The sequence below is a fragment of the Crinia signifera genome, chromosome 19 (genome assembly GCF_055691185.1).
Source record: "Crinia signifera chromosome 19, ASM5569118v1, whole genome shotgun sequence".
In the NCBI taxonomy this organism is placed as follows: domain Eukaryota; kingdom Metazoa; phylum Chordata; class Amphibia; order Anura; family Myobatrachidae; genus Crinia; species Crinia signifera.
In genome coordinates, this window is record NC_139226.1 from 112,081,226 (window position 1) to 112,225,404 (window position 144,179).

Below are 144,179 nucleotides of genomic sequence, written 5' to 3' on the forward strand. Positions count from 1 at the left end.
CTTCATTGGTGTCCATGTCGACACATGAGAATGAATATGAAAACATTCAAAAAATGAAAAAAAAACTTCAAAAACTCATGTCAACCTTTTTCATTGTCGACCAAAGCCATGTCTGTCTGTGATAAAACAAACTGGGTAACAACAGACAGACTTGGAGGTTAGAGGGATATAGGAGGGAAACACAAGACCAGGGGCGAAATGTAATAGAGTGCGATTTTTTAGACATGTGCGATTTTTGGTCAAAAACGGCCGAAATCGCACATTTTCCGAAAATCGCACATTTAATAGGTTGAAAATCGCGGTAAAAAATCGCACTTTTTACCGCGAAATCGCACTTTTAGAAGTGCGATTTTTAGACACATTTCAATTCGCATCCAGATGTTTTCCCATTATAAAGTATACAACTCGCAAATGTAATAGGGTGCGATTTTTGGTCAATGTTACCAAAATCGCAAAAAAAATAGACCAGGTTCTGACAGGCGAATTTGACAGAACCATGCACAGATCATTGAGATCTGTGCATGGTTCTGTTAATAAAAATGTGTAAAAGTGTTTTTATAAAAAAAAAAAACGGCGTGGGGTCCCCCCTCCTAAGCATAACCAGCCCCGGGCTCATTGAGCCGGACCTGGTTCCAAAAATACGGGGGAACAAAAAGCATAGGGGTCCCCCGTATTTCTGAAACCAGCCCCGGACTCTTGGACCGGTCCTGGTTCCAAAAATACGGGGGACAAAAAATCTGGGGGTCCCCCGTATTTTGAAACCAGCACCGGGCTCCAACAGCCCGCGGTGTCATGCCACAGCCGGGGGACACTTTTTATACAAGGTCCCCCGGCCAAAACATGAGCACCGTGGCTGGTCAGCCTTGGACGGGGTACCTGGAGGAGTGGGGACCCCCCCAATAAAGGGGTCCCCCCCCCCAGGCTTCACCCGTCCAGGGCTGAAGCCCGGGGCTGTCACCGGCGTCCGTGGCCAGTGGACGCCGGCCTGATAGGGTTAAATCCATCATACATATCATTACATTGCTTTTTACCGGCGAACTACAAGTGCCAGCAGACCTCCCCCGCATGCTGGGACTTGGAGAACCACAAGTCCCAGCATGCAGGGCATTAATGGGCCCGCTGGGACTTGTAGTCCACCTGTAAAAAGAATGTTTATAAAAAACACACACACAGAGAAGTACAAGTTTATTACACACACACACCTCAATTTTACACCAGCGTTACTTACCATTCCTGGATCCAGCGCTGGTCTGGCTGCTTTACAGCCGGCTCCCCCCGCACTGACAGGCAGCGGGGAGAACCGCTTTCTCCGTTGCCTGTCACCGGCTTTCTCCGTAGCTTCTGTAGCTCTGTCCCAGTGCTACAGAGGCTGAGAGCGTGATTGGCTGAGCTACAGTATGCGTCTCCATGGAGACGCATAGCTCAGCCAATCAGGACTGAGCTATGCGTCTCCATGGAGACGCATACTGTAGCTCAGCCAATCACGCTCTCAGCCTCTGTAGCACTGGGACAGAGCTACAGAAGCTACGGAGAAAGCCGGTGACAGGCAACGGAGAAAGCGGTTCTCCCCGCTGCCTGTCAGTGCGGGGGGAGCCGGCTGTAAAGCAGCCAGACCAGCGCTGGATCCAGGAATGGTAAGTAACGCTGGTGTAAAATTGAGGTGTGTGTGTGTAATAAACTTGTACTTCTCTGTGTGTGTGTTTTTTATAAACATTCTTTTTACAGGTGGACTACAAGTCCCAGCGGGCCCATTAATGCCCTGCATGCTGGGACTTGTGGTTCTCCAAGTCCCAGCATGCGGGGGAGGTCTGCTGGCACTTGTAGTTCGCCGGTAAAAAGCAATGTAATGATATGTATGATGGATTTAACCCTATCAGGCCGGCGTCCACTGGCCACGGACGCCGGTGACAGCCCCGGGCTTCAGCCCTGGACGGGTGAAGCCTGGGGGGGGGGACCCCTTTATTGGGGGGGTCCCCACTCCTCCAGGTACCCCGTCCAAGGCTGACCAGCCACGGTGCTCATGTTTTGGCCGGGGGACCTTGTATAAAAAGTGTCCCCCGGCTGTGGCATGACACCGCGGGCTGTTGGAGCCCGGTGCTGGTTTCAAAATACGGGGGACCCCCAGATTTTTTGTCCCCCGTATTTTTGGAACCAGGACCGGTCCAAGAGTCCGGGGCTGGTTTCAGAAATACGGGGGACCCCTATGCTTTTTGTCCCCCCGTATTTTTGGAACCAGGTCCGGCTCAATGAGCCCGGGGCTGGTTATGCTTAGGAGGGGGGACCCCACGCCGTTTTTTTTTAACTTTTTTTTTTTTTTGCACAAAAGCGCATTTATAAAAATGCGCACATTTTCATGACTGAAAATGCGCACATTTTCATGACTAAAAATCGCGGCAAATCGCATTTTTTTGCCGCTAATTCGCATCTCATTACATATGCGAATTCGCGGCAAAAAACGCGATTTTTTAAAGGTGCGATTTGGTGCGATTTTTTTTTAGTCTAAAAAATCGCACCCTATTACATTTCGCCCCAGGCACCAGTAATAGCATAGCAGTCCCACAAATTTGCAAGTCCAGAAGGGAAGCTATATAATACACTAGGTGATTCATGTGCAATTTAATTCTGGAGCTGCCGCGAATCACGGGGGGTGCCGCGAATTGCGGGAGGGGGGGGGGTCGCGGGGCGGGGGGGTGTGACGCGGTGTGACGCGAATCGCCACAAGAAAAAATCAACACAGAAAGGTCAACACATGTAAATGTTGACATAAGTGTGCCACTTCATTGGTGTCCATGTTGACACATGACAATGAATATGAAAACATTAAAAAATGAAATAAATCTTCAAAAACTCATGTCAACCTTTTTCATTGTCGACCATAGCCGTGCCAGTGTTTTGCATGTGCCATTTAATCCTGGGGCTGCCGCGAATCGCGGGGGGTGCCGCAATTTGCGGGAGGGGGGGGGTCGCGGGGGTGGGTGCCGCAAATCGCGGGAGGGGGGGTTACGGGGCGGGGGTTGCGGCGAATCATGGGAGGGGGGGGTCGCGGGGGTGTGCAGTGAATCACGGGAGGGGGGGTCACGGGGTGGGGTGCCGAGAATCGCAGGGGAGGTGTGTGTGTGTGTGTGTGTGTGTGTGCCGTGAATTGCGGGAGTGGGGGTTGTGGGGGGGGGGGTGTGACGCAAATCGCCACAAGAAAAAAATCAACACAGAAAGGTCAACACATGTAAATGTTGACATAAGTGTGGCACTTCATTGGTGTCCATGTCGACACATGAGAATAAATATGAAAACATTCAAAAAATGACAAAAAAATTTCAAAAACTCATGTCAACCTTTTTCATTGTCGACCATAGCCATGTCAGTGTTTTCCATGTGCAATTTAATTCTGGAGCTGCCGCGAATCACGGGGGGTGCCGCGAATTGCGGGAGGGGGGGTCGCGGGGTGGGGTGCCGAGAATCGCGGGGGAGGTGTGTGTGCCGTGAATCGCGGGAGTGGGGGTTGTGGGGGGGGGGGTGTGACGCAAATCGCCACAAGAAAAAATCAACACAGAAAGGTCAACACATGTAAATGTTGACATAAGTGTGCCACTTCATTGGTGTCCATGTCGACACATGACAATGAATATGAAAAAATTAAAAATAAATCTTCAAAAACTCATGTCAACCTTTTTCATTGTCGACCATAGCCATGTCAGTGTTTTGCATGTGCCATTTAATCCTGGGGCTGCTGCAAATTGCGGGGGGGGTGCCGCGAATCGCGGGAGGGGGGGTCGCAGGGGGGGTGCCGCCAATCGTGCAAGGGGGGGTCGCGGGGGGTTCTTTTTGCCTCGAATCGCGGGAGGGAGGTCGCGGGGGGGTGTTTTTTCCGCGAATCGGGGGGGGGGTCACGGGGGAGGGTTTGCCGCGATTCGCGGGTGGGTCGCGGGGTGGTGGTTATGCCGCGAATTGCAGGAGGGGTTGTGGGGGGGTTCTTTTTGCAGCGAATCGCGGTAGGGGGGGTCGCGGGGGAGCGGGTGTTTTTGCCGCGAATCGCGGGAGGGGGGGGTGCGCGCGGGGGGGGAGGTTTTGCCGCAAATCGCGGGAGGGGGGCGCTCACCTGGAGTAGCAGTGCTGGGCAACATGGGAAGGCAGTGGGTGTCTGGCACTGTCTGGCACTGTCTGTGGGCTCACTGGGCTGGTTCTCTGTCACATACCTCCCAACATGACCCTCTCCAGGAGGGACACAATGCTCTGTTTCTAGACTTCCCCTTAATGTATGATTGCCATCACCAACAGGTTAATTTCTCAGAAAGGTGTTCAGCACAGATGAAGGCAATCACACATTAAGAGGAAAGTCCAGGAACAGAGCGTTATAGACACAGACACCCACTTTGAGTGACAGATGTAGCCAAATATATAGGAGATAAGTGCCTCAGAAGGTTATGCGTGTAGAACTTAAATATGATAGGCTTGCCTATAGAGGTGAGTTTTCAGGGAACACTTGAAAGTTTGGAGGATAGTGGGAGTCTTATTGTGCGTGGAAGGGCATTCCATAGGATGGGAGCAGCCCGAAGAAAGTCCTGTAATAGTGAATGGGAGCTAGTGATCCATGCAGAAGAGAGACGCAGATCTTGTGCAGAGCGGAGTGGTCGAGATGGGAGATATTTTGTGATAAGTGCAGAGATACATGCTGGTGCAGTATGGTTAATAGCTTTATATGCTAGTAGAAGTGTTTTATATTGAATACGGTAAGATACAGGTAACCAATAGAGGCAGAGCGGATCAGCAGACGATGAGTGTCTTGCAAGGAAGATCAGCCTCTCAGCAGCATTTAAAATGGATTGTAGTGGTGAGAGTCTGTTCTTGGGAAGACCAGTTAGGAGACTATTGCAATAATCAATGCGGGATGTAATGAGTGCATGGATAAGAGATTTAGTAGTGTCTTGTGTGAGATACGGTCGTATTTTGGATATGTTTTTTAGATGCATGTAACATGATTTGGAGACAGATTGAATGTGGGGAAGAAAGGACAGGTCAGAGTCGAGGATGACCCCTAAGCAATGAGCTTGTGGGGTAGGGTAGATTGTCGAGTTGTCAACAGTGATGGAGATATCAGGATGGTAACTGTTCTTAGTTGGCGGGAATATAAGTAATTCTGTTTTGGAAATATTGAGTTTGAGTTGGCGAGAAGACATCCAAAATGAGATGGCAGAGAGACATTCAGAGACTCGGCCCATAACTACTGGTGACAACTCTGGGGTTGATAGATAGATTTGAGTATCATCTGCATATACAGTAAGTGATACTGAAATCCGAAAGAGCTGATTTTTTTTGCCAAAGACCTAAGACTGAGCCTTGCGGAACTCCGACTGACAGAGGTAGTGAATAGGAAGTAGAGTCAGAGAAGCGAACACTGAAAGAACCGATCAGATAGGTAAGATGAGAACCAGGTGGAAGAGTATGTATGCATGTATTCTCCACATATTAATTATGTGTCTGCTCTTTGGAGCTCAACTACTGTAGTTATATACATTGACCTCCAAAATGTATAATTTCTCCTAGTCCGTTTCTCATTGGAAATGTTTAAATCAGAATTATTATTTTTTTGTTCAGATCAATTAATAAGGAATATGGGAATACATTCATAAATGTATATATATGTGAAAATATTCATAGACTTATGTACAGTAGGTGTTTTAGCCACTGATTGGTAGTAAATATCATGTATTAAGCAATTGATCTCTTGTGGATATGAATTAGCAGGGTGTTGCGGTACTTTTTGCATGTTCCACAATCTCTGGTGGGATGGATGTACTGCTGTGCTGCTGTATAGCCTGATGTTGGTCCAGTCAGACCAAATGTTGTGTATCTTCTGGTTGCTGGCATGAGAGAATACACACCAACACTGGGGACTAGTATACTAACCAGTGCCTGCCGCTCGTACTGAAGGCCATTTCCAGGTGTCGTCCAAGAAATTGCACTTGTGGTGCCGTTCTTATTAAGGACAATGTGCTTGCACTAAGGTCCTAGTGCAGTGGTTCCCAAACTGTGTGCCTAGGCTCCCTGGGGTACCTCAGGACACTTGCAGGGGTGCCTTGGGTTGTTGGACCAGTATCAATTCATATTATTTATGGTCAATGTACCAGGCAAAACCAGTGCTTGTGGCTGCCAATCATAATATATGTGGACAAACAGAAGCAAATCCTGTCCCTCACCAGATAACTGTGACATATAAACACAATGCACTTAATTTAATATTTTTTTTTCTGAATTTCTCGATAAGAAGCATTTGGCCTAGGGGTGCCTTGAAAATATTTTGATGCTCTAGGGCACCGTGATTCAAAAAAGTTTGGGAACCCCTGTCCTAGTGGTTGATTGTCTGGCCCATTGATGCATCCAGGAGTTTGGTCATCCAGTGTACAGTCCATACCTAGCTCCCTGTGACTTCTTTGTGTTCCCACTCCGCTGGTAAATAATTCAAAAACATGTAATGTTTGTATAATAGCTCTTGGGTATCTGGAAACTTATTGAAAACCCCTAATGTAACCACAACAATGCATGCTTTTGATCATCTGTTTGTCGGAGCGTATACATTGGAGTTTGCGGATGTGATCCCTTCTACCAATGAAAATAATATAGGAATCCGTGTTCATGTTTTGTCAATGTGTCTTGGAACATTTGGCCATGTGTGGGACAAACTACACTATCAAACATGATTGTATACACAATCAAAAAACCTGATTCAGTGAAACAGCATTTGTTTAGAAAAAAGGGGTACTTGTGTACTAGCACGGCGCCCATCGCATCGCAGACCATATCGCATGCGATGCGATATCGGTCGATGTTCTACAATGTCATACAATTTTAAAATTGTATGGCATTGTATATGGCATACAATGCCATACAATGCAATGGGATGCGATTCTAAATTGTATAAGCACCCTAATGGGTGCTTACAATGCTTAAATGCACCCCCACGCCACCCCCCAAGTATAAACGTGAACCCGAAGCGTGGCGAGCGGCGGTGGTACGCATCCTATGACCTTTTCATACCCCCACTATCCACGTCGGCGTGAAGTTGATTTTCTAAAGTGTGGCAAGCGCAGTGAGGCACCGAGCCCGAAGCGTGGCGAGCGGACGCGGATACCTTCACAAGTATCCGCGTCCCCTCGCGGGCTTCACAGTGGGGCTCGCCACACTTTATAAAATCAACTCCACGCCGACATGGATAGTGGGGGTATGAAAAGGTCGTAGGACGTGTACCGCTGTCGCTCGCCACGCTTCAGGTTCACGTTTATTCTTGGGGGGTGGCGTGGGGTTGCATTTAAGCATTGTAAGCACCCATTAGGGTGCTTATACAATTGAATATCGTATATGGGTCAAAATCGCATCGCAACGCATGCCATCGGGTGTATGGCATGCGATGCGATAAAAAATCGGCTGACTTATTATCGTGGGCGCCGTGCTAGTACACAAGTACCAAAAAAGGCTATGCAGATCGTGTTTTATTTCCACCAAACACTTTTCACTCAAATGGCCATGGAAAATAATCAAGGTTAATGTATGCTTGATGGGATAATTTTATTATACCAAACAGTTGATTTTATTTCACCTGAATGGAGGCAAGAGAAACAAAATTCCTGATAAGTGCCATTTTTGCAGCCGTGAACATGAAAACACATGGATCCAGGAACATATTTTTGATTCGCTGCGCTTTCTTTCAAAATAAAAGGGGGTAACTGAATTAGCCAGAAGTAAAAAAGTGTGGTAAAACTAAAATGTAGCTAACTTTACTACCTCAAAAAATGGATCTCGGATAATTGAATTTACCCATTATTCTTTGATAGTTTTGTCAGATCTCCAACTTATACATTTACTAAAGCTTCTAAAAATGAAAAGAGGTCATTGTACCAATAGGAACCAATCAAATTATATATATATATATATATATATATATATATATATATATATATATATATATATATATATATCATTGATCTCTAGCATCCTAGAACATTATAGACAATATCTGATTGGTTCCTATGGGCAAAGTCACCTATTTCAATTTTTAGAAGCTTTAGTAAATTGACCTCATAGTATAGGATTCAGCAGGGCCTAGGGGCGGCACCTACTAAGGGAGGCAGCAGCAAGGCACCTGCTGTCACCCAGTGTGTCAGTTACACTGACTCTTTTACAGAGCGGCCGCTCGCCGCCGCTCCTCAGTGTAGGGAGGAGCTCTCTCTAGCAACTTCATCCCCACAGCTGCATCTGTATACTAAATCTGCAGCACTGCTGTCGGCTGCCGCTGTACCTATCCCACTCTGGGCAGCAGCGCTGGCACTGCAGCCTGAAGCTATGGTCCCGTCCCTCCCTCCCTCCGTCCGAGCAGACCATACGGAACTATTCTCCCTGCATTCTCCTATCGTCATCATACTGCTGCTGCTGCACGGCCACGGAGCAGAATGTGTCTGTAGCACTTTAACTGTTTGCATCCCTTCTATTAAATATTAAGTGCAAAGGAATTGTCATGCTGAACTAAATGTATGTGCCTCCAAGTGTGTCCCTCCAGAGCTAATTATATATATGTATGGGGGGGGGGGGCAAAGATGTTGTGCCTAGGGGGGGCCTGACCCCTAAATTCGCCCCTGGGATTCAGCAGCATATAAACTCCAATACACCAGATAGAATTACCTTCCCGTTGCTTAAAAATACATAATAAATATAAGGAAAGTGATGGTAATGGAAAATTATAATTTAGCAAGATCCATGGCACTGAATATTTTAATATGTTTTATATAAAGAATATTTACATACTGGGCAACAGATCTTGGAAGTGATAAATAAAATCATAAATTTATTTATCGTTGACACAAAAAAAGCATCACAATACTGTACATTAGCATAACAAAGGAAAAACATTTACAGAACTGGAAATGTAATTGATCTATTTTTTGCCCAATGGAGATTTAAAAATGAAAGAGGTTGCTGTATTTAACACAGATATTTTCTGAGAATTAAATAATGCAACATTTCATGCTGATGAGGTCTAAATGTAATTTAGGGTGAACTGAGCAGATCACAAGGGTATATGGATTAAGGTGCCCATACACTAGGGTGATACACTTGCGATTTGGTCCCTTTTTATGCAGTTGCGGCAATCAATCATGTAAAAAGCTTGCGGCCGAGCCACTGAGCCCGAAGTGTGGCGAGCGGACGTGGAAAACGAGTGTGGCGAGCGGACACAGATTACTTGACGTGTATTCCGCGTCCCCTCGCGGGGCTCGCTGCGCTCAACACACTTTATAAAATCAACTCTACACCAACGTGGATAGTGGGGGTATGAATAGGTCTGGTGGACGCATACCGCGTCCCGTCGCCACGCTTCGGGCTGACTTGGATAGGCAAGAAATTGCGGCAAATCGACCGCTAAATCACATTGCGGATCGAATCAGCAAATCGTATGCGATATCGTATTCTATATCGTATGTGATTTATATAACATCGGGTGCCGTGATAATACACAAGTACCTTGGAGTGTTGCCCATAGCAACCATTCAGGTTCTATTCAGTATCGTCTAGGAAATACTAGATAAATAGGAAGAAGAATCTGATTGGTTGCTATGGGCATCCCATCTTCAATAGAACTCCCATCTTAGTATATTTTCCCCCACCAATCATCCTCTCCCGACCACAGGCATCCTCACAGATATGCTGGCCCATAGGTGGGGGGGGGGGGACACCTCGTATGTTGCTTTCATTGCCAATTGGCCACTGCATCTGTGTAACATTTGAAATTACCATTATACATTTAAAAATGGGAAAATAACTGAACAGCCGGTAATCCTAAATTGAAACTATTCAGAACATTGAAGTCGACTTTTATTTTTACAGTGCAGTCTCATGCGGGCCTGGTGTCCTACATTGGTCAAAAAGAGCATTCACCCTATAGGGTGAAATTTCAGAAATTGGCCAATATACTGTATAGCAAGTCAACTACTGTATGCAGGGCCGTCTTAACATATGGGTTTAATGGGCTTAATGGGCTTAATGGGCAGTTGCCCAAGGGCCCCACAATCCTTGGGGCCCTACGCCCAATCTTTCTGTCAAAGGGCATGCTACATGAGGCTCTCACTCCACCTAACATAATCCCCTGCTGCTACCCTGCAAAGCCATCTGAAATCCCCAGAATTCCCCAGCACAGGGGCAGAATGGCCGGAGAAAATTGCTGAGAGGATCCAGGCCTTAAAGTGGCAACTGCTTCATTGTCCCCCGTGCACAGCAAAGCACACACAGCAGCAGCTACTATGACTGTCCCATTCCGCATCCCACTTTCCCCATATACACCCCCAGGTCTGTCCGCCACCATCTCCGCGCTCCGGAACATTTGATGTTCTATGCCCGCAGCCTGATCAGAGCCCAGAGCTCTAGAGGAACATGGAAAAACACAGGGACTGGAGAGTTGCCGCTCACTGCAGCTTCGCATCCAGCCGGCACCTGGCACTGGCAGTGTGGTTAAGGAGAGTGCTGCTGGCGTGGGTCGTCTATCAGTAACTTCTTGCTGCTGTCTGCTCTCCCAGCGCATGAGGAATGGGCACGACCTGGGGTTGGGGGGGGGGGATCGAAAGAAGGTCTCCATTTATATGCTTCTCTCTCTCTCTGTGCCTGCCACCTTGCTCATTCCATCTCCCTCATCTGTCTCTCTCTGCTTAACCCCTCTCTCTCATCCCTGTCGCTCTCTCTCTCTACTCAACCCCCCTTCTTACATCTCTCTCTCTCTGGGCCTTATTTTGGTTCACTCTTTCTGACAAAATACTTCTTAGATGGACAAAACCATGTGCACTGCAGGGGAGCATATGCAAAATGTGCAGAGAGAGTTAGATTTGGGTGGGGTTTTACTTCAAAGTGAGATCTATATTGAAGTGTAAAAATAAAGCAGCCAGTATTTTCCCTGCACAGAAACAAAATTACTCACCCAAATCTAATTCTCTCTGCACATGTTACATCTGCCCCCCTGCAGTGCACATGGTTTTGTCCATCTAAGAAGTATTTTGTCAGAAAGAGTGAACCAAAATAAGGCCTCTGTGCCTGATCCCCACCCTCTCTTTTACCCCTCTCTCATCCCTCTCTCTCTCTCTCTGCCTGAACTCACCTTTCACTCATTTCTCTCTCACCCCCACCTCTCTCTGCCTAACCTCCCCTCTTTCTCACCCCTCTCTGTCTCTGTCTGACCCCTCTCTGTGTGTCTGCTCCACCCTCTCTCTTATCCCTATCTCTCTCTCTCTGTGCGTGACCCACTCTCTCTCTATACTCAAAACCCTCTCTCTCTCACTCCCTCTTTTTCTCTCTGCCGGCCCCCCTCTTTCTCTGCCCAACCCCCCTCTCTCTCACCCTCTCCCTCTGTGTGCCTGATCCCCCCCCCTCTCTCTCTGCCTGCCCCTCCCCCTCTGTCAACCCATCTATCCCCGACATTGTCTCTCTCCATCTCGGACTTCCTCTCTCTCTCTCACCCCCTCTCTCTATTCATGACACCCACTATCATCCCCCTTTCTCTATCCCTGACACCCTTTCAATCTCACCCCCTTCTCATGCTTCTCTATCTCTCTCTCTCTCTCTCTCTCTCTGTATCATGGACACCTCTGTCTCTTACCCCCCTATCTCTATCCCTGACACTCTCTCACCCATATGCTGACAAATACACTGTAGTTTTTTTTTTTTATGGATAAATGATACAGCACTATTTTAGATTTGTATGTGCTCCTGGAGTGGCCCACGGAGGGGCCCCACTGCACTGCTTTGCCCGGGGGCCCATAATGGTGTTAAGATGGCCCTGACTGTATGTAGACAAAATAAATGCATTAGCTCAAGCAGATTCTGTTGTCAGTTCAGAAGTCACCAGAGGTCTATTTCCAGCTTTTACAGGACAAAACAAATGAAATAAAGTAAAATGCAGACATACTCTCCATTCCCGCACAAATTGTGTATGACAACTTTCATTCATTCTCTGCAAAATAAAGGTTAACAGTATTTAGTCTTTGATGTGACATGTGATGTTTGGCAATGAATTCACTTGTCAAAATGTGGCCTTTATTCCATAGAAAGGTTGAACATATATCATTTATGTTTGCCATTACCTTTGCCTTGTACAAAATGGCAATAAGAAACAAAAGACCATTCTATAGTGTGTTACTGCCAGCCAGTTCATGCAAGGTGATCAGTCGTATGGAGACTCAGGAAGGTCTAGGAAATACAAAAGCTGGATATTGAAGTCTAGTATATTAATTTTCCCATAATTATAACCCATATATTAGCGCATATATCTTTAATCAAACCATTTATAGACCAGGATGTAATTGGAGCCAGTTTTGGTCTAAGTTTGTCTAATGGATGATTTTTCGAGCGACGTCATAGCGCCCCAGGTCATTAAAAGTCTGAGGTTTTCAGCTCCGACGAAGAGCAGCTGACAAAAAGTTGAATGCAGATGCTTTCCCATGTTAAACCCGCAACTTGGCAAATGTAATGGAGCCTGAGATAGAAAGTTGGACACAAAACAACTCTCTAAACTTGGACATAATTAGAGCTTTGTTTTTTGGGCGAGTTGTATTCGCCAATGTTCAAAATCTTTACAAAATTCCAGCACATGTGCAACACATAATTCATTATTAAAATTATATATATATATATATATATATATATAAAAAAAAAATATATATATATATATATATATATATATATATATACACTTTGATCTCTCAAAATAGGTAATGTAGTGTACATGTTGTTTATTCAAATGTCTCCCACTAAATGCATCTTATTCACAAGGGATGCAATCGGATGTACAATTAACTTCTGTTAATTAGAGTGATATGTGGCATGCCTATATTCTGTGTGTGTACTCAAGACTTTATCTGCACAGAAAATGTTATGCTACATTGTTTTCCTGCCAAACATTAATTTGTAATATATTTTGTTATGCAGATACAGTTACATACAATGATATGCAGCATGGCAATATTATGTGTACTTGTGATTGTATGTTCATACCAAATTATGTTACAATGGGGCAGATGTAGAAGAAATAAAGTGGAGATAAAGTGGAAGGTAATAACGCACAGCCAATCAACATTTAACTGTCATTTTTCAAACACAGCTGATTGGCTGGTGCGTTATCACCTTCTACTTTATCTCCACTTTATCTCTTTACCAGGCTTAATACATCTGCCCCACTGTTTGGAAGGAATACACTATAACATAACATTTCTTATGCAGCTACAGTCGAAACTTTTTTAAAAAGATGCATCTTGGTCTAAATATTGCGATAAATTGGATATAATTTGCATTCAGAGTGTAAAAGATACATATATATGCATTGGCCGAGTTCTGGGAAAAATTCGAACATTATAATAGTTGACTGTGCAACTTTTTCCCAGCCATTAAATTTTCTCCCATTGCATTCTGGCCCTGGTGTATTATACATGTAATTTTTTTCTATGGAAGCTCATTTGGTGATCTGTTTACCTAAGTGCATCACAAAGACTGCTACTCAGTAGTTAGACTTGTCACCAATCTGCCAAGGTCTGCCTATATCTACAAATACAGGTGTGTCCTCTAATAACTAGCCTCAATACTCCATGTGATACAAGGCTCTGCTAGTGCTGGACATCTTTAATGCATCTTTTCACACAAATATGCATCGCCGGCCAGTGGACGGGGTACATGCCCCATTCTCAGCTATGGGCACACGAGAGTGTGAGACACTCATGCGTCTATGTCCACCAGGCCCGCCCTCCGCCAGCAGCCGCCAGACACTGAAGTCTTGTGCTCTGAGGCAGAGAATGGCTCCATCTGTAGTTGCACCTGAACTTTAATAAAGCTGCGGTATCGTAGCACTTCATATGCAGATTCAGACTCAGCTGCACACAGATGTACATGTGTTTTAGGCACCTCCACACTTTTACTTGAGGGGCTGAAAAGTGGGTATTGGTGGCAGTGTGGGACTGGAGGTAGTAGACTGAAGTTCTGCCTAGGGTGTCATGAAGACTTATACTGGCCTGGGGCTTAACACCTGGCTAATTGCCATCCACCAGTCTGCTTAAATTAGTGGTGTGCCAGAGAGACTCAAGTGCCACAGTTTGAGGAGTTAAAATGTGGCTTGTATCTTTGGAGAAGCCATAGTTTTACGGTTGCAACCTGAGCATAGTCCAGAATCCAGGTTTTCCAAGGAGCACAGCATGGCCTCTGCCTTAGCTGTTCCAGGAAGCAACTTCCCTATTTTGAGGGATTACTCATTGTTGCTTTAGGGTAGATGTCTTCAGCCTGGTAAAGTGATAAAGTGAAAGGTGATAATGCACCAGCCAATCAACTCCTAGCTGTCATTTTTTAGACACAATTGATTGGCTGGTGCAATATCACCTTCCACTTTATCACCTCTTCATCACTTTACCAGGCTTAATATATGTGCCCGAAAAATGTCTCCTGATGCTGGACAAGCCTGCCAGGCAAAAGTAGGAGCCGTGTACACTTATATAGCATTAAGAGGACTGTGTAGGACAGACTGGGCATCTGGTCCTGAGCATTTGAGTGGCTGTTACCTCTGAAAAAACTGTACATTCTATGTGAGTGTCGCAAATAAACATCAAACTCACCTTTTCACAGTTGCCGGTGTCTGTGTGTAACCGTGAAGAGCTCCACAGTGGGTATTATCCTGCACATAAATTCCCATAGGTGTGCTGTGAAGAAACGTCTGGGAGTAAATGGCACAATCGGGGGTTCATGCACAAGGAAAACCCATTACTTTCGCGCTTATTGTATATGCCCTTTAATTTACGTGACATAATTAATTCTTTGTAAATGTTCTGAAAGCTCTATCAGTGGCAAGAGTATCGCCTGCAACAGCCGTAGATACATGACTGTAGTTAACATCTGCTTGTAACACCTGTTATTTTCCCATGATTATTGGGTAGAGCGGAATCCCATGCAGGGCATTTTGAAGCGAGTATTGACTAAGGGCCTTATTCTAGTTCACTCTTAGAGGCAAATTCCTTCTCAGATGGACAAAACCATGTGCACTGCAGGTGGGGCAGATGTAACAGGTTCAGATAGAATTAGATTTGGGTGAGTTATTTTGTTTCTGTGCAGGGTAAATACTGACTGCTTTATTTCTACACTGCAATATAGATCTCACTTTGAAGAAAAACCCCACCCAAATCTAATTCTATCTGCACATGTTACATCTGCCCCACCTGCAGTGCACATGGTTTTGTCCATTTAAGAAGGAATTTGCCTCTAAGTGCCTAATTCAGACCCACTTGCTAGACAGCATACACTGTCGGCTGAAAGGGAATGAAATCATTCCGACTTTTATTTCAGCCGGAGATTGCCGAAAACAGGGAAAATGAAACTTCTTCTTCTGTCCGTGGGGACCAATAGCGCTATTCGGAACTCTGACATACACACTGCATTTGCTGTATAGCTGTGTCAGCAGCAGGACTTCCTGACGGAGTTATCTTTTCTGATATATCTTAAACAGTCACAGGATTGCAATGGCTACAGTAAACAAAACACATCATTAATGCCAATGCTCTCTAGGTGCAAATACCCAGAAAAATCAATGTTTTTTGTGATTTTTATTTTTATTTTTAATAAAAAGGTTGACTGACCCAAAAAATTTTGTATGTGTCATTAATGTCATTATCTCTCTAGGAGCACACATATCCAGGCAATACATTGAATCAGCTATTGTATTTGCTAAAATCGCCAGCTTACAGAGGTGCCATTACCTATTTTGGTGTAGATATGCCAAGGCAATCAGCTGTGCTATAACCTGCATGTAGCCATTACTAAACACCGATAGGCGCTAACTACATATAGCCATATACTGTAAGTAGCAACTACACAGAACGAAGCACATGAAAATGGCCACGTTTCTGAGGTAGTTAGGTCTTATTCACTGTCAATACAAAAACAGCACACAAGCTCTAAAGGCAATCAGAAAGTAAAAAGAAAAAATGTCATATAAATATGAAATGTTCCACTGTGTTTACAGCAGGCTTATGCCAGGGATAATGGAGAATTCAGAACATTCTGTAAGATACGGACTGAAAATATGAGAGGCATAATGGGATGCCACCACATTGTGATCTGCTCGAATTTTAACTGGAATGCTAAGATTCAGTCTGACTCTTCTTCGGCATGTACATTATTAATAATGATAGACGATTCCCAGTCATCTTCAGCACTCAGGTAAACAAACATTTGCTTTTAGTTCCCTAAAAACACCATTTTGTCTGTCATAGTTAGCTTATATTCACCATACAGGGTCAAATGCACTAAGCTTCAAAAGCAATAAAATGGAGTGAAAAACAAGCAATCAGCACCTACCTGACATTTTTTAAACACAGTCTGTGACATAGCAGGCAGGAGCTGATTGGCTCCTACCTGCTATGTCACAGTAACTGCCCAGTTGCTAACAAAAAAATATCCATCTCCCAGTCAGAGACCTGGACATGCCTTGGAGCCTGGTGCATGATTTTGCAGGGTACGACACATATGACATACCTCTAGACTGTTCCGCTAATTGGTGACTGTCCCCTGTCCCTCCCATGAGTGGTACTGTTTCGCCGGTGAGGGCTGTTGGGCGGAGCCAATGATTACTTCTGCTCAGCTCTCATGTGCATGAGCACGGCATTTCCTCAGTACAGGGAGGAATTGAGTGCAGGGAAGGAGAAGGGGGATGCCCAGCTGCTAGGGGAGTGTTGGGCATGCCCCAAAGTGAAGTAAACTGGGATGGTGGAACTAGGCCAACCCCCTCTGCACAAGGTCACACCCACCCATACCTCCACCCCTTTTTTGGGACAGCAATGCCAAAGGAGCAGTAGGTGCTCTTACTTGACATTGCTACTTTGCTACATTTTATAGCCTGAACTAGTTTTGTGCACCTGTGCCCAAAGAATATTTAGGGGGTTATTCTCGTCTCATTGCTCCCCCGAGTGTTCGCATGGGGGAGCGATGTTTAGCGTCTGTGAATGCGCATGGAAGTTCAATACAGAGGAGCTGATTGTCAGGTGACGATCCAGTGGCAGGACAAATCCGATAGCTAAAAGCATGACAGGAGCCTAAGCTTAGAGTACTGGGAACAAACTGCAGACACAGCTCTCCTTGGGAATGCTTAGAGATGTACCAGCGCCAGGAAATCACAGAGGAGATGGAATTTAACCCCCCCCCCCCCGCCCCCCCGCCCCCCCAATGGCTGAATGGCTGCTGTCATTGGACTAGAGATGGGTCGTTCGCGAACGAAGCAGGTCTTTTGAACGGATCCCATAAAAGATTGAGGGAGCCGCCGATCCCAAAAAGGTGAACCGTCGTTCTTTTACTTTCAGTTTTGTTTTCCATTACAATGCATTTGCCTGAGCTCAGCACTGCCACCTGTGGCAGCTGAGATGTATTAACTCTGGAGACTGAGTACAGTGCTGCGACTGCAAGTAAAATAAATAATAACAGGGCTGCTGCTGCTAGGGATGGCCATCGGTGCAGACGCCATTGATGGTTGCCATCGATGGCAATTCTGCACTCAGCCATCGATCACTGTTTTACTCGGTCATGTATGTTCTTATTTGTTCAGCTCACTGTTTTTTATAAAAAAAAGTAAAAAAAATGGCAATAAATGATTGTAAAACAAATTATGCTTAGTTTATTATCAAATTACCCCTTCTTTCAAAGTGAACCGTTGATCCGCCTAAAAGATATAGATCTTTTCACGGACTGATCTGCTGGATCCCAGCTTTAGTTAGTGACCCGTTTTTGCCCATCTCTACATTGGACCAGCCCTCTAGAGAGGTCACAAAGGGACCTGAACCCGGAAAACAAGCAGGCTGGCGACAGGAGCTCTATCTGATGGAGAGCCGTCAGCACGGCGGTGGGGGGTGGTTTCCCTGCACGTCTCCACTTCATTGATACGGGCAGGCTAAGTGGGTGGTGCGGGCAGCTACAGGGAAGATTGGGGGAGCAGCAGTTAACCAGTGGTGGCCGACGAATGGCTATAGAATCGCCAGCAGCAGCTCCAATGTGAGCATCTCCATCTGTATGGTTTAAAGAGTTTGATATGGAAGAGCATGACAAGCCTGTACAGGGCCCTGCTCCTTCATTGCTTCACTTAGGGATGAAAGAGAATAACAACATTAAGCCAGGCCTTACTTCCCGACAACAGAGCCTTGCCAGACATTATTAGTGCACTTGTGGCAGACTGAATGTCAAGCCCAACAAACATATTTTAAAATCGAATGGCTTAGAAATGAGATGTTCAGCAAGCAAGTATGGGTGTGATGTGGGGGGGAGATCACACACAACTTATTTGGCAATGTAGCGTACTTGAATCTTGCTGTGCGTAAATTAAATGTAACTTGTCTCTGTAACACAACATATATGTTTGCTATATCATGCTGGGTTAAGCCTAATGTCATTTAAGGTCACAGGAGGCTAGAAATCAAGCGTACCTATAATGCTCCATTGTTCACTGTCTTTTCCTTCTTCTAAAATAATCTTTTATAATAGTCGTAACATTATCCAGGCCAGTGGATTGCAAGCCTTGTTGACCTTGGAGTCATAGGGATTTATTTATTAAGATGTGTGTTCTATTGTAGATGGGATGTTGCTACGGGTACTCAGTCAGATTCTAACTACAATCTTCTAGAAGATGCTAAATAAATAAAGCCCCATACATACTAGACTATATTGGTCACAATATCACTCAGTGAGGACCTAGTGTGTCCGCTCCCTGTCATTAATGATGCGCACTCCCATGCATCGTTAATGACCCCCTCCCTCATATCCAAGCATACCCAATCCATATCTATATCCAAGGAGAGAGTTTACTCATTAACAACGTTCCCCTCACTGCTCCCCTGCCGCCGCTCAACTTGGAGCAGGCATCGGCAAGTGTGTCAATGCCAGGCGCCGGTGGGCAATTAAAGTGCAGCACCGGCTTTTGAGCCAATCAGAGCTTGTGTACCATTAGCCAATCAGAGCGGCTGCCGGTACACGAGCTCTGATTGGCTCACCAGCCGGTGCCGCATTTTAATTGGTCGCAGGCGTCCTGCATTGAAGAAGTCTGTGCTTCAGGACCTGTTGCGTTCAGCAGGAGGGGATGAGGGAGCAGGAGACGGGCGGTAAGTGAAGGGTGGTGGGGGGGTGATGCAGGGATACGGGGGGGGCGTATGGGCCCAGACTGGAAATCAGTACCAGGTCCCAAAATTCCTAGTGGCAGCCCTGTCCGTGGGCACCAATATCAGCGGCGGGGGTCAATGATATCTGCGTATAGGCCTTAAGACTTAGATTCTGATTGGTTGCTATGGGTAACATCCCAACTTAGTAAATAAACCCCATTGTGCCAAACACAGATGCCTTCTATAGCCCTCAGAAATCCAAACTTACAGTATGCCTCTCCTTTCCCTCCAGTGTCTTATCTACAGTTTCCTTAAATCCTGGTTGTGTGCGCTCTAGTGCTGATGCATCTTTCTTCAGTAAGATTTGGATTTACCTGAGTGACGATAGATACAATCATTTATCTGAACATAAAGATAAGTCTGATGTATGAGCTGGACACAATACTTCTAACACAAGGCAAGGAAGGCATTTGCTACCTTTTCCTATAAATATTGGAGGTCATTCTGACTGACCCACAAAGCTGTAAACATTTGCAGCTTTGCAGGTCATCTAAATGCCTCCCACTGTCCACACGAACGCCCGCCTGCCGACCGCACGCAGATTTCCTGTTTTGCATAAACATCCTTTTGCATCGTGTGCGGGGTAGAAATCATTTGATTGTCACCAACAGATCTAAGTCAGTCTCTGCTGTCTTAGATCTATGAGTGTCTCTACGGGAAGAGGGCAGGTACCCGCCTCTGGCACCCGCATCACCGGCGAATCACCATGAGAACGCCCCTCCCCCTTTCCACACTGCTGCGTACAAACAGGCCACCAAATAATCAATGCATCACGCCCGCTCGCACAAAGCAGTCGCACAGCATCTCTCCCCTGTGCGAACGCGCAGGGTAGAGAACCAACCTGAATGAGGGCCATTACTCATTCCTCAAACAGAAATGTTGACATTAAAAGTTGAAGACTATTTCTTCAAAATAAGAAACTGAGACATTTCCTTCAAAACAGAAACCCACTCTACTATATGTATGATATAGGAACAGCTTTAAAAAATATGCAATCTAATTGAATCATTATTACATGGTACCCAGTCACATTTTAACAGATAGCTTAGGTTGCATTGTAGTCTTCAGGAGAACTGCAGACTGTTTTGCTGGCTTTGAATTACAATTATATACACAGTGACAATCTTCTTTATTTGGAGACAAAATCATCCTTTGCTTTGAAGCTAGGAAGACTTCAAAGCCACAGAGAAGTTTTGGATCTTTATTCTGCAGTGCCCTCTGCAGGGAAGGCTAAGCAATTGCACAACATAAAACTTGCAGACTATTTTATCACTTTGGTTGGTTTCTTTTGAAAGCAAGTATCAGATATTGCACAAATCTTCCCTACTGTGTATCTACTATTTAAAAACAGCACCCAGTTCCGCTCTGCATAGCTGTGTACTTCTTGGGATGCATTATTCAAAGTGCTTTTAGGAAAATAGGGTTTACAACCTCAGAGCAGCAATATAGTTAGATTGCTATACACTTTGCAGTTTTTGCATTATTTTTAACTTCTCCCATGTGATTGTGTGATGGTAGTTCCACACTTAAAATACGGTTTGTGAACCTGTCTATTGATCGATCGATCTTTCTATCCATCGATCACATATACTGTAAATGGGATATTTACTGAATACAGCACCACCTAGTGCAAAAACAATAACAAATAATTAGGTGAAGAAGTTACCCTGTAGTATACAAACAGATGATAAAATAAACAACTATTTTTAATCCAAAATTCTTTGGTCACATGACCAGCAAGTGTGGATATATTTAATAAAAACATAGACATGACTGTGCAAAAGCCCAGTCAATCTATTTTAAGAACCACAACAATCCCACATAAGAATCCTTGAGAGCAGGTTTCTTTCAGTTATTTATTTATTAACAGGTTCTTATATAGCGCACACATATTCCGCAGCACTTTACAGAAAATAATTGAACATTCACATCAGCCCCTGCCCCAGTGGAGTTTACAATCTATGTTCCCTACCACGTGGACATGCAGACGTATTCTAGGGTTAATTTTGTTATAAGCCAAATAACCCACGCAAGTACGGTTAGAATATACAATTTCCGCACAGCTGGGCCATGGTGGGAACCGAACCCATGTCCTCAGTGCTGTGAGACAGTAATGCTAACCATTGCACCATCAGTACTGCCCATACATAGATACAGTACATACATAGATTTTAATAAAGCAGTAAAAACAATGAGCAAGTACCACATGTGCAAGAAAAAAATTCAATAAAGCTAATCTGTCCATTGGGGGAAGCATAGGTATGCATTAGGTTCCAGTAAAACGTGTTTCGTATTAATAAGGGGAATAGTGTTCATTCTAGCACCCGCCATCTTTAAAAACCCATGCGGTTCCTCTTCCCTGCCTCGGGTGTCGCTGTCTGCTGTGGTGTTTCTAGCACAGGTCTGGTTTGCATATCAGTGCTTATATACAGACCACACTGTGCTAGAAGAACTACAGCAGACAGTGACCCCCCGGGAAGGGAAGAGGAACTGCATGGGTTTTCAAAGATAGCGGGTGCTAGAATGAACAATATGTGTACTTGATTACATTTTTTTCTTGTAAGTACTTTAATTTTTATGCAATTATCTCTGATAAACCAACAAGAGCCATGGCTTATTATGCTTCTCCTGCAAGGTTTCACTGAACCTGTATGTTTTCAGTAAAGGAAAATAACAAAATTGGACCCCCCCCAAAAAAAAAATACAATTTAGACAGGGAAACACCAAGAAAAACGTCCCTCTTAGTACAGTATCTATTGTAATAGTTTTTAACTCCCTTTTTATATCATTCAGTAATTTAATAGATCAAAACAATTTAGTTTTTGTAAATTGTGCTTATTATGTTTGTACTATGTTTGTTGAGTTAGTTTTGAGGTACTCTGGCCTATTACTGTATCTTAGGAACTTTTTTGGCCGCAAACTTACTCCAGGAGTCTGAATCTTGTTAAGTACCTGGTCCATCAAAGCTCATTGGCTTTTGGATAACTTGCACTACTTTCTGTATTCTGTGTTCTGAGTTAGTAGTATCATGAAAAGGCCCAGGATTTTAAACACTGTAATTAATAATTTGGTATGTGGACAAGCTGCCTATTTGTGAATTATGTATAGATATATATATTTTTATTGCATAGTGAAGCATATACAATCTGTTCTTCGATAACTGTCAATCACTTGAAATTCTCTGCTATTTAGCTGTGTGTCTTTTTCGTGCAATTGATTGACAGCTAGCGCCATTCAGACCACTGATGCTGCCAGTTAATTTATTTAAGTACTACATACCTTTAAGTTCTCTCACCTGTATGCTGTATAAGTGTTATGTGGTGACAGAAAAAAATATTGCCAGTTATCTTTCAGATTATACACTTGGTACAATGCCTTTCCTTAAAGTATTAACCCTTTGATTGCCAACATCTCTGCGAGAGATGCACCAAATATCTGCTAAAAATGCCAGCGTCGTTCACATTTGTTATATAAATTCAAATTCAAATTGTTGTGTCAAAAAAAATATATTTCCTATATAAGGTAAAAATTACAGGTCATTATGATGAATACATATATTCGCTTGGCAATTTTCACACCTATTTTGTCAAATTCACTTGGCACTCAAAGGGTTAAGGCGTGTTAATTAACTTAAATATCATGTTAAATGTTCATGTTTTGTTAGTGATGTCTGTACACGAGCAGAAGATGCTGAATGCCATTGTAGATTTCAGTTGCAATGATACCCTTATATATTAACCAATAAAGACTATAATGTCTACCTGAAGGTCCCTACTCAGGAACACAGTATGTGCCCTTCCAGGACCAACGTAAGGGATCCTGTGCTGACAGAGGAGTCTGTCACTGAAAGTGATAAAATAAAGAGTGATAAACAGCCAGCCAATCAGCTCCTAAGTGCCATGATACAGGCTAGGGTTGAAAATGACAGGTAGGAGCTGATTGGCTGGTTGTTTATAACTCTACACTATCACTCTTTGAAGCCTGATACATCTGGTCATTAGGCAGGGGCGTAACTAGTACTGTGAGGGCCCCATTGCAAAATTTTGAAAGGGCCCTCCTCCACCACCAGAAAGGAGAGTACAGAATGGAGGTAGAGGAGGAACGGAGGTAGAGGAGATGGGTAGAGGAAATGAGGGTAAAAGATGAGATGGGGGTAGAGGAGAGAGTTCACGGAGGAGGACAGTGGGGCGACAGATGAGTAGAGGGAAGGGTAGATGAGGAGAGAGGGGCATAGGTTAAGGGGGTAGAGGACGCGAGGGGCGGCAGAGGAGGAGAGGGGGTAGAGGAGGAGAGCTGGAGGTTAGAGGACCTGAACGGCAGCAGAGGAGGAGAGGGGTAGGAATAGAGGAGGTGAGAGGTTGGAGGAGGAGAGAGGGAGGGTAGAAGACATGAGGGGTGGCAGAGTAGATGAGGGGTAGAGAATGAGGTGTATGGCAGGAGGAAAGCGGTTCTTGTACCTCTAGCAGTGCTGCAGTGGAGTCTCCTTCTGCTCACCGGGCGCCGGAACTCCTGGCTTGGTGTAGCAGTGCTGGGGCTCGATAGCTCATTGTAGCGGTGCAGGGGTTTCTTGCTCACTGTAGATGCGTTTGGGCTTCCTGTTCACTGTAGCGGCACTGGAGCGTTGGAGCTCTCTGCTGACAGTCACTGGAGCTGTGCTAGGGCTTCCTGCTCATTGTAGTGGTAGTGGGGCAGCACTGTAGGACAGGAACTTCAATGCGCCGCTGAAGATGGGCACAGGACAGCAGTGCACTGCCCACACATCGGTACATACATATTTTAAAAGGGTGCAGGGGATTGCCTGCGGGCCCCTCAACCACCGGGCCCCATAGCAATTGCATCCCCTGCACCCTCAATAGTTATGCCACTGTCATTAGGGGACTCCAGAAGCTAGATGAATACTTTGTGTTGTAGCCTGCCACAGGAGCCTGAGGGTGATAGAGGTGAGATACAGGGAGATGTGGTGGGAATGAACAGGGAAATGAGGGGAAGAGATGAAAGACATGGAGGTGAGTGAGACAAAACTTGCTTTTGTATTGTGTAAACCAGTGTTTTTCATCCACTATGCTGTGGTACACTAGTGTGCCTTGAGCTGTTCTCAAGTGTGCCCCCAGATCTAGAGTTTACAGCCACCACCTGTTATTTATTGGTCTCTAATTTTCATGTAAAGAGCCAATGTAATTTACTTTTGTTACCTGTGGGGACCATTGTGATTGTTTTTTTTTAGATGTGGTCAATCTGTTGTTTTGTTCCCTGTGGGGGCCAATGTGTTTTGCACTGTGGGGATGTCATGGTGTGCCTTGGCAATTTTAAAATCTTATTTAGTGTGCCGCAAGATAAAAAGGTTGAAAATCATATAGTGTGTTTGATAGTGTGTTTGATTGGTTGGCAATATGGATTGTAAGATCCACTTGGACAGGAAGTGGAACTGATGTGAATGGGCAAATATTCTCTGTAAAGTGATGGGGAATATGTGTGATTTATATAAATAGCTGGTAATAAAAAAAATCATACGGACAAAGGAAAATGGTAGACAGATGAATAAAAATAGAATTAAAATATTTGTGCAATCTGTAAGTTCTCTGTGACAGAAACATTATATACTGTAAGTAGCTACAGATGCCTCTGATGTGAAAAAGAAAAACAAGACTAGGGAGCGCATTTATTCCATTACGTACATCAAATATTTTGTGCCTTCAGAGCTATTTATTTTCTAAGTGAAGATGTGACCTCTCTCCGTGCCCCTCAATAGCACTTTGGGTCTGGGTCAAGTGTTTCCTGCACTAGATCACTGTTCCTCCCATTTATGTGTTGGCATCAAAATTTAGATTGTTCTAAAATGAGAAGACCATTAATGTGTCCTTTATGGAGAAGAAAATGGGAAATGGAAGAGACTGACAGAACAGCAGCAATTTATGGATTCACAGGATACAGAATAGAGCTGCCCAGAAAAGCACATTTGTATTTAAGGAATATTGTCAAGAAAATTACTATGACTTAACAATCATACTAAGCAAAGAAAGCAAAGTTGTTTTATATACTGTATATAGAATTATATATGAATATACAGATTATGCAGTCACAAAGGTAAACTTTTAGACCATGGGGTTTATTCTGGTTGATTCTTTCGGATGCATCCTTTCAAATTTGCATCCTTGCGAGTCAACCAGAACCCGCCCTGCGAATGGTGGTACGGCGGCCCACCATTCGCAAGGTGCGTACATTCGCATGGCATGGGATGGTTTACATATACATCTATTCACATGCCAGTGGGAACCTCCCACATCTTTCGATGGTCGGCGACCATCGAAAGATGTGGTGCGCACAGGCATATATAAAGTGACTCTCAGGTCACTTTTATATGCGTGTACGTTCTTGGTTAATTGGGCGTCATGGGCGAGTACTTTGACCATTTTTGAATAATAAAAAAAAAAAACATTACAATTGGTTTAAACATTTAAACCAAATTGCTATATAGGTATCGTGTGACAATTTCTCTTTAAAATGCATACAATCTAAGGCAGTGATGGCTAACCTTGACAGATGTTGTTGAACTACATATCCCAGCGTGCCCTGCTACAGTTTTGCAATTTGGCCATGCTAAAACTGATGCAGGGCATGCTGGGATGTGTAGTTCAACAACAGCTGGAGTATCAAGGTTAGCCATCACTGATCTAAGGGGTGCCGAATGACTCACCGACAGTCTGTCTTGGTGAGTCGGAATCCCGAATATCAGGAGCCCGAGTAGGAATCCCAACTTACATGGGCTATTTTCCCTTGTGGGGGTCTATGACCTCCATAGATGGAGAATAGAATAAGTGGTGAGTACAGCTTTAATGTGCTCGCCCCCTGTCGGGGGCCTGACAGTCAGGATTCTGATGTTGTGAATTGTACCATACCCCTATCTAAGCAGACACACTGGAATCATTACTGTACTGCAGTGGCTGAGGATCCTTAGTGAGTCTACCGGTCTTCTATGAAAGTTATTATTTCATCATTTTCATGTAAACCTTTTAACAGAAGGTTTTTCAATATAATGTTCCAAAAAAAATATTTTTGCAATTAATTTTTATCGGTCTATTTCCCTTTTATCACACCCCACATGATCAAGACCTTTAAACCTTACTACTTGCGTCTCCCTTATGCACTTGATGGAAATGTTGCCAGACTCTATGATTTTGTACACCATGCTTTATATTTCCAGTGTGCTCCAACATTTTTTATCGCCTTTTAGTTTTCCCGAAATATTTAATCCCAAAAGGGCATATACACCAAATAGGTGGAATGTCAAATGATAACACTCTTGATTGTCTGCTAATAAGGGTCTCTATTCTCCTGAAGGGTCTTTAATCCCCCTTTCTCCTAATGTACACACCATGCACTTTCCACAAGTAGAAAACCTTTTTATATTTTATGTTGCAAAGTACATCATTTCTATTGGTTTCTACTGTTTCCGTCCATAGTCAAGATTTTGAAAGAGGCACGCAGAAATAAAATCACTTCTCCATGGTTCAAAATATATATAACACAAGTAGCAGACTGAATTTAAAAGATGTTATTGAAATAAAGTAAAGAAAGTAAAATTGAAAAATTCAAAGAAAGTAAAAAAAAAAAAGAGAAAGAAAGAAAATGAAATAAAAAGAATAGAAAGTAAGAACGAAAGAAAAGCATGGTGCTATTTATCCCTACTGTAATTCATTTTTTAAACTCACGCCTCTCTGTACTATTATTTAGTACAATGGAATGTTTGTCTGCAGGACCCATTCATGTCCGGCACTGTACTGTATGTAATGTTTGTTTAAAAGGTGGGATGTTCCTAAGCAACGCTGCCTTTGTCTATAACTGTAGCCTAAGCAAGTAATGCAGTTTGTTATGTTAGTTTTATTCATTTCTACTGGCATTTTTTTCCATGACATAAATGGCTGCTCATTCTAGGATCATCATACAGGGAACATGAACAGGAACAGCTATTCAACCCCATGATTCAACAAATGGTCTGTAAAAGCATTTTAATGAATGATGCTGTTTCCACTGCACGCATGCCCTCTGTCCTCTTCATAGAGAATGTCTTCCTTTATGTACAGTAGTTTTCTGATGGAAAATGCAGCAATGTGTGGGCGATGTCTCCAGCTAGCATTGCGTGATAAGAGGAAATCTCCTTTTTTGTGTAACTGTAGAATTTTTTTTTTTTTTTTCAATTGAAATACTAGGGTTGTATTACATTTGGGTTATGTTGCTATTGGCAACCAATCAGATTATATCTAATATCTTCTAGTGCTAAATAAATAAGCAGATTCTTATTGGTTGCTAACATCCCATCTTAAATAGAACTGCCATCTTAGTACATAAACCCCTATGAGTTTTATTACATAGAGATATAATATATTACAAATACTGGGACTGATGCAGACACAATGCCGATCTTTCCACAGTAACGCAATCCTTATTGCATTACAGATGCACTGCAGACCAGACCAGATCAAAATTCAAATAGGGGAGCCACACCAACTGCCATTGAATGGCCAAGAAGTTGAGGCAGCTGAGTCCTTCAAATTTTTGGGCATAAATATATTAAAAGATCTTTCCTGGAGTATGCATACAAATACTGTCATAAATAAAGCTCACCAGCTTAAATGTTTTTCCTAAGGAAATTACATTCATCTGGTATGTGCAATGGAGCTCTACTCGGGTATTATTGAACGTGTTCTCACTTATGGATCCTTATTCAGATCTGAGCTCAGTACAGATTTGTTTGGAAAATGGGCAAAACCATGTGCACTGCAGGTGCGGCAGATGTAACATGTGCAGAGAGAGTTAGATTTGTGTGAGTTTTTTTGTTTCTGTGCAGGGTAATTACTGGCTGCATTAATTTTACACTGCAATTTAGATTTCAGTTTCAACACACCCCACCCAAATGTAACTCTCTCTATACAGGTTACATTTGCCCCACCTGCAGTGCACATGGTTTTGCCCATTTTCCAAACAAATTTGTATTGCGATCAGATCTGAATAAGGCCCATGGTGTTTTAGTATGGTTTGGCTCTTGCTCTACGGTTGAGCGTAAATCCCATCAGAGAGAGGTATCAACTGCAAGTAGAATAGTTACCGTTGCTCTACCAAGCATCCATCTTGTATATAACAATCAACTCCTCTCAAAAGTGGAGTATTTTGAGGGATCCCTTGCATTCTAGTGCAGAGCTGTTCTTATTACCATCAAATAGGATATATTGCTCCATGTTGTGTAGTCATTTTATAGAGAGCTTCTCTCCGCAGGCAATACGTATTTTACATAATTAGTGGGAGTATTGGTAACTTTGGTGATGAAGTATGGTTCAATATTCCTGATGTGTTTTTTTTTTTTTTTTTGTCTATGCTATAATGTTTACACGTGAATTTCATTAATTGTTAATTGTTTATGTGGGCATTTGATGATAAATAAAGATATATTATTATAATCAAGTATTGAGTGCAGTACGATTTCAGGCCACTGTCAGTGGTAACCTTGGGTGGTTATTCTACCGATAAGTATGTATTAATTCTCTATCCACAACTGTTCTACATGAGGAATTGTTCTATTTCAGTTATTCTGTTATTGTTTGTTATAATCTCAAGTGATGGTATTTAAAATAATCCTTTGATGTATTTAATTTAAATGATTTGCTGAGTTTAATATTTCATTTATTTATTTTGCAGTCTCACCCTGCTCCATTTATATAATTTGCTCTCAGCACAGATTTGTTATAGGCAAATTGAATTTTACAGTCTAGGTACAATATTCCCCAAGCACACTGAAAAGTATCAGCAATGAGATTTTAATATTGCATGATAATAAAAACACAGAGATCTCAGTTGTATTATATTTACAAAAATATGATTGAGCTAACAGGCCCGCTTCAAGGCATCTGTGTTTCTGGGGGTCCCTGATCTTATATAATAATAAGCAGGGGCTGGCTGGCAACTTTCAGCCCGAGGGGCAATGCAAGCAAGTGGACCCCCGCTACCACCGTATTTCCGGCATACAGTAGCAATGATTAAACAGCTGCTGGTGCTGCGCTTATTCATAGATATGGTGCTGCTATCAGGGCCGGCGCCACCACTAGGCAGCTTTATGCATTTGCCTAGGGCGCCAGCCACTGGAGGGCGGCATTTGCTAGCATCTCACCCCCCCCCCTGTAGCCAGATGAGAGGTGCCCTGACCAAAACCCCCTCCCCCAACTTAAGTCCGAGTCGGTGGCGTCTGCATCCCCTTTCCCCGGACTCTGTGGCGTCCGCATCACCCCCTTCCCCTGGACTCAGTGGTAGCCGCATCAGGCTCCAACCCCCCCCCCCCGGACAGCGGTGTCTTCCAGCCAGCAGCGCTAGGCTTTTAGCGCCAGCAGAAGGAACCAGCGCCTCCCCACCAGTAGCAGCCGTGACCTGGCCGGGGCAACAGTAAGCAGTGACAGCAGCTGGAAGCAGGAACTGATGGTTGTTGTTCCTGGTGCTGGTGCAGCTCTCAGGTACTGACTGCAGTGCTACTATTATGGGATACAAGACTGACTATGTGCTGTGGCTGGAGAGGAGGGGATATATAGTTATGCATTGCATGGTTGTATATATGTACTGTGTATGTATGCATAATATGGCCATGTATGTATATATGATAGAGGCATTGCATGTATGAATGTATATATGAGAGAAACAGTATGTGTTTGTTCAGTATGTATTTATGTATGCTTGAGGCTGTGCATGTATGTATGTATACTACAGTATATATATGAGAGGCAGTGTATGTACGCACATATGTACAAAAGAGACAGTGTATATATGTATGAATGTGTATATGAGAGGCAGTGTTTGTATGGATATATGAGAGACGCAGTATGTATGTTCAGTATGGATATGAGAGGTAGTGTATGTATGAATAGATATACAGTATGAGAGAGGCAGTGTATGTATGAATGGATATATGAGAGAGCATAGGCGTGCGCAGCACATTTTATTAGGGGGTGCACTGTCAAAGTGGTGTGCCTAGTGTGGTGTATATAGTTCCTATTGCTGTGTAAGTATCCCGTGGAAGGATATAACAGATCTTATTTTCTTGTGTATAAGTTGGCGTATGAATACCTGTAATGTATGTAGTTCCTGCCCTGCAGTTATGAGTAAAGAAGCATGCTGAACTTCCTGTGTCCTCCTTCATGAAGGTTTGATATAATATAAGTTACAGACTTAACACTGGCGACGAGGATAAAACCTATTCTTCAGTATTGCTCCAGTGATCAGTGGAATGCCAAAGGACTGACTCTACACAATTGTGGGGTGAAAAAGGGCAGCACATGCAGACAGCCATCACTGAATACAGGAGCACGTGAGTTCTATCATTCTTTCTATACAGAAGAGAGGAAAGAGGACATTAAGGCAAGATGTCAGGATATATTGGCACAATAGCTGCTTTTGATGGTGCTATAGAGGACTGGGCTACATATATTGAGAGAGTGGAATTGTACTGTGATGCTAACTGTGTGCAGGCTGACAAGAAAGTAGCAGTCTTACTAAGTGTGATGGGGGCCAAAACATACAGTTTACTGAGGAGTTTAGTAACACCTGAGAAGCCAGCCACCAAGTCATTCACTGACATTGTGGACATTTTACAAAAGCATCTAAACCCAAAACCATTAGTTATTGCTGAAAGATTCAGGTTTCACAGAAGAAATCAAAGTGAAAGTGAAAGTGTGTCTGAGTACATTGCTGCATTAAGAAAGTTATCTGAACACTGTGAGTTTGGAGCAGGGTTATCAGATGCCTTAAGAGACCGATTGGTTTGTGGGATGATAAGTACAAATACACAAAAGAAATTGCTGGCTGAGCCTAAACTGACCTTAGAGAGTGCACTATCCATAGCTATTTCAATGGAGACTGCAACCAGAGATGCATCAGAATTGCAACAGAAGGCTCCAGAATGTTCTACCACTCCAATTCATTGGAATCAGAGACAGCCCTGTGCCTGCTGTGGGAAGTCCTCACATGAAGCCAGTCAGTGCTGGTTTAAAGACAAAGTATGTCGAAATTGTAAGAAAAGAGGCCATATTGAAAGGACATGTCAGTCGGGGAAAACACCCAACCGCTCAAAAGCATATAAAGCCTCTGGGAGAAAATATACAACACCCCAGGTGCATAAGGTAACCGACAATGAATCCGACTCTACTGATAGTACTGGGACAGAAAAAGGCTTAGGCAGCCTAGATGTGCACTCTGTAACATCAAAAGAGTGCCAAGTGATGTGGGTCACCTTAAAAGTAGCAGGTATTGACTTAAAAATGGAATTAGACACAGGCGCTGCTCTGTCAGTGATAAATGCAAAGGATTACAAACGCTTATTTGCTACAATTCCTTTGAAGAAAACATCGGTGAATCTCCGCACATACACGGGCGAACTGGTGTCTCCACTGGGAAAGATAAAGGTTTCTGTTAAATACAAAGGCAATAATCATGAACTGTATTTATACGTACTTCCACAGGGTGGGCCGGCACTATTGGGTCGTGATTGGATAAGGAAAATTCAACTTGACTGGCATTCCATTCACACGTTACAGTCTACCACCTCCAATGTATCTAGCAGTGATGCAGCTACTAAAGGGCTCTCAAAACTGTTGGATGCTGTACAATCCATTTTCCAAGAAGGAATTGGCACATTAAAGGGCATCAAGGCGAATATAGAGGTGGATCCACAGGCAGTTCCAAAGTTTCATAAAGCTCGTACAGTACCATATGCTATTCGACCAAGGGTTGAGAAGGAATTACAGAGATTAGAAGACACTGGTATACTCTCCCCCGTGGAATGGAGTGAATGGGCTACGCCTATAGTTCCAGTAGTAAAGAAGGATGAAATGGGAAGTATCCGAATTTGTGGCGATTTCAAGATGACAATAAATCCAGTGCTACGAACCGTACAGTATCCTTTGCCCAAAATAGAGGACATCTTTGCATCTCTTTCAGGGGGTGACCGCTTTTCCAAAATTGATCTAGCTCAAGCGTACTTACAGATGGAAATTGAGGAAGCGTCCAAGAAATATCTTACCATCAACACACACAAAGGCTTATTACAATATAACCGTCTTGTGTTTGGACTATCTTCAGCCCCAGCACTATGGCAGAGATCAATGGATATAGTCCTACAAGGAATACCAGGAACACAATGTTACCTGGATGACATAATTGTAACAGGCAAAGATGACGTGGACCATCTAAATAATTTGGAGAAAGTATTAAATCGACTACAGGAGTATGGACTCAGAGTAAATAAAAACAAATGTGCATTTTTCCAAGAAAGCATTTCCTACTGTGGACATGTAATCGATAGAGAGGGTCTACACAAGTTGGCTGACAAAATTGAAGCAGTACTGCAAGCACCCCGGCCCCAGTCTGTGTCGCAGCTAAGATCTTACTTGGGTCTAGTCAATTATTATCACAAGTTCTTACCAGACATCTCCACAGTCCTACACCCACTAAATGCCTTATTACAGAAAAGTGCTCGTTGGAAGTGGACAAAAGACTGTGAGGAAGCTTTTGCAGAAACAAAAAGATTGATTACATCTGATAAAGTCCTTACTCATTTTGATCCAACACTGCCGATCAGACTGGCATGTGATGCCTCACCATATGGCATTGGAGCAGTGTTGTCACATCAACTAAGAGATGGAAGTGAGAAACCAATTGCATTCGCCTCACGGTCCTTGACTGCAGCAGAAAAGAATTATGCTCAAATTGATCGAGAGGCTTTAAGTCTAGTATGGGGAGTGAAGAAATTTCATCAATTTTTGTACGGACAAAGGTTCACATTAGTAACTGATCATCAACCATTGGTGTCAATTTTTAACCCCCAAAAGGGAGTTCCAGTCATGACTGCTGCTCGTCTTCAACGTTGGTCATTATTCCTGGGTGCACACTCATATGACATTGAGTTTAAAGGAACAAAACTACATGGCAACGCTGATGGTCTATCACGTTCTCCCTTGCCCCAAGGCAATGAAGCCAGTGACCAAGATGACCTGGACATTTATCACAATATGTTAATAGAACAGCTACCTATAACCAATGACATGATCAATCGGGAAACAAGGAAAGACCCAGTCTTATCTAAAGTAATGGAATTAACTCTCAAAGGTTGGCCTAAACATGGCAATGCTCAATATTATGGTTTTTCAGCCAGGAGGGATCAACTTTCTGTCTGTCAAGGAACTCTGCTGTGTGGTTCCAGAGTGGTAATACCACCCAAACTGAGAAAAAGAGTGTTGAAAAATTTACATGAGGGACATCTGGGCACAGTAAAAATGAAGAGTCTTGCTAGAAGCTATGTGTGATGGCCAGGAATCGATGGGCAAATCGAAACATTGACAAAAGGATGTGAAGGGTGTCAAGGAGTTCAAAATTCACCATCCACAGCCCCGCTGCACCCCTGGGAATGGCCATCATCTCCATGGCAGCGGGTACATATCGACTTTGCTGGTCCATTCATGAATTGTATGTTTCTTATTGCAGTGGACGCTCATTCAAAATGGCCAGAGGTAATAAATATGAAATCCACTACGTCTGAGAAAACAATTGCTGTTCTGCGAACCATCTTTGCCAGAAATGGTCTACCAGAGCAAGTATGCAGCGACAATGGACCACAATTCGTGTCGAATGAATTCAAAAAGTTCATGCGAGATAATGGCATTAGACATTTCACATCAGCTCCACACCATCCAGCCACTAATGGTTTGGCTGAAAGATTTGTACAAACATTCAAAAAGGCTATCAAGTCTGCACACCAGGAACATCTGCCTTTACAACATAAGATTGACAACTTCCTTTTCATATATCGTAGAACTGAGCACTCTACTACTGGTCAACCGCCTGCTGTGCTGTTTATGCAGCGAAACTTGCGGTCTCAATGGGACTTGATAAAACCAGATGTGAGAAGAAAGGTACAAAACAAACAGTTTCAAACTGTTTACCAGAAACCTACACGATCCTTCGACATTGGCCAAGAGGTGCTTGTCCGTGACTACAGAGGAGATAAATGGCAACCGGGCATAGTTTCTTCAAAATCTGGCCCACTGATGTATGTGATTGAAGTTGGAGGGGAATTGTGGCGTCGACACATTGATCAAATAATTGAGGCCAGGAGGCAGATGACTTGTGAGTCGGAATCTGGACACAGCCAAGCTAGTGATGTAGGGGTTTATGTTTACCCCCATGGGCCTGGTACAGAGACTGTTCCTGACACTGAGGAAAATGTATACCCCTCTGGGTTGACTACAGAGACTGTTCCTATGCCTAGAATGGAGTCACCTGAACAAGAGGTTCCCCTAGTGACAACAACTGACCCTGAACCTTCTGGTGTGACTTCAGTGGAACAGACTGTCGCTAGGGAATTTAAACATCGTTACCCAGACAGAGTTCGTAAGGCACCCCAAAGGCTTGATTTGTAGCCTTCTGGGGTAACATATACCTTGTGTAGTGCTACATTTACAAATTGTCTGCTTTTATCTAAGTTGGGAGGAGTGTGGTGTATATAGTTCCTATTGCTGTGTAAGTATCCCGTGGAAGGATATAACAGATCTTATTTTCTTGTGTATAAGTTGGCGTATGAATACCTGTAATGTATGTAGTTCCTGCCCTGCAGTTATGAGTAAAGAAGCATGCTGAACTTCCTGTGTCCTCCTTCATGAAGGTTTGATATAATATAAGTTACAGACTTAACACCTAGCACCACCTATTGGGCATGTCTAACACCGCCATTGGGTCTGTCAAACATCGCCAATCAGGCGTGCACTCACTACAATATAAAACGTCTCTCAGCCACACCATTATATCCGGCCTATTTCAGTGTTAATCTTCTAATTACTCTGTGTAACAGTACATGCAAATAAAATCATATCTGGATGACACAGGTATGTAGTGATATGACAATGGTGTAATACCATTCATAATGCAAAACACACATAATTGATTGATGGGCGCTTATTTTAATGGAATACAGGTCTAAAAAGCAAAAGTCTTTGGTAAAAAGTATTGCTGGTATTACTAGCAGCAATAAGTGTGGGGTGGGGGCACAGCATTAGGGGGTGCCTGTGCACCCTTAACACTCAATGTGCGCATGCCTATGTGAGAGAGGCAGTGTATGTATGAATGGCGGCAAAAAAACATATAAGATGCTGCCTATGCACTTTCACCTGATTTTTTAGAGGGTAGTTGGCGATGTGTGTGTGTGTGTGGGGGGGGGGGGGGGGGGGGGGGAAGAAGGAAAACTCCTTTTTTTTTTTCAAAAAGGTAACCTAAAGCATTACCTGGACTTCAATATTGACCTATTAAGGTCTCCTAAGAGATCCTGGGTCCCAATTATCCAGACTATTACAGGTTTTAAAATTGAGGTTTAACATCCACAGGAGAACTTGTAACTCAAATGGGATAGAGCCCTGTTCTAGAGATGTGTGTAATCCTTGGAGTCCAAGCTGCAAGTTGGACTCCAAGGAGCACACAGGGAGGCAGCTGTACATGCGGGCGGCGTTTAGATGACCCGCAAAGCTGCAAATTTTGCTGCTTTGCTGGTCAACCAGAATGACCTCCTGTGGGTGCATCCACTGGCAGCTCAAAGCTACATGGGAATTAGGGGGCAGAACTACACTGACCAGCGCTGTAAAGAAAGAGGATGCTATAGATCTAGCCAGCAAGATGCTTGGTAAGGGTAGGGAGAAAGAGTGTCAGTGTGTGTGTGGGTGTGTGTGTGTGTGTGTGGGGGGGGAGTGCTATGTGCATAAGCTTCAATACTAATGTGGTCATTATGTGCATAAGTGTCACTACTAAAGTGGGTGCTATGTGCATAAGCATTGCCACTCCTGTGTTAACATTGTGCGGCAGTGTGCTCCTCCTGTGGGCATTGTGTGTGTGTAAACTGTGCTACTCTTGAAGGTATTATGTGCATAAATGTCGCGACTGCTATGGGCATTATGTGCATAAGCAGTGCAGCGCTACTCTTGTATGTATTGTGTAAGTGGTCTTATTCCTGTGGGCATTATGTTCATATATGGTGCTACTACTGTGGGCATTGTGTGCATAAGCAGCGCTACTCCTGTGTGCATTATGTGCATAAGCAGCAAAACTGCTGTGGGCATTGTATGTATAAGCGGTGTTAGTCCTGTTGGTTCTGTGTGCATAAGCAGTGCTACTCTTGTGGGCATTAGATGTACCTGGCGCAATATGTCTACCCATACCTGTTGCAGTGTGTTTAAGGGCCACAGTATGGTGCAGTGTGTCTAAGGAACTCTACTTGGCGCAGTGTGTCTAAGGGGCTCTACTTGAAGGAAAATGCCTAAGGGGCTATACCTGGTGAAATGTGTACAAGTGGCACTGTGTGGTGTAATATGAGTAACGGATATTATTTTGTGGTGTAATGTGAATTGGTAGTATTATGTGATCATGCCCCTTTCCCATGAAGCCACCCCCCTTAATTTTTTACAGTCAGTGTAGATCAGGGCTGGGCAAACCAGTCCTCAAGATCTACCAGCAGATCACATTTCCCAACCTCATAGCTAGTGTACAAGTGTAGTAACTACTAACAGTCACATGTTCAAACATGCTGCATTCATTCCTAACGGATACATTCTACAGGTCAACAGGTGGTCTGGAGAACACGAAAATGTTGGTAGCTCTCTGGGACTGGTTCTATATCACACCCAACACAGCAATGCCACTGTAGATTAAACCAGGCACAAAAGGAGTGTGACATACAGTAGCAAGGGTGGGTTACACAGGCACAGAAGGAGTGTGACACAGCTAAGTTAGGTTACACCGGCACAGAAGGAACCCCCGATGAGCCAGCTATGCCCCAAGTCAAGTCTTACCGCTGTTGTGCAGTATTGGTTAGTTCTCCACAGTTTTTTTTTTTTCTAATGAGCCTGTAGAGATCAGAGAACAGCAGTAATAATACAAGTCCCATGATTTCATAACATTCACTAAGTTCAAACCATGGACTTTAAAATATTAAGTCAGTGAGTTCTAGTGTATATGATTTTTTTTTAAATTGATAAATATAATATGATAACTTGAAAGACACATTTTGAGTTTAAGACCTTAAGGATACCCAGCTGATAATGTTGAAAAAACACAATGGTTCATACTTGAACTATCACATTGCAAAAGTATCTGCTACAAATGCTTCTGAATGCATTATGCTTTTTTTATATCTGTCACCCACAGTCAGAACAGCCATCAAATAGAAATGTTCGTTTTGGTGATATTTATAACAGTTTCAGTGCTTACATTGTGTACTGGTTTTCCTTTGACAGACACTGATGGAAGCTGCTGTTTCTCTGATGGCTCTGTGACAGCACTGGAAATGCTGATTGCATGTCAGATAGACCAGGCATAATATGTTTGTTTTGGTTTTTGAAAAGATAATAGTCCTTTGATTCAAAGAGGAGACAATGGTTTAAGATATCAGCAACTGATTACAGAAGCATCTGAATAAAAAATCATTTATTCTAAAATAAAAAGGCATTGAACATTAATTACAGGGATGTGCAATCAGGGGAGGCAGAGGAGGCAGTGCCTCCCCTGTCATTAATGATGAATATAATACAAAGAAGATACTTTTCAAACATACTTTAATCATTTTAATCGCTGCATAATGTTTATAAAAGCATGCCCCCGTCACTGAAGCCAATGTAATTGGGCACCGGGCATGGGCAGCAGATGCACCCATCAGACACCCCACGATCAATGACAGCAGCACCAGTCCGACCCCCTTTTCCCATGCGATAACTTACACTCACTGAACATTCGTATATAAAAAGGCGTATATAAAATTACTGTGCGCTCTAGCACTAGGAAGAATAAAACCTGGAGTGTGCTTCGTCACCCCAAACAAGGCAATAAGATATGTGGCAATATCCTTCACCTTATTAACAGGAAACAGTACTGTACTTCCCATCAATCCACAAATTATTTCCCACGGAGCAAAATCATATGTTCTTATCTCTCCCACAATTCTAAGATTATTTTAGTAGTACATGAAATAGAAACACATATTCATTATAGCGTATCACAATTTAATATACCATAAAAACATCAAAAACAATGCACATCAATTGTACATTCAAAAATGCAATAATCCTTACAACAAGCGAAATTGTTTGACTATGGTATCACAAGTAAGGCACATACATCCAAAAAGGACATGTTATGTGCAGAAGGCCCTGAAGATAATTACCAGATGTAATGAACTGGACAATGGACAGTTCTGGAAATACTGTACCAGTGTGAGCCCGGGCAAAACACAGGATTCAGCTCCTTCTTGGTCTAAAATCCATATAGAAAGTGGCAGGTGCTTGGTCTAATATCCACAGGGCAATCTCTGCATCCACGTGCTGCCACCGACGCGTTTCAAACCCGATCTGTGACATAACTGAAGGTGAGGAAGGACCCGGATCGGATACCACATTGGTTGTCTCATTCACATAAATCGGTACTCTTTACCTAGAACGGCGCCCAAGATTTGAATCTTGGGCATCGCAAGGTAAAAAAAGAGTGACCATTATAATGGCATGCGATGTACATGCAATGCCCGCGATGGGCGCCGTTCTAGGTAAAGAGTACCCATAAATCAATCCAACATCAGGATCATACTATCCTTCATCCCTCACACACACACATATATATATATATTTAAGGGTACAAGAAAAAAAGGGACAGTCAGCGCCAGGTAATACAACAGGTGAGTGCGAGGCTAGATGCTTACTCAGAATAAACTGTTCCCCCTACTGGTATTAAGGGGTGTCTGCTCAGGTCCTAAGAGAGACAGTGGTGTGCTGTCTCTATCGGTACGGGGTAAATGAGGAAAATATTTTAGAACCCAGCGACTTCAGTTAATATAAATATATGTATAAAGTAGGCTGTATGTTAAAAATAATAATACATTTATTAGGCTGTACAATAATACAATATAAGAAAAATGGGGGTAGGGTATCTCGTAAGAGTAAAAAATACGGAGAGACTTTACATATAAAAAGAGGAGTATGAAAAGAACAACAAAAAAAAAAAAATAAGAAAAATATCTCTTTAAAACATGTGTATCAAGATGTAATAAAAAACGTAAAAAATATATATATGGCCACAAGTTACAAATGCACAATAAGATCAAGGTAAAAGAAATATGTGGAATCGCTTAGCTTTTAGTGTAAGGAGCAAATGAGCTCAGAAGATGCCCGACATGTTTCGTCTCTGATAGACTTCCTCAGGGGGTGGGGACAAGATGGAGGGAGCAGATATTTATGCACACTAGGAAGTTGCGTCACTTCCTGTAATTAGTAATTCAATCGGATCAATAATAGGCTAAAAAACGGGTAATTTCATACAGTTATGGCAAACGTTAACCAAGAATCGTTGGCCAGTAGAGCGGGTTGTTGTGTAAGTCCAGAACAAAGAAGAAACCATATATTTACAATATACCATATATTTACAATATATTACCATATATATATAATATTATATTATATATTCTCATTAAAGGGAGACACACATACTATGTTCACACAAGTGTAGAGCTCCGGTCCACCCACCTTTAATTGTACTGTATACTGAAAAGGAGGTCTTTAACCACTTTCTAGCACCATACATTATAGACACAACTCATGTGAGCTAGATGAGGACAGGAGAGAGGGCAGATTTGGCAACAGTAAGGTATTTTTCAATAAACTCAGTCTTAGATATGTTGAGAATAAGAAAACACCATGACATCCAGGAAGGAGTTGAGAGACAATTGGAGATGAGCTGCAGGGTGGAGGAGGAGAGGCCATGGGAGGAGATGCAGATGTCAATAGCATCAGTATAAAGGCCATGGGAGGAGATGTGGATTTTAATAGCATCAGTATGAAGTCCATGGAAGGAAATGCTGATGTCAGTAGCATCAGTATAAAGGCCATGGGAAGAGATGTAGCTATCAGTAGCATCAGTATAAAGACCATGTGAAGATATGTAGATGTCAGTAGCATCAGTATAAAGGTCATGGGAGGAGATGCAGTGTCAGTAGCATCAGTATAAGGTCCATGGGAGGAGATGTGGACTTCAGTAACAACAATTTTAAGTCCATGGGAGGAGATGTAGATGTCAGTAGCATCAGTATGAAGGTCATGGGAGGGGATGAAGATGTGAGTAGCATCAGTATAAAGGCCAGGGGAGGGGATGAAGATGTGAGTAGCATCAGTATAAAGGCCATGGGAGGAGATGCAGTGTCAGTAGCATCAGTATAAGGTCCATGGGAGGAGATGTGGACTTCAGTAACATCAATTTTAAGTCCATGGGAGGAGATGTAGATGCCAGTAGCATCAGTATGAAGGTCATGGGAGGGGATGAAGATGTGAGTAGCATCAGTATAAAGGCCAGGGGAGGGGATGAAGATGTCAGTAGCATCAGTATGAAGGTCACAGGAGGAGATGAAGATTACAGTAGCATCATTATAAAGGACATGGGAGGATATGTAGACTTCAGTAGCATCAGTATGAAGATGGTATCGCAGATGTAAGAGCTCTTTGAGATCACTTGGCTACTGAAACTGTACAGTTATCAGTTACACTTGGTATGTAACATATCTGCAATGTACAACTCTCTATACTGTATAGAGTGGAAGCAACAGATTGTATGAAACTACATGAAATCATATATGTTTCCAATGGCAAAAAGAGGGCAAGAAACATGTTTTGATAAGAAGTAAATACTTTGATTGACGTTTATGGACAATACATATGTATACTGCATATGTTAAGTATTATCTGCATTGAGTGTAGTCCCCATAGATCAGGTAATCTTGTATTATGTAAGTAGTGGATTGTTATATGGACACAACAACATTAAGGCCTCAGTCAATGCGTGACTCCACTAGGCATATGGTGGAGTAGATTGATTAAATGCTTAAATCACTCCATAGCTTGTAGGAAACAATTCTACCATTGTATAAAACCTGCCAAACAGCAGGGATTATTTCTCTCATACCAGGACAGGCTGTAACATAAATTTTTCTTTCTGTAGGCTTTCTTAATAGGACTGAGGCAAATCCAGTTATCGGACATGAAAGAAATTGACTAACGCCTACTGTATATCTACTACAGAAACAAGGTAACCTAAATAAATATGTATTTTAGATATGTATACTCTTAAGAGATGTAAATATTTTCTGAATGATTAAGACATCTGGATGGCGAGGAGGGGCCTTGCATCTTTGTATTACACAAGATATGTGTTCTCAGTAAGTTTCACATATCCATCCAATTGTAGTTACAGTACATGCCAGTTTCCTATTCACTGAAACTGTTAGACAAAACCGACCAGTTCTCAACGTCTAAATTCCAGAAACAAGATGACCAGAAACAGAAAAAATTGGCACAAGGGAACATTTTATTGCTAATCATAGAATAGATTAAGATTCTGATTTATAATATGTATGCAAGTATATATATATATATATATATATATATATATATATATATATATATATATACTGTGTGGGTTTCCACTTTTTAGTAGTGGGATGTAGAGCACTCGCCGTTTATAATCAAAGGATTCAAAGTAAAATTTATTCCATCTTAGGTCACAAGTGAAATATACAAGCTTTCATTCCATCATGCCCCGACGTTTCCAAACAATAGACCTTTATCAAAGGGATTTGTTATGATGGTGGTATAGCAGTCATCGTCATACTTGGATAAGCCCTAAGGAGGCAGGACCTATATATATATATATATATATATATATATATATATATATATATATATATAGAGTATTTGGAGCTCCAACTGCGCACAGTCACAGGGAGAGTGGAAATGTGCTTCTCCTTTTTAAAGGTATGTCTGCAGCCTTTACTCCCAATGAGCCAGACCACGGCTCACAGGTGTCCCAATTACATATGCAGAAAGAGAGAGAATGGCGCAACCAAGTCAGTGATCATAGAAAATTTTTACTAAACGAATAAATAACTGACATACATGGTAAAAAGCAGCAAACAGCTTGCCCAACGATTAAGATCCTTCAGAAGCCACCGGGAATCGGTGGAAGCCGGGAGTCAGTTTCCCACCGACGGTGCCTCTTTCACTCGGACCAGGAGAGACCAGTTCAGGTCTGTGCACGATGCCGTGAAGGTAGCCACGCCTCTACGCGTTTCGTCACGTGTGGGACTTCGTCAGGAGGTGTGGTTATCCTGGATCCTAGTGTGTCTTATATCCACCTCTCAATCAGCTGGTATTGATTGAGATTGGAATCACCTAAGTGTCATTCACTCAGCTAACTCTCAATGCTAAATAGCAAGCATATATATGCACCGTTTAAGTTTATACTTTACACATTAAAAAGACAAGTATTACAGGTATACATAACATAAATCATAAAGGATTTTTACATGTTTTAAAACATTACAGATTTCAGAGAAAAAAAACACTTCAATATTTGGAATATAAAATGCCTGCGGTCGGCTCGTGGACTCGAGCTGCGGCCGGCGGCATCCCACATCAAACGTATTTAAGAAGAATACATATATAGAACATACATTTAAGATATCATAAGAAACTATTATAAAAATCAATAATAAAATTTTTTTTTGCTAAACCTCGCTAACTAACAATTCCAGTCATTTCCCCTAGCAACCATATTTCAAGGGATAAAAGAAGGAGACAAGAAAGATATATGAATAATCAAGCAATCACAGTTTTGCAACATAGTAACACTCTAAAGAATATATCCATGACATAAACAGTATGACCGCGATAAAGCTCCACATTCGCACAACACACCACGGGACCCTATAGGTTAAGACACAGAGGTCCGCAGACCCAACAACTGTGTCTCACCAGTGCACCGTTAAGTGTGTGTACTGTCAGTGGAGAAAAGAGACAATATCGCAGCCCTCGTTCATGCCTGCTGGTGAGAGGGTATTAACCGTGTATATCCAGTAGGTCTCACGCCTACTCAGTTTATTTAAAATGTCTCCACCTCGCTCATCTAATGAAATTTGTTCAAGTGCTTTGAAAGAAAAAAAAAATGTCTGAGATCTCCGTTGTTACATGCCAGAAAGTGTCTGGAGACACTGTGTGTGTTAACCTTATTACGAATATTACGTGTGTGCTCCAAGATCCGCAATTTCAATTGTCGATTGGTCTTGCCAATATATCGTTTCCCGCAGCTGCAGGTTAACATATAAATGACAAATGTACTTAAACAGGTCATTTTACTTTTTACATTCCAAGACTTAGTCCCCTCACTATTGGAATATTTAAACTTGTCACGGTCAACATATTGACACATTTTACACTTTGAGCAAGGGAAAAATCCTTTTGTTGTATTTAGCCAATTAGTACTTGTGATTGATTTTAAATGACTTGGAGCTAGGTTGGTTTTAAGAGTGGCTGCTCTTTTGAATACCACTTGCGGCCGATTGGGAATGATTGTTTTTAATAAGGGATCCAATAGAAGGACATCCCAGTGTTTGTTAAGTATCATCTTTATTTTATCGCTATCTACATTATACTTAGTGACAAAAGGAACGAACGCAGCCTCATTGTTTCTATCTTTTGTTCGATACACCAATAAATCCTGTCTGTTTTTATCACTAGCTCTCTTTTTACATTTATGTATCAGATGTTGTGGGTAGTTTTTCTCCTCAAATCGGGTGCTATAAATTTCTGTTTGTTCCTCAAATTTTTCAACTGTGGAACAATTCCTTCTTAGTCTTATGAATTGTGAATAGGGGATATTGGATACCCATTTATTAAGATGGCAGCTTGAAAAATTTATATAAATGTTGCTGTCGACACAGATGATATCATCATTGTCTGGCAGGGGAATAAAAGCAGTTTTGAGGAATTTATGTCCAAAATAAATATTAACAATCTTAACTTAAAATTCACTTCTAAGTATGATGCTGTAAAAATTGAATTTTTGGATTTAGTTTTAGATACTTCAAATTGGGAATCTACAAAACTCATCGACACATACACACATATCAAATGTGTCGACAGCAACAGTTATATAAATTTTTCAAGCTGCCATCTTAATAAATGGGTATCCAATATCCCCTATTCACAATTCATAAGACTAAGAAGGAATTGTTCCACAGTTGAAAAATTTGAGGAACAAACAGAAATTTATAGCACCCGATTTGAGGAGAAAAACTACCCACAACATCTGATACATAAATGTAAAAAGAGAGCTAGTGATAAAAACAGACAGGATTTATTGGTGTATCGAACAAAAGATAGAAACAATGAGGCTGCGTTCGTTCCTTTTGTCACTAAGTATAATGTAGATAGCGATAAAATAAAGATGATACTTAACAAACACTGGGATGTCCTTCTATTGGATCCCTTATTAAAAACAATCATTCCCAATCGGCCGCAAGTGGTATTCAAAAGAGCAGCCACTCTTAAAACCAACCTAGCTCCAAGTCATTTAAAATCAATCACAAGTACTAATTGGCTAAATACAACAAAAGGATTTTTCCCTTGCTCAAAGTGTAAAATGTGTCAATATGTTGACCGTGACAAGTTTAAATATTCCAATAGTGAGGGGACTAAGTCTTGGAATGTAAAAAGTAAAATGACCTGTTTAAGTACATTTGTCATTTATATGTTAACCTGCAGCTGCGGGAAACGATATATTGGCAAGACCAAGCGACAATTGAAATTGCGGATCTTGGAGCACACACGTAATATTCGTAATAAGGTTAACACACACAGTGTCTCCAGACACTTTCTGGCATGTAACAACGGAGATCTCAGACATTTTTCTTTCAAAGCACTTGAACAAATTTCATTAGATGAGCGAGGTGGAGACATTTTAAATAAACTGAGTAGGCGTGAGACCTACTGGATATACACGGTTAATACCCTCTCACCAGCAGGCATGAACGAGGGCTGCGATATTGTCTCTTTTCTCCACTGACAGTACACACACAGTGTGTGACACACTTAACGGTGCACTGGTGAGACACAGTTGTTGGGTCTGCGGACCTCTGTGTCTTAACCTATAGGGTCCCGTGGTGTGTTGTGCGAATGTGGAGCTTTATCGCGGTCATACTGTTTATGTCATGGATATATTCTTTAGAGTGTTACTATGTTGCAAAACTGTGATTGCTTGATTATTCATATATCTTTCTTGTCTCCTTCTTTTATCCCTTGAAATATGGTTGCTAGGGGAAATGACTGGAATTGTTAGTTAGCGAGGTTTAGCAAAAAAAAATTTTATTATTGATTTTTATAATAGTTTCTTATGATATCTTAAATGTATGTTCTATATATGTATTCGGTACTTGTGAGTTATCCGGGCGTCCGATTTTTAAATCGGGTCGGATCGGGACATCGCATCGCATCGCATGCGACCATCGGATGCGATGCGATGCGATGACCCGATTTTTCCATAGGAATCAATGTTAAAATGGACTGAGTCCATTTTAACATGGAATTCAATGGGAAAAAGGGTCCTTTTCATACCCCTACTATCCAAGTGGGCATGGAGTTGGATATAAACCTGTGGCGAGCGTAGCGAGCCACCGAGCCCGAAGCGTGGCGAGCGTAGCGAGCCCCGCGAGGGGACACGGAATACCGTCCCCTCGCGGGGCTCGCTTCGCTCGCCACGCTTCGGGCTCGGTGGCTCGCTACGCTCGCCACAGGTTTATATCCAACTCCATGCCCACTTGGATAGTAGGGGTATGAAAAGGACCCCTTTTTCCATAGGAATCATTTTAACATTGATTCCTATGGAAAAATCGGGTCATCGCATCCGATGGTCGCATGCGATGCGATATCGCATCGCATCTGATTGTATGCCTTAACTTAAGGCATACAATCAAAAAATCGGACGCCCGGATAACTCACAAGTACCATGTATTCTTCTTAAATACGTTTGATGTGGGATGCCGCCGGCCGCAGCTCGAGTCCACGAGCCGACCGCAGGCATTTTATATTCCAAATATTGAAGTGTGTTTTTTTTCTCTGAAATCTGTAATGTTTTAAAACATGTAAAAATCCTTTATGATTTATGTTATGTTTACCTGTAATACTTGTCTTTTTAATGTGTAAAGTATAAACTTAAACGGTGCATATATATGCTTGCTATTTAGCATTGAGAGTTAGCTGAGTGAATGACACTTAGGTGATTCCAATCTCAATCAATACCAGCTGATTGAGAGGTGGATATAAGACACACTAGGATCCAGGATAACCACACCTCCTGACGAAGTCCCACACGTGACGAAACGCGTAGAGGCGTGGCTACCTTCACGGCATCGTGCACAGACCTGAACTGGTCTCTCCTGGTCCGAGTGAAAGAGGCACCGTCGGTGGGAAACTGAGTCCCGGCTTCCACCGATTCCCGGTGGCTTCTGAAGGATCTTAATCGTTGGGCAAGCTGTTTGCTGCTTTTTACCATGTATGTCAGTTATTTATTCGTTTAGTAAAAATTTTCTATAATCACTGACTTGGTTGCGCCATTCTCTCTCTTTCTGCATTGCATATATATATATATATATATATATATATATATATATATATACATATATAGTAACGTTCCCCTTATTACTATATTGGTGGGATACTAGTTGCTGGTATCGCTACAGAGGAAGGCACCGGACCAGTTGTTTGCTGTATGCAGTGAGTGCCGGACCAAACAGCGTATATATATATATATATATATATATCAGCAGGTGTGGAGGTATCCTTACGGGCTCCAACGAACGGCACTTCAAGGATTTGGAAAAAACGTGAATTTATTACAACGTTTCGGGGTGACTTGCACCCCGTCGTCAGGTGAACAGCAATCAAAGAAACAAGTGACAAGGTATTACCTTATATAATACATGTAGGAGCGAGGCCGCCATCCCTCCGCCTCCGTGCGCCGCGCCGGGTCCCAGACCGGAAGTGAGGCCGTGATGTGTATCCGAGATACTGCGTCCTGGATCTCTCCTTGTTGCTAGGCGACCGACTTGGCGTCTGGCTGCCGGGGGTTTGCGGGCCATGGGTGTACAAAACAGAATAGGTGCTGTGAAAAAAAAAATGCAGACATACATGTAAAACATAAAAAGTGATTGCACTTGCTGTTATTATAGAAAAAATAAAAATAAAGAACAGTACTGAGAGTCACATCTGTATAGTGGTAATCAATGCAAGTATTGTTAATGCAGGAATAAAGAGACATCATATATCTTTGCAGGAGGAGAACCACTGAGAAGTGGTCAAATTCATTATACTGGGCAGCCTGAGGGGACAGGGCGTCGCGTTAGTCTCCAAAGTGGCGACTCGGGTGAATGCCTGTTTGAAAGGGGGACTGGGATAGGCCAGGGGGTGTTGAACCAAGAGAATGTGTGCTTAATCTGATCATGGCTTAGGCGTCCAGCTAGGATGATATCTATGTCAGAGCGTTCCAGGTGATCCTTTCATTCAGTCCGTAAGGCACTACGGTGTTAAGGCGGAAAATCCACCTTGCTTCTAGGCGAAGAAGGGCTTTTTGCCGATTGCCATCTCTGGGCATGGGTGGCACATGATCGATGATCAGATATTTTAGAGTCGACAAGGGGTGTTTCAAGTTTTTGAAGTGAACAGCCACTGGTTGGTCAATAGGTTTGTTCTCCAATGCTCCTTTGATGGCTGAGCGGTGGAGAGCCATCCTTTCTTTAAATTGTCGGGTTGACATCCCGACATAATACAGGCCACATGGGCATATAATGACGTATATTATGAACCTGGTGCTGCATGTCAACACATGCCTTATTTTATACATTTCTTCAGTATGAGGATGTTTGAAGGTAGTGCTCTGGATGAGGTAGACGCATGTGGCACACTTGATGCAGCGGTAGCAGCCATTGGGTTTGTGGCTGGATCTTGTTCTTAAACTGGTGTCAAAGCCCGTTATGTCAGTATGCACTAACAGGTCTCTTAGGTTACGACCCCTACGATAACAGGCCATGGGTCGAACATCTGTGAAGCAGGGTAGAGATTTGTCAGTGGCCACTATCGGCCATAGCGCTTTACTGGCTATGGGTATCACTGTACTGCTGGTATCATAGGTGGTAGTCCAAGGGAAAATTTTGGCTTTAGCCTTCCTGGTTGGGGAGTTGGATAAGAGATCCTCTCTGTCCAGCAATAAAACTTTATCCTTCGAAGCCAGGAGTAATTGCAGGTTGTACCCGCGTTCATGAAATCGCGTCACGATAATGTCCAGCTGTGCTGGAAGTGTAGTCACGTCACTGCATATGCGTGCCGCACGTAACATCTGGGAGTATGCAAGGCCACGTTTCAAAGGAGGAGGGTGGTGGCTGCTTGATAATAGGAGTGTTCCTATCTGTGTTTTTATAAAAGATGTTGGTACTGATGCTCCCGTTTTTAAGATGTACTGACACGTCGAGAAAATCAATGTGCTCGTGGCTCCAGGTAAAGGTAAATTTTATTGGACCGGGTGCCCTGTTGATGTCGTCCATCATTGCAATAAACAGGTCAGGGGGACTATCCCAAAGGACGAACAGGTCATCTATATACCTGGTTAGCAACCTGATTTCACCACTATCCTGGTGCCGGCCAAAAAATCTTTTTTCTTGTTCCACCATAAAGATGTTGGCATAGGACGGTGCCACGGCCGATCCCATGGCACAGCCCTCTAGTTGCAGGTAGATGATGCCATTGAAACGGAAATAATTGCGGTTGAGGACCATTTCTAGTAGTTGTAGAAATAGCTGTTTATCAAACCCGAACCCTTCATCCAAAGTGTCCAAGGAATTGAGGTCCACTAAGGAAAAGATAGAGACATTAAAAACTCAACATGCAAGAAATTCTGTCATCCACGGAGTTCGATCAATTTGCAGTAAAACTTAAGACACAGTGTGATATGTATCGACGTGAGCTGTCGCGCTTCAAAAAGACCAAACTGACCACTGTCCAGTCTGATTACGAATCCAACCAAGTGTACAGATGGCTCACCGGCACGGAGCCTCAGGGGCGCACATCAAGATTCCAAAATCAAAAATCTACCTGGCGCAAAAATGCAACTCCCCGATCTGCACAAATGTCATCTCAATCTGACAGTGATTTTGCTCCTGCCGACTCAGATGAAGGTAAAATCAACAAGAAGCCCCCTTTAGGGGTTACCACCCGCCGTGGACGCGGCGGAAAAGAACCCGCCGCAGTAAGCAAAACGAAAGGCTCTTTAAAACGAGCAAACAACAAATAAAAGCGGTGTTCAACCTTTCAGACCGCAGCCTCACAGCCACTGAGGAGGTGGTTTTAAGTAAAGGACTTTCGTTTGTGCCGTCCAACCGGCATGATTCTTTTGAGTGGCAACTGGACTTACATAGGATGAACCGAAAAATGAGACTATGTGAGTTTTTCCAGCACAAAGAGGACACTACTACCACTGGTCCACTTTCCAAATTTCTCCAAAACAGGAGTAAATCAACCTTTGACCCCCCGAGCCATAATGCATCCATCATGACCTATACACGATTGCTGGACGGGTCTATGAAGAGATTTCAAGCTGCCTCCCAAGTCTTCCACTCTAATTTATCTGCAGCTGAACACAGGGCATTGCGGGACCTCAGCGACGACAAAAGCATCACTATACGCCCCGCAGACAAAGGCGGGGCTATAGTAATTCAAAACTTGAGCGATTACACCTCAGAGATCATGCGGCAACTGTCGGACACCAAGGTGTACCGCAGACTTACTGTGGATCCCACTACCCAATACCAAGTGGAGTTGAAGAACATCCTCCAAACTGCCCTCCAAGCCAACAAGATCGGCAAGAGAACGGTCGATGCACTATCTACAGATTTTCCCATTATGCCTATACTGTACAGTGTGCCGAAGATACATAAAAATGCTACAGCTCCCCCGGGGCGTCCGATTATATCCGCCCGGGATAGCCTTTATTCACCTGTTTCACAGTTACTTGATGCCATTATTCAGCCACACGTGGTAGTCCAGAGCTCACATCTGAAGGATACCACATGCTTCTTGAACAGGCTGAGACAAATTACAGATATCTCCCCTTCTACCATCATGTGTTCTATGGATGTTACATCCCTTTATACCTCTATACCTCACGACCAGGGTCTTTTGGCCATGAGTAGGTTCCTGGACACTTTGGATGAAGGGTTCGGGTTTGATAAACAGCTATTTCTACAACTACTAGAAATGGTCCTCAACCGCAATTATTTCCGTTTCAATGGCATCATCTACCTGCAACTAGAGGGCTGTGCCATGGGATCGGCCGTGGCACCGTCCTATGCCAACATCTTTATGGTGGAACAAGAAAAAAGATTTTTTGGCCGGCACCAGGATAGTGGTGAAATCAGGTTGCTAACCAGGTATATAGATGACCTGTTCGTCCTTTGGGATGGTCCCCCTGACCTGTGTATTGCAATGATGGACGACATCAACAGGGCACCCGGTCCAATAAAATTTACCTTTACCTGGAGCCACGAGCACATTGATTTTCTCGACGTGTCAGTACATCTTAAAAACGGGAGCATCAGTACCAGCATCTTTTATAAAAACACAGATAGGAACACTCTCCTATTATCAAGCAGCCACCACCCTCCTCCTTTGAAACGTGGCCTTGCATACTCCCAGATGTTACGTGCGGCACGCATATGCAGTGACGTGACTACACTTCCAGCACAGCTGGACATTATCGTGACGCGATTTCATGAACGCGGGTACAACCTGCAATTACTCCTGGCTTCGAAGGATAAAGTTTTATTGCTGGACAGAGAGGATCTCTTATCCAACTCCCCAACCAGGAAGGCTAAAGCCAAAATTTTCCCTTGGACTACCACCTATGATACCAGCAGTACAGTGATACCCATAGCCAATAAAGCGCTATGGCCGATAGTGGCCACTGACAAATCTCTACCCTGCTTCACAGATGTTCGACCTATGGCCTGTTATCGTAGGGGTCGTAACCTAAGAGACCTGTTAGTGCATACTGACATAACGGGCTTTGACACCAGTTTAAGAACAAGATCCAGCCACAAACCCAATGGCTGCTACCGCTGCATCAAGTGTGCCACATGCGTCCACCTCATCCAGAGCACTACCTTCAAACATCCTCATACTGAAGAAATGTATAAAATAAGGCATGTGTTGACATGCAGCACCAGGTTCATAATATACGTCATTATATGCCCATGTGGCCTGTATTATGTCGGGATGTCAACCCGACAATTTAAAGAAAGGATGGCTCTCCACCGCTCAGCCATCAAAGGAGCATTGGAGAACAAACCTATTGACCAACCAGTGGCTGTTCACTTCAAAAACTTGAAACACCCCTTGTCGACACTAAAATATCTGATCATCGATCATGTGCCACCCATGCCCAGAGGTGGCAATCGGCAAAAAGCCCTTCTTCGCCTAGAAGCAAGGTGGATTTTCCGCCTTAACACCGTAGTGCCTTACGGACTGAATGAAAGGATCACCTGGAACGCTCTGACATAGATATCATCCTAGCTGGACGCCTAAGCCATGATCAGATTAAGCACACATTCTCTTGGTTCAACACCCCCTGGCCTATCCCAGTCCCCCTTTCAAACAGGCATTCACCCGAGTCGCCACTTTGGAGACTAACGCGACGCCCTGTCCCCTCAGGCTGCCCAGTATAATGAATTTGACCACTTCTCAGTGGTTCTCCTCCTGCAAAGATATATGATGTCTCTTTATTCCTGCATTAACAATACTTGCATTGATTACCACTATACAGATGTGACTCTCAGTACTGTTCTTTATTTTTATTTTTTCTATAATAACAGCAAGTGCAATCACTTTTTATGTTTTACATGTATGTCTGCATTTTTTCTTTCACAGCACCTATTCTGTTTTGTACACCCATGGCCCGCAAACCCCCGGCAGCCAGACGCCAAGCCGGTCGCCTAGCAACAAGGAGAGATCCAGGACGCAGTATCTCGGATACACGTCACGGCCTCACTTCCGGTATGGGACCCGGCGCGGCGCACGGAGGCGGAGGGATGGCGGCCTCGCTCCTACATGTATTATATAAGGTAATACCTTGTCACTTGTTTCTTTGATTGCTGTTCACCTGACGACGGGGTGCAAGTCGCCCCGAAACGTTGTAATAAATTCACGTTTTTTCCAAATCCTTGAAGTGCCGTTCGTTGGAGCCCGTAAGGATACCTCCACACCTGCTGATATAATATCCTTGAAAAGGCACTCTGGTATATGAACTCTTTGTGGCCGAGTGCCGGATCGACCCAGGATATATATATATATATATATATATATATATATATATGATAGATAGAGATATATAGATAGAGATATATATATCTAGAGAGAGAGAGAGAGAGGGAGTAGCCGGGATAGCATACTTCTACATGAGGTAATATGGAGGATACGGTACAGGTTTTAGAGCAGCTGCAGCAGGAATATTGATGTGATCAGGGTTGGGCTGATTAGCAGCACCTGTGGCTTTCTGATATAAGTGTTTCCAGGGCAGGAGGTCATTGTTCCTGATGGTGTATTAGCTGCCCAGGTGATAGGCCAGGGGTGTGGTCTAAGGTAGGGACCACTGGAACATACTGAGGAGTTTGTACTATGCTTTGATATCTAAATGCTGCAATGCTGTAATCATCCTTGCCTATACTGTGTGCATGGTATGCTGTTTACCTGCTACAAAACAAGGACCAAGACATATATATATATATATATATATATATATAGATAGATAGATAGATAGATAGATAGATAGATAGATAGATAGATAGATAGATATCTTGAACCTGTTTATAATTGTGGCTAATTATGAATGCTATAATTGTATTTATAATTTTGGCTAATTATGAATGTTACAACATTGGCTTATACTTAATTGATATGGAAAGTCCTTCTGCTGTATGCCTAATTGCTCTGTCAAATTATTCCTGGGCTGATTATTTGCATCATGGTATAGAGGTTTAACTTATCCCTATTTTATACTTATATTCTGCTGGAACCACTGTTATGTTTATTACAGACTAGCTAAACCTCAATTGGGGACCACTTTATTATGATGGGCCAATTAGAATTAGTCTTATACTAATTAAGGTGTAATCTAAACCATTTACCATTATACTATTCCACTATAAATGATCTATGATATTTATTGTTATGAATTACATTTTTAAACACACATATAAATATTTGTAGGAATCAGTGGATTTATTTGATTCATCTTGAATCCTTCCCCCTATCCTTTTTTATACTAAAAAGGCACCATCTGGAAATTGGTATGTACTGATTCCTCCAATCTAATTTGTTACTCTAAAAACACTTGCTCTCCTCCTGATCTTTTTCATTTATTTAAACGGTGACATATTTTATGTTTTAGAAAAATCCACACTACATTATACAGGATCTAAGTCCTTATAAGGACTCATCCGCTATATATGAAGTCAGAACCCTGAAAGCTCTATATACACTCCTGAGCCATTATTGGGTATGTACAGTCCAAATCCAATAGACTTATACCACTCAATACCCGTGTAGTGTGTAATATGGTTTCTCTCCACCACTCAGATTAAGTAACCCCTGAGGAAGTCGCTGGGTCGACGAAACGCGTTGGGTTTCTCTTTTACTGACTGAAATGAATATACAGATGAAAATGATGTTTTATTATAATTTTTAAATCATTTGTATTAAATATTCTTGTTACAGAATCATTACTGTACTCTATTATTGGTCTGGTGGAGGACACTCTTACGTAGGGCGCACTGGGAAAATTTCCTTGTTCTATCTGTCCTTATCCCCTACTAACAGAGGGGACTTCCCTAATTGCTGCCCACCCCAACCTATAAATCTATAGCGCATTGAAGGGGTACTCTTCTTGTTTACCTGTTCTACTGTTAGACACCCTGTGATTTGCCGCTAAAAAAGTAAAAAATGCCATTATTCAATGACCGATCCAAAAGGTCAGCAAGAGCTAAGAATATGTTTCTGGAGGACGAGCAAGTGTTTATATCAGAAGATGAAGACTATTTCAATCATTTAAATAATGTGGAAAAATTAGCCACAAAAGAGCTCAAAAGCTGGTATGATGTCACAACATTAGAAAAATACCTGGAGGTTAAACGTATACCAAGAGGTTTAAGGATAAACAAAACACCAACTTTTGGCAATGGTAACGAAAATTTCCTTGCTTCATGGAATAGTATCTTGGAAGAATGCTCTAATAAACTAATCGTACTCCTAATAAATGAAAGAAAAAAGGAATTAACAAAAATCGAAACCGAGATCAATAAAATCGATAAACTTGTAGAAAAGCATTCAGACAGTGAAGAATTCAAAAGGGACATATCGGACCTCCAACAAAAATTAGACAAACTGGAAAACGAAATTATACAAAGAAAACAAAAAAAGTTTATTCGAGACAGAAATGATTATCTAAATGGCCAAATTCACAATTGGTCCAACAACGCAAACACTGAACCTAAGAACTTTAGAAATTACCAAAATAGACCTCAATACCAACATAGACAACTGAGGAGATATGATCAACAACAGTATGAACCTGAACGTCATTATGACCATCCACGATGGGAACCAGAGAAAGAACTGAATACAACAGACATCAGAGATATAGGATGGATTCTTATCAAAATAGAAAACAACATGACTACGAATATAACCGACGGGATAATAAACGGATACCATCTTACAAGGAAAGAACACATAGATACAGAACACCCTCCCAAGAAAAAACATCTGCACGTTTTTTAGGGGACAGAAAAAACTCATATTTACAGAAAGAGGATATTCTGTACAACAGATTAGATTCACCTCAAGGGATCAAACGGGGGTTCAATGGCAGAGAAGAGGAAGCAGAGGAGGCCGAAAAAAGCCCAAGAAGGAAAGCCCCAAATTTACAAGGGAACCAGAAACAGGGGTTGTTAACCTCTCTGAGAAGACCCTTTCCCCCACTAAGATCGCAGTACTAAGAAAAGGTCTGAAGTTTGCTCCAGACAATAGGACGGATAAGTTCAATTTATTTATTGATTTAAATAAATATATACGAAATCTTACACTGCAAAGACACTTCCTAAAAAATCCCCCCATCAATTCTGAAGACAAAATCAAACCTAGGGTATCTAATCACTCAAAGTTCTATCCCATCGAGTCAAAGGGGAGTAACCTCGACATCTTTCAAAGTTTGGTTAATGACGAATTCAAAAAAATAAAGCCAACTAATACTAAACATAAGACGAACCTTAATCCACAGAAAAGAAAAGCGCTGGAGATCCTGAAAAAAGACGACAGCCTAATTATCAAGAATGCAGATAAGGGAGGAGCTGTCGTTGTGCAATCTAGATCTTCATATCTTCAAGAAGCTACCAAGTTGCTATATGATGGACATACCTACATAGAACTTCCAGATAATCCTACCAATGAATTTAAGGAAGACCTGTTCAACCTGTTGATGGAGGCAAAAACTAAGGCCCTTATAAGCAGTGAAGAATTCGATTATCTTTATGTTAAGCATCCATTAGTACCTATCTTCTACCATATTCCCAAAATCCACAAGAATGATAAGCTACCACCAGGTCGGCCTATAGTAGCGGGAATCCAATCGTTGAGCAGCAACCTTTCGCATTTTATAGATCTGTTGCTCCAACCATATGTACTCAAAAATAAATCTCACCTTAAAGATTCCACTTCACTGCTTAACAAGCTAACAAACTATACTTGGGAAGCCAATTACATCTGGCTCACTGTAGACGTACAAGCTTTGTACTCCTCCATACCTCATGAAAAGGGAATCAAAGCGGTGTCAGATATTATGTCCAAATACACGGAACACACTAAAGAAGAAATCAAATTTGTGCTTGATAGTATAAGATACATCCTCACGCACAATTTCTTTGAATTTGACGGCAAATACCATCTGCAAACAACGGGAACGGCGATGGGGACTAAATTTGCCCCATCGTACGCCAACCTCCTGATGGGAGCATGGGAGGAGCAATTTATCTATGGCTCTGAGTTCGAACACCATATTAAACTCTATCAACGATACATAGATGATTTGATTTTTGTGTGGTGCGGTGACCTGAATAGCATTGAAAAATTCTTGGAATATCTGCAACAGAACGACTACAATTTGAAGTTTACATATCAGACTAACCACACAAGCATAGAATATCTCGATCTAGTGTTGATGGGAACAAGTGGAGAGAACATCAGTACAAAAACTCACTTCAAAAAAGTCGACACAAACAGTTTCATCCCATATAGTAGTTGCCATCACCCCCGGTGGAAGGATGATGTACCATTCTCGCAATTCACTCGTCTAAGACGAAATTGCAGCAAACTGGAAGATTTCAACGAACAATCACTGACTTTATCAGGACGTTTTATAGAAAAAGGGTATGATCCAATAAAAATTGAAGATGCACGTCAACGAGCAGGGGCCAGAAGAAGAAAAGAAATCTTGAACAAACCTCCTAGAACTAATGATAAGATCTCAATTCAGCCCAAGAAACCTTTTATCACCCAATATACCAAAGAAAATAACACAATAAAGAAAATTCTGACAAAGCATTGGGATATTTTACTCAAGGATCAAATCCTAGGACCCCATCTTCCACCAAAACCCAACATAGTTTTTAGACGAGCTAATAATTTGAAGAGCATCCTTGCACCGAGCAAATTAAAAACCGTCAAAGCAAAAGAGAAAGTGACCTTCCTAGAAAAAAACAAAAGATGTAATCCCTGCAATAAGTGCATTTGTTGTAAATTTGTAGAGAAGAAGCCATTCAAGTGCACTATTGATTCAAGAGAATTTACTGCAAACTCTGCCACCACATGCAACTCCACATATGTTGTATATAGAATCACATGCGAATGCGGAAAGATATATGTGGGAAAAACAAAACGTCAATTAAAAATCCGTATCCAGGAACATATCCGGAACATTAAACACAAAATTCTTACGCATAGTCTCCCTCGCCACTTTCTAGAAAATCATAATTCTATAGTTAACACGCATAATTTTTCTTTTACCGTTCTTGAACAAATCCTGGAAAACCCCAGAGGAGGCGATAGGGATCTCACCCTATCCAAAAGGGAAACCTTTTGGATCTATTCACTCAATTCTTTACACCCCTTTGGCCTTAATGAAAATGTTGATATTGTCTCTTTTTTGGGATGATTACACTATTTCTTGCACAGTTTTTGTATTGTAATAATTTCTTTTCCTTCACATTGGGAATCTATAACCCTTTGTCTATAAGCACATATGCACAAACTATATGTTCTATGTGACACTTGAATATATCACTGTGTCTTTCACAAAATATGCGAATTCTATTATAGAATGCCACTATCGTTGTTAAATATGATGTTATACACTTTGGCAATTGTAACAATAGCTATGAATTATATTTGCATTATGCACACAGGTCTCAATATAGACCAACAAAACTGTCATTTATTTTGGATTATGATTGACAGTTTATTTTCTTATGTATTGTATTATGAGGTCTATGTTTAGATCCATATTTTTGTCACCACTATATTAATTATATTAAGTCTCTATTGGCAAATCAATTTTATCTATGATGCCTAATGAATTATTAATGAAGAGGCGTAATGGTTTCAAATCTATCCCATGTTTATTGTACTATCACTTAGTAATATATGTATTCAATTTTCAACGAGGATGTCATGATTAATTGTGAATGTAGAGGCAATCCAGGTACACATACCTTTGAATTTTTTATTTTTTTTATTTTATGTATTTTTACCTTTAATAGTGCTGTCAATTACGTATATATCTCATTTCACATATTTAATTTCATCCATTTTTTCGTTTTTTCCATTTTTTTATTTGTTAGTAAATTATAGGTCACTTCCCACAATGTATATTATGAACGGAGGTTCCATTGTCACCACCTCCATTCATTCCGGCCGTATACGCTGGTCCTCTGGAGTTCTCATACCCTAACCTATCAGGTCTAATTATTCAGGAACGCTCTATGCGTTCCACTGTTACAACAGGGAACGATGTAGATACCGGAAGTGTCATTTCCGGCTATATCGCCTAACTACCCCTATCTCTATGGAACGCTGTATGCGTTCCACCGCTACTACAGATAATCAGGTACCGGAAATGACGTCCTGGAACACATTATTGACGCGCATAGCGGTGAAAAGTTTTTTATTCACTGCCAGCGCGAGTTTACACGTCGGACTTTATACCCCTTATCCTGGCACTTAATATACACTGTGTCGAGAAGTTTATATGTGGCTCATTTTGCCACAATACGGTAATAGACGGAGTTATTCTCCCACCCACTCCGGATGTGACGTCAGGGTGGTTTCCCTATATATACCCGATGCCAGCACAGTGACCATTACCTGCAGTTTGGTCCAGTGCTTGGCGGTGTGAAAACTCATACAAGGTATGTGAGAGCTGGCTTCCCTCTTCATATTGTTTTATGAACTGTAATGAATACTTTTTGCACCTTGAACCTGTTTATAATTGTGGCTAATTATGAACGCTATAATTGTATTTATAATTGTGGCTAATTATGAATGTTACAACATTGGCTTATACTTAATTGATATGGAAAGTCCTTCTGCTGTATGCCTAATTGCTCTGTCAAATTATTCCTGGGCTGATTATTTGCATCATGGTATAGAGGTTTAACTTATCCCTATTTTTTACTTATATTCTGCTGGAACCACTGTTATGTTTATTACAGACTAGCTAAACCTCAATTGGGGACCACTTTATTATGATGGGCCAATTAGAATTAGTCTTATACTAATTAAGGTGTAATCTAAACCATTCACCATTATACTATTCCACTATAAATGATCTATGATATTTATTGTTATGAATTACATTTTTAAACACACATATAAATATTTGTAGGAATCAGTGGATTTATTTGATTCATCTTGAATCCTTCCCCCTATCCTTTTTTATACTAAAAAGGCACCATCTGGAAATTGGTATGTACTGATTCCTCTAATCCAATTTGTTACTCTAAAAACACTTGCTCTCCTCCTGATCTTTTTCATTTATTTAAACGGTGACATATTTTATGTTTTAGAAAAATCCACACTACATTATACAGGATCTAAGTCCTTATAAGGACTCATCCGCTATATATGAAGTCAGAACCCTGAAAGCTCTATATACACTCCTGAGCCATTATTGGGTATGTACAGTCCAAATCCAATAGACTTATACCACTCAATACCCGTGTAGTGTGTAATATGGTTTCTCTCCACCACTCAGATTAAGTAACCCCTGAGGAAGTCGCTGGGTCGACGAAACGCGTTGGGTTTCTCTTTTACTGACTGAAATGAATATACAGATGAAAATGATGTTTTATTATAATTTTTAAATCATTTGTATTAAATATTCTTGTTACAGAATCATTACTGTACTCTATTATTGGTCTGGTGGAAGACACTCTTACGTAGGGCACACTGGGAAAATTTCCTTGTTCTATCTATATATATATATATATATATATATATATAGATATCTATCTATATATATATATATATATATATATAGATATATATATATATATCTAGATAGATAGATAGATAGAATAATTTCAAATTGAGAGCTACCAAAAGTAAAACTAGTTTTTCCGTGAAAATTATTGAAATGAATGGGCCTTTTCACTTCAATAGTGATGCTATTAACCTCGACATCTGAAATGACTGTGAAACCTCCAACTATGCAGCTTTTCATTACTATACAAAACAGGCTTGTTAAAGTGAAATCATTTTTACAGAACCCTGCCAGAGTTGTCAGGTAGAAGTATATTCTAAATGATTCTGTATTGTTTTTGCTTATTTTGATCTCCCAACATCAAAAAAACATTTTTTTTTTAAATTTCAGTAGAGATTCAGAAGTTTTTGATTCAATTCTAATTGTTATCATTTTCATTATGCTCAATTTTGAAATCTTACAATGATTTGATTATTGTACTGTAATTGTAGTGGACATATCTTATACTTGGCACTGTCAATAGGCAGTTTAAAGCAGGTGCCTGGAGAAACTGGATTTGCTGGGAACCCCATCACTCTCACTTTCATGTGGCATCAGAAGAAATGATGCGTTTAGTTGTCCAAGCAGAAACTCAGAGCACAGACAATCCCTTGCAGCCGTTAGCCCTAACCAATCAGCTTCTAGGCTAGCTATCATTGATCTTGTTAAGTCTATGAAATGGCAGTTAGAACCTGCGTGGGCTTTGAATAAGTTTGCATTGTATGTAAGAGAATATAAGTAAGAATATAAGTAAGTTTGTGTGTGTGTGTGAGAGAGAATATGATTCTGTGGTGCAGATTTATTAAGCTCCGTAATGTGATTTAGTGGATGGGACTTTTTACCGACTGATAATTTGTATAAAATGATCAGCACATGCATTTCTAGCCACACATCCAATCCCTTGCATCAAATAGCTCATGTATAGACTGCAGTGCAACAGGTGAAGGGTTCAAATCCCAAGTATGTCACCATCTTGAAAGATCATCCAGAGCGAGTGAACAGAAAGCTCTAAAGTTAATTCCAAGACTGTTGTATATGTATTAGCAAATGAAGGGGTGAGGAAAGCAGACAGGGGCAGTTAGGAGATGCCAGTATTCAAAGAGGATGGAAGTTATAAGCAAATGTCAATAAAACTAATTATAATAATAATTATTTAACAATATCCTCCAACAGCAATGACCTACCCTGCAGAGCTTTGTGCATTGGCACATCCCAGACCACTATAGTTCTACCCCTGGTTGGAAATGTATGAAAACATTGAGAAATTACCCCGAACCCTAAAAAAAAGTGTCTAATATCTAGAAACAGTAGAAAAATATATATTTTCACCAAATTAACCAGATACAACTCAAAATGTGTCTATTTAAATAAATATATTTTTAAATACATTTTGAAAAATTGTTGTGAAAATATGTAAAGGTATCTAGCCTGCCCTCCCCCCTCCCCTGCTCTTTTTCCATAGGTTCCAATTGTAATATTACACTCCACCCTCTAGCGGCAATACATTCTCCAGTGATAATAGATGCCACAGGGGCATCTCCAAAAACGTTTTTGGCCAAACATACCCCACTCTCCAGTGGCCACAGTTAACCTCCAGTGACTATGAGTCATGCCTTCCCCTTATTAAATAATCCACCCCTCACAGGGAATCCTAGGGAAAAGAATGGGCACACTAAGATTGGCAAACAATAGGCCTGCTCAGCTTTTCCGTATAGTGGAAGTTTGCAAACCAGCATGCCTGCAGCCTGATGAAGCCCTCTACCAGTCAAGTTGCAATGAGTTTGCTAAATTCTTTGCAGATAAAGTATCTTCCATCTGGGCTGGAATCCCCACAGTGTCATCAAAGGAGTTCCAAACTATCAAGCCTGCGAATGTAAGCCACCTGACTTCTTGGAACAGCTTTGACCCAATGGATGTAAAAGACATTGCAGAAATTACTCGACGGCTGCATCCCACCACCTGTGACCTGGATTCTGCCCCAACTAAGCTGCTAATAGGGTGCATGGATATAATCGGACCTGTATTTGCAAAAATAGTTCAAAGCTCTCTGCAAACAGGCATTTTTCCTGAGCCAGTTGTTATACCACTTCTTAAAAAAACAAATTTAGACCCTGACTGCATGAACAACTACAGAGTCAGACCGGTATCAAACCTTTTTTTTCTAGGAAAGGTTATTGAGAAAGTGGTAGTAACTCAACTAGAAACCCACCTGTCAGACCATGATATTTATAATCCATTCCAATCAGGATTCAGGAGAAGACTCAGCACTGAAACAGCCCTGTTATGTGTGCTTAATGATCTTCTGATGGCAAGAGACAGAGGTGACTGCTCAATTTTAATCCTTCTGGATCTCTCAACAGCTTTTGATCCTGTGGACCATGATATTCTAATTCAGTGCCTGAAAAATATCTGTGGGTTGGATGGCACAGTTCTTAGCTGGTTCAAATCATTTCTCACTGGCAGGTTACAGAGTTTCATCTGGAGTGTATTCATCATCACCAGTGCCACTCCCATGTGGTGTCCCGCAGGGTTCCATATTATCTCCCATGCTCATTTCTGTTTACATGCTACCACTGGGTGAAATAGTCAGACCTTTTGGCCTGGTTTACCACTGCCATGCAGATGATACACAACTGTACCTGTCCTTTGCTCCAGGTACTGAGAACCCAATACCAACCCTAAATGGCTGTCTAGCTGAGCTACAGGAGTGGATGATGCCAGTGGGCTGCGACTGAACCCTGATAAAACAGAGGTGCTTATTATAGGTCACAGGACAAGACTGCAGAAGAGCCAACCAACAGGACTTATGCTTGGGGGTGCAGAACTTAAAAATACGGAACATGTGCGGAATCTTGGTGTTGTCCTGGATAGTGGCTTGACACTTAAACATCAGGTATCCGCCACAATTAAATCCTCATTCTATCATCTAAGGAACATAGCCAGAATCAAGCACTTAATTCCCTCAGAAGACCTGCCTAAAGTCATACATGCATTTGTATCATCGCGCCTTGACTACTGCAATGCCCTCTACCTCGGTCTCCCAGCAAAAGAACTGCATCGCTTGCAAATGGTACAAAATACAGCCACCAGGCTATTAACCAATCAGCCCCGCTCCAGCCACATAACACCCATTCTGTACTCCCTTCACTGGCTGCCTATAAGATGGCGAATCATTTTCAAGATTGGCTTACTGACTTTTAAAGCTCTACATGACCAGGGCCCAAGGTACCTGCAACAGCTTCTGATCCCTTATTGTCCCACTCAATTACTGCGATCGGTTGAAGAAGGACTACTAACAGTACCCAGAATTTCCCTGAATTAATTTGGGAATCGAGCTTTCAGCACTGTGGCTCCAACTCTATGGAACTCACTTCCCCGCTCAGTTCGAGAAGCTTCCACTCTGGAAACATTCAAAGATAGACTCAAGACTTTCCTGTTCACCCAAGCATTTCACTAATATCCCTTGTTAAGTTGTTAAGTTTGTTTTGTATTTTGTGCTGTAAAAGGCTAATGCAAGCACTTTGAGTCCTATTAGGAGAAAAGTGCTATATACAAATTATTATTATTATTATTATTATTATTATTATTATTAATAATAATAATAATAAAATGAATAGGAAAATGGAGCTGGTGAAATTACCCTTTCTAAATTTAAATTGCTAAATATCATAGCTACATAGAATGGGATGTTGGAACAAAGAAATACACTTTAAAATGATAAATAAAAAAACGTATTAAATTTACACAAAAAGTATATAACGTTGTCATTTACTAAATCACTCGCCTGCATGAAATTTCGGAGAATTTATCAGAACGCCATGTTTAACAGCTGCACAAAATTTCCAGAACATCCTTGTGATTAACATGGATTGTCATCTTATACAAATGGATTAAGTACTGTGTGTTTATCCTCTTCAGGCAAGCTGTAAAAATATAATTATAGAAAGTTGTTAAAATACACAAAATTATTTTTTTGAACCTATATATAATGGATAATTAGTAAATCACACATGCTACAATCCCATTGTTCATTTGAAACATAAGGGAACAGAATGCTACTGATTATGCTGCATAAACAATTTCCAGTAAATGTTAGAATGCAAACTTCCTTAATACCGTTAATAATAATAATAATAAAAAAAAAAAAAATAGATGAATTAATGAGAGTTGAGGAGCAAGCATTGACTTTATGAAATAGTCTTTGAAAGGCAAACAACAGACACAGTAGGCCAAATGTACTGTAATAGGGTGTGAGAATCAGAAAGTGAGAGATTTTGGGCCATATGCACTAAAGGTCCATACACACTGGGCAACTATGCCCAGCGTGTATGGACAGCAATGATAGTGTTCATTGCTGCGGTGAAAGACGCTTAGTGCATACCCCCTGCCCAGCGCCGACGGAGGGGGGGGGGGGATGGCGTTGCATAGTGGAGCGCTATGCAAAGCCGCCCTGAAAGACGCTCATTGGCTGGTATAACCATGTTGTGGGAGCGCGCAGCAGCGCTCATCGCTGGGGCATACACACTGGGCGGCTTTGAGCTGAAAGCCTCTCAAACCTGCTGTTTTGAGCGACTTTCAGCCCAAAGTCGGCCAGTGTGTATGGGCCTTAAGCTTCAAAAGTGATAAAATGGAGAGTGATAAACAACCAACCAATCGGCTCCTGCCTTACATTTTTCAAACATGGCAGGTAGGAGCTGATTGGCTGGCTGTTTATCACTCTCCATTTGATCACTTTTGAAGCTTTGTGCATCTGGCCCTTTTACATGGCACATTCAACCTGTTTTTTCAGTGTAATGCATAAAAAAAACAATTCACAAAAATCTTTCACTATCTGACTTTCACAATATATTACATTTGGCTCAGTATATTTACTAAGCGGCAGATATTCAAAACTGCAGTACACTTATATGGTGTCTATGTTGATCTATGTTGACATAGACACTTGCCCCCCCCCCCCCCCCCCAAAAAAAAATGTTTTTGATTTTAAATGTCAGCATTTTGACTGTCGGTATTTTGAATGTCGGGAAATCATTCTGAACCCACAGTACTGTGTAGGGTAATCCTAGTTGGTAAGGAGTTGAAAATTTAAAGTGTTACAGCAATCTAACGTGTATCATTTGTAATTTATGACTATTGTTATGACTATTTTAGAAACAAGACAATGGCATCAATCAAATCTAGAGGGACCTGGGCAGATCTCCAGGAAAGGTAATTAGTGCAAATGTTTTTCTTCATTACCGAGCACAATCATAGACTCAGAAAACATTACAATAATAGAAAATACAAGTTTTAAACTTTGCAGGAGTGATGTCAGTAGACAGCCATTGGTGGAAATATACTTGCACACATCTCTATTTGTGCAACTAGTATAAGTAAGTAATAACAGAGTATTCCAGGATAAAGCTAGGTACACACCTAAAGATTTATCTGCTGTATTGTCTAATTGGAGCAAAAATCTGATTATGTATGGGAGCATATGACAAACAACCACTTGCTCCCAAATGCTGGAAAATGGACAAGAAAATGATTCATCGGATAAAATTGTTCTATCAATTAACCAATTTGTTAGAATGATCATTATTTGTTTTTCAGTATTTGTGAACAAATTGTTAATTTCCTTTGCTCCCATACATTACCAGATTTTTGTTCCCACCAGACAGATTGGACAGATAAATCAGTGTCATTCTCAGGTTTGAATGGATAACTCTTATTTTACTGGATAGCACAAATGTGGCATCTAAAAAGGTAATTTTGCACAAAAATGATTCAGACAAGTTTGTTAAATCTCTTGATATTGTCCATTTTCCGACAATTGGAAACAAATGGTCTATTGTTAGGTGCTAGTATCATACATTACCAGGTCTTCTATCCAACCAGTCAAGTAGTTGGCTGGTTGGAATGATAATCTTGTGTGACCAGCTTTTGCCTTGGCTGGGTTATACAGAGTAATTATTGCAAGGTACAACTGAAAAAAATGTATTCCATGACATGCTGGAGATAGTTCCAAAAGCAACTCCATGGCTGCTTTATTACCCTATGCTTTGCATTTACCCATTGGTTTATAATACCCCTTTCACACCGCACAAATAACCCAGGTCGATACTGGGTTGTTGCCGAGTCCATCCAGGTCAGCATGCAGTGTGATAGGGACATTTCGAATATCCTGGGTACAGCAACCTGGAAATCTGACTGGGGATAAAATAAGTTTTATTCCCAGGTCAGACACGGATTGCTGGGCAGTATGAATGGGTAACGAGTCCCGTTCACTTCTACAGAGTAGGCAGCACCTCAATGTTGCCTCCTTCCCCTTCTCCTGACTACCACTGCTCCACCCCCGGATGATGTCAGCGACCTGGCAATAAGCCAAGTCGCTGTGAACAGCTAAGCACCACAAATGCCGGGTAGCTCCCGGAACGGATTGTGTCCAAATTTTGGGCGCGACTCGGCATTTGAGATATGAAAGAAGTATAAATTAATCATAATAAAAAGACCAACTTTCGTAGTAGCAGAATGTGTGGCTGTTATGACATGGGGCCAGATGCACTAAGCTTCAAAAGTGATGGAGAGTGATAAACAACCAGCCAATCAGCTCCTGCCTGACATTTTTCAAACACAGTATGTGACATGACTGATAGGAGCTGATTGGCTGGCGGTTTATCGCTCTCCATTTTTGAAGCTTAGTGCATCTGGCCCATAGTCCCATGTGTTTGTATGGCCTTTTTGCACCATTGTTTGGAGAATATTTTTATGGGGCCCTAAAAATGTCTGGTTATGCCCTTGATCATTACAATGGCACTGCTCATGACTGGAAAATATGTTACATGCATAATCTTAAATGATAGATCATACAAATATAAATTATGGCAAGAGTAGAACAATGATATGGAAAAATAAATATCCATATAAATACTCCCAGAAGCTATAACTAAGATATGCTTAATAGCTTTAAAAAAAACACAATAGCTTGATAATACCATATATTACACAAATGCAATTAAGGTATATAAAAAAAAAAATCACAATATGCTAATTAACAATAAACTACACTGCCTATGCAGCTATTATAATGACAATGTGTGAAACAAACATAAATCATAATACACTGCTTGACACAGAACAGATGCATTCAGATATAAGTTACAATTAAACACATATGTTTTGGAACAAAATAAGAAATTAGTGAAATCTCCAAGAGAAAACTCAATTTCATAGTCACAAATATAAATGCTTGAACCCCTTCTAAGAAAAGAATAGAAAGTTGTTGCTACAAGATTGAGAACTGTACACAATAAATGTTTCACATCCAGTGCTGGTCTGGCCCACCGGGGCACAAGGGAACTATTCGGGGACCCCACCTCCTCCTCTAATGATCATATTCCAGAATGTGTACTTGAATTACACCTATGACACCTATTCAATGCTGCCGATAATGAAAGCATTGAAAGGTGTCAGATCCGAATTTTTTTAAAAGTCGAATGTGTTTAGTCAGACACAACCACGAAAACGGCCACGGATTGTCGTAAAAAAGGCCATAGAAATTGACAATCGGTGGCCGTTTTCACCTATCCACAGACTTTCCAACACTTGACAGCCGGAACATTGAATTCCATCCGTTGAGTTACTGTCGGATCAGATAAAAATGGCAGACTGTCAGGAATCCCATATTGAATATCCTAAAACCCCTAAGGTGGCTCCCACACTCAGTGTGCAGTGGTTGAGCATGGGTCCCAACCACTGCAATTCGCCAGTGGGTCCTTCATGCCCAAGTCTGACACATCCACATCCTGACATGATACTGCTTTGGGAAATGGCTGTTTATTAATTTTACTATATAAAGTAGCAGGGAGGCAGAGCTCCATAGTGGAGTGGACGATCTTGCCACCGCTGGCATAGTACACATTGTAGCAGGAGCCTGGCAAAAAGAGATTGTGGTGGCACTTCTGTCCCCCTGTCGTTGTCCCCCCTGTGCCCTATGTGACGGCACCAGCCCCTTACGGGTGTCGGATGACGCTCCAACAGTGATCCCAGGATCCCGACTGCCGGTGCTCCGACAGGGGGGATCCCAACTCACAGGGGCTATTCTCCCTTTTGGGGGTCCACGACCCCCATAGATGGAGAACAGAACCTGTGGGGAGCGTAGCGAGCCTCCAGACCCGCAGCATGTTGAGCTTCTTTGCGCCCCCTTTTTGGAGCACCGGCAGTTGGGATCCCCAGTGCCGGGGTCCCCAATGTCGGAGCCCCATACCACACCCCCACTAACAGCCCTGCTGACAGTGTCTGCTTCCAGGTCGGACTCAGTTGCATTTATGAAAGGAATAGGATGAATGCTTGAACCCCTTGAACCCAAATTATACTGTATTTGTCCTATGCCTTCAGGAACTTCTCTACCTTTGTTCTTACCCCCAGGTTCCCTCAGATTTTTATTTGACAATACCACTCAAACTCTATATCAGGCCTGGCCAACCTGTGGCTTGCCAGCTGTTGTGAAACTACAAGTCTTAGCATGCCTTTCCACAGTTTTGCTATTAGAGAATGCTAAAACTGTGGCAAGGCATGCTGGGATATGTAGTTTCACAGCAGCTGGAGAGCCACAGAATGGCCAGGCCTGCTTTTTATGAATCCCTACATGCCTAATTATAATATTTATTGTGGGACTCTAAATTCAGAAATTGAATTTTTCAAATATTTGTGTTCTTACGTAGTAGTGTAAATATTTCCTGCGGGACTGATGCAGAGATATTATACTTGTGGTTTGGACGGAATGCTGGCTTTGAGGTCACATTTTTATCTGCCGCATTGGGGATTTTGTCGTGCCTTCCCCTGAACCCCCTCTGCATCAACCCAATCTATTAAAGTATAAAGTCCATGAACCTGTCCCTTCTTTTAACCTTACTAATGATGTAACTATGTAATTACCGTTTAACTGTTTAAAAAGTGCTAAAAAGACAATTTTATATTTTCACAGCCTAACACGTGTGCGACAGCAATATGGCCTTTTGCCCCGAGCCGGTTGGGATGATCTGATCGCAATGACCTCTTATGAAAAGGCTGTTTCAGCTAAACACAGGAATAAAACTCAGCCCAGACCAATACTGCCAAGGTAGGGTCAATTATGCATACTGTATATGTTTCAAAAAGATAACAGCTATTATCCTAAGCAATGCCTTACTGAACTTCATGGGAAAGTACTTAAGGGGGTATTCAATCCCGAATCCGATTTTCCCGACAGTCTGATTAATAGCCGTTTTTGACCTGTTCCGACTGAAACTCAACCGTCGGTATTCAATGCGCTTACTGTTGAGTTATGGAAGATCCTTAAATTGTCAGAAATAGAAGCAGATTGTCGGAAAACGGCCATGAGTACGACAATCCGCGGCCGTTTTCGACAAAACAGATCTTTTAAAAAAGTTGGATCTGACAGCCTTCAATGCTGTTGGTAATGGAAGCATTGAATCGGCAGCACAGATTGAATATCCCCTTAATCTACAGTACATTGTAAATTCATCAGACCTATTAGATACTGTAATGCTTCTACTGTGGTGAAAGTGCTCAGGTTTGGCTTTAGTTTCCCCATGGCCATGTTAGGTAATCAGCAACATTTTTCTATTATGAGAAATCTGTTGAGTCAATGGACCCACCAAGCTTTTCTACTTATACCACACAATACATAGGGACATTACCATAGAAGTCCATGTGAGTAACAGCGGGTGGCTTAACAGAAGATTGAGTAGTGAGGTGGATATATAAACCAGTAGTGAAGATATAGGTAGACTACAATGTAGGCTAATAAAGGTGAATAACAGAATAACATGGTAAAAAAAAACATTGGAAAGAGGGGGGGGGGGGGGGGGGAGTTGATAGTCTATTACTGAGAGATCAAAACTGTATTTTACAGGTGGACTACAGATCCTAGCCAATCTCCCCAGAAATGCTGTTAATACTTGAAGAACCACAAGTACCAGCAGGTGGATAATTATGGGCCTTCTGGTACCTACAACCCCCCTGTAAAATAAACATTAACATAAAGACAGGGCACCAAATGTTTAATATTTTATAATACAGCATAGGTTGGGGGTGGTGGCGGCCTGTAAGCGTTTTTGCTGCCACCCATCTAGAGCCTCGGTAGCATCTTCATTCTTTAGGAGCTGTTTAATGACCCTCCTCTGCCATTGAACTGCCTTCCCAACCTTGCCCTGGCTAATATTAACCAGTACTAGGGGGCAGAGTGATGATGCAGTGAGTCATGGTTAGGTCATAGTGGCAAAAGAGTTTAAAGGCCGCCACCCACCATGTGAAGAATGCATTTCACCCACTACCAAACTCTGCAAGGGAAGAGGATGGGCGCCATACATAGTTCACAGTCCTGGCAATGGAGAACACCCTCTGGCAGGCCTTTTACAGTATTCATTGCACATGCCCTGCTCACCCCCTGCTGGCCAGGGCAGGCAACAGAAAACTTGGGTACACTGATATCTCTGGGGCCCCCCCAATGACACACCCAGATTTTAATAACATTGAATGTGTTTTTATTATTAGAAAAAATTATAATTAATATTCACTATGCAATATAATACAACAGGGCAGATGGGAGGGCGCAGTAATGGTTCATCCTATGGTTAGCTGTGTTGTGTGATGTCACTGGTAGCCAGAGAGGTGACCAGACTGAGGGGGGGTTACTGGATTGGGGTCCATGTAAATTTCCTTCCAGGAAGCCAGATGGGCAGACAGCACCTTTATAAACGATTGCTAGGGCAGCACTGCCGCAGCCATGCTTACATCCCCTGAGCCCCTCAGAGCCTTGGGGCCCCTCACAAGCTTGGGGCCCGGTCCCCTTTGACCCCCCTGTCGCCTGCCCTGCTGCTGGAAAATGGTTCTGTAATTCTGCAGTGATCTTATCCATGCTAGGAGTTCTACTGGGGTCCAGATTGCGCAAGAGGCAGATGCATATGGAATTTGCTATAAGAGATAAAATAGATTTGTTGCAATTTACCCTTTTTTGGCATATAGATTGTTTTCCATTTTTTTTTCTACGCCCTTTATACAGTATCTGATGTACAAGTGTCAAAAATGCAGTATATTATCTTGTTATACTTATAACAAACACTTGTATATTATCTTGTTACACTTATAACAAACACTTGTATATCCATGTCCGTGTCCCTTATTAGAATGCGTCTTGTGCATATCTGTATGTGTGATGTACATTTGTACTGCCATTGTTGCCTGTTCCTTGTACTGATAACCCTTTGTATTGCAGTATGTGCATTGTTATTTTTATTGTCTGTAAAGCGCCTTGAGTCCTGTTGGAGAAAGTGCGCTATATAAATAAAACTTACTTACTTACTTACTTACTTACTTGTAGGCCAGATGTATTAAGCTTAAAAAGTGATAAAATGGAGAGTGATAAACAGCCAACCAATCAGCTCCTGCCTGACATTTTTCAAACACAGTCTGTGACATGGCAGGTAGGAGCTGATTGGCTGGCTGTTTATCACTCTCCATTTTATCACTTTTGAAGCTTAGTACATCTGGCCCACACTGACTATGCAGTCTTATTAGCTTGCATCTAAAGGCTCATAGACACAGGGTAATGTGTATGAGCCTTGTGTGCTGAGCGATCTAGTCTAGTCTATTTTGAATGCTTTATTCTTACACTGCAATTTCGATTTCAGTATCAAAACATCTCATCCAAATCTAACTCTCTATCTCTCTGGACATGTTACATCTGCCACACCTGCAGTGCAGTATGGTTTTATCCATTTGCAAACAAAATGTCCCCTGCATTCAGGTCTGAATTAGGCCCTATGTACAGGGGCTGCTAATACTGTGGGCATTATGTGTAAGGGAAATTATTTTCTGTGGGTATTATGTATAAAAGAGGAACTACTACTGTGGTAATTGTGTATAAGGGGTACTACTGTGTAGTGTAATGTGTACAGGGCACTACTGTGTGGCATAATGTGTATAAGGGGTACTACTGTGTGTTATAACTCATATAAGCAGAACTACTGTGTAGCGTTAAGTGAATAAAGGGAAATACTACTTTATGTTGTGTAATATGAATCAGGACCACCAGATTCAGTGTAATGTGAATAAGGTTGTGCTACTGTGTGGCGTAATTTGAAATAGGGGTAATATTGTTTGTCTATGCCCCACCCTTTTTTGCAACACATGCCTCTTGTGCACGCAATCCCTTTGTAAAGTATCATAAGGAGGACAAAAATTGATAGTTTGCAGATGGGCACGGAACACCTTAGCACCAGCCCTGCTCACATACATTACTGCTGCAGAATCCCAACTCTGGAGAATATTCAGCTTTAGAAAGTCAGTAATTACAGACTAATGAAACTAGCTAGGAACTTAGTTAGTCCACGGAGGGAAGGGGGGTTACCATCTGGGTGTCCGAGTAAGTCCTGGCGGTTTTTCTTAAAGATAATGATTTCAGAATAAAATCTGACTGACTTAAATCTGAGAATGGACATGTTCTCCAAATCTGATTGTGGCTGTGTTATTTCCTTTGCTTTACAAACTCCCCCCTGCTGTTTTATATGCAGCAGGGAGCTTAGAAGAGAAAATGTATTTTATTTGTATTTCTTAGCTGTCTGAGAACTTTTTGTCTGACATCTGCCGAGGACCACACTCCCTCCATTGTCTGACATTTTCATTACAGGGTCTTTCATATTGTGTAATTCTTTTACCAAGTGTCTTGTTGTTCTACCTTTGTTAAATGCTCGGGCACTCTTTTTATCCTGTTGAAATGATATGAAACCCCACCAAAATGGGAAGCCTTAAATGCAACTGAAATACAGAAAATAAAGAAAGCTGCCATAACTTTGCAGCCGCTCTGCGATAACCACAGCTTTCTCCACAATCCTGATCATCTGCACAATCGAATTCATTCAACATTTGATTTAAATTGAGGAAATCCACGTGTTGTGACAAAGCTTCAATCCATGTCTGCAACAAGCCAGCAATTTGGAACAAACAGTTTTATTAAGAATACATTGTTGAATACCAATACATAGAAAAACAATAAACAACAGTCTGCCGGAACTGATACATGTCATTATAGGATTGCATCTGGCACAAATGCTCGTTATGGTACTAGAAAGGATTGCGGTAATGAAAAGTCTAGGACGCATACAGTAGTAGCATGTGCTTTACTTTTAGGCATAACCTAAATAAATACATTGCTAGAAGGAATTAATATATTTAGGGACATTTCATGAGTTATATCTCGTTTTATTAAAAATCTTCCTTTTTCAGGTTTGAAGATTAAAGGAATAAAGGTTTTCACAGTTTTTTGAGCCGACATGTGCCGACAGGCGGTATTTTATGCCCTACCATCCACTAGGGCATGGTGGGAGAATAAAATAGTCTGCCGAGTGCAGCGAGCCACTGAAAACAGTGTCGACATTTGGGTAAAAAAAAACAGTGAAAAACCCCATATTGACCTTTTGACTGTCAACCTAACCCATGTCAACCGAATGCATGTGTCGACCTTGACACCTGTCGACCTTGTCGCATGTCGACCTAGGCACCTGTCGATCTTGTGCCATGTTTAACTAGACACCTGTCGACCTTGCTGTATGTGGACCCAACGGTGTCGACCTAATGACTGTCGACCATCATTAGGTCAACCCAATGATCCCAACCCAGCCAATCAGCTCCTAACTGTAATGCAATTGGAAATTACAGTTGGGAGCTGATTGGCTGATGGTTTAGCACTCTCCGTTTTATACCTATTGACTGGTGACCTACTGTAAACACTGTCTATACTATTATCCACATCCTTAGAACATCCACAGTCTCACAAATGATTTACAGGCAGGAGAGTACTTGTCTTTGGGAAGTCAGGGACATGTCACTTATGTAAATATGCTAGCAAGCCCAGGCTGCATATGACACGTGGGTAATGGAGAGTATAATCAAGAATCAAGAACTTTAACATGGAAGAGGCAAATGCCCCATAAAAGACAGATCATTTATTTCAAGGTCATGTGTGTCCAAATAATTCTGGTGTCATGTGTACCCTCTATATAAAAATGTTCATGCTTACAATTATTTTATACTCCCCCCCCCCCCTCTGATAAATGAAAGAAACATTTGGCATTTACCTAGGGATCATGTACGGTGTGAATCACTGAGACACAGCCTTAACTTGTTTACAGCATCATTTCAGTGGATTAGATAGTAAAAGTGTAAAGATGCACCAGTGAGCATGGCCATGTGCGAGGACTCTAATGGGGTTTCTGCAAACATTAAACCTGACAGTAAAACACTTTGAAGCATCACATCTTGGATCTTGGATGCTTAATTGAAATAAATGATATTATTATAGACATATTACACAGCAACTTTACACATGGATTTTTAGGCTAAGCATTCTTCCCAACTGCCCCGATTTTCATGGGACTGTTTTTTTGGGACTGACCCACGTCCCAACCAGGGCAAGCAGTGTCTCATGTTGGTGGGGGCAGTTTGGAGTCCCCCCGTCACCTACTTCTGTGCTTAGCAATGCAGTGTCTATTTAATGAGACAGGGGAACAGGTGGAATGACCAGAAGCTTTTAAAAATGCTGACCACCGCCCCCAGAGTGACACAAAATTGAGGGTGTTGATCACGATTGCCATGAAGCCATGCCCCCTTTTTCCAAGCCAGGCCCCCTTTTCAGTCACACGCAAGAGTCCCGATTGGGAACTTTAAAAAGTTGGGAGGTATGAGCCTATCGCGTGTATGTGTGCTCCCATTTTTCAACCTATCCTGTGAAAAAGAAAATCACTAAAACAGGTGACCTGCAATGTTATCCAACAAAAATGTGCAGGAGAAAATGGGAAAATCAGCCGGTACCATCGACAATGGCAAGGTAACATGTGAGCAGTATAGAAGTAAATTAAAGAGGTCATAATTAAAAGGTTTGGGCTACTTAAAATGTGTTACAAATGGTAATAAGCAATCTTTTTTGTGTAAAATAAATGCTCTCATAAAATTTAGGTCACACAAAACTGTGTATAACTAGATATTTGGGTCAATTAATGGCACCTTTTGATTCCTTGTAAATAATGACTGATTACTCCCACCTGTAAGACTTGTCCCACTCACATAGCACCCCACTATATGTGTCCTATACCTTGTACCCCATTTCTATTACTGTTCACCCCAAAACTTGTGTGTGTGTGTGTGCGTGTGTGTGTGTGTGTGTGTGCATGTGTTCTTCTGTTAATACAGTATGTGATTTTTATGGTCTACTTTTACTGTTCTAATATCTAAACCTAATTTGCAGTCTTACAGATGGTGCTTCCATGACCAAATCTAATGTACAGACCAAAAAAGTCATCCAGCCACACATTGATCTACAACTGCAGAAGCGGCATGAGGGGTGAGTAGCCTTCCTTAGAGGAAATAATGTAAATACTGTATGTGGCATAAACAGTTGTCAAAAGCTGTGAAACCCTTGTTCAGCATTGGGTCTCAGGTAAGTAAAATTTCGATGCAATGTTTATACAAACCAAAGTTTTGGCCACTTACTGTAGGCAATGCACACATTTCCCTGAATCATTATTCATAAATATTAAGTAAGTTAATTCTGGGAAATCAGAGGCACAACTTTCCAGAGCATGAGTATTTAACTATTATCTAAATGGGCCATTCTCAAAAGTCAGGGAAATTTGTCGTTCAGTACTGAATATTTGAGTTTTTTATTATGCACAAATAGGTGCACACACAGGTACATTATGCGACACAGGCCCCCCCAGTTCAAATTGTGCTCTACTGTGTCATTATACCACACAATGCTCTCTTTCACATGTTGCTTATATGCCATCAGACTCATTATAATCCCCCAATTTTCCTTGGCCCCTGGTACATGAAACTGGTTATCTTTATCTCATTCCTTTGCCTGGTACTCTCCTGTCCATTTTCAGTAACATTGTGAGTAATTATATAGCTGTGAATGACCTTCCCATGTTGTGCAGAGGAAGAGGTCACATGATGGGGATGGCCTCAGCTGCACTCCTCAGCTGCTAGAGTAAATATTTTGGTGCCATGTGCCAGAAAGTGCATTAGTGTCTTCATCCCCATATCTTAAATAAGAGCAGATTGCACCAAAAAGGGCATGGTCTCATGAGAAAGAGGAATGGCAATACAGTTGTACCTTCAATTCAAATTATGCAGCACAGTAGCGACTCTTACTCACATTACACTACATAATAGTGTCCCTTATTCACATTATAGCACGCAGAAGTGTTCATTTTTTAAAGGTATTCCAAACAGTAGTATACCTTATACAAGTTATGACACACAGTAGCACTCCTAATTCATGTTATGCTACACAGTATTACCCCTAATACCACACAGTAGTACCATTTATACACATTATGCCACACACCAATGCTTTGTACATATTAAACCCACACTGCAATAGTGACTCTTACACAACTATGCCCACTCGGCACATATAGCATAAAGAACTGTAGATCTGTCCTTCCTCTCTCCCTCCAACAAAGTAGTGTCACTCACCACGGCTAAGGTCTGGACATGGATGGCAGGTGTGGTGGGGCGCTGGGCTGGAACACAATCTTCATTCAAGGACCTCATCCAGGGACTGAACATTGAGACAGCTGAGAGGTCTTCCCACTCCACCATCTGTTTCCTCACTCTCTGATTAGCTAGTGCAGACACTCTGCAATAGGATTTGCAGTGATCCCATTGCCTCCCACGCCACCATAGTTACATCCTCCCTGGCTGGATCATTGGCACAGTCTGGTCTTTGTTACTAGCCAGGACCAGCTAGCCAAAATGTGTACTAGCTAAAATACAGGAACAGCTCCTGTTCCGCTTTGTATCTACTTGTAGACTACATATGGCCCTCGTGCCACTACTTTAATACTCTTGTTTTATAGAGAGGATTCACTCTTATATAGTCTGATTTAATTCAGACCACACTTCCATGACACACCACTACAAAATGTCCCACAAAATTCAATTTTTTTTGCGGATATAAACGGCAAACATGGTAACCTGCTGGTTACATCGCCCATACACACGTAGCGATATGTGTGTGTGGGCGACCTGTGATAACCAGTGTTCTGTTACCAGGGTTAGCACAAGTAGGCAATTTGACAAGGTCTTGACTACCTGTAGTCAAGATCTGCGCCAGCCATGGCGACGTGCGGGACTGTGTATCGCCATCGCCATGGGGCATACAAACGGAGTGATCCCTGCTTCATTTCTAAGCGATCTAGACCACAGGTCAGAGGTTCCCAAACGCGGTCCTCAAGGCAACCCAACGGTCCAGGTTTTAGGTATATCCATGGCTCAGCACAGATGGTTAAATCAGACTGACTGAGTTACTAATTAAGTCACCTGTGGCCAAGCATGGATATACTTAATACCTGGACCGTTGGGGTGCCCTGAGGATCGCGTTTGGGAACCTATGCCACAGGTTCTCAAACTCGGTCCTCCACACAGTGCATGTTTTGCAGGTCTCTTCACAGAATCACAATTGAAATAATTAGCTCCACCTGTGGATCTTTTAAAATGTGCCAGTGGGTAATGAATGCACCTGTGCACCTGTCGGATGACCTGGAAAAAGTGAATTGTGTGGGGTTTGAGGACCGAGTTTGAAAACCCCTGATCTAGACAGATCGCTAACAAAATGGGCTATTATCACCCCGTACGCAGGCCCTTTAACACAAGGTTACATTTGTAATGTAAAAGATTGTTTCTGAGAACAGATTCATGTCAGGCAATTATCACCCCGTACGCATGCCCTTTAACACAAGGTTACATTTGTAATGTAAAAGATTGTTTCTGAGAACAGATTCATGTCAGGCAACACAATAATTTGGTTGTGTATTTTATGTTATTGTCACTTTAAATCAAGCTGCACAATTTGGCCGTATTACAACAGCGCCTGCAACTCACAGGCTAATACATTTGGTTCTATGCGTTTTTTCGATTCAGCAAACAAATTCAGATTTCTTACTATTTACCATTAGAATGAGCATAATATAATACTGTTAGATCCCGTCACTTCTGTAAATTCAGCATTGCAATCACTGTCCCAGGCTTTTGTCTATATTACCTCTTTCAGCAGTATGCAGTGTAATAGAAACACATCTCATGCCTCTTGAACTGATTACAGGCATTGCAATTTCAGAAAATGGAGTCAACCTAGGGCACAGTCTTGAAATAGAAAGTAACATTTTTGTTTAGAGCAGAGAGCCAAAAGCATACAAAATACGGCATAATTCTGAGCTCAGTGTAAGCTGCTACAACATCTGCTCATACAAAATGCTGGAGAGCCTACTGGAGCAGCAAAGAACCATTAGCGGCGATACAACACTACATGAGAAGAACAAAGCAGGGTCTTACATTATTTCTGCACAGTAACAGATAATGTGGTTTCGTCCTTAAACCCCTCTGAAAAAACAGCTACTGAAGCCACTGCTGTACTTGCAGAAATATACGTCTTAAATAAAGCTGATTTACTGCATTTTTTTCTTTAAGAACACAAAACTGCCAATTTTTTTTTGACCAAAGCACTGATCTACATGGTTTTGCCGTACCTCCCAACTGTCCCAATTACAGCAGGACACTCCCGCTATTTGGAGACTGTCTCGCTGTCCATCCAGCAGGTGGCAATGTCTCGTGGGTGAGGGGGAGCAGGAGATCCCTGAAAAGATGGCGTGAACCTGCGCATCACATCGCTTTGGTGCAGGGAAGAGAAAAGGAGGGCAGTAAGAGGGCTGGGGGCTGCCCAGTCGCTAGGAAAGTGCTAGATATTAGAGATGTGCGGCCTCGGATTTACCCAGAAGTCAAAACGGGATTTTATTGGCTATCGGCTGTCACATGTTTTCACTCCAAATCATGTAACAGCCGATAACCAATAAGATCCCGTTTTGACTTCCGGGTAAATACGAACCTGCACATCTCTACTGGACATGCGGCGTAAAATCATAGAATCAGCACTAGGCCTCGCCCCCTTTACCCATGGCCTCACCCACTCTCCCCTGAGCCCCTCCCCTTTGTCTGACAGGTCCCTATTTGGGGATTAGCAAAGTTGGGCGGTATGGGTTTTGCATCAGAGCCATAGATATAACATATGCTTTAATGTCTGGAACAACCTTAATGGTGAGTCAGAATACCCAGTATAGTTTCATGATATCATATTCATTTTATATGGCATTTGAAAGGGGAATGGTATAAAATGTTGACATTGGCTTCTACTCTTGATGTTGTTACTTTCATTTTTCTTTATGTTTCAGAGTATAAATAGACACAGATGTAGCCACGCTCGTCGAAGCAGCGATCCAGCTGACCATGCTTGTTATTTGACATTTTTCAATCTAGACGTGCCCCATGTTCAGAAAAGGGGACAGACTATGCACTCTCTACCTGTTAGCCAAACCTCCAGCCATGTTGGCTTGGCGACACCCCTAAGAATAGGCATCTACCACGTCATTCCCCCAAGTGAGCCTTTCCATACCCTCCAACATGACCCATTCCATTAGGAACAAAATGCTCTATTTCTGGACTTCCCTGCCAGTGGCAGTTACAGATGTGAGCCTGCAGCACAGTCCAATATTCAAAAAGGGGAGCCACACCTACTGTCACCTCAAACATCACTGTCCTTGACTCACTGACAGTTGATGTGACCCCCCTCTTTGAATATTGGACTGTGCTGGAGCCCCACCTCTGTAACTGCCACTGGCAGGGAAGTCCAGGAACAGAGCATTTTGTACCTAATGGAATGGGTCATGTTGGAGGGTATGCCTTTCATGTTCCAGTCCAACACCTGCTGCAAGCTATGCCTGGTTGAGAACAATTAGGGATAGAGTTATGGATATGTGTTGAGTGACTTTTTTTCTATTGTGCCCTTGAGATAATTCTCTGTAAATGTCACTTTTTAGCCTGTATGTAAATGTCAGATTTTAATTTTCCAGGAGGAAAAGTGCTAAATATGGTTCTTTTTCCCATAAAACGATGTTAATGAAGAAAGAACGTGAGAACCCTATGGCCAGCATAGTAAGTAATGACTCCAGGTGACATATCCCTATCACCGACCAGACTACTGTGTATGCAGAAACCTTCTTATTGCTCTCCTAAAATATTATTATAGACACATTAGCATCATGTTTTCAAACTTTGCCATATCATTTATCTAATGGATTTATAAATATACTTATTAGAAAAAGGTACAGATATTTTTTTTGGTACTTGTTTCCTAGCACGGCGCCCGTCGGGTACCATCGCATACCATAACTTAAGGTATGCGATGGGACCCGATCAGACACGACCGACCTGATTTAAGGCTTTTAAAGACGTTCCCATACAATATTAAAATTGCGTCGCATCGCATGCCATTACAATGGCATGCGATGCGATGCGATTTTACATTGTACAGCCACCCTTAATTCTCTGCCTTCAACAGGAACTGGGCAGATCATGTTACTCGCTGTAATAAAGATGGAGGCCATTGTGTTGGAAATGTAGCCTCATTGATGAGAGGGCATTCAGTGCTCAATATGGACCAGCTACAGGACCCACTTAATACCATTCCATGTGCAAAAAATTATTGGGGGCATAGTCATCAATCCTTGGAGAGTAGAGACAGATAAAATACCAATCTATCAGCTACCAACTGTCACTTTACCAGGCTGTGGGGGTGATTCTCTAAGCTAAAAATGCGGTAAAAACCCCGTTATCGGGTTTTTACCGCATTTTGGGATGCTGTAAGCGGGTTACCGCAGCGGGGGGCATCGCCAGAAAAATCTGGCGATGCCCCATAGAAGCCAATGGGCTTCTAACGCATCCCACCGCCGCCCCGCAACGACACCCCGCACGAACCCCCACCACCCCACATCGCCCCCTCACCTGTGTCCGGGCAGCACAGAGCTGTGCTGCCCGGACCTGTGACCTCCTCCCTGCACTGATCCTCTTCCGGGTGCAGGGAGGAGGAGAGCCCGGCGCAGCAGCAGCGCCGGGTGCTGGAGGGAGGGGGGAGCCGCCGGGACCTTCTGGGACCTGGCAACTCTCACCGCAAAGGACAGCTCTTAAAACAAGAGCTGTCCTTTGCTATAATTATCACATATGTTAGAACATATGCGATAATTATAATTGCGAAGGGGGGCGGAGATTTTTAGAGAATCTCCCCCTGTATTTGTTACATTACAGTCAGGAGCTGGTTGGCTGGTACTTTATCTCTCTTCACTTTATCAATGGACAATTGATGCTCTTTGTGTTGAAGATATTTAAATGAGCACTGACAAATTGTATTTAATTGTACATTTCTATAAAAGTACTTGAAAATGTAGATACACTTACAATTGAATTCCATTTGCCCATTTAGATACTCTTTATAGGTGACACCATATTTACAGATGGCCATGCACCAGTACAATCGAATTGAATCCAGATGTGACACGTGGAATAAAAATTATCCCAAAATCCCTCAATGTCCATTTAGTTATCTAAGCCATGTTTCTTCTTAACTGCAATAAGCAACATTTCAGTAAAACATTTCTAAAGTTAACATTAATTGAATTAACATTAGAAAATGGATTGTAGGATTGATTGATTGATTGATGTCATGCATATAATTTTGAAGCACATACCGTATATTATTTTTACACCTACAGTACATCACAGTTTTAAAAAAATATATACAAAGTATCTGCATTGAAACATTTCCCAAGTATAGATTTGTATGTTGAACCTTTGTGGACTGCGGTCATACAGGAATGTTCCTAAAACAAATATGTGAGGAGTTTAAATATTACCTAAATATAGACTTAAATGCTTTTTCTTAGTTTGATTTCCAGTGAATGCTTATGTTGAAGTATTTCAGCATCATCTCCACACGTGTCTTTGACCTTTTAAAATCAATGGACATGAAATATTTAAAACTTTGAAAATTGCTCTATTAATAAATAATGTCCAGAGTGATCACTAGATTGTAACTTGGGTATTTTAATGTGAGTTTTTCTCTTTATTAGATGCTTGGGGAATATAGATATTTCACAGAAAATCAAGATTTTGCCTGGGACTTTGTAGACTCCTTTGTGTCCGAAGCCTTGCGGGACAAGATTCTCCCAGATGTCCTTATGGAGGCGATAACTAATAATCCTTCACAGGTGAGGGTTTTATATTGATGCAGATGTATCCTTATACTGTACATCTAGCCTCCTTGTGCCATATGCATTCTGGGCCTGATTCTCTAAACCGAAAATGTAATAAACCCCCCCATTATCTGGGTTTTTACCTCATTTTCATATGCTCTAATGCCTCCACCAGGGGCAGCGCTGCAGTGGGAATCGCCAGCTTTTGCTAGTGATACCCTGTAGAAGCCTATGGGCTTCTCTTCGCAGTGGTGTGTGAGGGCTCCATCATGGATCAGTGGCATGGTCATTCGCAAAGGGACTCCTGGGTCTCAGACCCTGGAGTCTGGGGATGGCGCCGCACCACAAAGGACAGCTATTATCGCAAGAGCTGTTCTTTGAATTTTTAATCGCATATGTTAGTGTATATGTGATTAGTATGAATGCGGTAGCTAGCGGAGAGGGGCGGCGGATGTTAGAGCATACCGCCCTATGAGACAATGGGGATATTTAATCCTGTCCAAATTTTTTGCCTGGTGAAAAATCGTCACTGTGCGCCCATTTTTAGGGCAAATTCGATAATCAATGTCCGTGCCGATTTTTTGACTGGGTGAAAAATCCAGCATGCCACAAATCACATGGTTTTGGCGAATTTGTGGCCATTTTAAGCCCATTTTTGCCCAATGCCGTTTTACCCAAAACAAAACATTAAACGGCATGGGCGAAAATGTACTCAAGAACTAGTGAAAACACCCGTGATTGATTACTGACAGGCAAATCTTTGCCGGTTTTATTTTTTCGCTGGCGAAATATTTAGCCAGGATTGAATTCCCCCCCAATATAAGCTCATCTTTATTTATTTTAATTAATCTCAAGGTATATTTTACATTGATTGAATTATTCCTTCCTATTTGTGTGTATAAATCAGGGCTGGGCAACACCGGCCATCCAGATGTTAATGAACTACACATTCCAGGATGCTTCGCATTAGTTTTGCTATGTGGCCATGCTGAAACTGATGCAAGGCATGCTGGGATGTGTAGTTCATCAACATCTGGAGGGCCGGTGTTGCCCAGCCCTGGTATAAATGGTGCTGTTGTTTGATAATTTATCAGAATTAAAGTAGAGTTTAATGACAACTGTTTATTTTCATTGCATTTTAGACAAGTTTGTCACTGAAGAAATACTATGGCAAAGGACAGACAAAAGGGTGGAACCTGCAGAATGGGTGAGTTGTATATCCCCGTATTCCAAGTGATTGAAGGTGAACAAGTGTTAGAAAGAAGTGTTCTTTTTTTTTTCATTACAGATTTAATTATGAATTCAATTCTGTATTCAGCTTAGTAATTTGGGGGAAAAGGTTACCAAAGTTAATATATGTTTTCTGCATTGCTAAAGATCACGTCAATTTGTTATGGCCCTAAGAGGCTGTACCGTATTATTATTTATTTATATAGCATCGCCAGATTATGCAGTGCGGTAGAGAATATTATCATTCCCATTAATCTTCCCAATTGCAGTTTATTTGCTACAGTAAATTTCCCACAAAGCAACACAGAACAATTTTGTCAGCAACCGATTCATCTACCAGTATGTTTTTATGGACTGGAGCAAACATGGGAGAGCATAGAAATTCCTCATAGACAGAACAATGTGAAGCAGAGTGCTACCAACTGTACCACTGTTCTGCCATAGATTACAATGGGAATACTGTAGATGTCTATAGTAAACTACAAAGGTTAAACATGTAAAAATGTGTTTGTAAACAGTGATGCATCTGGGATACAAATGACAAATTAGCTAATATATTTTTTAAAGTTACAGGTATATTGGTTACTGTGTTGCCATTTATCCTATTCAGTATTCATTTTGACAGTCTTTTTAGGCAAAACATTTTCTTATTCAACAGTTATTACATAAGCATCATATTATCTATATATATAAAAGGCTAACTCTCCTCACCTCTCTGAGGTGAAGTACCGCCAGTGACCACTAGAGGCCACTCAAAGGATCAGAAAGTGAAAGCAAAATTATCAGTTTCAAAATTTGCTGGATATGGAAAGGGAGCTGTAAAGAGGCTGTAGGGGCAGATAGGGATTAAGCTTCCATTTTACCAAGCAATTAAAATTAATGTCCCCCTTAATTATCCATTCTCTAATAACAGGGGATCTCTGGAATCCACCTCATTGTGTCTCCTGGATGAACTTCTAGCTGAAATATTGAGAGAGCTGTCTGCTCCATTACTCCGTAGGATGATAAGAGATTTTATAAATGACCTTCTCCTGAAGATGGTGCTTCAAGATTTTATAGATGAAATTCTCACTAGAATAATTCAAGAAGAACTATCCTCATTGGTGAGTGGCTTGTTTTTTATTCCTCAAGGTAAAGTGGATCACACCAGGGGTTTTGCTATGTCCCAGTCTAGAGGAACACAATTAGGGGGCAATTTAGTAATTTACTATGGCTAATTGCTCCCCCGGGGGCTATCTAATTAGCCCCAAAAGCCGGCACTATCAGGGATTTTTCTTTCAGCTTCCCTGAAGGCAAAAAAAAATCCACAATAAATGACCCATTTTTGTGATTCGGCATGTGAAAACACATGGTTCTGACAACTTATCTCCCATCCTATGTGCTCTTGACCCCAAAGTTTTTTTTCCAGACCAAAAAAAAAATGTGCTGCATTTGAATTGCTATTTTTAAGCCAAAATACTTTTGGGCAGAATTGAATCCCCCTCCCCCCCTTTGACTGTATGGTTTGCTTGTGTGTTTTTTTTTATCCTTGTTAGCAATGTAATAGGATTAGTAAAATACTTATTGGTATCGATGACAAATACAGACAGCACGTATGAGTATTAATTTCCTTACTACACCATAAATACACGTGCAATGGGTTATAATAAAACCAGAGCAACTGGTTACGTATTCCTAGAGGTAAAACAGGATCAGATGTGGGAAAGCTGAATAGCAACTATCCCAAATGCCATTAATCCCATACTTATTACACACACAACATGTATGACTCGTATAGTGAATAGTGATCCTCCAATAGATCTTTAACTGTCCCACGTCTTGTTTGGGGGTGGGGTTAGGGGAAGGGAGCAAATTTGTTACTAACTGTTTTTTTTCCCATTAGATATACAGGTCAGGTTTCCTTTTTCTGTTTATTCCATAACCCGGAATATTCTGAAAACCGTGCTTTTTCAGAATATTTTGTGTTTTTTTGTTTGTTTCCTCTACCCCTTTTTTTCATACTTACCTCGCCCCCCCCCCCCCCCGATGTACACGGTGGCCTCCGGGATCCTCTTCAGCGGCATCTCCGGTCCCAGGGGTGCATTGCGCAAGTGCACGGTCGCACCGGTGACATCAGGGTCAGGCCGAAGAGGATCCTGAAGGCCGCTGTGGATCCCGGGGGACACCGTGGACGTCGGGGGACCATTGGGGCACCATCAGGGGAACAGGTAAGTATAGAAGAAAAAAAATATTCCAAAAAATGAAAAAATCCCTGATCTAAAATGCTTGTGGTCCCGAGCATCTTGCATAAGGTATACTCAACCTGTATCAATGTAACTCTATTAGGAGTACTGAGTTTGAATGACAAATCACTACTATCATTGTGTATATTATTAATTCTACAATTATACTTTTTTACTCTTACTGCTCTGAATTATATCACATATGGCATATATTGTACACTTGATGACAATGCCCGCTTATCCTTTTTTCTAAATAAGAGAATTTACTGTAAACAAGTATTGATTGCATGTTCTTATTGTTAGCAACATGCATTGCTTCATTAAAAATATTGAAATTTTTTTTTGATCAGGCTACAAATGTTTGTAGAGCATGGAACTTTAGATGTTGAGAGTTGGAGCATGGGGGGTAACTGTACAACTAATATATCTGATAGTTTAAGCATTTCATTCTTCTATCAATACTAACTTAACATATATTTTATTTCACAGTGCATTATAATATTGAATGAGATCAATGTTTATGTGGCTGTAAAATATAACTATTGCAATTATCATAAAATTACTCAATTAAATTAGTTCTATTTATTTCCATCCTCCAAATATCCGAGAAGTATATATTTAGTCCTGCTGCAAATTGTTATAATAGAACTGTGTGAGTAAGGAATGGGGGAGTGGTATGACGCTACGACAGTCTGGATTCCGACGGTTAGTATACCAACATCGGAATCCCAACCGACAGTTCTCCGACCGGGGTCGAGCATAATTTGCTGTACTCACCACACATTTTATTCTCCCTCTATGGGGATCGTGGACCCCTACGAGGGAGTATAATCCCTGTCAGTCAGGATCCCTGCGGCATTTAACAGACGGGATTCTGATGTATACTGATCCCTGGAATCCCGACTGTCGGACCGTCATACGGCACTCGGGGATGCTTAGTACTGTACATCCAGATTTGAAGAGAGTGGGTTGAGTTCCATATTGCTCATTATAAAACCTCTACTGAGATGTAATTTATCGCTACTGTAGATTGGAAGCTTCCAGATCTCCCTCTCTAGAATAGTGTGCAGGAGAAATGGGGGATTATGTACAGTAACATACTCATCGTGTATGCTGATATTCAGTCAACCAAGAGGTGAACAATGTGGGATCAGGATGCTACAGTTGATTGACAACATCTAGGTCAACTGTCCATAGGTCAACACCATATGGTTGACATGCATATGGTCAACATGGTGAAAAGGTCAACACAAGCAAAATGTCGACATGGCTGCGGTCGACATGAGTTTTTGGTAGTATTTTTTGTAACTTTTTTAACTTTTTCATACTTTACCATCCAAACGGACTCCGATTAAGAGCGGTTGAGTGCCAAGCACAGTGGCAGCAGAGCGAGGAACCTGGCGAGGGGACATGGTCAGGGCCGGTGCTAGGGTGTCCGGCGCCCTCCTGCAAACCATAAAGTTTGCGCCCTTTCACATTGCCATTGCAACAAGCTGCAGCCCGATTGTGGGAGCGTATGCAACATGCGATCCTATGGAGGATCTCAGGTGCATGTACATGTATGCATACACCATCTCAGTGCTGTGTCCGCAAAATGTTGCAGGCACTAAAGGTGCCCATACACACTGCGAGAATTACATATGTTATGGGCTAGGTCGCATCGCACGGCATGCATGCAATGTGTGTGCGATGCGATCCGAAAGCAGTACAAAAAGTATGTGCAGCACATACTTTTTGTACTGTGCGATGCGATGCCCGCGGGAGCGCACATCGCATCGCATGCTGCTATTGCAGCATGTATGGCCACCTTTAGGCACATAACCCAGCCCATTATTTAAAAAGTATCTAAATTAATATAAAAAAAAATCTACAATTATCAAAAAATTTGTTATAAACATGTATAATAAAAGACTCACTGTTCTTTTGCTGTTTTGCAGTCCCTCCCCTTCTATCTGCGTAGGCAGGATGCTGAGGACACCATTACAACCCTCTTGTGACTGAGGGGGAAAGGAGGGGCGTGCAGGAGGCAGTGACAGTGAGGGCTGAGGCAGCTTTAGCAGAGCAGGGAGGGAGACAGCGCCTTTTCAGCATGGCGCCTCCCTGCTTTGCAGGAGCTGCTGAGTGGGTAGCGCCGGCCCTGGACATGGTACACTAATTGGGGGTCCACATTACCAGATGTACAGTAAACATTGGCACCAAAAAAGTGAAAAACGCATGTGGACCTTTCTATGTCTCGACCGTTACAACATCAAACTTTTGAAACTGTTGACCTTGTACATGTCAATGTTTTTGTCATCGACCTGGACATTGTCAACCTAATATACCCTAGCCGAACAATGTATCCCATTCTGCAAAATCTGCTTGTGTTGTTCACAGCAACGTCTTTGATATTTAGTCCTTTTTAAAAATACTTTTTAAAAAGTTTGAGATTCTTATTCTGTTAAAAAGAATCTCCTAGACCAGACTATTAATTGCTAAATGCTTTTCAGCAACCTGGTACCTAACACGACTGAAAGCTATAGACCCACCACTTTAGTTGACACACTATTTTAGGCTTCGAGAGACTTGTCCTTAAAAAAATGTGAGTACTTGTGTATTATCACGGCGCCCACAATTTCCATCGCAGGGCATTGTACAATGAAAAATCGCGTCGCATCGCATGTGATATGATCGCATGCGATGCGATGCAATGCGATTTCACCCGATTTTTAATTGTACAGGCACCCAGATGCCTTCTTACCATGTTAAATGCCCCCCCCCCCGACCCGATTTTTTATTGTATATGGGTAATTAGAATATTAAATGCCTGTGAAGTTATGCGCGTCCGCTCGCCACGCTTCAGGCTTGGTGGCTCGCTGCGCTCGCCACACTTTAGAAAATCAACTCCACGCTGACGTGGATAGTGGGGGTATGAAAAGGTCGGAGGACGCGTACCGCCGCCCCTCGCGGGCTCGATGCGCTCGCCACGCTTCAGGATGGTGTTCATAGTGGGGGGCCGTTAACAATGTGGGGGCATTTCACATACTAATTACCCATCAGGGTGGGTGTACAATTAAAAATCTGGTCTGGGGGGGCCATTTAACATGGGAATCAATGGGAAATCGCGTCGCATCGCATGCCATTATAATGGAATGCGATGCAACGCAACTTTAAAATTGTATACTCAGCCCGGGAGAAGGCTGAAATCGGGTCCATCGCATGCCTTAATTAGTGGTATGCAATGCGATGCGATGGGCGCCGTGATAATACACAAGTACCAAAATGTGTATTGTTCATATCATTGTATACCATATTGTTTACCTCCTGTAACCTAATATTGGTAGTTTGTGATTGCCTACTACTTTAGGAACTATATACTTTGTACTAATACTTCCGATAAAAACTTTTTGAAAATAAAAATCTCCTATAAATTGTACATCAGGGAAAAGCAGAGAAGCGTCTACATTATAGCTTACAAATTCAAATATTTTTTTATGTTTTTTTTTTATGTTTATAATATGAGTGTTTTCATTTGGGATGTGTGTGTGTGTATTGGGGCATGGTTGATAGTGAATCACTTATATTTCAGTATTTATATTTATTACCTAATTTCTATACTAAATCATTACATTTTTTTTCCAGGTAGAAGAGTTAAACTTGGAAATTGAACATGACAGACTACAAGAATATCTTATTCAGAGTCTGATCAATGAGGAAATGGAAGATACTGTTATTGCTGTCCTCAAGACCAGTGATAATCAGCTCACTGAACTTCACAAAAAACAGGTGACTGCTGTGTAATAATTTAACGTGACTATTAGGCTTGGGCCACAGAGAGCATTTTCGGCGAACACGTTTTGCAGGAGATGCTTGGCAGGAAAGAGCCTTTATCATGAGATTGAGTTGGTTTTACCTATCGTGAAAGCTTTTCTGGGAAGCGTTCGTATCACTAGACTAGTGTTGCCACTCTGGTGTACAGCACCAGCCTTTAATCAGAGTTCTAGTGTAATAACTACAGTACATGCTATTTCTATGTAAAGGTTCAGAGCGAGCTTCAGATGGTGCATGGAACTGGCTGTGCTGCTTTTTAAAAATTGACTGGTTTTGCTTTATTAAATTATTAATTTGTAACCTGATTATGCACAAAAACTGTCTGTTTATATCTTGTAAACTAAGAGGGGTATGCAATCTGGGATCCTGGCCCGTTTGCTGTCAGATCAACTGCATAACAACAGATGGGATTCAATGTCCCACCTGCCGATGGGCGCAAAGGGACGTGGCCGCGAAAACGGCCATGGATTGTCGATCTGCGGCCCGGATAACGACAATCCACGGCCATTATCAGCAGAACGGGCCCGACAGCTTCTGAAGTGGGGCCCGTTCTGCCGTGATCCCGCATCAATGCTGTCGTTAATGACAGCATTGAATAAGGATCCGCCGCTATTTCCCATGTCGGAAATAGCGGCGGCACATTGCATACCCCCCTAAGAGTTTACAGCAGACTCTCTATACCTCTATTGCTGTGTTTACAATGATCAGCCATGGTCTGAGCTTTTCCTTGTTACTGCGTGTGGTGTATTGCATGTAGGCAACTTTACCTTTTACCATGATAAAAAGAGGTCATACTTTCTTTAAGATTGTGAAATGTGTGCATCTGAGGCCCCTTTACACCTTCTTTCCCCTTGACCAACTTTAATAGATGTTGGAGAAGTGCTATGACTGGCAGCATCTGTTCTTGTTTCTCCTGATATTCTCCTGATATTCTATTGATTGATCCAAGTTTGGTTTTATTTTTTAACCATGACAGGAGCAAAGCTACTGTAGTTGAACTTAACTGCCACCACACACCAAGAGAATGTACAATCATATAGGGAATGAAGGGGTGGAGTGTTACCTTTACCTTGCAGACATTTTTAATTTACACCAGCAATTAAACTATTTTTTCCCTTACGATTTTTGGAGTCTACATGACGTGGGAATTCTTATAATGGGTGGAATGTATGTGGTGCACACGGGTGCCTGATCAGGGGGGCCCATACTGCGCACTCTGCACCCATTTTATTTTTTAACTTTACTGTCCAAAGTCCAGCCACGGCGCTAGAAGTGCTGCAGAAATTGCCCGAAAAATGGCCGCTGCACTATTTGAGCGCTCTAGTGTTCATACTCTACTCTCGGCAGAGAGAAATGGGCCCGTATGAAGGAGGCCTGGGCACATGGGCCTCTTCCTTAGTAGTTGACAATAACTACTACACTATGTAGATTTTTTTATTTTATTATTAAGAGATAAGCATAAGCTATTTTTTTTTATACACAAGGAACAGAAAAGGTAGCATTTTAAATAATCATATTTTGCGGGGATACTACCCACAAGGGTATAAGAAGATCAGAACAATTATATATGTGACACCCTCTCCCTGCTCTTTCATGTGTGAAATTGTGTCTGATCACCTGATCACTGGGGAGGGACTTTTATATGCAATCCAAGAGTCATCTCTGGAGAAATTACATTTTGCCTCTTTCTGGGACCCAAGTTTGAGATGGAAGCTGTAAGACGGGACTCAGAGACACTCAGATTAGTTAAGTGCAGGTGTGTTTGGCATATAAAATATAGACATTCAATTCTTAATTCATTAGAAATTCTCCTCTTAAGCGGTTTGTAAAGAAAGGAGTGTGTTACTGTGTGTCATCACTAAAACTGCATGTTAACATAATAGGGGTACATTTACTAAAACGTCTCAAAATGAAGAGGTGATGTTGCCTGCCAATAGCAACCAATAATACTCTGGGGGAGATTCTCTAACAACCGCACCCCCTTACCGCCACACATCGCCAGCTACCGCTAAAATAATTATCGCATATGCTCTAAAATATGCGATAATTGTGGTTAAGACAGCTCTTGTGTTAAGAGCTGTCTTTTGCGGTATGCCGGCGATGCGCGGCAGGTCCCGGCACCTCCCCCCTCCCTCACTTACCCGGCTGATTTTGCTGCTGCTGCAGGGGGGGCAGGCTTTCCTCCTCCCTGCACCCGGAAGATGATTTTCAGTGCAGGGAGGAGGAGGTCACAGGTCCTGGCAGCACATCGCTGGTCGGTGCGGAGCGGCATGGGTCACGTTAAGAAGCCCATAGGCTTCTATGGGGTATCACCAGCTTTTGCTGGCGATACCCCCCACAGTGAAAACCCGCCGTGTGGGTTTTGCTGCATATCAAAATGCGGTAAAACCCCGATAACGGGGTTTTTACTGCATTTCTGTTTTAGAGAATCTCCCCCCATGTCTGTTATTTCTCTATTCCATCTTAGAAAATGGTAGACATAATTGACTTGGTTGCTATGGGCAACATCACCTCTTTTCATTTTTAGAAGCTTAAGTAAATTCAACCCAATATGCTCTTTATTGTCTGATGTCTTTCTATATAGTTCCATGCAGATAACAATAATGTAACCTTCTATTAATATAATAAACACACCGAGATATACAGTAATAGAGGGGCATAGAGGTCATATACAGGTAAGAGGAATATTAATTGGTGGAAGAGAACAAATGGCACCACAGCAGAGTTGTTATCCATTTACCCCCCCAATCAGTCCTAGATGGGAGGGCTTTATGACAGACAATCATAGATAGTTAAGAGGTTCTATTTACTAAGGATCATCTTTGGCCGATTATTATTGATTTTTAATAATTAAAATCTGAAATCAATTAAAACATTTTTTTCAAAATAGACCTTAAGTAAATATAACTCAAGGTATCCATACACCCCAACCAATGACACAAAGTGGCCCACCTGGAACGGGGTTGCCACTGACCACAGTTGGGTAGAGTCAGGCTAACCCATGTATTAGTGGGGAGCGCACCTAACAGCAAGACAGCCACTAAAATTCTTTGCCACAATTAAGCCAAATCTAAAACAGAATATGGGAAAGCAGGAATCCACAAAAACAAAATACCACCGCTACCCAGAAAACAAACCAGTATACAGTAGCAACACAAACTACACCAACACCCGACCGCCGGGATTTAAACTGCATCCCCGACAAAACACATCTCTAAATATTTGATTGGCTAAAAAAATATTGTCCATACCACAAAAACCTCCTAATAATATTTAACACCTTGAAACAAAATACCAGACACGCTAAGTATTTAATCCTCGATATGCATATAAAATCAATTTTGTTCTTCTAAAAGGCATAAATTCTGATTTAGTAATGTGTCCGTATTTTACCATTTAAATTGCCTAACCAATGGCTATGACACATACCCCTACAAAATTTCCATGAAAGAAAGAGAGATCAGGGCCGTTCCTTTTAATTCAGATAACAGGGCTGACTTTTAATTTCAGTAAATCAACATAATTTGCCTCTGGTGATAGCGATGCAAGAATCAATTCCCCAAACACTTGAGTAATACTGTGTAATAGAAAATCACAAGTCGCGCTGAGAGATGTAGTTAAACTTCATCAGGAATGTGTTTAATTGAGACTGGTGGGATGTAGGCCCCTTCCTCATGCGTTAACAATTACAGGTAAGTGCTACGTACCTAGCGCTAAATTAATACCAGAGTATAATAAATAACAATATACAATATAAATGTTATACATTATTATGTAGCAACACAGTGTTAACAATCCTTATCTCGAAGTCATTTTATCTTGATTTAAAAAGTTACATATCACTTATTTAATAAATGATTACTAATAAATGATTACAAAATACACAAAACATTATAATTGCATCAGAAAAATTACATGAGATCTAAATTTCTTTTCAACCATTAAAAAAAAAAAAAAAAAAACGGTGCTGAATTTCTCCGTCTATTGTGCTGCATGTTGAAGAAGCAATTTGATTAAATTGCCTCATCTTGGAGGAAGGGAAACTGATTGCATTATTTGCTATTGTAATTGTGTCACGTTAGGCCATGCTTCAAAGAGACGTTGCACTAAAAAAAGTTTCTGATTTACAATTATTATTGGATTACATTTTTTTTAAATTCCATTATTGTGCCAAGTGGCTGCCATAGCCCAAACCACAAGGGCATTTTAGAAAGTATACACCATTTATACTATTACATCTGTTAAATCTTTGAGAGTTCAATAATAGCCCCTTTGATAATTGAATTACAATACGAACACTGTCAACGAATACTAGGTGCCATTCTTACTAAATTATAAAATGAAATTCTGTTTGTTTATTTGAAAATGTCAAAATTCTGATTTACCTACGTACTGTAATTGCTTATACTTTGGTCTTTTAGAAAGACTATCATATTCTTGTTATTAAAACATTCTCCAACAATTGGAGCATTAGATTGTATGTTCTAATGTTGATTTAAAATGTGATTCATTTTCTCCGTTTTAGTAATTTATGTTGCAATTCGAGGAATTCTTCCAGCCTCCTGTTTTGTTTTATTACCCTCTAATAAATCTGGGTGATGCATATTCCTTACTGCTTCTGGAATATTTTTTGAATGTGATTCCCTGTAACCTCTTGCAATGAATTTATCAGTAAAATATTGGCCTGTGAATTATTTCACTATATTGTCAGCTATCCTAAATTAAGACATAAATTGACCTTTTAGAAGTATTATGAATCAAAGATATAGGATGAAAACTATCTTCTCTAAGAATAGCATTTCTGTCATCTGGTATAAAATACATGTCATTGGATAATTTAGTAAGACATTTAGTCACTAGGTGCATAGCATTAGACAAAGTATCATTTTATTAGTATTATATTAAAGATAAACTATTGTACATTTAGGGAAGAAGGATCCTATGGTTTCCCTCCGCACATGTCTGTCCCACACTACACATATACTACAATGGTTACCCCATAGAGATGTAGATGGATGTTCCTTGGGGGTGGGGTTTTACATGTTTTACATGTTGAGGGGATGTTGGTGTTGGCGACTGCATATAAGTCATGTGTGATTGGCCGATTAATGGGGATCCTATAGTCTGTGTACAGATTCAGTCACACACAGATATACAAGTCTCCTAATTAACCAGAATAATAACTGTAGTTGACATTTTTATTGTTTCTAATGTCTTCTAGAAAATGTGTTCACTATTACTGTGTACAGGTCGCTGTATATTGTATTATACATATGATGCTTCGATAAAAAAAAGCATAGTCTCATTGTGCGTCTTAGTCACCTTGCATCGCCATTATGACACATTTTCAGCACAAAGAAGCAAAAGAATGCGGTACCTTGCGAATGGGGGCCTTAGAGGGCTGCGGATGTTAGAACATCCCGCCCACATACAGTTAGAGATGCCATAATATATGCGGCCGGTGTGCTAGAGCGACCCATCTCAGCGTGTCATTTGCCAATACATATATACAGGGCCGGCGCCACCACTAGGCAGCTTTAGACATTTGCTAGGGTGCCTAGGGTGCCCCCCTCCCTGCCTGGGGCACTCCGGTGCCTTGCACCGGCACTGCATATATATATATATAGTAATAAATATGCAGTAATATATATATACAGTAATAAATATATATATTCATAATGATAAGAACAGAAAAATAAATGATTCTTTGGACGTCTATTTCAATTTACATTTGGGTTTTGAAAAAGGAGCTGTGTTAAAAGAGACTATGATTATCATCACAATTTGTGCAGAGTAGAAGACGTGCTCCTCTTATCAGAAGTGTATATATTGTAGTTACAAAAAAGCATAGAAGAGGCGCAGGATTTTCTGATGGAAACTCAAAATTTGGACTTTAAAAATCAATGTGTGATCTAAAAAGCCAGAATTATGATGCATACGGTGACTCTCTGAATCCTAATGGCAGGGCTCGGTGTGCACTAGAAATGTGTTCTGTGGATGGGAGACCGGCTCCTCATTTTATATCATGTATCTTATTTTTTTTTAAACAGCATAGTAGAACATGACCTGCAAGTGAATTGTAATAATAGCATTGGGGCAGATGTACTAAGCCTTAAAAAGAGATAAACGTGAGGATTATGAGGAGTGATAAACGTCCGGCCAATCAGCCCCTAACTGTTATTTTGCAAACACAGCCTATAACATGACATTTAGGAGTTTATTGGTTGGGCGTTTATCACTCTTTATCACCCTCACGTTTATCTCTTTTTAAGGTTTAATACATCTGCCCCATTGTCTCTAAAATGACAAGACTTTACATTTTGTTGTTGTCAATTTGCATTATACAATGAACAAACTACTTTTGAAGCTATGTCATTGTGTAGAGTTGATTGAATCCAGTACACACATTTTTAGGATGCTTTGTAAACCACCTTATACTGGCAGTAGTAAAAAAAAAAAAAAGAATATATATATATTGTAAGACAGTGGCAGGGAAAGTCATAGACGGCAGGTACCTTTCCCCTAGAATCCTGTCTTATGGCATATAGACTGCAGGCTGTTTCAATCTGTGTGGTAAGCTCCGGCTTACAAAGGGTGTTCTGTCCTGGGCTGGTAATCAGGAGAACACCTGATTCTTTAAAAAGGAGTCAGCCCTCTCCATAGGGCTCTCTCTCTCTCTCTCCCTGGGTGTTGGAGGCAGTAAGCTGCTGCTAGAGAGAGACAAGGCTGTAAGTACTGCATTACTTGATCTATATCTGCTGTGTGTGTCCAGTGTCACATAGTGTGGCCCTGGTACAGAGAGGGACGTTTATTCTGTTTAGTTAGAGCTCAGACGAGCAGGTTTTATTTTCTGTTTTGCCTGAAGTGTAAAGGCTGTTTTTTTAGTTTCTTGCTCTGAGTGCTGCAATAAACTCAGGCAAGCCCTGTTTTGGACCCAAGCCGTGATGTCACTGTCTAAGTCTGTGCCAAATCCTCACCTGTGCCTACCCGTTTGATGCTAAAACCCCACATATGGTGGAGAATGCGAGCAAGCATCTCACTTAAAGAGACATACATCGAACTATAGGACTTTTGCTACAGCAAGCTGGAAGTTGTTGCTAAAGGCAACCAGCCACAAGTGAGTGTCTGGAGTGCGCTGATACTTGTATGTCCTGGCTGAAGGCTGCTGTAACACTGCAACAGGAGACTGTTAAAATGGAGGACCTTTTAAAACACTTGGTGCAGGCAAATGAGCTGCAGCGGCAGGCCAACGCACATCAGCAAAAGGTGCATGAGGAGGCCATGCGTGCCCAGGCTGAAACCAATGTTTTGCTGCTTGAATCCAACAGACAAGCCTTAAAGGAACAGCAGCAAACTAATCTGCAATTACAAGAGCAAATACAGAATGTGGCTAAGAGTGTGGCGCAGAGTTTGCAAACACCCCAACCCTTGCTTCCAACCACACGCACTGCAGTACAGAAGTCTCTGCAAAAGATGACTCTCACGGATGATGTAGAGGCCTATCTTGCAGTGTTTGAACGTGTAGCAGAGCGTGAACAGTTACCCGTGGATCAATGGGCAGGTGTGGTAGCACCTTTTATAACTGGAGAACCACAAAAGGTGTATTTTGATCTGAGTGAGCAGGATGCTAAGGTCTACGCGAAACTCAAGGGAGAGATCCTTGCTCGCTTAGGCGTAAACATGAGTGTGCGTGCCCGGAAGGTGCATAACTGGACTTTTTCTGAACAGTTACCTGCGCGGTCCCAAATGTATGACCTGGTCCACCTGGTAAGGAAGTGGCTACAGCCAGAGGAGTCTACACCAGCGCAGATCGTGGAGAGAGTCGTGCTGGACAAGTATCTTTGTTCCTTACCTCCAAAGGTTCAGCGCTGGGTCGGTCAGGGCGACCCTAATGATGCCGAGGGGCTTGTCAACTTGGTTGAGAGGTACAGAGCTACTGAAAATCTAATCCAAGAAGTGCCTCCTGGACATTCCACCCTCAAGAACAGCAAAGCGGCCGGATCATCTGGTAAGACTGTTCCGTTTACTAGAGGGGTGAATAATGTTGTAAAGGGAGGTGGCCTAGATGGGGAACAAACAGTGGAGAGGCGTTCCCAAGGGACAGTAGGGTCCAAACCTGGGTCGCAAAAAGACTGGGGCCGCATACAGTGTTGGCGTTGTCATGGACCTGGGCATATTGCTGCCAATTGCCCCCTTACTTCTGAGCCAATGGAGTGTGATACAGCCAGGCGAAGCTCTTTATATGCACGTTCTGTTTTCTCTGCTGAGACTGTGTCAGAAACTGGACAGCAAATATGTCATGTAAAGGTGGATGGTTATCCCGGGAGGGCTCTACTGGACTCTGGGAGTTTAGTTACTCTCATCCATGCCAGCTTGGTAGACCCTGGGACACTCACAGGACGTTACATAGGGGTCTTGTGCATACATGGGGACACCAAGGAGTATCCCACAGCTTTAGTCCAGCTAAAGAGTACTTGTGGAACTGTGTCCCATGAAGTGGGCGTGGTAGAGACCCTGATGCATAGTGTGATCCTGGGAAGAGACTTCCCATTGTTCTGGGACTTGTGGAAAAAGAATGTACACTGCACTAGAAATGATGTTAATAATGAGAATGTGTGCCCTGTGATTAGTCCTGAGCCTTTTGATCAGGATACTGAGGTTCAAACGGTAGGGGTGACCACTATTGAATCTGACAGTTTTCCCCTAGCTGTTCTTGCAGGTGAAGCTGAGGAGCAGGAAGAAGCGTGTGACATGCCTGAGCTAGAGATGTCACGTGATAATTTTGGGACTGCTCAACTTAGAGATCCCACCTTATTAAGAGCTAGGGAAAATCCTAAAGTCATAAATGGTGAGCCCCAATACCCCAATGCTGACAAAGAGTTCCCATATATGGCCATTAACCAGGATCTACTGTATCGGGTAGATAAAATCCGTGGGGAGATAGTTGAGCAGCTGGCGGTGCCCCGGCCATACCGTAGAATGGTCTTAGACCTTGCTCACAAACACGCGATGGGAGGACACTTAGGTACTGAAAAGACCACACAACGCGTGTTGCAACGGTTTTACTGGCCCGGGGTTCACCGCGCAGTAGAAGACTACTGCAAGTCCTGCCCTGACTGTCAGCTGACGGCTCCCATGACACATTTTAGAAGTCCCCTGGTTCCGTTACCTATTATTGAAGTGCCCTTTGACAGGATTGCAATGGACCTGGTCGGCCCTTTGGTAAAATCCTCAAGGGGATTTCAGTATATTCTCGTGGTGTTGGATTACGCCACTCGTTACCCTGAGGCTATTCCTTTGCGGAATACCTCTTCAAAGTCCATAGCAAAAGAGCTCTTCAACATGTTTACCCGTACCGGCATACCCAAAGAGATCCTTACCGATCAAGGAACCCCCTTCATGTCTAAAGTCACGAAAGAGTTGTGTAAACTATTGAAAATTAAGCATCTACGTACATCGGTGTATCACCCACAAACTGACGGTCTTGTTGAAAGGTTTAATAAAACATTAAAGGGGATGTTGAAGAGGGTAGTGAGCAAAGATGGGAAGGACTGGGACTGTCTTCTGCCTAATTTGATGTTTGCGGTCCGTGAGGTGCCCCAATCATCCACAGGTTTTTCCCCTTTTGAGCTAGTATATGGCAGACATCCTCGTGGACTGCTTGATATAGCAAAGGAAACTTGGGAACAGGAGACTACACCCTACAAGAGTGTCATTTAGCATATTTCTCTTATGCAAGATAGAATTGCTGCGGTCATGCCTATAGTCAGGGAACACTTAGAGCAGTCCCAAGAAGCACAACGTCAAGTGTATAACAGGTCAGCCAGGGTAAGAAGCTTTAACCCAGGTGACCGCGTGTTGGTATTAGTGCCCACCGTAGAAAGCAAATTTCTTGCTAAGTGGCAAGGGCCTTATGAGATCATCGAAAAAGTGGGAAGTGTAAATTATAAAGTGTATCAACCAGGTAAACGGAAGCCAGAACAGTTGTACCATGTGAACTTAATTAAACCCTGGAAAGACAGAGAGACTCTGACAGCTGTAAGTGCCCCCTCTAGTGATAGCCCAGAGGTGCGGGTGTCAGAGACCCTGTCCAAATCCCAGAAGCAGGAAACTAAAGAGTTAGTACAAAGGAATTATGATGTGTTCTCAGAACTTCCAGGGCGCACCACAGCCATAAAACATGACATTGTCACCGAACCTGGAGTTCGGGTACGCTTAAAACCCTATAGAGTACCAGAAGCGCGTAGACAGGCCATATCTGGGGAGGTCCAGAAAATGTTAGACCTAGGGGTTATCGAGGAGTCTAAAAGTGAGTGGTCAAGCCTGATTGTGTTAATTCCAAAACCAGATGGCTCATTGCGCTTCTGTAATGACTTCCGGAAGCTGAACGAGGTATCAAAATTTGATGCCTACCCAATGCCAAGAGTTGATGAGTTAATTGAAAGACTTGGTCATGCTAGATATTTCTCTACCCTCGACTTAACTAAAGGTTACTGGCAAGTACCTCTTACCGATAGTGCCAAAGAGAAAACAGCGTTTGTCACCCCCGATGGTCTGTTTCAATATCTCTGTTTGCCTTTTGGGTTGCATGGGGCTCCAGCAACTTTTCAAAGGTTGATGGACATTGTTCTTAAACCCCATCGTCAGTATGCCTCGGCATATCTAGACGACATCATAATTTTTAGTGATGACTGGAAGAGTCATTTACCCAAAGTCCAGGCGGTGTTGAATTCCCTCAGAGAGGCGGGGTTGACAGCGAACCCAAAAAAGTGTACTTTAGGCCTCGAGGAGGCACGTTACCTGGGGTATGTTATCGGGAGAGGTATAATAAAGCCACAAATAAATAAAGTGGAGGCTATCCAAGACTGGCCTCGTCCTTCGACAAAAAAACAAGTCAGGGCTTTTTTGGGAATTCTGGGGTATTACCGTAGGTTCATTCCCCAGTTTGCAACCATGGCAGCGCCCCTAACCGATCTTACCAAAGGAGGTAAGGCAGTTATGGTCAGCTGGAACCCAGAGGCTGAAAGGGCATTCCAAGAATTAAAAGTGGCCCTTTGTAATCAACCAGTCCTGATCACTCCAGATTTTAAAAAAGAGTTTGTCGTACAGACTGATGCTTCTGATGTGGGACTAGGTGCTGTCCTCTCCCAAGAAGTTGGTGGAGAGGAACACCCGGTAACATATTTGAGCAGGAAGCTCACACCTGCGGAGAGAAACTACAGTATAGTCGAGCGGGAGTGCTTAGCAATCAAGTGGGCCCTTGAATCCCTAAAGTACTATCTCTTAGGACGCTCCTTTAGATTAATCACTGACCACTCCCCACTTACATGGATGTACCAAGCCAAAGAGAGAAATGCAAGGGTCACGAGATGGTTTCTCAATTTGCAAAATTTCAAATTTACAGTGGAACACAGAGCAGGAAGGCTTCAGGGTAATGCCGATGCCCTATTCCGAACATACTGCCAGTTGGCAGACAGTGTCCGACCCCATAGGTTCGAACAGAGGGGGAGGGTATGTAAGACAGTGGCAGGGAAAGTCATAGACGGCAGGTACCTTTCCCCTAGAATCCTGTCTTATGGCATATAGACTGCAGGCTGTTTCAAGCTGTGTGGTAAGCTCCGGCTTACAAAGGGTGTTCTGTCCTGGGCTGGTAATCAGGAGAACACCTGATTCTTTAAAAAGGAGTCAGCCCTCTCCATAGGGCTCTCTCTCTCTCTCTCCCTGGGTGTTGGAGGCAGTAAGCTGCTGCTAGAGAGAGACAAGGCTGTAAGTACTGCATTACTTGATCTATATCTGCTGTGTGTGTCCAGTGTCACATAGTGTGGCCCTGGTATAGAGAGGGACGTTTATTCTGTTTAGTTAGAGCTCAGACGAGCAGGTTTTATTTTCTGTTTTGCCTGAAGTGTAAAGGCTGTTTTTTTAGTTTCTTGCTCTGAGTGCTGCAATAAACTCAGGCAAGCCCTGTTTTGGACCCAAGCCGTGATGTCACTGTCTAAGTCTGTGCCAAATCCTCACCTGTGCCTACCCGTTTGATGCTAAAACCCCACAATATATATATATATATATATATATATATATATATATATATATATATATATATATATATATATATTATCCTGTGGGAGTGCTACTTTCCAAATCCATCTTTTTATATATATATATATATATATATATATATATATATATAATCCGGTTTGTTCGGCACTCTGAACGACAAGGCAAATGCCGGGGTGCCTTCTTAAAATTGCATACAATAAATGTTACCTCCTGGCCCAGTTGGACCTAGTAAGGTAGAGAGGCACTCCACGGTCTTAAAGGTATTTTCTGGTTTAATTCATAATGAAAAGCAGGGTAGTCCACATGGTCAACGTTTCAAGACCTTTCGGTCTTTTCTTCAAGACTTGTACAGTGAGAATAAAGTGATGCTGTGCTCGTGAAAAAAAAAAGGCTGATGCAGCCTATCTTACCTTAAATAGCAGAAGTCAGCTGTGTGTAGTGCGCTGTGTGTTCGCCGGTGTCCAGCGGTCGCGTTTCTGGGAGTGCCTGTGACGTCATCCCGCTTCAGCATGTGAGAGTCTCCTGGCAACCACGGACGCTCCTCCCGCCTCTCTTCCGGGTCTCTCGGACTTCAAATGTTAGGACCAACTGTTAAATAAAGTTGGAAATTTGTAATACAAATTGTGAAATAAAAAAATATTAACAATGTTGCTTCTGCTAGTATCTAATAAAACGTAAGTGTATATGTGTGGAAGCTGTTTAAATATCCTCCGTGAGTTTTTTGATTCAATTAATGAAGCATAAAAATATAGTGAAGCATAAAAATATATAGTTATATGTGAGAGCTATGCGATATTTATATTATTTTATTTATATTTTATTATTACAACTACTTTTGTTTTGAGCTCAGCATAATCTAGACTCATTTTCCAAATCCACAAGATTTGTGTTACATACATAGTGTTGCACAAAACATTATACATATATATACATATATGCAAGAATATAATTCTAGTCTTGGGCTATTATATAAACACATTCCAGGCTATTTTATCATTCATGCCTGCAGGTTTCAAGGTGTTTAATCTAAAGATCCACTCGGATTCTTTTTGTGAAAGCAGTTTATGCCTGTCCCCTCCTCTATTTGATGGTGGAATATGGTCAATTATTTTACACTTTAAACTGGCAAGTGTATGTCCCTGTTTTTTAAAATGCCGGGCTACCGGTTGGTCTATGGCTTCCCCCTTTAGAGTTGCGTTAATGGCAGATCTATGCAGTGCCATTCGCTCGTGAAATGTCCTTATGGTTTGCCCCACATAATATTTACCACAAGGGCAAATGATGATATATATTATGAATTGAGATTTGCAGCCTACCACATGTTTTATTTGATACTTTTTCCCTGTTTGGGGGTGTTTAAAGTATTGTCCAGGTTCCATCGAGCTACATGTATTGCACGATGGGCACCTGTAGCATCCAGGTTTTTTAACTTGGATGTTGAACAACGTGGGTGTTTCTTTTGGAGCAATGTTGGTTTTGATCAAGATATCCATCCTTTAGGTTTCGGCCGCGTCTGAAACTGGGCATTATTGTTTTATTTTTAAATGTGGGCAGGTTCTTGTCCCCTGAGATGATGGGCCAGAGGGCTTTAGATAATACTTGGGTGGCAGGTGTATATGTAGTCACTAGCGGTATTTTGTTGAATTCAGTTACTTTATCTTTTTTTGTTAACAATTTATCCCTTGGTATTTTTAGAACCTCTTCTTTTTGTTTTTCAAGTATGGATCGTTGGTATCCTCTGTCGATAAATTTTTCTATCATTATTTCGAGGTTGGGTTCCACCATTAGGGGACAGGCGTAAACTGTTTTCACAAAAAGAATCCGAGTGGATCTTTAGATTAAACACCTTGAAACCTGCAGGCATGAATGATAAAATAGCCTGGAATGTGTTTATATAATAGCCCAAGACTAGAATTATATTCTTGCATATATGTATATATATATGTATAATGTTTTGTGCAACACTATGTATGTAACACAAATCTTGTGGATTTGGATAATGAGTCTAGATGATGCTGAGCTCAAAACAAAAGTAGTTGTAATAATAAAATATAAATAAAATAATATAAATATCGCATAGCTCTCACATATAACTATATATTTTTATGCTTCACTATATTTTTATGCTTCATTAATTGAATCAAAAAACTCACGGAGGATATTTAAACAGCTTCCACACATATACACTTACAATTTATTAGATACTAGCAGAAGCAACATTGTTTATATTTTTTTATTTCACAATTTGTATTACACATTTCCAACTTTATTTAACAGTTGGTCCTAACAGTTGAAGAGGCGGGAGAAGCGTCCGTGGTTGCCAGGAGACTCTCACATGCTGAAGCGGGATGACGTCACAGGCACTCCCAGAAACGCGACCGCTGGACACCGGCGAACACACAGCGCACTACACACAGCTGACTTCTGCTATTTAAGGTAAGATAGGCTGCATCAGCCTTTTTTTTCACGAGCACAGCATCACTTTATTCTCACAGTACAAGTCTTGAAGAAAAGACGAAAGGTCTTGAAACATTGACCATGTGTACTACCCTGCTTTTCATTATGAATTAAACCAGAAAATACCTTTAAGACCGTGGAGTGCCGCTTTCCCTTACTAGGTCCAACTGGGCCAGGAGGTAACATTTATTATATATATATATATATAGCAGGTCTGGACTGCGGCACTCCTCAGACTTGCAAATAACGTGCACAGGGACACAATCAAGTGGACGACGTTTCGGTATTTTAATCCGTCTTCAAGGCATGAACAAAGAGACAAACAGAAATGCATACCTTTATATCCTGTCCCTGTCTGTCACCGGTGCCGATCCTCCCGATGCACGCCGGCATCCGTCACAGCTTCCTGAGCAGGCGGTCACTTGATGGGAGTACACTACTCTACCACTTCCGGATTCCCCGCTTGGAGCTTCCCGTTGCCTAGCAACGCAGACGCTGAGGGGGCACTAGAAACAAAGGGACAGAACAAAACAACTATTAAACAACAATGTAATCAGTGTGGGTTATCAAAAAACAGTGAGCAGACAGCATGACTATAAACATAGGAACAATGGGTGGGGTCAGCTAAAGAGACAGAATACGCGGGGCACGGGTGGCATAAAAAAACTAATGTCAACCTTTTCATGTGTGAACCATTGTGTTTTCGACCTTTGCAAAGGTCACCCTTTTGGTGTCAACTTATTGACTGTTGACGTAGATCTATGAACTGGAACCAACCTATAAAGTACTGGACAGCAGTACAATTAGACTACACAATAATAATCATCACTAATAATACTAATACTAATATATATATATATATATATATATATATAAAATGTATATAATCTTTCCTTTTCAGATTACATTGACTGCAAACAAACACATAGTGGACATGTTTATTTTGGAGCACTTGCTTGGATTCATTGAAAAACACGAAACATTGATGTTTGGAAAGGATTCATCACAATGTCTGTTGGACGGTATGATACAATTATAAATAAAATGTGCTTTATTCAGCGTGGGCATGCTTTTCGGGATTTGGCCACACCCCCCACAGTACCTGGGCCCCTCAGAGCTCTTGATGGTCCTGTGAGTGCATTGAAATGACTCCATGACCGAACCGGATAAAATAAAACTATGGTACTGATGTCCATTAAACTATATTTTGCTTTTCAGGTATAATGCTCGATGTTCTTCTTAGAGAGCAGATGGACATTCAGCAAAAACAACAGACTACATTTGAAAATTATCCTGTCAGATTATTTCACCAAAACACAGTTAGCAAAGTGGTACGTATGCTCGCACTAATCATGCCTACTTTAGATAGATGTACTATAAAATAAATTGTTACATATTTTACAAAACACTTTAAGGCCTTATACCCATTGGCATTTAATTTGTGTTAAAAAAAAAATGAAAATCACAGCAGAGGATAATCCACTGATCTCAGTGCGTGTACAGATGAAGCGCCAGCCCCTGCCATCAGACGGAAGGGGGCATGCGCGCATGAGATGCTCATGCGCCCTGTTACAACTGAGCTCTCCACTGCCTTCGCGTCGCTCCCCTCCGGTCCACGATACCTCCCCACACACCCCCGTCCGCAAAACCCTGCCCATCTACTTGAAGCGGAGATGGGCAGGGATTCCGCCACCCACTGCCGATCGATGGGGACGGGCGTACGTGTGAGATGCTTGCGCTTCCCCATCAGATGGAGCGCCTCTCGCCAGCGGAAGGGATCTGGCGAGGGCTGGGGATAAATGAGAGGCGCTCCATCTGTAACTTGCAATAAACTCATATAATGGAGCAAAAAGTGTTCACAAATCCATACTGCAATGCAGAACCTAGGCTTAGGCTCAGGCTTGAGCAGAATTAAAAATGCCAGTGGTAATGCTAACATTGGCAATAATGAGCTGAAAGGGAGCATAGAATAGCACACAGCCATGCCCGCTGCCTGTACTCAGAACCCCAAACAGTTCATGTTTTTGAGGTCACCTAGCAGGTATTCATTACTTGTATCCCTTTCACATATAAGATCTAGGATTTTCACAGCTTTGACCTGGGTCTATCAACTTGGATGCTCTTACATCTGTGCCCCCTTACCGCCGCCCATTGCCGGCTACCGCAAACATAATTATCGCATATCATCTAACATATGCGATAATTATCACAAAAGACAGCTCTTGCATTAAGAGCTGTCTTTTGCGTTGACCCGGCGATGAGCGGCGGGTCCCGGCAGCTCCCCCCTTCCTCTCTTACCCGGCCTGAGAAGCTGCTGCTGCAGGGGGGGCTGGCTCTCCTCCTCCCTGCACCGGGAAGAGGATGTAAAGTGCAGGGAGGAGGAGGCCACAGGTCCGGGCAGCACAGCTCTGTGCTGCCCGGACACATGTGAGGGGGGGGAGCGGTGCAGGGCGATGGGGGTTCGGCAGGGGATCATGTTAGAAGCCCACAGGCTTCTATGGGGCATCGCCAGATTTTTCTGGCGATGCCCCCTGCCGCGATAACCCGGCGGGGGGATGCTTAGAGCATCCCAAAATGCGGTAAAAACCCGATAACAGTTTTTTTTACCGCATTTTTAGTTTAGAGAATCTCCCCATAATCTGGGTCACCGTTGCAAAACCCCTTTTACACATGGTGGTTACCCGGGTTATTCCCAGGTTGTCACTGCTCTCACCAGACCTGGGTCCATCAGAGACCCTGTCCTTACATCAGACAGTGGACACTTGGAGATGATATCATCTCCAAGTGCCAATGTGCCTGCTAATCTGCAGCTTTTTTTTAGACATGATTTAGTTCATCATGACATACCTCCCAACATGACCCATTTCAGGAGGGACAAGATGCTCTTTTACTGAACTTCCATGTCAGTGGCTATTGCATTTATGGAGCTGCAGCACAGTCCAAAATTCAGATAGGGGAGACACATCAACTGCCACCCCAAACACCACAGTCTGGGACTCAATGGCAGTTGTGGCTCCCCTATTTGTATTTTGTATAGTGGTGCAGTCGCACCGGTGCAGCTGCTACTGGCATGGAAGTCCAGGAGCAGAGCATTGTGTTACTCCTGGAATGGGTCATGTTGGGAGGTATGTCATCACCTGGGTTATACCGTTCACACATTAGGCAACCCAGGTTGGATCGTATAATAATCCTGGCACTGAGCATGGTAATGAACCCAGAACACTGACCCAGGTTGTTTCTGCTCACACATAACCATTTTCCCACAAGCACTAGGGGGAAAATATGGATATTTACTGTATGCTACAGTATGGCTTAATTAAAATACTTGCGATCCATTTTTGCTGTAAAAGTAGTCCTGTATATTTTAGTGCCCAGTTTTCCATTAAAACACACTGGGGGGAATTTACTAAGATCGACAACCAATCAGATCCTGTCTACTATCTTCTAGAGCATTGGTGGCCAAACCTGTCCTCAAGATCTACCAACAGTTCATGTTTTTCGGGCAACCTGTGGATCTATAGTAGGAATGAATGCAGCATATTTTAAAATGTGACAGTTAGTAATGACTACAGCTGTGAATCAGCTAGGTGATTTGGAAAACGTGGACCGTTGGTAGATCTCGAGGACCGGTTTGGCCACCCCTGTTCTAGAGGGTGCTAAATAAATAAAAAGCAGATTCTGATTGGTTGCCCATAGCAACATCACATGTGAAGTAGAATACACATCTTAGTAAATTGACCCCACTGGATCTTGAATATATTCCCAGATCCACGTGTTTTCATGCTTGTAGTGACAAATATACAGCACGTACTGTGGATTTTGTTTTTTCTGCTTCTGGGATAATTGAATAAGCCATAGTAATTTACCTTGGCTAATTGAATTCCACCATATGGCCCTTATTCAGATCTGATCGCAGTACAACTTTGTTCTCAAAATGGGCAAAACCATGTGCACTGCAGGTGGGGCAGATGTAACGTGCAGAGAGAGTTCGATTTGTGTGAGAAATTTTGTTTCTGTGCAGGGTAAATACTGCCTGCATTATTTTTACACTGCAATTTAGATTTCAGTTTCAACACACCACACCCGAAATGTAACTCTCTCTGCATGTTACACTTGCCCCACCTGCAGTGCACATGGTTTTGCCCATTTTTGAGAACAAATTTGTATTGCGATCAGATCTGAATAAGGGCCTATGGGCAAGATGTATTAAAATGAAAATGTGGTAAAACCCCCGTTTTACAGCATTTTCATATGTACTAAAACCCGGCCGCACCAATATCGCCGCATAGGGTATCGCCACCTTTGGCCGCCGCCTCCGTCGCAACCCCGCAGCTTCGCCGACCCCCCCTCCCCCTCCCTTCCTGAAAGGTCCTCCTGGACCCTGGAAGGTAAACCCCTCCTCCCCTTCGCAACGCAGCCGGATGTCCCCCCCCCCCCCCCCCCCGCACACCACAGTACAGGTATCGCGGGGGTCTCCGTCACCGCACCATGATGCCAGCTGCATACGTTAGTTCATATGCGCTGGCATCGCGGCAGGCAGGCGGCGAAGGGCGGCGATGTATTTTAATACATCCCGCCCTAAGTGTGAAAGGGGTATAAGTGACACATTTTATAATAACAACAGGTTGAGCTGATTATAGTACCGTATATACTCGAGTATAAGTCAACCCGAATATAAGCCGAGGCACCTAATTTTACAACAAAAAACTGGGAAAACGTATTGACTCAAGTGGGACCCTCACTCGAGTATAATCCGAGGGGGGGGGGGCTTTTTCAGCATAAAAAATGTTCTGAAAAAGTAGGCTTATACTCAAGTATATATGGTATCTATAGTAAAATATTTGCTTTGTTTTCATGTATGCAGTATTTAAATAAATAAATATATTCTTTATTTCAATATGCTGGCAAAATAAGCATAATCTGAAATTTACTTGGCAACGCAAAAAAATATTCTTACTTTACCTACTACTACTACTACTACTACTGATAATAATAATAATAATAATAATAATAATAATAATAATAATAATAATAATAATTAAATAGTGTCAGGCCATAAGGGTATAACATATTCCTGGTTATAGTTGAGTTATTTAATATGATTATTTGATTTTGTAATGGACATATTAAGAACCTGTCTGTTTAAGCACATATGAGATAATGAAGTTAATAGTAAATAAAACACTACTTACACAGTATGTCACATTACGCTTACCCTGTTGCACCAGAATTAGTATTATGCACAAGCTATGAGCATAAAAATTTCTAATAAGAAAATGTGTGTATTATTTCTGCTACTATGGTTGTAACAGCGGGAGATCTAGTGGTTAGTTCCAGTAGGAGTTCTCGTTAGTGAAAACCTCTGTAATACCACATTCTGACAGAAATGTCTGAAAATCGAAAGTGAGAGATTTGTTAAGAAATCTCCATTTTTTTTTTAAAGCGGCAATCATTTACACTTCAAAACCAGTTGGATTTTGACTTGTAAATGATTGCTGCTTTAAAAAACTGGCGATTTCTTATCAAATCTCTCACTTTCTGAATCTCTCATCCTATTAAATCCCCCCCCCCCCCATCCCCCATCTTTTACCTGCCATTTTCATTGGTGGGTCATTTTACCAGTCCCAGCCTGAGCCCCCTTCACACAGAAAAGCAAATTATCGGGCTAGAAATTCCTACCCAGTAATTTGCTGAATAACACGGGTATTTCTTCTGTGTGAAAGGGTCAACCCATGTCAAAAATCCCGGGCCCTCAATCCTGGTAAATTCCTGGATCGGAGACCCAGGATTTACAACCCAATTCGACCCTTTCCCACAAGAAAAAAGACCCTTGTTGAACGGCAAATAACTGGGTAGAACTACTTCACCTGGTAATTTGGTTTTCTGTGTGAAAGAGGTATAAGTTTTATGACATGTATATATACATTTTACTGTATTTTAATTGTAATATACTGTAATGTGTTATTTAATGTATTTTTAGTTATTGTTTCAAAAAATAATACAGAACATTTTATATAAATAGAAACTATACTGGCTGCAATAAATAATTGCATATTTTCCTTCTTAAGGCCCTAGAAGTTATTCTAACAGAACTGAATATGATGCTGGTTGAAGATATGGAAGACATCCTTGAATACGAGCGAGAAGTAGAGTTGGGTTAAATGGAAACCTTATTGATTGTTGTCTTTTAAATAATTAAACTGGAATCATTTGCTCGCTTTAGCTCGTTACCTATGTTTTGAAAAAAAAAGTGCAACTTTATACAAATATTAATTATCAGTACCGTTATAACAATTGCTATGAACCTTAGTTTAAAAAAAAAAATAGTTAGTTGCTGTGACGGTCAGATACACCCCACTGGTACCAAGTCTTCTGTTACAGGACTATTACAACAGAGTTAGGGTGGGATGCACTAAGATGCGCAGCTCCTCTCCGCCACACATCACCGGCTACCGCATAAACAATTATCGCATATGCACATATGTGATAATTATTGCAAAGGACAGCTCTTGTGTTAAGAGCTGTCCTTTGGGTTGTGCCAGAGATGTGCAGCAGGTCCCAGGCGGCTCCCCCTCCCTCCATTACCCAGCCCAATGCTGCTGCTGCCGAGGGCTCTCCTCCTCCTCCTCCCTGCACCCGGAGGAGGATTTACAGTGCAGGGAGGAGGCGGTCACTGGTCCGGGCAGCGCAGCACTGTGCTGTCCGGACAAAGGTGAGGGTGCAATGCAGCGGGAATCCGTGCGGGTTGGCATGGGTCGGATTAAGAAGCCAATAGGCTTCTATGGGGTATCGCCAGCTTTTGCTGGCGATACCCTTGCAACGAAATGCATATCAAAATGCGGTAAAAACCATGATAATGGGGTTTTTACCGCATTTTTCACTTAGTGCATCCCGCCCAAATAGTTGGGTGTGAGTTGAATAAAAAATTGCTTTATTCTTTTTCAAAATAAATGTCAGTGAGAGGATAGTGTCATATAATATGGAACAGTGACAATAGGGAAGTTGCTATTCTTCCTGTTTTCTATACACAACTAAAGTATAATAAATCAGAATTATTTAAATCATAAACCCATTGTTCCATATGTACTGTAGGTAGAATCAAACATTTGACAATGCGGCAGTGTCACAGGATAAATAACTTGAATTATAAATAATTGAATGCATCCTAGACAAGAAATTAAATGATACAATTTGTTAAGTATATAGCTGGCTTTATGAAGCCAGGAGTTACATGGGTGGTCAGTTACAGAAAACGTCAGGAACCAGTGGCGTAACAATAGCCCCGCAGACCCCGCGGTCGCGGGGAGGCGCTGAGTTAAGGGTTATGTGGGGCTATTGTTACACTGCACTGCTCGGGAGCAGCAGCCTGCCTTACCCCTCAAATGTGATGCCACCCGCCGGGACCCACAAATCTCCTTGTCTGCAGTCCGGGTCCCAGTGCTCCTCTTGGCTGCTGCTTGAAAATGACCATAACAAAATGTCTGCCCCCTTACAACAGACACTTTTTGAGGATGCTAGAGGAGGGAGCAACCATTTTGCTATGGTCATTTTCAAGCACCAGCCAGGAGGATCACTGGGACCCGGACTGCAGACAAGGAGATTAGCGGGTCCTGGTTGCAGCATCACATTTGAGGGGTAAGGCGGGGTTGGGGGGGGTGCTTCTGTAATTTCCGGACGGGGGGCGCACGTATTATAGTTACGCCACTGGCAGGAACACAAGATAAAAGCACATACTGTATACACAATAATCTGGCTTACCTGTATATAACTAGATTGTATGCGATTGGCCACAGTTTGGAAGTGACTGACGGGCCAATGTGTATACCTGATTCATTTTCACAAGGTATATATATGTTCTCTAAAGCAAGGCATGAGATAAACAGCCTCCTCTGTGGCTCAGATCCGACTTTTATTAAAGTCAGATCTCTTTTGTCAGAAATGGCCGCAGATTGTCGAATTCACGGCCGTTTCCGACAATTTACAGACTTTCCGGCACTCGACAGTCAGTACATTGAATACCAAATATCGATGTACTGTCGGAAGCCCTCAGAAACGACTGGGATTCTGACTGTTGGGGTGTCCCAACAGTTGGAATTTGGGATTAAATACCCCCCTCACACACTCTAAACCCACAACATTTCTGGATCAAATCCCACAGAATTTCCCTGCGCTTTTGTTTCTCAAGTACATCTTCCTATCGCCCTTGTTCATGCCTGTCCAGTGGTTGCCAGGCGGTTTATAGCATTGAAGCTTACCATAACAGCAGACCGTACTAATAACCTTTAACTGTTAGTCCAATGTACTTGTTAGTTATTGTTATTTACAATTTGTATTAGTTCAGCTAAATTGTTAAACTAAAGGCATTGACTAATAGATCATAGAACTCATTTTGGCAAAAATAAAATTCAAACATGACTCGTTCAATACTGTATATTAATCAAGCGATACACTCAATTTTCTTTCATTTTTCCCTTGATCGATTCAGTAAGTCTACACTATGGGGTTGATTTTCTGAAGATTCTTAAGCGGTGGAGTTACCCATAGCAAACAATGTTATTGTAGCGATCAATTTTCTATTGTATTCTAGAAAATAATACAATGTGGTTGGTCGATATAGACAACAACACTACTTGATGTGTGTATGATATTGTGTAATTACCTGATATGTGTGTGATATTGTGTAATTATCAATAAATTACAAAAGATGTAAATAAAATGTTAGTTTAAATAAAAAAGAAGCAGCACTTCAAAGTAAAATATGCACATTACAAAGCATTGTTTCAAAATGTAGAGTGAAGTTATATATAATAATTGTCAGTACCTACAATTGGGTACATGCTTTTCACAAGTATTCAGATTGCTATACTGTATTGCGTCACTGTTCTGCAGCCCGACTATTAATAGCTATTTGTCTCCCTCTGGTGGACAGACGCCAGTTAATGAAGTCTTAGATTTAATCCATATGCTGCCCAGATAGTATTGTTCAGTTGCTAAGAGATGGGTGGTTTGCATTTGACTCAGCTCTTCCCTTTCAGTTCGGACTGTAAATGTAATTAAGCAAATCCTATTGGATCTAGCGAATATTGTATAGTATATGCCTCTGAATTTCAGGTTTTGCCTTGATTTCAAATCCAAACTTGGCAGAAAGAACCAAAGAGTCTATGGGACCTTGGCAAGATTCCAGTCCCCATCCTGGACTGACTAGTTGGGGGAGGGGGGGGGGCTAATTGTTTTGGTTGGGTTGATCAAGTTAAGTGTGTCCCCTGGCTGCGGCATTACCCTAATCTTGGTTGAGCATTACCCTATGCTATTTGTATAAATATGGGGGACATTTGTTCATTTTCCCCCTATATTTTTAGGACTAGGGCTCGCTCATAGAGCCTGATGTTGGTTATTATTTTGATGGCGAGACCCAGCACAATCTTTTTTTATGATATTTAGTGGGGGTATGAAAAGGCTTAGTGGGGGTATAGTAAATGTCAAAAATAAGTGTATTTCTGGATACAAATACACCTATTTTTTTTACAAATTTCCTTTAGTAAATTTCCCCCTATATGTCCATTATATGTCATTTAATGGTATAGTACATTAAATGCCATTATAACAGGTAAAATCGCATCTCATCACATCGCATCGCATGCCATACAATAATGGCATGCAATGCGATTTCACTACGTTGACGTACATAGTAAAATCGGGCGCCGTGCTAGGAAACAAGTACCTAAGTAAGTTTTAGTGTTTGAACCTGTGTCACTGTGTGGTGAAATGTGAACTAGTGCACATCTATGGGACATAACATGAACTAGGTTGCTACCATGGGGCATAAAATGAACAACCTCTCTCTCTGGGCAATGGGGAGGGGCCCCATCAACATGTTGCTATAAGGCCCACAAAGTTCTGGTTACACCCCCTGCCAGGATATTATCATACCTCCCAACCTTGTGTCAACCCTGGATCGAGACCCGTGCACTGCGGAAAAGGGGTGTGGCCTATGAAAAGGGGTGTGGCCTCATGGGATGACGCATCCTAAGGCCGCGCCCTGGGTTTTCGCATGCGCACAGCATCTATTCTCTTCATACTGGGGGGGGGACTCCCAACTGCCCCCCACCACCACGGCCCCAAATACCGGGACGGCCGCGGCTCCAAATACCGTGACATTCCCGCAGTAAGTGAGACAGTTGCGCGGTATGTATTATTGCTACTCTTGTTAGGGGTATTATTTGATCCAACAGAGCTTCTCCCATTTGTAGTTTAGTATACAATCTATCCTTGTGTTTTTACTACACTGATATACCCAATGTCGTCATTAGCTGGTTCAGGGGGTGCTGCCTGCACCTGGGTGTCTCCCTCCAAGAGGATGACATCAAAGTACCAACTCTTCTCCGGTGTGATACAGATTACATGCTGTACATGTGCTATACAATCAATTTAGTTGGATTGTGTGGGGCAGATGTACAGTACTAAGCTTTTTATAGTGATAAACTACAAATCTGTACCTAACATCGTAAATAGATAAACTACAAATCTGTGCCTTACATAGAGTGATCTATAGACAAAAAATAATTTTTAGTTATCACTACACATCTCATCAGTTCAATGTGATATATAAATTGATAAGTAGTAATTCATGTATACTCACCATTCCTGCAGTGTGACCTGGTATCCTGGGCTCCCACAGTGCAATCATTTCCTGCAGTCCCCTCTGCATGCACCGGCGGGTGATGTCCCTAGAGGTTAAAGAAGTTGCTGGGAATTCAGGGGCGGAGCCAGCATGGGTGATGGGCAGAGAGCAGGAAAGCATTCAGCTTCATTCATGAATTACTCTCACCATACAAAAGTATGGCAATGCGCTTCAGGCACAGAGCGGGGTTACTGCAAAATCAAAAACATCTCCATGGTAACTAGGGATGTGCACCGGCCACTTTTCGGGTTTTGGGTTCTGATTACCTTGAGGTTTTGGGTTCTAATGGGTTTTGGCAAAACACCTTCCTAAGTGTTTTGTGCTTGGATTTTTTGGGTTTTGGGTTCTGATTGATACGCTATATCAACCTCAATAACATTCATTTCCAATCATTTCCAGTCTATTCTGAACACCTCACACCTCACAATATTGTTTTTAGGGGAAAAAGTTGCACCGAGGTAGCTGGATAACTATGCTAAGCCACACAAGTGTGCGGCACAAACACATGGCTCATGTAAGAGTGGCACTGCAGCGATAGATACGGCAGTACTAGGCAGTGGGCCCCAGACCAGACAGGTAGATACGACAGTACTAGGCACACTACTAGACCACCAGTACTAGACATAGATACGTCAGCAATACTAGTATGTGCCCCAGCAGAATTTATAATAATTAATTTTATTATAGGTACTGCTTGGCACTCAGTGGCACACGTCAGTGCACCAGCAGCATGGAATTCTTTTTTACAGTCCCACACAGCACAAGTATTATTTTTTAATTAAATTAGATATAGCAGCCTAGTATGTAGTTGTACTACTAGGTAGGTACACTTAGGCAGTAACACTGCAACCTCTATTCACAGTATTCAGTGCAGGCAGCACCAGTGGACTATATATAATTCAATTCATTATTAATAATATAGCAGCCTAGTAGGTAGAGAAAATGAACTACTAGGTAGGTAGGTAGGCAGGCAGTAGCACTGCCAGTGGTCACCACAAAAGGTAGTTATATTACACAACCACCAGTAGCTTTATGCAGTGCACCAGCAGAATTTATAATAATTAATTTTATATTAGGTACTGCTTGGCAGTGGCACTCAGTGGCACACGTCAGTGCACCAGCAGCATGGAATTATTTTTTACAGTCCCACACAGCACAAGTATTATCTTTTAATTAAATTAGATATAGCAGCCTAGTATGTACTAGGTAGGTACACTAGGTAGGCAGTAGCACTGTCAGTTGCAACAGTGGACTGAGTAACTAAATAATACTGGCAGATCCAGTGCAGGCAGCACCAGTGGACTATATATATATATATATATATATATATATATATATATATATATATATATATATATATATATATATATATATATTATTCATATAATATATATTACAGAACAGCACCATAGGTAGGCCCCAGCACAGAGGAGACAGTAATACTACAAGTACAAAATATTGCGTTCAGGGTCAAGCTCAAGTTCAAGCCCCAGCAGCAGCACCAACACACCCTCTCCCAACCCACTACTAGACTGGAGTGAAGATGGCGGGCGCAGCAGCCGCTTTTGAAGCCTCGAGAAATCCGGTGCCGGGAGATGACGTTCTGACCACGCGGACGGACCCCAGTCAGGCGGGAATCTGCGAGCGCTGCTCGGAACCGGGCTTAATATAATGACGTTCGTGGGGGCTCGGATCTCTGGAATCCGAGTCTGCACATCTCTAATGGTAACCCACTTTGTGAATACTAAGCAGAGAAAAGCCCTGCTTTAGGACAAACAGGGTACAGTATTTATCTGCTTTATGAATATACCCCAAAGTCTGAAACATGGCAGTTAGAAGCTGACTTTATCTCTGTACACTTTTGGCCTGATTCGGGTTGGCTCCCTAGGCAGAGTATATTCACTCCTAGCGAGCACCTTAATGCCAGCCCCGCCGAATTCTGACCTGAAAGAATGGATCTGAATCGGCCCCATTAGCTCTCTCCAAAGGAAAGTACATCTGTATGTTTGTTTCTATTTACCGCACTGTACAGCTACAGTGACTGTTAGATGTCTGTCATTATCGTTTCCATATATTTGGTAAGTGCTATCAGTAACCCGTTTATTGGGTTTGTCTGTTACTGTCTTGGGAGTATGCTAATTCTTTCCTCACCAGGAATATTCCGTTTGAATTAAATTATCTCACAACCTTTAGAATCTGTGCACATATAATATTCCGACAGCCGAGCACTTAATATAGCAACCAACGCTATAATAACATTTATTTTCAATTAAAACAATATTTCAGTCAAATCATCTTTACATGGTTGGTATCATGATTGCTAGTGAGGGAATGTATAATATATTATCACTAGGATGTATCAATTTGAGTGTGACCAGACTTTAATAGACAAATCGTAAACCTGTCATATAGGCATTAGCAGGGACTGGTTTGGATAGGGAGATGTCAGTGGCGTAATAATAGCCTTGAAGACCTCGCGGCGGCGGGGAGGCACTGAGTAAGTGTGGGCGCCAGTGGTTTGTCAGGTCTATCGCTGCGATTCAGCACTGCCGGGACCTGCCTTATCCCTTTGCTGGCTCCTTGCTGCTGCTGCCGCCGGTCTGTGGTTGCGACCCGCAGCGGCCTTCACCAGGATCCTTAAAAACAGTCTGCTGTGTGTGGGGAAGATATTTTGTGAGGGTCATTTTTAATCTGCACGGGCAGGAAGAGCTCTGGGACCACAGACAAGTAAATATGGTGGTCCTGTCCACAGACCCGGCGGCAGTAAGCAGAGGGGTAAGGCAGGGTTAAGGGGTTTACCTTTACTGGGGGCAGAGGGCCACACTTTTTATAGTTATGCCACTGGTCTATTTACTAAGGCTTGGAGAGAGATAAAGTGGATGGATATAAAAGACCAGCCAGTAAGCTCATAACTGCCATGTTAAGCTTGCCATACACCTAAAAATTATGGGGGAAATTTACTAAGCGAATTACACATAAAATAGGCGTATTCGTATTGCAAGATACACCTATTTTATGAGTATTGGTATTTTCGGCATTTACTATGCCGCAAATACTGCAATTGGTGTTCATGGCACATTTGTATTCGTATTTAGGAGTACGAATGTATACGCCATCAAAAGAATACAAATAGGAATCACCATTCAAATGAATGGTGATTCCTAATTTATTAAGCGGCCGTATATAATATACGGAGGGTAATTAGTGGGATATGGCCGGTAAAATATGCCTGGAAAATACACCTGGAAAATTAAGTGTATTTGCCAGAAGCCTGCACAGGTCAGTCAGATCCGTGCAGGCTTCAGTGTATAATCTTTTTTTTTTTAAATAAATAAATAATTAAAAAAAAAACGGCGGTCAGCCTGGGCAGGGGTCCTGGGGAAGTGGGGACTGCCCCAATGAAGAGGTCACCCGTATTCGTATTCTTAGTAAATTTTGACCTTATTGTTTAATCTGGCTGGTTGGAACCAAAATCTGATAATATCTGAATTACCGTTTTTGTCAGTTGAGTTTTTGCCCAATTCAGGTTGGCCAATTAAGCTGCAAACACCGTGCTCGATGCAGTTGAGGTTAGGGCTCTGTGTGGGCCAGTCATGTTCCTATACATCAAACTCATCCAACCATGTCTTTGTGCACTGGGGCACAGTCATGTTGTAATAGAAGAGGGTATTCCTTAAACCGGTTAAGCCATTTAAGCCTATATCGCCGGGGAAATGGTCGTTAAGCGACCACATCCCCATGTGTATGAGGCAATGGTCGATAGGAGCATGCTCCCGTGAGCAGCCCAGTACTAGTCGCTGGTCAGAGGAGCATGCTCATGCCACCAAGGGCTTTCTCCTTCAGTGACCATCGCTGGCAAACTCATTGATTTGGTCGCTGAGGGATCTAAAGTCAAAATCGCTTAATGTCTCCGTGTGTACGAATCTTATGTTTGCACTTCACTGGCGCTATAAGGATTAGCCCAAACCCTGACACACAGCCCCATACCATTATCACTCCTCCATCAAACTTCAGAGGTGGCATAATGCAGTCAGGCAGGTAACATTCTCCCAGCACATACCAAATCCAGCCTCGCCAATCTGACTGCCAAACAGAGAATCGTGATTCATCACTCCACAGAACAAGTTTTCACTCCTCCACAGTCTTTACATCACCCCATCCGACACTTGGCATCTGTCAAATGGTGAGGTAAGCAGGCTTTTACACAAGATGCACCTCAGCAGTCGTTGACACCACTCTATCTTTTTTTTCATGATCTTCCAGTTCTTGGTGTTCCTAAACACTTCCACTTTCTGATCATTTCACTTACAGGTGACCGTAGAAAATCCTGCAGGGAGGAGATTTCATAAATCGCCTTATTGCAAAGGTGGCATCCAGGGCCGGCGCCACCACTAGGCAGCTTTAGGCATTTGCCTAGGGCGCTGGCCACTGCAGGGTGGAAGTTCAGAGCAGCCAGATCCCCCCCGATGGAGGTGAGCAAAGGTGAGCAGAGATGAACTCCCCCCACCCACCCCTATATGCAGCAGGAAGGTCCGTGCTGTCTGAGGGGTCCCTGCAGCGCTATCCAGCGGGGGGGCTATATGCAGCAGGGGGCCGCGTGGTCTGAGGGGTACCTGCGGCGCCCCCACCACCCACAGCAACTTACAGAGCCCTGTCGGGTGCCGCCGTCTGGGCAGGAGAGAGAGAGCCGCTCGCTGTACCACCCAGCCGGAGTGAAGTGCTGCCCGCTGCTGTCCATCATCATCCGCCGGGCGGCGGCGCGGGAAGCGCTTCTGGGTTTGAAAACACTGGCCGCATGCTGATTGGCTGAAATTTAAAATCAGAAGCGCTTCCCGCTCTGCCACCCGGCGGATGATGATGGACGGCAGCACCTCACTCCGGCTGGGCGGTACAGCGGGCTGCAGGTGCCGCAGGTACCCCTCAGATGGTGCTGACCCCCCCCCCTGTAAAGGTTGACATACATTAGGTCGACAGGGCTTAGGTTGACACATGCAATTGGTCAACATGGCTAAGGTGGACTGGTTCTGAAGGTTGACACAAGCATTAGGTTAACAATGGGAAAATCAACAGTTAAAAGGTCGACATGATTTTACACATTTCTTTTTCAGCCTGCTTGTGTCGACAGGCGGTATTTCATACACTACCATCCACTAGGGCGTGGTGAGGGAATATAAGCATGCTGAGCGCAGCAAGCCGTGCACAGGGACGCAGTACAATGATATGGTACATACGTCGAAATCCGGGACAAAAAAAACTTGAAAAACTCATGTCGACATTTTGACTGTTGACCTTTCCCATTGTCCACCTAATGCATGTGTTGACCTTCAGCCCCTGTCAACCTTAGCCACGTCGACTAATTTCATGTGTCGACCTTTAGTGACGGACCTAATGTATGTTGACCTTCATTGTGTTGAACCTATGACCAGCGGCGTAGCTACGTTTTGGGCGCCCTCCCACCGTTAGGGGGGCGCCCCCCCGCCGCCCATTCAAACCCCTCCAATCCCCCGCAGCCTTACCTTTCGCACTGGTCCCGGCAGGTACGTACTTCTGCTCAGGACCACCACAAAATGGCTGCCCCCATACAGCAGACAGTTTCAGAGAACTGTGTGCTATATGGGGGTGGCCATTTTGTGATGGTCCTCAGCAGAAGAACGGAGCCGCCGGGACCAGCGAAATAGGTAAGCCTGCGGGGGATTGGGGGGAGGTGTAACTATAGCACCGCAGCCCCCGGCGCCCCCATATGCACAGCGCCCCCCCGCGGTGGCGGGGGCTGCGATGCTATAGTTACGCCAGTGCCTATGACCTATACCCATTAGATGTGTGCACCAGTGTGTCCAGCAATTTAAATAATTATATTTATATCTTTTCCTTGGCTTGCACTTTATGTTAAAGACTCATATAAAACATAGGACAAGAGTAGACCTATACAATACGTATACACCAAATTTCCCACAGGCAACGAGACAAAGGACATTTTTTTTTATTTTGGGGATTACTTTCTGCTTTAAACAGAATGTGTTCCAGGTTGTGGGTTCGCATTGTTTTTTATTCCCTGCATTTTGCCTTGTGCCTCCCACACAGCACAGTGGATTGCTGATGAATTAAGCATCCATCGCTTATATAATAGCTGCTTAGCATAGTAATAAATCTACTCAGCTTCTCCGACTCATCAGTGACCCACTTCTAGCCAGGTCTTATTAACTATTTTCCATACTTCAGATGATTTCCTTCACAGACACCACTTCAAGAAAAGAAAACCCTGTAGCTATGAGACAGCACGTAGTCACCAACAATTTACAATTGTCCATCTGAGCAGCCGTTGGTTTATTTAAGCATGTCACGAGCGAATCCTTCCTCGGCAGGCCTTGGAGCATTACATTCCCCATATTGTCAATGAATTTCATTTTATTACAATTTTCTGCATTTTAAATTTGAATCTTTAATGATTATCAAATAAAAAAAAATAAGAATTGCATCTATGCAGAATGCATTTTATACGCATGTTATGGATTAAACACCTGGGGCAGAATGTCATAGGGTGCAAGTATGCAAAGGTGCGAGGTTACCCCAAAACTTTCCCATGTAATAGGCTGCGAGGAGAGGCAAAACTACCATTGGTGCAGCAGGTGCAGTGCACCGGGGTCGGTGAGAACTAAGGGGCCTACTGCTGCCCTTTTCACCTGTCACTCTCTTCCTGTCACCCACTGTTTTGCTTGCCACATCCTGTATCCCCCTGCCTCCCTGTCACCCATTGTTTTCCTTTTCAAATCTTGTATCCCCCTGCCTCTCCCTGTCACCCACTGTTTTCCTTTTCACATCCTGTATCCCCTTGCCTCTCCCTGTCACCCACTGTTTTCCTTTTCACATCCTGTATCCCCTTGCCTCTCCCTGTCACCCACTGTTTTCCTTTTCACATCCTGTATCCCCTTGCCTCTTCCATTTTGAACAAAAAAGCAAAACATTTCAAACATAATTATATTTTGGGCCTGTGTCGCTTGCCCCTTTGGCCACACCACAATATGTGCACACATAGGGGGTTATTCTCATTCACTAGCAAAGGCACAATCACTCTCTTATGGATAAAACCATGGGCACTGCAGGTGGGGGTGATGGAACATGTGCAGAGAGAGTTAGATTTGGGTGGGGTTTGTACTTCAAACTGATATAGATATTGCAGTGTAAAAATAAAGTGGCCAGTATTTACCCTGCACAGAAACAATAAAACAACCAAATATAACTCTCTCTGCACATGTTTCATTAGCCCCACCTGCAGTGTACATGGTTTTGTCCATAAGAGAGTGATTGTGCCTTTGCGAGTGAACTAGAATAACCCCCATTGTGCCTTGGGGTAGTGGTTGGCAGGGCCACCGATAGGAGGGTGCTGTAGGTACAGCTGTCCTGGGCCCAGCCTCTGGAAGGTACAAGTTTTGCCAAATGCACCCCCCTCACCCGACTGCCTCCGCTGTGCTCCCTGCGCTGCGCTCAATGCACGGAACGAAGCACAGGCTTCTTCGATACAGGATACCGGCGGCCAATTTAAATGCTGCACCGGCTTTTGAGCCAATCAGGGCTTGTGTACCATTAGACAATCAGAATGGCTGCCAGTACATGAGCTATGATTGGTTCACCAACCGGTGTTGCATTTTAATTGGCCGCCGGTGCCCTGCATTGAAGAAGCCTGAGCTTTGGGACCTGCTGCATTCAGTTGGTCCCGGGCTGGAAATCAGCCCCTTGCCCCAAAATTCCTAGTGGCAGCCCTGGTGGTTGGTGATGCATTTTGGGAGTTGGTTGTGTAGCTGCTGACAAATGACTCTCTGTGACCTTCTTTTTGCCCTTAGACCTGAAACTTCACATTGCATGCTAATGAGGGTGTCTATTTGGGCCTGAATTGCCTAACTTATGTTGACCAGATGCATGTCAATACTGTGGGCATTTAGGTTCTAGTCCCCTGTGTTGCTCTCGTGAAATTGGACAAGTTATGCAGCTGACTGCTGATAATATACAGCTGCTGGATCTGCATGGAAATAAAGTCCACCTGACAGTGCCTGTTTTTTTTACGGTCTGGGTCATCTCTTTCGCAAATGAGGTTGGTGGTGGTGTGGGCTGTGGTGGTGATGGCGTGCTGGTCTTCTTCTAGGGCAAACCCAGCTGCGGTGTCCTTGAGCGGTAACAATGGATCAACCAGGGTGAGGATTATTTCTTGCATACTCCTCAATCACCACCCTGTCTTGGGGAGTCTCATGAGAATGACCTCAAAAGTAGAAAATAATGCTACATTTGCATACTTTGAAAATAAAAAAATACTGTCTCTGGCAAATTGTTCCTCTATGTCTTGTAGAGCTCCTTGTTTCTACACAGGTGGTTTCAGCACTCGTTTCATTAAGTTATTGTTTTTCCCCACACCATGATCATGCATGTTTGTATATGGGAAGTTTGCTGCTTCTCAGATACCTCTCCACTGTAGTTAATCATTTGGTGCCCCATTATAGTTCCCTAATTATTTTCAGATTTAAATGCAAATTAAAGTTCCCCAGATCTTATTATGTTACATTATAATCTCCTCCACAAGCATCAAGATCCACACCGGGCCCCAGTAATGAGCAGGAAATCAGCCTAAATAGAGGGCAGAGCATAAAAAATGATGAATTCCGCAACATGGTGGTGCCAATCCAAGCAAGAGGTCGCCGCTTCCTACCTTACTTTCAGGCTAGTACCATCTTCCCACTGATATTTTCCCAGAGCCTTTGCTATCAATGTAATGACAGTATCTTCCCGAAGAAATCAATGGGATAGTATCATCAGCCTTCAGTATAAGTATACTCTGGATGGGGGCAGTAAATCCATGAACATTCAGGACCCCTCCACATTAAAGTGAGCATATCAGGTTATTCCACATTCCTGTGTCCCTCTCACCAACATAACATCCGCTAAACACAGTTTCCGATGAAAAAGTAATGTCACACAATTCTGACTGGACAATGGAACCTTTATAAATGCTGGTTAGGCAAATCAGGATTTTTGGCCATAAATGACCTGGGATAGCCTGCTTTAATTCTTACTTGGAGGATTTGTAATGGACAGGTGCTGAACGCACTTCCACGGTCCTCTGCTAATGATGACGTGCCTCTGCCATCTTGGCTTTTAAGACACCGTTGACCTTAATGTGTTCTACAGACAAGAACTCATACGGTTCTCAGCATCAGTAATCGCCTTCCGAATTGCCTGGATTGTTCTGTGCAAGCTGTTTCATTTTAATTTGCCCATCAGCTGCGGATCCCTGCAACCGTGTGAGGGGAGAGGGGGATGCCCCCATTCTGTCTGATCAGCAGTGATCTGTTGCACAACCAGAAGTATCGACTGGCTATATCTGATGCAAACACACCAGGCACGTGGTTAAAGAAAAATAAAAAAAGAATTAAGTCTTAATTTTTTCCAACTGAAATTATAATTTTATTTTTACTTGCAGATCATTATTAACATCTACAAAATGTTATTGTTATATTTATTCCTTTTATACATAGGAAAATATTAAGTTGCAGGTCGTCTTGTGCTCACCATGTTGTTGAAAATGTATTCGATTTATTAGCAGTTTTAGATTTATTAAAAAAAAAAAAAAATTGTTGCTACTGTGTGACTTGTTCATGGTTCATGCATTATTTATGATTTTCTTGGTATTCGGTGTCTTAATAAAATCGCTAAAAGCTTTAATTGACTGGTAAGACATTGGTGACAAAATCCTTGTAAAAGAAGCTATGAACCATCTACATAGCTGGACCTGCAAAAATAATCCAAAAAGAAAACATACAGTATGTCATGTACTTTAATGCAAGTGGCACAGTCGCTGACAAATTACATTGTACGCACTTTTATTTTACAATCACAACATCCAATTTTGAAATCTCTGAGAATATTATAATGTGCCATTTCTGCTGTGAATAGTTACTCATATGAAACGATTTTAAAATGGGCTGTTTGAAAAAATAATTTTATGTTTGTACTGTGATGAAAAAAAAAAAAAAAAAATAGAAATATTACTGTATAATATCTATATAGAAATATCTCAAAACCTTAAAGAAGAATGCAACACCATATTGTTGGTGTAAAAGTGAACAGATTGGATCAAGAATGTTTATTAAGTTTGTACAAATATATCACAACCTTAGAGAGTTTTTAAGGACAGTTTCATTTTCAATTGCTGCAGCTCTGTTAGCTGCCATGGCAGTAATTTTTGTACAGATTTAGAAATTGGAAAGCACTTGCATATGAGATTTACAAAGAAGGTACAATATGCACAGAACATAGAAAGGTTAGTGACTGGTCACACTGTACACACTGTACAATTTTTTGGACCAATTTTGTTTGAAAAGACATTGAAGACCAATTTCCCTTGAGCCCAATGTCCTGGACGAAAGATGTTAATGAAAGATGTTGACGAAAGACGAAAGACAAAAGATCTAGCTACAGTCTATAGGTTTTTTTCTAAAGATATCCAATTTGAGCTGCATGCACAGTTAACGAACAACCTTGATGAACAACTGGTGGGTATGTGCATCATCATTCGTCGTGCATCGTTCGTCGCATACACACTGAAACATATTTTGACCAATATCGTTCAGAAGGGCCAAAATGAACAAAATTGTACAAAAAAAATGTACAGTGTTTTTGCACCTTTAGTTTTCAACCCATATCCATGTCAACCTAAAGCTTGTGTTGACCCTTTATCAATGTTGACCCTCTGTCAATGTTGACCTAGGGTATATCGACCATTCTTAGGTGTCGATCTAGTCACTCTCGATCATTAGTGGTGTACAGGTATATCATCTATACTGTAACCATTGACCATATGGTATTAAACCATTAACTGTCTATCTTTTTAAAAAAGATAGTGATAGCAACTCATGTCACATCCAAATCATGCTCCAGATGCATTAAATTCATTAATAATTGCATTTCTTCCAGATGTATGTCAGAGATATATGTGAAACTAAAGAAAACTGTCCCTAAAGCAAAATAATCAAGTATTCAGTCTTATTCGATACACCTATCTATCTATCTATCTATACAGGGTTTGTATAAAAAGTAATGAGATCAAATTCAGGAAAATATATTTATTGAAGATATTGTTACAAACAATAAAAATTCAAAATAAGACCCTTGTGCGTCCACGCACTTCTGCCAACGAGTGGTCCATGCTTAGAAGGCGCCTTGGAAAGACTTTTCTGGAACGTCCTTCAAACAGTGCATCAAAGCCGCTTTGACCTCTGTTACGGTCCCATGGCTGTGTCCTTTGAGGGCTGTCTTCACTCAGGGGAACAGGAAAAAGTCTGCCGGGGCCAGATCGGAACTGTAGGGGGGCTGGGGAAGTGTTGCGATGCCGTTCTGGGCCAGGTAGTCATTGACTGTGAAGCAGGTGTGTCTTGGAGCATTCTCATGATGCAGCTTCCAATTGGCGGCAATGCACTTTCTGGATCATGGCCAACGTCTCCATAGCCTATCTTCAGACTCTCTCACAGAATTTAATGGAGTAGTGCTGTTCGATAGAACGTTGCATTTTTAAGCTTCAACCAAGCCCAGGGACAGGGGTCCACTTAAACCACGATAAGAACCGCACGGAAGCTTGTAGGCGACTCGATCCTCTCAAACTGGATTTCCCTCTTCATTCATGATTGCAATCGCATGTGTTGAAATTCCTTACATTTAATATTTAAGGAATTGACACCATGGGTGACATTCTATGGGATAAGAGTTTTTCCCACGTCAGTTTTTCGCCCATTATCGCAATTTTTTTCAAATCACATTTTTGCCTTGGAAAAGTGCGATTGAGTGCGATAATGGGCGAATTTTTTACCACAAGTCCCAGCATGCGGGGCATTAATGGGCCCGCTGGGACTTGTAGTCCACCTGTAAAAAGAATGTTAAAAGAAAACACACACACAGAAAAGTAAAACTTTATTACACACACACACACACACACACATCTCACTTTTAAAACCACATACTCACGGATCCAAGATCCAGCGCTGGTCTCCCTTCTGCAGATGACAGCCCCGGGCTTCAGCCCTGGACGGGTGAAGCCTTGGGGGGGGACCCCTTTATTGGGGGGGTCCCCACTCCTCCAGGTGCCCCGTCCAAGGCTGACCAGCCACGGTGCTCATGGTACGGCCGGGGGACCTTGTGTAAAAAGTGTCCCCCGGCTGTGGCATGACACTGCGGGCTGTTGGAGCCCGGTGCTGGTTTTAAAATACAGGGGACCCCCAGATTTTTTGTCCCCCGCATTTTTGGAACCAGGACCGGTCCAAGAGTCCGGGGCTGGTTTCAGAAATACGGGGGACCCCTACACATTTTGTCCCAAGTATTTTTGGAACGAGGTCCGGCTCAATGAGCCCGGGGCTGGTTATGTCCAGGAGGGGGGACCCCACGCAATTTTTTTTAAGAAAAAAAAAAACACATTTTTTACCACAGAACCATGCACAGATCTCAATGATCTGTGCAGGGTTCTGGCCAACCCACATATCAGAACCTGGTCTGATTTTTTGGCGAATTTAAGGCACATTTTCCAAATTTGCATCTCATTAAATATGCGCATTGTATACTTTTCAATGGGAAAACATCTGGATGCGAGTTGACTTTGTAAAAGTGCGATTTCGCAGCATACTTTTCAATGGGAAAACATCTGGATGCGAGTTGACTTTGTAAAAGTGCGATTTCGCAGCAAAATCTGCGATTTTTGCAGTTTTTCGCATCTCATTAAATATGCAAAAACGGAATTTTGGCTGTTTTTTGCGCAAATTTCGCCAAAAAACACAACTCTCATCTCATAGAATGTCACCCCATATATCCATCATCATATATTAAGAGAGCATTTTGTCCCTCAAAGATAGAGAGCATTTTGTCCTTCCCAGAACCGGTCATATTGGGAGGTATGCGCAATCTAATATACCCCCTGTTTACCAGGGAACCACTGTCTTAAGTGCCCCAGTTCTCTCAAAGTCTTATTCTGACTCTGCCCTGTGTGCAATCTGATGTTCTGCTGTTGGAACTGCTACATGGAAAAACATCTCTTTGGAGAATGTCATAAACTGTAGAACAGCATTCAAATAAGTTTTTCCATTTAATATATGTATGAACAATCGCACTAGAGCTGCAGTATCCACAACATATATGCCTCTTTTTATAAGCCTTGCAACTGTTAGGAGTAAGGGGTTGACAGTGTCTGGATAGACAGTCATCAGGTGGACACCAAAAGATCAACACACACAAGTTGACATTGACAAAATTATGACATGAAAAAGGTTTAAAGTGACAAAAGGTTGATACAAGCAAAATTATGACATGGAAATGGTTGACACATGAAAAGGTCAACATGAGTTTTTAAAAATTTTAAGTGCCAATGTCAACACCAGCACATGGACCCCCAATTAATGTAGTGCATACCTTCGTCAAGTTGTGCCTCCCTCTGCAAATTTTACCATATGCAATCTAGTCCACGTGGATGTCGAAGTTTAAAAAATTCCAAATAATGAAGAAAAAAACATGAAAAACCCATGTTGGCCTATGATCTGGATAACATTTGAAGGATGTGGATTATTGGGTCAACTCATTGAAGGTCAACATACATTAGGTCGGCCACTGAAGATCGACACCTGACTAAGGTCAACATGGATCAGAAGGTCAACAAAAGTATTAGGCCAATGGAAAGGTCGACAGTCAAAAGGTCGACAATCATTGTTCACATTTTTTTCCCTCCGAATATCGACATAGACACCTAAGTGTACTGCAACTTCTTGACGGGTGCCGGACGGGTTCCCGACAGTCGGGATCCCGACAATCATTTACCCGACGTCGGGATACCGACTGTCAAAACGCTGACAGACGGGTGCCCGACGGCCACCCGCTATTTTCCCTCGTGGGGGTCCACGACCCCCATAGAGGGAGAATAGAATAGGTGGCTCACGTAGCGAGCCACCGTGCCCGCAAGGGGCTTTTTTGCACTCGCCATGCTGTCTGACTCCGGGCAGTCGGGTTCCCGACGTCGGGATAATGACTGTCGGGATCCCGACTGCCGGAGTCCCATACCACACCCCCTCTTGACATGCTTCGGGCATGGTACCTTGCTGTGCTCGGCACACTATAACATTATCCCACCATGCTGTAGAGGTTGATAGGGTATGAAATACCAAAAGATGAAGTTCACCAGTGTAATTAGCGCTTGGGAATTGCTAAAAGTTCAGATAGAAAAATAAAATAAAAAATACTTACACTTAAAGTGTAAAACAATCCATATATATCCTCCTAAAGATGGACATGTATGTCTGAAATGCACTGATCTGGTGCACTCGTGGCAGGAGGAAACCAACCTATTTGTATGCTTGAAACTGCGGATAATTCTCTGTGCCTTTCTACCCTGATGGTCTTCTGAGGTTCCGGAGCCTGGAGAGCCAGGAGTGGTGTGGTGAGACCGACCCCCAGCTGACCTTTGTTGTTTTCACCGGTTGGTGATGATATATTTTCAAAATTGTGAGTGCAATGTGTTTCCCTTTACCATAAGGTTGCACTACCTATTATTTCTCTTGTAGAAGCCTCCCAAATTCGTAAACATCATAGCTTTATGGTACCTATGCAAGGAAGCTATATAAGAGTTTTGTTCTGAGATGATACCATCGGGACATATATGGATTGTTTTACACTTAAATAAGTGTAAGTGTAAATCTCAGCAATTCCCAAGCGCTAATGACATTGGTGAGCTTCTTCTTTTTGTCTTGTCTCCAAAAGTGTGGCGAAACTTATACCATCAGCGGGAGCTGCCAGGATACAGTATATAGCGCAAATTGTATAAAAATCCTTGTTTGTGCAGGGTATGATATAACGCCTGTCGGCACTAGTGTCGGATTAGTGACTGGATTTCCCTTTTGAACATGCAGTTTATGTATTCAGTCTATGCTTGTCCATGCAGGCTCACCCTTTACCACCTCACAAGACATAAAGGGATGCAAATCATTAGAAGGCAAACATCTGTATATGGTTTCAGGTATATGCGTTAATGGCACTGATATATGTACAGTAACGTGTCAATTTCGCAAAACAAAACTAGCGTCTGTCCAACTCAGTGAGCAACTCAATTTATACTACTCACATACAAATGATCAATTCAGTGTTCATTAGACTCACATTATCCCTAGTGTCTGACTTGATTTCATAGCCGGCAATAGTCTTCTACCTCAAAGCCTAACTAACATCTGAATTAGTCATGATAAACCTCTTCCATATATTACTCTGCTACGGCCTACTATTTACTGTATAAATATTAGTGTTCATTCGGTACTCTTTAGCTAGCACGGCGCCCACGATCTCCATCGCGGGCGTCGTGGGTAAAGAAATCGTGGGGATCGCGGGCATCACGGTCAGTACATTAACGGCCGCGACGCGATGCCCGCAATCCCCACGATTTCCCATAGGGTTCAATGTTAAATTTAGTGCTGGCCGCGATTTTAGATTCAATGCTTCAATGGCCGCGATTTGGCCATAGGAATCAATGTTAAATGGGCCACAGAGCCCAAATAGGCACAATTAACACTTAAATGTCCCCCCAAATTTTTAACGCCACCCCACGATCCACGCCAACCCGAAGCGTGGCGAGCGCAGCGAGCCCGCGATGGGCGGCGGTACGCGTCCTCCGACCTTTTCATACCCCCACTATCCACGTCGGCGTGGAGTTGAGAATAGAATAGTGTGGCGAGCGCAGCGAGCCACCGAGCCCGAAGAAAAAACCCCCTTCTGAAAAAGAAAAAATAGTGACATATAGAGATACATATATTGTAGGTGATAAACAATTATAATAATAAAAAGTTATAATGAAAATGCAGGAAAAATATGTATACTAGATAGAGAGAAATGTTGTGGGTATTAAATATTTATTGGTATTGATTGTATAAGGAGAGTATGACAAATAGCATAAATAAAAATGTAATAAGTTTAATATACATTTAGCTACTGATATAGAGCAAGTAAGATATATAATACCATCATTGGATTAGTTATACATGTCATTATGCATTCCAATATATATCCATATAAATATGGACATAAATATAAACATAAATATATCTCAGGGGATCGTCCACAATAGTGATATATATTTAATATGTGGCCTATGCAGTTAAGCATCATGCACATAAATAGAGTAGATTGTGGCGAAAAAACTAGGATAATGGATATTGTACGCGATTTGATGTAACACAGAAAATGCATCATTCAAAGGGGATATGGTGCAAAAGAGTGGTGGATGAAAGCAGGAGAAGGGCTCCAGTTTAGCTCCAGTGCCTCATTGGGCAGTATTCAATGAGAAAAATTCTCCGTGTTTTATGGAGAATTTGTGCTTTGTTCGCCTTGGACGGAGCATTTTGCTCTCCAAAAGCGAGCAACCCTATTCAATGTGAAATATTCTCCGTCTTTCTAAGTGATTTTCGCCGTCTCTCTCCGTGTAGAAATTCTCCATCTTTTGATGGAGAGCTGGAAAGTGAACTTTTAAACTAAAAGTTTTTTTTTTTTTTAATTTTGGTGTCAAAAAATCATTTTTTTTTTCTGTGAAGGGGCATGTTATTTTTATTCATGTGCTTATAGCACATGAATATATATTTAATTAAAAAAAAATCTTAATTTTTTTTTTTTTTTACACAGTGCAGCCAGCAGGGGGCGCCGGAGCGCTCGAGCCGCTCATTAGATATTCATATATTCACTGCACCCGATTGTTAATATGCACGATCAGGTGCAGTGAATACTGGGTCCCCCGCTGGCTATAGGGGGGGCAGCCTGTGCTGCCAGGGTTCCGGAGAGCCCCCCTCCCCTCCACAGTCCTCTGGAGCAGCCAGGGAGACTTTAATCTCTCTGGCTGCTTCCGTGTCCCGGCTCCCTGAAAGCTCCCTGCCGCGGACGCTCGTCCGCTGCATGGGTTAAGACTCGCCGCGAGTGGCGGCGAGTCTTCAAAACATTGAATAGTGGGAGCAGGAGGCTCCGGAACATGGAGAGTGCATGGAGAGCGAAATAAAACGCTCTCCATGCACGGAGAACTTTCACATTGAATACTGCCCATTGAGGCCGTCTGGATGTAAACTGTTCAGTTTGAAGGTCCAAAAGACCTCTTGACGACAGAGGGTCTTGTACCTGTCCCCCCCCCCCCTCAAGGAGGGGGGAATATGTTCAAGACCAACAAGTTGTAAACCTTTGGGGTTATTTTGATGGAAATGGAGGAAATGTCTGGAAAGACTATGATTAGTTATGCCCTTAGTAATATTACGGCGGTGCTCCATAAAGCGGATTTTAAGTGGGCGTGTAGTCCGCCCCACGTATTTTAAATTACATGGACAAATCAACAAATATATGGTGAATTTAGTTTCACAATTGATAAAGTTCCTTATTAGGATGGGTTCATCCTCAGTTGGTATCTGTAGAGTTCTATTAGCGGCAAAGTCACATGTAGTACAGCGACTCTTGCCGCATTTATAGAACCCCACGGGTCTAGAGATCAGCCATGAGTCAATATTTGGATTCTCTGTTTTTTGTTCTTCACCAGATATCCTTAAGTGGCTGGGGGCCAATATAGTCTTTAAAGACTTGTTTCTTTTGTATATGATGGTAGGTTTATTAGGCAAAAGGTCTTTCAAAATCCTATCGTGTTTCAGTATACCATAATTTTTATTGATTATTTGTCTGATTTGAAAGTGTACTGTATTGTATTTACAGATGAATGCCATTTCATGCGATTTACCTTGTTGTTTTTTGGTTCTGGGGACCAGAAGGTCCTCTCTTCTCATTTTATGGACCTCATTAAGGGCTTCTTGTAGGAGGGGGTCTGGGTATCCTCTTTCTTTAAAAGAAGTGATAATATCAGTAGCTTGTTCATTGAAACCCCCTTCTGAAAATCCTGCGTTTGCCCCTGCCCGCTGCCCCGCAAACCCCCTCAGTTCTACCGGGTTTGTCAGACCCCCTTAATAAAAATCCGGACTGCGCATGTGGGTGTCTGGAAATGCAGAGAAGATATCTCAGCAGCCACCATGGGGTTGTGGGTAGCGGTGGCCAGGCTGCTGTACGCAAAGTCTGGGACCGGAAGTTTGTGCATGGAGAGGAGCAGAGAGCTGGCAGTCAGGGCTTTGCTACTTCCCTGAAGCTGGCCCCGCCCACCACACTGACCGTGGGCTCCGTGAGGCCAGCTCCTGCTCTCACAGCTCTTCCTGTTCCTATTAAAAATAGGGGGGGATAGAACCACAGGCACAACTAAAGCTGCTGTACAGGGAGTGTGTAGGTCTCCCGATTAATTATTGTACAAGGAAAAAAGGGGGTACAGCGCTAGGTTTAACTGAAAGAAGTATACACTAACACATGTACATAGGTATAAAACATTTATTGTACAAGAAAATAAATGAGAGCTCTCATAAAAACATATATGGTAAAATGGTATGATAAAAACAATCAGACAGAGGCTCTCTGATGAGAATATAGCTCCACAGTGTGTGCACCAGCACATTAATAGTTACCAGGGGGAGACGGAGGATATGCACGGTCTCCTTGGTGATTTAGCTGCATGGAGTAAGTCCCAATCCGGATATAATGCCCAGTAGGTCCAGGAATCAAATGGAGATGGAATAGGCAGTCCTTAAGGTATATGAATACCAGGCATGATTTTGCAAATGGCTGCTGGAGGATAAAGGTCCTGGAGGGAGATGAACTGGTCCGGAGGTAAAGTGCAGGATTAAAGTGCAGTCTTGGTTGGTGCAAACAAAGCAATAAAGTGCAGTGGAGTGGTGCTGGAAGCTGCTCAAAGCGTTTCGACGCTAGCTCGCGTCTTCATCAGGAGCTGGGGTATGAGGTCTTGTCCAGAGACCTTATATTTATACCCTGAGTTAATTGTTCCCTTAGTTGCAGGTGTGGGAACTTGGATAGGCATTAGGTTCAATATTGTTAAAAACATACATCAAATACATTCAAAGTAAACAATGTGGTAGGTATGCACAGGAGGAATGTGCAAAAAGCTAATATTACATATAGTAATAGTAAAACAACTGATTTTAAAAAAACAGTAAGGTGGTCATGTGATCATATCACATGATCGGGTTTAGTCACATGATCCCGGATGTTATCTCAATGATCCGTCTCAAAAGAGCTAGATAATACAGAATAAATAACATTCTATGTAGGGATGGATAGCGTTATATATAGGGATGTGGTCAATGTCTGTAGAAACAAGTTATCACTACAAGTGAATCTGTTTAAGCTTATAGTCCGCGCTCCATGATTAATGGAGGTATCTGCCTCACGCACTTCCGGTTGGCAGAAGTACGTGCGGTTGGCGGAAGTAGCCGCTCTATAAGCTCTAATAGGACTCAGGCACCTCTGTGGATAGTGGAGGTGTCCGACTTCTATATTTCCGGCTGGCAGGGATGCGGATGGTTGGCGGAAGTGATTCTTCTGATGTCCCTGATCGGAATCAGAGACATCTCTATATTGTGCTCCGTTTGTTGCCGGAAACACCATTCCTGGAGGGCGGAAATTCAATTATGTTGTGCATATTGGTTGGCATAATCATTCAGTTTTTTTTATAAAAAAGAAAAAATAGTGACATATAGAGATACATATATTGTAGGTGATAAACAATTATAATAATAAAAAGTTATAATGAAAATGCAGGAAAAATATGTATACTAGATAGAGAGAAATGTTGTGGGTATTAAATATTTATTGGTATTGATTGTATAAGGAGAGTATGACAAATAGCATAAATAAAAATGTAATAAGTTTAATATACATTTAGCTACTGATATAGAGCAAATAAGATATATAATACCATCATTGGATTAGTTATACATGTCATTATGCATTCAAATATATATCAATATAAATATGGACATAAATATAAACATAAATATATCTCAGGGGATCGTCCACAATATTGATATATATTTAATATGTGGCCTATGCAGTTAAGCATCATGCACATAAATAGAGTAGATTGTGGCGAAAAAACTAGGATAATGGATATTGTACGCGATTTGATGTCACACAGAAAATGCATCATTCAAAGGGAATATGGTGCAAAAGAGGGGTGGATGAAAGCAGGGGAAGGGAGTAATAACAGAGAAGCATTCATATTACACTGTTTAGCTCCAGTGCCTCATTGGGCAGTATTCAATGAGAAAAATTCTCCGTGTTTTATGGAGAATTTGTGCTTTGTTCGCCTTGGACGGAGCATTTTGCTCTCCAAAAGCGAGCAACCCTATTCAATGTGAAATATTCTCCGTCTTTCTAAGTGATTTTCGCCGTCTCTCTCCGTGTAGAAATTCTCCATCTTTTGATGGAGAGCTGGAAAGTGAACTTTTAAACTAAAAGTTTTTTTTTTTTTAATTTTGGTGTCAAAAAATCATTTTTTTTTTTCTGTGAAGGGGCATGTTATTTTTATTCATGTGCTTATAGCACATGAATATATATTTAATAAAAAAAAAAAATCTTAATTTTTTTATTTTTTTACACAGTGCAGCCAGCAGGGGGCGCCGGAGCGCTCGAGCCGCTCATTAGATATTCATATATTCACTGCACCCGATTGTTAATATGCACGATCAGGTGCAGTGAATACTGGGTCCCCCGCTGGCTATAGGGGGGGGCAGCCTGTGCTGCCTGGGTTCCGGAGAGCCCCCCTCCCCTCCACAGTCCTCTGGAGCAGCCAGGGAGACTTTAATCTCTCTGGCTGCTTCCGTGTCCCGGCTCCCTGAAAGCTCCCTGCCGCGGACGCTCGTCCGCTGCATGGGTTAAGACTCGCCGCGAGTGGCGGCGACTCTTCAAAACATTGAATAGTGGGAGCAGGAGGCTCCGGAACATGGAGAGTGCATGGAGAGCGAAATAAAACGCTCTCCATGCACGGAGAACTTTCACATTGAATACTGCCCATTGAGGCCGTCTGGATGTAAACTGTTCAGTTTGAAGGTCCAAAAGACCTCTTGACGACAGAGGGTCTTGTACCTGTCCCCCCCCCCCCCCTCAAGGAGGGGGGAATGTGTTCAAGACCAACAAGTTGTAAACCTTTGGGGTTATTTTGATGGAAATGGAGGAAATGTCTGGAAAGACTATGATTAGTTATGCCCTTAGTAATATTACGGCGGTGCTCCATAAAGCGGATTTTAAGTGGGCGTGTAGTCCGCCCCACGTATTTTAAATTACATGGACAAGTCAACAAATATATGGTGAATTTAGTTTCACAATTGATAAAGTTCCTTATTAGGATGGGTTCATCCTCAGTTGGTATCTGTAGAGTTCTATTAGCGGCAAAGTCACATGTAGTACAGCAAAAAACAAAGGGTGGACTTTCCAAACTTTTAAGGCGCAATCAGTCCAGATATTATCCGACCGTTTCAAGGGCTCATTCAGTCTCTCTTGTCTGATTGATCCAGGGGTTCTCGGGGGAAATCAGAGACAATAGCAACCATCAGTTAGATATAAATCAACAGGGGACGGTTTTTAACTGTTGGTGAGGAAATGAAGGAATGTAAGTGGGCGTACCCTACTCACAGTGTGACAGATGGTGTAAATACACGTAGCGGGTACTTGTCCTGCCGGTGGGTCTTCTGTGGTCTCTTTCAGTAGAGATGGCGATACAAATATATGTGGCGGGTATTGGTCCTGCTGATGATTTTCCTAGGATTTCCACTCAGCCTCTCAATAACGTATATGCCGTGTAGAGTGAAATAAAAATAAACAACAATGTGTAACTCTATTATTGTGCACAAATTATTTTAAAAGTGTGTCTTGACATTAGAGTGTCTCCATAGGCGCACCTCACTCACTTGGAATCAGGGTGAGGTACACGTATAAAGGTTTCTTTATATTTAAAGATTTAGTGTAGTTCAAGTGATAGGCGCACCTCACTCACTTGAAAACAAGGTGAGGTACACTCATAAAGGTTTCTTGATAATCAAACGATATAAAGTGCAGCTAAAGGTGATAGGCGCACCTCACTCACTTGAAATCGGGGTGAGGCACATTTATAAAGGTTTCTTTGTGCTCAAAGGGTATTTGGTGAAATACAGGTGATAGGCGTACCCCACTCACGGTTCTTATGAAGATTCGAAAACCCGTAGCGGTTTCTTTGCCTTTGTGTGTGTTAGGTTAAAACTTTCTGATAATTATCAGGATTTTCTCCATCCGAGGGGTGTATATGAATAAAAAAAAAAAAAAAAAAACAATGTGTAGACCTATAACAGGCTCCCCATAAATCTGTTTAGGGCGAAAGCTTTTTATTCACCCACATTAAATTAGTGAGATTACTCAGAGTGCTCTCGTACCGAAACTCACACTGGGTGGTGCTTTTTACAGGTGCATAAAGGTATCTTTCTTATGCGTGCCACAGCTCCGTGAAATCTTATCCGTCACCAAAAAGGAAATCAATAGTACCCCGTGGTGCTAGGAGAACTTGAAATGATGATGGCGTACCCGAACTTACAGTTAGATAAGTGTCTGAACTCCTATCATGGTTTCTTTAACTCTGTATCTGCTGGTCATCTATTTCAGAGGTATTTCTTCCAGATGTATAGCCGGCATGTACAGAGTAAGAAAAAAAGTGTTTTCACAAACCAATCCCACCACATGGGATTATCTCAACACTGTGACAATAGACTCTTTTCTCCTTCATAAAAAAATTGATTTTATTCTTGCTATAAAAGATCCTCCATCCCCATGATGGCTGGATCACACAATCCAAAACAGATAGTAAGACCCACAATGGTCAGACATAGAATATAAAATACCACAGGAAAAAATAAAATAAAAATAGATAATAAAAAAAATAATAAAAAATTCAAAAATCTCTTAAAAAGTTTAAAAAGAGAAATCCAATACATACATCCAATGTTGGGCATAAAGAGATGATGGCTGCTCACTCTCCACACAGCCAGTGTGGAGAGTGAGCAGCCATCATCTCTTTATGCCCAACATTGGATGTATGTATTGGATTTCTCTTTTTAAACTTTTTAAGAGATTTTTGAATTTTTTATTATTTTTTTTATTATCTATTTTTATTTTATTTTTTCCTGTGGTATTTTATATTCTATGTCTGACCATTGTGGGTCTTACTATCTGTTTTGGATTGTGTGATCCAGCCATCATGGGGATGGAGGATCTTTTATAGCAAGAATAAAATCAATTTTTTTATGAAGGAGAAAAGAGTCTATTGTCACAGTGTTGAGATAATCCCATGTGGTGGGATTGGTTTGTGAAAACACTTTTTTTCTTACTCTGTACATGCCGGCTATACATCTGGAAGAAATACCTCTGAAATAGATGACCAGCAGATACAGAGTTAAAGAAACCATGATAGGAGTTCAGACACTTATCTAACTGTAAGTTTGGGTACGCCATCATCATTTCAAGTTCTCCTAGCACCACGGGGTACTATTGATTTCCTTTTTGGTGACGGATAAGATTTCACGGAGCTGTGGCACGCATAAGAAAGATACCTTTATGCACCTGTAAAAAGCACCACCCAGTGTGAGTTTCGGTACGAGAGCACTCTGAGTAATCTCACTAATTTAATGTGGGTGAATAAAAAGCTTTCGCCCTAAACAGATTTATGGGGAGCCTGTTATAGGTCTACACATTGTTTTTTTTTTTTTTATTCATATACACCCCTCGGATGGAGAAAATCCTGATAATTATCAGAAAGTTTTAACCTAACACACACAAAGGCAAAGAAACCGCTACGGGTTTTCGAATCTTCATAAGAACCGTGAGTGGGGTACGCCTATCACCTGTATTTCACCAAATACCCTTTGAGCACAAAGAAACCTTTATAAATGTGCCTCACCCCGATTTCAAGTGAGTGAGGTGCGCCTATCACCTTTAGCTGCACTTTATATCGTTTGATTATCAAGAAACCTTTATGAGTGTACCTCACCTTGTTTTCAAGTGAGTGAGGTGCGCCTATCACTTGAACTACACTAAATCTTTAAATATAAAGAAACCTTTATACGTGTACCTCACCCTGATTCCAAGTGAGTGAGGTGCGCCTATGGAGACACTCTAATGTCAAGACACACTTTTAAAATAATTTGTGCACAATAATAGAGTTACACATTGTTGTTTATTTTTATTTCACTCTACACGGCATATACGTTATTGAGAGGCTGAGTGGAAATCCTAGGAAAATCATCAGCAGGACCAATACCCGCCACATATATTTGTATCGCCATCTCTACTGAAAGAGACCACAGAAGACCCACCGGCAGGACAAGTACCCGCTACGTGTATTTACACCATCTGTCACACTGTGAGTAGGGTACGCCCACTTACATTCCTTCATTTCCTCACCAACAGTTAAAAACCGTCCCCTGTTGATTTATATCTAACTGATGGTTGCTATTGTCTCTGATTTCCCCCGAGAACCCCTGGATCAATCAGACAAGAGAGACTGAATGAGCCCTTGAAACGGTCGGATAATATCTGGACTGATTGCGCCTTAAAAGTTTGGAAAGTCCACCCTTTGTTTTTTGTCTACTATTGTGTTTGGTTATTTGGGTGATAACCGAGGATTAGTACGGACTAGAGGCTGCATTGCGCCATAGAAAGGTCATATCCTATACTTGTTTTTTATATACATGTAGTACAGCGACTCTTGCCGCATTTATAGAACCCCACGGGTCTAGAGATCAGCCATGAATCAATATTTGGATTCTCTGTTTTTTGTTCTTCACCAGATATCCTTAAGTGGCTGGGGGCCAATATAGTCTTTAAAGACTTGTTACTTTTGTATATGATGGTAGGTTTATTAGGCAAAAGGTCTTTCAAAATCCTATCGTGTTTCAGTATACCATAATTTTTATTGATTATTTGTCTGATTTGAAAGTGTACTGTATTGTATTTACAGATTAATGCCATTTCATGCGATTTACCTTGTTGTTTTTTGGTTCTGGGGACCAGAAGGTCCTCTCTTCTCATTTTACGGACCTCATTAAGGGCTTCTTGTAGGAGGGGGTCTGGGTATCCTCTTTCTTTAAAAGAAGTGATAATATCGGTAGCTTGTTCATTGAACAAGTCTATGGACGAACAATTGCGACGGATCCGCATTAGTTGTCCCTTAGGGATATTAATTTTCCAAGGTTTGTGGTGTGAACTTTTATAATGCAGATACGAATGCGTATCTACAGTTTTGGTGTAGTTTGAAGTGGTGATGATAGAGTTGACTATGTTCAGGGATATATCTAAAAATTCAATGTGAGTGGGATTAAAATGTGAGGTGAAAGATAAATTAAATTGATTACAATTAAGTGAGGTGACAAAGTGTTGTGCTGTTTGATAGTCCCCATCCCAAATTATAAAAAGATCATCAATATAGCGGCCATAGAACACCAGGTTCGCACCGAACCCGCCGCCCCACACATGGGTGTCCTCGAACTCGCCCATGTATAGGTTGGCGTAGCTCGGCGCAAACCTGGTGCCCATGGCCGTCCCCATCACCTGTAGATAATGTGTATTGGAGAACAAAAAATAGTTGTGAGTGAGAATGAAGGAAATAGATGAGATAATGAAAGATTGTTGTTCCTGTGTCAGGTCGCTATCTCTCTCCAATTTGTTGGTCAGATGTAGAATACCAAGATTGTGTGGTATATTGGTATATAAAGCCTTGACATCCAGGGTCATAAAGGCATAAGACTCCTTCCAGGTGTTAGTTTGAATTTTTTGAAGGAAATGAGTTGTGTCCTTGAGATGCGACCTGAGATGCGATCCACATAGTGGATTCCTGTTCCTATGCCTGCTGTGAGCTGGATCACCATCCACACTCCCGGGTCTCTGCACCTCCCAGGAAGCAGCACCGCAGCCAGGTGAGTGCTGTGTGTACTGGGGGAGTAGGAGCTGTATATAATGTGTGTGTGTAATACAATGGTGCATGTGTACTTGCTGCTATATGGGGGGTGTAATGTAACATAGTAGTGCATATACTGGCTGTAATATGGGGGGTGTAAGAGAAGAAGAGAACTTTTCTTTAAAACATATAGTGCAGTGCTGCAGGCAGCAACATTCACATCTGAATCAGGCCCAGAGTGTTTTAGAGTTTTCTTCTGCCACTGCAGGACACACCTTCATGGCAATTGGTACACCCATAGGTGGGGTTACACACGCCCTCTGGGAGGAGCACAGCACACCCTCTCAACAGCCTGGCGCATTATACTAGTATTTAAAATCTCCCTGAAACTAGTTTTGAACAGTTGTCAAGGATGCTCTTGCATAATAGTCAATATGACAGTCAATATTGTTGTATGTTACTTACATGTACTGTATGAGCACGTAGCTCAAGTTAAAAGCATTGGAGTACAGTATACATGGGATGGCTGCAGGCAGTGCTGGATCAATGTTTGGAGGGGCCCCATGGCAACTAACTTGTAATAAAATTGGCCCTTTCTATATTTTTCATCATGCTAACATCTGAGGAGGCTCCTTGGCATTTGCTCTCCATCCTGCCTTATGCAAGGACAAATAATGAAAGACAACCTTGAACATACAAAACAGAAAGAATGGATTTGGTTCATATGTTCAATATTGTCCATTATAAGGAAAGATACACTGCGGTTCTAAACATTTTAAAAATACACAGTTTGAACACTTATGGGGTAATCGATCTTGGATTCTGACTGTCGACGTTCGGACAGTCAGAATCCTGGCCCATTTTTACTCGACAGAGGGGGAATTCAATGTTCTACCTTTTAAGTGGCGAAAATGGGGTGTGTTGGTGAAAACGACCATGGATTGTCAAAAAGCGGACGTGAATTCCTCAATCCATGTCCATTTCCGACGAAACAGATCCGACTTCTCTTAAAGTTGGATCTGATTTGTCGAATTTCGCCTTCAATACTGTCGGAAATGGCAGCATCGAATAGCATTGAATATTTTCCCTGTCGAAAATAGCGCCCAACAATGAATACTGCCCATTAAATCATACTACTATACATATATATATATATATATATATATATATAACATTTTTTAGATATATTTATATATATATTGAACGTTGGTTAGGCATCAGTATTGCACTGCAATGCAATACAGAATGGATAATTTGTTTATAAGCAAGCCTTGACTTTAAGACATGTAATGTCATTTTTAATGTTCGCTATCATTCAAAAATGTCATAAATCTCATGCTAAATATATATTTGCTGAGGTAAACAGAAAAGAGCATTGTTAACGTCAAGAATATAAAGTGCAGATGTCAATGAAATGGCAGGTTACCATACGGATACAAAACAAATGAGGTAAGTGCAAAGGACACAACCTTATAGAATATCAGATAGAAATAAATGTAGGACTCAGGGCGTTTACAAGGTGAAAAACTTTGATTGCTTTTTATTGTTGATACTTTAGTTGAGTGTCCTTCAGTACAGTAGGTGGAGGATTTTTTATATAAAGTAGATTGCTTACACTTCAGATATATTGTTATCTGTAGGCATCCCAAAGTATCCATAAATAGGAATTAATAATTAATGTGTTTTTTTTTTCATTTATTTTCCATGTTGTTTTTGTTCCTAAAAGAGCCTAACGAGAACATACTGTAACAAAGTGATTATCTTCAATGCATAACTCCCTCTTCCAATCCAGGTCTGCATGTGATAGATTTATGGTACAGCTCTGGACCCAGATGCTTTCATGGGCCAACTGGTCCTGGTGCTAGGAGAAACAAGCTGCCATTTTGAATCCTCAAATAACCTGGGCTATCCTATATGGGTCATGCCAAAACCTCTGAAAGAATTATATACAGTATGTTACTACTGCCATCCTTGCTGGCGGGTCGCCAGAACGTACGCGCTGGCGACCCGCCAGCAGCCACGCCAGCGAGGAGACTGAGACGCGCGTGCGTCTCACGCGCACGTGCGTCTCAGTCTCTGTCGCTAACGCGACGGAAACCCTGTCCGTCTCCGCCTCAGGGAGACGGACAGGGTTAGGGGGGGTTAGGGGGGGTGCGGGCAGGCGGCGGGGACCCCGGGTTACCGCCGGCAAGCCGGCGGGGACCCGGGGAAACGGATGGAAGCGCCGTCGGAAGGGGACGTGCGCGCCTCTCGTGCGCGCGCGTCCCCTTCTCACCATCGCCATGGCGCTGGCGGGGGATGGCGGCTGGCGACGCCAGCGCCATCCCCTGCCAAGATGGGAGAAGACCCATCTGTACCTACCCTTCTCAATGTGCCATGTTTTGTGCCAGGATGGGGGAGAAAGCACTTTATATGAAGGGAAATTCAAAGTCAATATTTTTACAAATGCAGGAACATACCGGATGCAATACATGCCTGCAGCCCGATGAGTCCCTTTCCGAGGGAAGACAAAAATAGGTTTATTTAAGATGGGAGTTCTACCACACCACACAAATGATTCGACAACAACCCACACCACAAGGGTAACTCATGGACTGACAAACCCAAGTAGGTGGGTGAAGTCACCAGCAGGTGGTAAAAAGTGGTGTGGTAACACAAGACGGCGCGATAAGGAGAATGACTAGAAGACAGCAGCACAAAATGGCATTTAGCAGAAGCTAGAAACAGCCAATCCTGAGCAGGCCAGCAGTCCTGCCTCCAAACTCCTTAATTAGACAGTGTGAACAACTGTATCCTTGCTGCTTAGTACCAGCCAGGACTCTAATATTGCTCAGCAACTGGCCAACAGATAGACTGGCGGCGGAAGTGACGAGCCCATTGTCTAGCAACAACCAGGACCTGACACGCTGCCCTGCTGCTGATGGCAGTCCCCACTGGAGTACGCGGCCACCCACTGGATCCCAGGGAACCGCTGCTGACTGCAGGTACAGGTCCCCAGACAGCTGCCGCTGGGCGCATCAATAACGGCATCCTGCCTGGTTTGTAACAGCCAGGACTCTAACCTCACCGCCCAGCATCCTCCAGTTGCTAGGCAGGCACAGGTCCCCAGATCCTAACACTGTGTACACCAGTTAAACCATCTTAACATATGGAAGAAGCCCAAAGAGGAGATGATCATCTTCAGGGGCGAATTTAGGGGTCAGGCCGCCCCTAGGCACAACATTTTTGTGTCCACCCCCCCCCCCCCTTCTATTTTAATGTAATCATATATGTATATACATTGTTATTTATATATTTCATTAAAATTTAACTGAGTGTAGCCCACCTCAATATTTTTTTAAGCACTCTGGACTGCTCACTGTACCGAGGACCCAGAGGGAGGGAGGCACTTATTAGTACAGTGATTAGCACAGTGTCTCCGTCAGTCTCTCTCACACTGTGACAAACTGAACCTCAGCCGCCGGGAGGATCTGTGTGCGTGCCGCTCAGCTCAGCTGGATACACAGCTGCCAATAGACTGTGTGTGTGTGTGTGTAGAGTAGCCAATGGGTGGGCGCCGGCAGCAGTGAGTCTGAGCCATTTCCGGACGCGCAGGGGGACCATCGGACCCAGCCACTAAGCGGTGATGTAATGTGCATGGCAGAGTGGGTGGGCAGTGGCGGGTGACGAGCGGCGCTGCCGCCGACATAGGATAATTCATGTCTCGGCAACGTCTCTCGTCACTCGCCGCTGCCCACCTGCTGTGCCATGCTGCTATTTAACAGAATGTCAGCCTGCCTGCCGCCCTTAATTGGTGCCGCCCTGAGGCCGATGCCTCACGGGCCTAGGCACAAATCCGGCCCTGATCATCTTCACTTTGAGGGTCAGAGGAGAAGCCTTATGTCATCAAGTCCTTCTAAAATTATGAGTTTGCATAATTCTAGACCTTCCCTGAAGACCTGCAAATGCCAACATTTGACCAGTGGAGGTGGAGAGTATGTGTGTGTGTGTGTGTGTGGGGGGGGTGTTCCTGGGGGCATGCAG

The 144,179-nt window shown here is 42.3% G+C and overlaps 1 protein-coding gene across 2 annotated transcripts; it reads left to right on the forward strand.

The window, feature by feature from the left end:
• Positions 1-27,100: 27,100 nt before the first annotated feature.
• Positions 27,101-111,032, forward strand: LOC146042899 (uncharacterized). Of its 2 annotated transcripts, none has more exons than XM_083163183.1 (13): positions 27,101-27,187; positions 41,238-41,324; positions 64,893-64,949; positions 68,707-68,841; positions 75,025-75,120; positions 79,688-79,769; positions 81,740-81,877; positions 83,005-83,069; positions 84,006-84,195; positions 88,936-89,079; positions 104,540-104,660; positions 104,857-104,969; positions 109,707-111,032. In XM_083163183.1, exons 3-13 carry the CDS (start codon positions 64,903-64,905, stop codon positions 109,797-109,799), a joined length of 1,224 nt encoding a protein of 407 aa, XP_083019309.1. In that variant the 5' UTR covers positions 27,101-27,187; positions 41,238-41,324; positions 64,893-64,902; the 3' UTR covers positions 109,800-111,032. The 2 variants fall into 2 exon arrangements, with proteins under 2 accessions (XP_083019309.1, XP_083019308.1); XM_083163182.1 differs by lacking the exon at positions 27,101-27,187 and adding an exon at positions 30,339-30,540.
• Positions 111,033-144,179: the final 33,147 nt, after the last annotated feature.

Excerpts from the sequence above, each read along its gene's own strand:
- LOC146042899 (XM_083163183.1), top strand. The coding sequence starts at position 64,903 with ATGGCATCAATCAAATCTAGAGGGACCTGGGCAGATCTCCAGGAAAG. Across the intron at positions 79,770-81,739 it reads AGAACCCTATGGCCAGCATA|ATGCTTGGGGAATATAGATA; the intron begins GTAAGTAATGAC and ends TCTCTTTATTAG. Across the intron at positions 84,196-88,935 it reads AAGAAGAACTATCCTCATTG|GTAGAAGAGTTAAACTTGGA; the intron begins GTGAGTGGCTTG and ends TTTTTTTTCCAG.